At 37.1% G+C, this 144,179-nt stretch overlaps 1 protein-coding gene across 3 annotated transcripts; it reads right to left on the reverse strand.

Moving 5' to 3' along the window:
- Positions 1 to 20,825: 20,825 nt before the first annotated feature.
- GABRA1 (gamma-aminobutyric acid type A receptor subunit alpha1) lies at positions 20,826 to 81,192 on the reverse strand. Of its 3 annotated transcripts, none has more exons than XM_033432032.2 (10): positions 80,724 to 81,192; positions 78,318 to 78,406; positions 74,845 to 74,957; positions 62,174 to 62,241; positions 54,657 to 54,877; positions 51,571 to 51,653; positions 43,946 to 44,089; positions 33,846 to 33,998; positions 28,707 to 28,909; positions 20,826 to 23,692 (listed from the first exon to the last, which is right to left on the reverse strand). In XM_033432032.2, exons 2-10 carry the CDS (start codon positions 78,389 to 78,391, stop codon positions 23,381 to 23,383), a joined length of 1,371 nt encoding a protein of 456 aa, XP_033287923.1. In that variant the 5' UTR covers positions 78,392 to 78,406; positions 80,724 to 81,192; the 3' UTR covers positions 20,826 to 23,380. The 3 variants fall into 3 exon arrangements, with proteins under 3 accessions (XP_033287923.1, XP_004272011.1, XP_033287924.1); XM_004271963.4 differs by having other exon boundaries at positions 80,602 to 80,737; XM_033432033.2 differs by lacking the exons at positions 78,318 to 78,406; positions 80,724 to 81,192 and adding an exon at positions 76,409 to 76,436.
- Between the last annotated feature and the right edge of the window lie 62,987 nt (positions 81,193 to 144,179).

The raw sequence follows: 144,179 nt of genomic DNA on the forward strand, positions 1-144,179 counted from the left end.
CCTTCAATACTTTTCATTTTAGCCACTTCAATGGGTGATTAGAGCCATTCATTGTGGTTGTAATATGCATTTCCCTGATTAATGATTCTTCTCAGGGAGATTACAATGCTCCATGTAGGATCACCCTCTCTGGAGTGTTAGGAAGTTGAATCTAGACAGAAATCTGGGGTGATCACAGGGCTCATCTTATTTGTTTCCCTTTTCTTGGTGATCCCAGTCCTTGCTGTCTTTCCTACGGTGTCTAAAAGCTGCAGACTTTTGTGCTTTTCCAGTTTTCTAGTCATTTACTATGAGAAGGGAAATTAGATCCCAGTTACTCCATTATGACCAGAAGCTGAAGACTCTTTATTGTTCCTTTTCAAAATAAATACTAATATTTAGTATTAACTACAATTAGTAGTTAATTGAACTTAGTATTGCTAGTGAAATTTGGTTTAATTATAAAGAGTTTAGAAGTTTCTGTTTTTTTCATTAATTATATTCCATATTTCTGGATTCTAGATTACTTAATTAGGACTTACTTTTGTAAACTTAATTTGGTGATAAACTCTCACATTCTTTATAAGTCTGAAAATGTCTTTAGTTTTCATCTCACTTTTGAATGATAATTTATGTGCACATTAAATTTTAGTTTATCAGTATTTTTTTTTTTTTTTAGTATTTTGAAGATAATAGTTCCCTACCTTCTTGTATTTTTTCTGATGATACCTTCTTATCTGTCTTATCTTTTTCTTGGGTTTTAAGATCATGTTGTTAACCTTAATATTCAGTAGATTGACTGTGAACAGAGAGCAGAATAGAATGTTGGTTACCAGGGGCCAAGAGGTGGGGAAATTAGGGAGATGTTGGCCAAAGGGTACAAACTTGCAACTAGAAAATGAGTAAAGTTCTAGTGATCTAGTGTACAGCATAGTGATTATAGTCAATAACATTGAATTATATACTTCAAAGTTGCTAAGAGACTAGATCTTAAGTGTTCTCACCACACAAAAGAAACGCTAAGGGACTTTATAGAGATATTAATTAACACTATGGCGGTAATCATATTACAATATATAAATGTATCAAATCAGCCATTGTGTGCTTTAAACTTATACTATGTTACATGTTAACTATATCTCAATAATAAGAAAACAGAGAGAGAGGGGAGGAGAGACAAAGAGAGGAAGAAAAGGAGAGGTTTACTGGAAGATTGATAGATGATATTCTTTCAAATTTGAAGAGTTCGTTTAAATTGCAACAGTGTGTCAAAACTGCCCTTACAATCAGATTTCCTCAATCAAGAGTAAGCTTCAGTTGTAAAAATAGCTCATTTTTTCCCCCTTTGAGGTCAGCTTGTTAAAGATGGAACAGCACAGCACAATGTTTATGCTGAAATGGGTTTTTGAGCTGTGCAGGAGCAGAGGTGGTAATACATGGCATGATTACATTTAATTTACATTTCAATTCTATGTCTCTTGAGCCTGGGATCTGCTTTCTCATTTTCCTTTTTTGTGACAGTGGTGCATAGCGTGATAACTATAGATTTCCATGAGTAGCTCCCAAATCCCTCCTCTCATTGGTATGCTACAGCAACCTTCTCTCTAGAATGTTTCTTTTTCTTCTGTTTTGGAAATTTGGTGATTTTCTTTTTACCTTGTTCATCCCTTTCTGTTCCCAAAACACAAAATTATCTGATATTTGGGCTGCCATTATACTAACTTAACATATAAAGTTATTGAATTAATTTAAATCAGATTATATCAAAATTTATTAACATCCATGTCTTCCAATTAATTGCTGTCAAATTCCATATGCAGAGGAAATTATTTCTATGTTCTCAGAAATGGGTAAAGAGCACTGATGTGTTTGTTATAGTTGGGGAAGAGAGAGAAGCTGAAATCTAAGCTTTGTAAAACTGCTATCGGTACCAAACCTAAATTTTTAGGACATTTATCACAATTACTCTTACATGTCCACTTACCAAGGTTTTTTTTTTTTTTTTTTTTTTTCGGTACGCGGGCCTGTCACTGTTGTGGCCTCTCCCGTTGCGGAGCACAGGCTCTGGACGCGCAGGCCCAGTGGCCATGGCTCACGGGCCCAGCCGCTCTGTGGCATGTGGGATCTTCCCAGACCGGGGCACGAACCCACGTCCCCTGCATTGGCAGGCGGACTCTCAACTACTGCGCCACCAGGGAAGCCCTTACCAAGGTTTTATACCTTCTTAAATTTTAAGCAACACCTGCAAGTTTGGAAACCTTTTTTTTTTTTTTTCTACATGTTCCCTTTTCTTCTCAGATGGAGATTCTCTTTGAAATGAAATAATTTCATTCTCCCTATGAACCACTGTGTACTACTTACAATTAGGCAGCGAAACTATAAAATTGTGGAATTGAGTCATACAATAAATGATGTGAAAAAGGAAGAACAAGTTGAAAAAATTCAGATATTGTGATGCACAGAATATATACAAATGTCAAAATGTACTAAGCACCTTCTAAGCCAGATTTCTGCATTTAAGTCTTGTCAATAGATATTTGCTGAGCTCCTGCTTTGTTCATGGAAATATACTGGCTGCTGTGATACATATAGTATCCCCTTGCCCTTTTCATTCTGCAGGACTCATATCTCTTAAACCAATTTTCTTTTCTCTGTCCCTTCTACGACCTCCTTTGTACAAATTTTCATCCATCATCTCACACCTGTATGTCTGCAGGCCTCCAGGAAGGTCCACCCCTTAGCCATCCTTCCTTGTACTTTTCCTTAAATACAGACCTGCTCAGAGCATTCTTCCATTCAGTGCCAATCCATTGCCCTCAGTTTAGCATTCAAATGTTTTATCATGACATAGGAGGCATTTCTTGAGTTTGTTGTACTTTATTGCTTACAGCTCCTTTGGCCAACATAGCGCCCTCCTGTGCATATTTGTTTTGGCGTACACTGCCCCTCCCATTTCATAGTGTTCTATTAGAACCACCACCAACTGTGTCTCTCCAAGGAGTAAGTACCTGACCCAAACTAGACCAATGAAAATCTTTTAAGAATTGAGCCCAGAGTAGAGTGCCAAAAAGGAGCTAAGGTGGTTGTAGTTGAACCAATGCAATGACTGTGCCTTAAAGAAAATACCATAAATTCCTGCTACTGAGTTCCCTGGGAATATTATAGTTCTTATATTTCTTGTGTACTGACTATATAGCTTTTCCATCAGTTTTGTGATTTAACCATTTCAGTAAGTTCTTTCATTTTCTAAAAAGTTATCCATAGTTGATTTTGATTGCTTTCAAGGACATTTATTAGTAGACCCCTTCATAGACCTTCAACCTTATCTCTTAAAATGCCCCACCTTGCATCTGGGACTTACTGAATTCAGTGTTCTTCATTAATTTACCAGACTTTTTGTCTTATTCTCACAATATACCATGGTTGTTTCTCATCTGGTTCTAGATATTTGCCCCTTATGCCCCCTTTCCATGGAAACCCCCTTCCTCATATCTATACTTCTCTAATTTCTACATACCCTCTAGAACTCAACATTATTTTCTGTATGAAAACTTCCTTCATGTCCCAGATGCTGCTACTGCTACTATGTGTGCCTATATCTTGTTTAACATCCTTTTCAGTTGTTGCTTATCTGCTGTGAAATAGGAAGTTTCATAAGTGTAGTCTATGTCTATCTTATTTATATTTTATTCATAGTACCTAGCTCAGCACCTAGTATGTAAAAACAAATTTGCAAATATTTGTTGAATAATGAGTAAATGAATGAACCTAAGAAAAACTTATTTAATTTTATAAAACATTGTGTAATCATGCTCCAAATTAAATATAATCCAAGTTGAGGCAGTAAGGCTTCTGGCAAGATAGAAAGCAAGAAAGGAAGGAAGGAAAGGAGGGAAGGAGGAAGGAAGAACGGTAGGAAGGAAGGAAGGAAGGAAAGAAAGAAAGAGAAAGAAAGAAGGGAGATTGGTTCAAAATGGTGGAATAGAAGGACGTGTGCTCATTCCCTCTTGCAAGAGCACAGGAATCACAACTAACTGCTGAACAATCATCTACAGGAAGACACTGGAACTCACCAAAAAAGATACCCCACATCCAAAGACAAAGGAGAAGCTGCAGTGAGATGGTAGGAGGGGTACAATCACAATAAAAATCAAATCCCATAACCACTGGGTGGGTGACTCACAAAATGGAGAACAGTTATACCATAGAAGTCCACCCACTGAAGTGAAGGTTCTGAGGCCCACGTCAGGCCTCCCAACCTGGGGGTCTGGCAATGGGAGGAATACACAGATGTAGAGAACCAACTTATGGACACCAAGTGGGTAAAGCAAGGGGGGCGGGTGGTGGGATGAATTGGGAGATTGGGATTGACATATATACACTAATATGTATAAAATAGATAACTAATAAGAACCTGCTGTATAAAATAAATAATAAAATAAAATTCAAAAAAAGAAAGAAAGAAAAGAAAGAGAAAGAAAGAAAGAAAAGAAAGAAAGAAAGAAAAAGAAAGAAAGAAGGAAAAGGTACCAGATGGAAGCAAGGAAGGAAGGAAGGCGAGGAAGGAATGAATTAGTGCTGGTGAGGTTACTAAGGAAGGATGCAGGAACAACATGGGGCTTGATATGGTCCATGAAGACAGATAGCATCCAAGGAATTGAAAAAAATGAGAACGGTTTGTCCCCAGCATTGCAGACTTGGTACTTCAAAATGGTGTTTGTGAAACCTGCAGCACTTTTCTAGGGTAGCCTTTCATCACTGTGTAGATGTGTTGACAAATAAGTTTTATTTCACATGTCAATTCTGATTTTTAGTGGGATAATGTGGCCAGTGTTGGCATGAATGAGTATGGTGATTGAATAGCAATAGCTCTCTTGGAAGAGGAATGAGGGAGTTTGAACAGGAGTGACAGGTGTTTTCCATACATGTGCTGGTATAATCCATTATCCTCTAGTTACCTTTTTGAATTAAAATTTCCCATAAATTTCCCATGGAGATGTAGAAAATGCTCATCTGAGAAATGTATTGAGGGCTCATATAAAATCATAGAAACATAGAATTGTTAAGATGTCTCAAACCTATCTATTCATTTTACAAATTTGGAAGTCAAGATTTGGAGAGGATAAGAGGGCTTGCCCAAGAATGCCCTTCCATTGATCAGCAAGAAATTATTTTTTCTATTTCTTGGTTTGGAGTTTTCAGGTTACATAATCAAATTTAAGTTTTCTTTTAAATTCAAAGACTCTGAATTAACAAAGTTCACTTATTAGTTGTGATGACCTGCCCAATTTATTTTCACTCCTCCATGTTTAAGTAAGTAACAATTTGTCAACAGTTGGATCACACCATATCACATGTAAAGTTATTAGCCCGTACCTGGCACAGAGTAAGAAATTAAGTGCTAGCTGATACTTTCATTGTGATATTTCAGTTCAAACATAATATTTAAGTGACTCAACTTCCAAATTTCTTGAAAGAACTTGGTATCAATTTTCAACTCTTGGTAAAATCAGCTGTGTTTAAGGGAGTAGGGCCCCATGTTATATATGTTTAAGGGAGTAGGGCTACCCATTCCACTATGACTTCGTTATGAAACCTTTTCCCCTACTTCTTAGAGCACAGTAATGAAGACAGTCTAGGAAAGTGTAGCTAGGACTTGGGTCACGAAAGCAAGTGGTGAAGACAACTGGAGGATAGCAAGTCTGGAGAAAGAGGAAATGTGAAAGAGAAACCAGAGTTATGATATTTTAAGCCAGGTTTTCTCTAATTCCATCTCTTTTGTAACCTGGAGTTCCACCTTCAAGGTTAAGTTTTCCTTTTCTCACTATAAATTTTATGGATTATTATACTTTATTTGTATAAGCAGAGGTGGTGACAGCAGCAGGCATGGCTTTGGAACTCTGTCTAACATTCTGAAGCCAAAGTTATTATCATTAATAAAATAGTCAGTGATAAGCAAAGCTAGCCAATACGGAGTTCTGGTTATAGGCCAGGCACTGAACTAATTGCTTATTTACATTATCATTGTTAATCACCATAGTAACTCTATGAGAAATACTGTCTCCATTTTACGGATAAGGAAAATGAGATTTGCAGCAGTTAACTTGCCCAGAGTCACAAAGGTGACAACCAAGTATAAAAATACAGAACCGCCGTGTCTCCAAAGTCCATGCTTTGAACCCTCACAGCAGATTGTATGAAGCACATTACCTCCCTCCTCGTTCCTTGTGATTTGTACACAGAAGGTAACATCTGAGCCTGCACCATCCCCACAGCAATCAGGGTGGAACAAAAGGCAGATCCTCGGGAAACCCTCCAGTCCCAGCTCCTGTCCTGCCTGGGTGTGCTCCAGGTGCGGCATTTGGCTGGACCGTTATGAACCATGTGAAGCCTTGGCACCTGCTGTTCCTTCTGCCGGGAAGATCCCTCCTCCATCTTAACAGCTTGTTATTTCTGTATCTTGGAAATCTTACCTGACCTCCCAGGTATGAATCAGGTAAACTCTTCAACCCCTCAGCCCCAGGGGCTGCTTACTCCACCTCAGCAGATCCAGGGCCTTTGTACTTACTTTAATCAGACTATGTATGATATGGTACTGAACTTGTTAGCTAACTTCCCACTTTCTTCCATAGATAGTGAAATTAGAACAGGAACTCAATTTTATTATACCTTTTTTAAATTGAAATATGGTTGATTTACAATGTTGTGTTAGTTTCAGGTGTACAGCAAACTAATTCAGTTATTTATTTATATTTTCATTCTTTTCCCTTATAGTTTATTATAAAATATTGAGTATAGTTGTCTGTGCTATACAGTAGGTCCTTGTTGGTTATCTATTTCATATATAGTAGTGTGTATATGTTAATTCCAAACTCCTAATTTATCCCTCCCCCCACCTTTTCCCCTTTGGTAACCATAAGTTTGTTTTCTATGTCTGTGGGTCTATTTCTGTTTTGTATGTAAGTTCATTTGTATCAGTTTTTTAGATTCCACATATAAGCAATAGAATATATTTGTCTTTCTCTATCTGACTTACTTCACTTAGTATGATAATCTCTGGGTCCTCCCATGTCCCTGCAAATGGCATTATTTCATTTTTTATGGCTGAGTAATATTCCATTATGTATATTATATATAAATATATATATTATATATATATATAGTATGGTGGTGTGTAGATAGGTAGATAGATAGATAGGTAGATACCACATCTTCTTTTTTCATTCATCTTTTGATGGACATTTAGTTTGCTTCCATGTCTTGGCTATTGTAAATAGTGCTGCAATGAACACTGGGGTGCATGTATCTTTCTGAATTATGGTTTTCTTCAGCTATATGTTCAGGAGTGGGATTGCAGAATCATATGGTAATCCTACTTTTAGGTTTTTAAGGAACCTCAATACTATTCTCCAGAGTGGCTGCACCAATTTACATTCCCACCAACAGTGCAGGAGGGTTCCTTTTTCTCCACACCCTCTCCAGCATTTATTATTAGTAGACATTTTGATGATGGCCATTCTGACTGGTGTGAGGTGATACCTCATTGTAGTTTTGATTTGCATTTTTCTAATAATTAATGATGTTGAGCATCTTTTCATGTGCCTTTTGGCCATTTGTATGTCTTCTTTAGAGAAATATCTATTTAGATCTTCTGCCTATTTTTTGATTGGGTTGTTTGTTTTTTTGATATTGAGCTGCATGAACTGTTTATATATTTTGGAGATTAATCCCTTGTCGGTCACATCATTTGCAAACATTTTTTTTTTCCATTCTGTAGGTTGTCTTTTCATTCTATCCCTAGTGCCCAACACAACAAAGAGAACCTAATAGATTCTCAAAAAAAAGTATCGCATGATTGAAAAATTAATAATAATCATATAATTCCTGAATAATTCTATGTGCTAAGCAATGTACTAAGTTCTTGCATGCATTAACTCATTCAATTTTTTCAGTCAATCTGGAAGCTAAATAATATTTCCACCCTAAATCAGAAAACGTAAGCCTAGGTAGGATATGGGGTTTACCTTTGTTCACACAGACAGAGGAAATTTGGATTTTGTTTTCTCTAAAGTAGAATCCATACTCATAAGCACTGCACTTTATTAGATCCCTTCATGAATGGAAATAACGCAAGCATCAAGACACATGACTTTAGAACATGGTCTTACAATGTAGGCTTCCACTCTTGCTTTCCCATTTTTCTCATCGTTCTCACAGTATGCCCAGGCTGTTTCTAACTTGGCACCTTTGTCCTTGTGCACTCCTCTTCGTGATGCTCACAACTTCTGGTCTGCTCATTCACACCTAATCTAGCCACTTGGGAAGAAGGAGCATTCTTCCCTGATGTTTTGAGCTCGCATGGGTATACTCACCTCTGAACTCATAGTGCATTTTGTCTCTTCTATTTACTCTTTTTCTTGTGGTTTTAGTGAAATTCTGTTGAGGTTAAGAGGAGAGTCTTTGCAGTCAATCGAAGCTGAGTTTGTAGGTGACTCAAGGCAGACTAGCTTTGCCGTTGGGTTAATACTGATTTTACATGTCGGATCCCTCCATGGTCGGTCTCTGGGCCAGTAAGAGTCTCAGGATCCAGGGACAAGTGGAGGAGTGAGCGACTAGTGAGGCTGTGGATGCCTGGCAAGGCAAATGAAGGTTGCATTGCTGGTGAAGAGAATAAGGAGAATAACAAAAGGCAGACCTGCAATTAAATGGGAGGAAATAAGAATTAGAAATTGATCTGAAACAAAATTCCTGCCATAGAGGTTAGAGAAGACTTTGGGGTGGTGGAGGTGTAACCCATAATGCACATATTTACAGGGAAGTTAGGTTTAGCCCAGGGACTTAACCAAGCCCATGCAGGAGGCAATCCTCTCCAGGGGAGGTAGAGGTGAAAACCACACATTCTATCTGTAATATCTGTAGAAATCTTTGGCTTTGTGGCTCTCTGCCCTTGTCCGCTTCTGACAAACAGGATCTTTTTTTTTTTTTTAATTTTTCCCCTTAGGTTTTTATTTATTTTTTTATTCTTACAAATAAAAAAAATGATATCAGACCTGTCCTTAAAAGCAGGTCCCTTTTGCTCCCAAGGACATTTGTATTGAATGAAGAGAAGCCAAATGGAACAGGTGGAAAGGGAGTATTCACTTATTTCTCCCACGTCATACTAGGATGCCCCAATCTCCATGCCACCTGCCTTGTTTAGCAGTCCTCATTAAAGAGAACAGGGCCTGGCAGTCTGTGAAGGCTGCTACCTGGCACTGCCTGGACTGCTGTGGGCTGGTAGCAGCCTTATGGTCTCCAGACAATCTGTCATTTCTGCTTTGTCCCAATAACCTTTGGCAAAACAAAAGCAAACAGGTACCTGAAAGCCAAGGATGCCAATACAGAGAATTTGCCCTTTCTTTATTTTAAAAAGTGCAGGTGTCATTGACCCCACGAGAAGGCATTAGCTCTTCAGAAATTTCATTTAGAATCTAGATCACCTATGTGCTTGTTATATTTCTAGACCAAAAAAAAATCCCCACATTTGGTTACCATCTTTGTTATACTTTTTATCCTCTCTTCACCAAATTCTGCAAATAGGAGGAAATATGTGGGGAGATAATAACTACATATGTATGTGTGTGTATGTATCTGCATGTGCCTATGTTTTTATCTGTCTACTTCTGTATTTTTCTCTCTACGTATGGAAAGAGAGAGAGAAAGAGAGGGAAAGATATAAATAGACACATACTGCATGACACATATATGTACACATACATAGTTATTATTTTCCCAAATATAAGAAAGAGAGAGAAAGTTATAAACTAAAATATATGGAGAAGGCACTGCATCAAAAAGTCTAACAGCTCTGTTTCCACTGAGATGTGCAGTGTTGTAGACTAGGTAGGGGCCTCCAAATGCCTACAAAACTGAAAAAAGATAATGTTAATGAATGAAGCTGAGTCTCAATTTCCTACAACCCTCTGATAAGCCCCACTGGTTTTCAAACCAGCCGCTCCTCACCCCTTAGGCAGGATTCTTTAGCCTGTGATATCCCGCCTCCTCTTTTGGGTCACCCACCAGGGGTGTGGGTCTAGACTAGACTGTGTCTCCTTCCCTCCTACCAGACTCTCTGTGGTTGTTTCTTTATAACCTTGGTTATAGAAGAGCTGTCTTGGTTCTCAGAGAAAGTGGCTCCATACATGGTGGTAGTTGTTTTTTGGTTTTTTTTGTTTAGGGGGAAATGAGCTTTATTTGCTCCTTACAACAATGAAAAGTAGATAGGAAAATGTTAGGAATTACCTTTGTTTGACGGCAATATTTCTAATAGTTTTGATGTGTTTGTGGGGCGAGGTGAGCGCAGCATCTTTCTAGTCCAATATCTTGATCTCACCTCCACAACTGGCCCTTCCTAATTTACTGGTGGCAGTCTTCTTTACTAAAAAAGACAAAGCTTATAACAAATTCCAATCTGTACTTACAATTTTCTATATTTCCATTCCCCTCCCCACCACTTATACCACCCCCTGGCATTAGACAATCAATAGGAAATGAATAAAATTCACATGTTAAAACATACCTAAGCAGAAGACACACTGTTTAAATTATTGTTCCAGGAAAATTAGATTTCGTTGGCAGACCCAATAATCTCATTGTTGGGTTTTTTCAACTATTTTTCCACTTGGAAAAATAGGTTTTTTTCTCATATTTTTTTATTGGCATTCAAAAAATGTGCACTATAATCTTGAATCTACCTTTAACAGGGAGTTTATCCATGATGGCTTTCATTATTTTTTATTTATAAAGTAAAGGAATTAATTTAGAGAAAATTTAAGCCCATTTAAACTCGTAAAAAGTGACCTCATTCCAATCCTGTTTCAAATTGTGGTTTGGCATTTTATAGCTACACAGCGGTGGGTTAGTTCATTCATCTTTTTAAACTTCAGTTTTCTCATCTGTAAAATGGGATTGTCATCACAACATCACAGGGATATGAGAATTAAATAATATATGAAAATGATACAGTGTAATCCCTGTCACTAAGAAAGCAGTACATTATTGGGAGCTATAGATTAGTGGTGATTATCCCTGTTATATCATACAGTGGTTTATTTTCCTATGGAAAGTTTTGTTTAGGATCCGTAGAATACACAGACACTTTTCAAGGGTGCCCTGGCCAAAATTTGTTGGGGAGAAAAAGTCCCATTTCTTTGGGCCACATAGCACTTTAATCTTACCTTTGAATAATCCTTTGCTCAAGAAAAAGTTTTTGAATCACAAATGTTCCTGAGAATACTACCTAAGGCTCGGATTTAAAAACAGTTTTGATATTTCTGTTTCTTTCTATTTTTTGCAGTGGCCATGAAGGAAAAAAGCTGAATTTCTGTGGACAACTGACCTACCTATGTGTGTATTCAGTTTCCACATGTTAATTCACCAACTCCCAGTGGTAGTCTGTGCAGAAATAGGGCTGCTGAGGAACAGAGACTCACCAATATTAATAAAAACAATTTTAAATGTTTACCTTTTAATAGTTGAATAACTTTGTTAAAGAAAAATACTCAACAACATTTTGAAGAGACCTTATTGCACCCTTCACGTTGAGATAATTGTGATGCCAGAAATCCAAATTATATTCAACAATGTCGTTTTGTAACCATGAGTGTTATAAACATCTAGGCAGTGTTTCATTATTTCATGCCAAGCTCTAAAACTAGATCATTCTGAGCATAAACTATACTTCATCTTTCAAGATTATAAAAATTTGTAATAGTATCTACAGACTTCTCCCTGCTCTTATATTAGTTGAAAATTAGAGCTAGTGGGCAAAATAAAGATAGCTACAAACAGCAGGAACAAATGTTTCTGCTTGACCTACAAATAGCTGTGCTATAATGTAGAGGGGAGAGTATAGTCTTATTTATGATGTCTGAAATTGAATTTCCTCTTTAAAGGACAAAACAATTTAATTTTCAAAAAATATTTGTGTTTTATTATGAAGAAAAAACCCTCTGATTTAACAGTTCCGTCGAATTTTATTTTTCCATTGAATTTATACTCACTCTTCCATTTATGGAGGGAATTTATTATAGTTACTGGTTTTATACTGAATGAGACAAAATCTCCAAGATTTATTTTAATGAAACTTTGAATTCCTTGTCATTGACAGAAAACTGTATAGATTTTCCTTAGTAATGCCACACTTTATTGCTTAAATCCCCAGTCATCCCTCCTTCCTCACCCCCCAAGTAGTGTTACTTTAGTTTCTGAAATAAAACCAATGAATCCGTAAACATAGGCTGTGGGTAATGTTGATACAATATGCAAATAATAAAATAAAATCTCAAATCTGCTTCTGAGCTCCTCTAGTAACTTAATCACTTAAATTATCCTTATTTCCAAGTCCAGATTCTCCCTTTAGATTTACTTTTTTAATGATTTCTTCTCTTTATTGAGATTCTGTATTTAATGTATATCATTGCTATAATACTTTTCTTTATTATTTGAACATAACTTTTTTCATCCTTTGAACATGCATATTATACTGATTTGAAATCAGCCCACTACAGATGACTTTTTTTCCTTATCCTCCTGTTAAATTTCCATTTCTGCCTCTTTTGCCAGTCTTTTGTTTGCTTTAATAAGGATTGTAACTTCTGGTTACCTTAAGTATTGGCTTTCCTATTCATTTGCCTACAAGATTACTACTATTTCCATGGGTACAGAATTTTTGCATACTTTGGTCCAATTTAAGTAAGAGCCCCCATCCCCCCAGTGGTGAAGATGCATATTTATACAGCTTGTGCTTCACTGGTAGCATTATTGCAAAAATGGAGCTGAAGGGGCCATGAGTGCAATTGCAAATTAAAATGTTACATATGAACATTCTTACAAAAGTTTCAGTAGTGCTTTTTTTTTTTTTAAATAAATACCCCTTACATTGTTGTTGATTTCTAGAATCTGGAAAGTTTTGCTTTTAGAAAACCTGTCAAGTTTTATTATTGCTTTTGGGGAGAGGAATTGTTCAGGTCCTCACTGCGCCACTCTAGAAATGTCTACACTAACTACTATTATTCTTGTTTTCTGCGTAAATGAGGCTCAGAAGGAACTGTGCAATGGGTCAAGTCAGTATTTAAAGTGGGGTCTCTGACTCCAGTGGTCATGCTCTTTCTGCTTCAATGGATACCAGAGTGTTTGTGCTGGCCATCCCCATCATCTCTAGTTTGTTTAGGATGACTTTTCCTTTTGACCTGAAATGCCAATTTTTTTCATGTTCTCATACTTTATATGATGATTAAGTTTTCAAATAAAATATAGACCAAGGAGATCCAGTGTAAGATTTTTAAAGATAAGTTTTGAAAGTATCTTTATAATTAAGTACAAATTATTTTTTTAATCTGGCAAAATCACTTAAACAGTGTTGTAAACGAATCAATAAACCTATATGAATTTCTTCTTTTATAACTACTCTATGGTAAGATCAGAGAAGGTAATATGCATAAATTATACTTTGATGGACTATTAATTAGGACATGATCTTTTCTATAATAACATGTTACAGAGAAAGACAGGTGAATTATCGACCAAAACCAAAAAGAATCTTAGTATTTCACAATCCTATGGAAACTTTGATCTCTTTTTAGACTATAAATGTTTTATTGAAAAATTATGTGACTTTTGCAAATGCAGTAAATCAGCATTCTTTCAAATAGAGTTTTGACGTTTGCTAACTAATACAGAGGACAACCTTCCCTTTCTCTGTGAAATAATCTTAACACCAAACATAGTATAGCTATTCAATTAATGATTACCCAATGAATGTGTGGATTTGTATAGATATTCTGAAAAACAGAGATCACTAATCAGCTGAATTAGCCAAATTCAACTGGCTGATACATTACATGTGACAAACAATAGTTTCAAAATTGGAGTTAAAAAGAAATTCAGAATCAAGTGTTTGTTTTTTTTTATCCTAACACTGTAATACATAGCAATATGAGGACCCTTTCCCCACATGGCACCAAATAGCTGGAGCTGAGGCTAAAGAGCCTGGGGGCATGTACTGTTTTTCACAGTCCCCAGAGCTTCACTTGATGTGATATTGTCTGCTTTACATATACATGTTAGTTCCCTGGCAGTAGACTTTGTGACTGAGTTAAGTTTTAACGTGTTATTATCTTTGAATAAAAAATATGTCCCTTATCATCAGCAGCCTCCCCAACACTAAAGTGCCTGATAAATGTTGAATCATCTTTCAAAACGTAGCTCAGCCAACACTTTCATCTGAAGACCTCCCTCCTACCACTTCCCAAGTATAAATGCCCTGTACTTTGTCCCTTTACATCTTTTTTACTGTTATAACTTTAGGTTCACTTGGATTGTCTATGAAATTATGATCTTTCCAAGAGCATACTGTTATCTTCATCTCTGTAATCTCAGTAACTACTATAATACCGGAAGGGTTCTAAGATGTCCCAACTGTTTAGTCAGTGGTTAAATGGTTAACACCTCATAGGTTGGCCTTAAATCCCAAGGCCACTGTCCCGTGGTGCAGGACTACTTCATTTCCTCTTATATTTCAAGTTTCATCTTAGACATTATTAGTTTCTACAGATTCAATAACCTAACCTTATGAAGAGTGGCAAGGAACCCCTGTTATGTGTTTCATAGCATCCTCTACTTTTCTTACAATATTTTTATCATTATTTTTGCCTAATTCTTTGTTTTCCTCCCCAATGATAGCATTGATTTCCAAATGGAAAAAGGCCATGAAATATTTATCTCTACATCCCTATTGACTAGCACAGTACTTAACACAGGGTAGAGACTCAGCAAATGTTAGTAGAATTTGGTTTAATTAAATTAACATTTGGAGTTAATTTATTTGACTGAATCATGGCTATAACATAATCAACTCAGATGACTGCTCTTGTTGGTCACAAGAGCTGGATGGATGTTAGAAAACTCCAACAGAAGAGATTAACGAACAGGTATAATTAAATTCAAACAGATGGTCGGTCATAATGCCAAGTCCATTCTTATTCTGATTCCTTTGATAATTGTTATGGTTAGCCTTGACATGGATATAGTTTGATAGCCAAAATAATCATTCACTACGTTCATTTTTATGAAAGCCAACAAATCAATGAATGTTATGGTTCACCTAGTTTTCATGGGTAGTTTTATTTGGCTTGAATAAGTCATTTCACTGGAGGATTTTAAAAGTATTAATTTTCCTAAGTCCTGAATCATTTTTTTAAGAAGATACATGTTGTATTGTAGAAATATAATTTACTTTGTTTTCACCTGGCAACCATTGACATAGAAAGATTTGGCCTCACATGGTCTTGTCTGTAGGAAGCAGGTACAGTTTTGTGCCTATTGTTGAAATTTCTCCGTTGTCTTTCAAGCAATTACAAGTATTTTGAACTTTTATTTTTTACAAAGGTAATTTTTATTTTTTTAACATCTTTATTGGAGTATAATTGCTTTAGAGTGGTGTGTTAGTTGCTGCTTTATAACAAAGTAAATCAGCTATACAGATACATATATCCCCATATTTCCTCCCTCTTGCATCTCCCTCCCACCCTCACTATCCCACCCCTCTAGGTGAACACAAAGCGCCGAGCTGATCTCCATGTGCTATGCAGCTGCTTTCCAATAGCTATCTACCTTACGTTTGGTAGTGTATATATGTCCATGCCACTCTCTCACTTCATCTCAGCTTCCCCTTCCCCGTCCCTGTGTGCTGAAGACCATTCTCTACATCTGCGTCTTTATTCCTCTCCTGCCCCTAGGTTCTTCAGAATCATTCGTTTCGTTTTTTTTTTTATATTCCATATATATGTGTTAGCATACAGTATTTGTTTTTCTCTTTCTGACTTACTTTGTATGACAGTGCCTAGGTCCATCCACCTCACTACAAATAACTCAAACTCGTTTCTTCTTATGACTGAGTAATATTCCATTGTATATATGTGCGACATCTTCTTTATCCATTCATCTGTCGATGGACACTTAGGTTGCTTCCATGTCCTGGCTATTGTAAATAGAGCTGCAATGAACATTGTGGTACATGACTCTTTTTGAGTTATGGTTTTCTCAGGGTATATGCCCAGTAGTGGGATGGATGGGTTTTATGGTAGTACTATTTTTAGTTTTTTAGAGAACCTCCATATTGTTCTCCATGTGGCTATATCAATTTACATTCCCACCAACAGTGCAAGAGGGTTCCCATTTCTCCACACCCTCTCCAGCATTTATTGTTTGTAGATTTTTTGATGATGACTATTGTGACTTGTGTGACATGATACCTCATTGTAGTTTTGATTTTCATTTCTCTAATGATTAGTGATGTTGAGCATCCTTTCATGTGCTTGTTGGTAATCTGTATGTCTTCTTTGGAGAAATGTCTATTTAGGTCTTCTGCCCATTTTTGGATTGGGATGTTTGTTTCTTCGATATTGAGCTGTATGAGCTACTTGTATATTTTGGAGATTAATCCTTTGTCTGTTGCTTCGTTTGCAAATATTTTCTCCCATTCTGAAGGTTTTCTTTTCTTCTTGTTTAATGTCTCCTTCGCTATGCAAATGCTTTTAAGTCTCATTAGGTCCCATTTGTTTATTTTTGTTTTCATTTCCATTTCTCTAGGAGGTGGGTCAAAAAGGATCTTGTGGTGATTTATGTCATAGAGTGTTCTGCCTATATTTTCCTCTAAGAGTATTATAGTGTCTGGCCTTAGGTTTCTAATCCATTTTGAGTGTATTTTTGTGTATGCTGTTAGAAAGTGTTCTAATTTCATTCTTTTACATGTAGCTGTCCAGTTTTCCCAGCACCACATATTGAAGTGACTGTCTTCTCTCCATTGTATATTCTTGCATCCTTTATCAAAGATAAGGTGACCATATGTGTGTGAGTTTATCTCTGGGCTTTCTATCCTGTTCCATTGATCTATATTTCTGTTTTTGTGCCAGTACCATACTGTCTTGATTGCTGTAGCTTTGTAGTATAGTCTAAAGCCAGGCCTGATACCTCCAGCTCCGTTTTTCTTTCTCAAGATTGCTTTGGCTATTCGGGGTCTTTTGTGTTTCCATACAAATTGTGAAATGTTTTGTTCTAGTTCTGTGAAAAATGCCATTGGTAGTTTGATACGGATTGTATTGAATCTGTAGATTGCCTTGGGTAGTATAGTCATTTTCACAATGTTGATTCTTCCAATCCAAGAACATGGTATATCTCTCCATCTGTTTGTATCATCTTTAATTTCTTTCATCAGTGTCTTATATTTTTCTGCATACAGGTCTTTTGTCTCCTTAGGTAGATCTATTCCTAGGTATTTTATTCTTTTGTTGCAATGGTAAATGGGAGTGTTTCCTTAATTTCTCTGTCAGATTTTTCATCATTAATGTTTAAGAATGCAAGAGATTTCTGTGCAATAATTTTGTATCCTGCTACTTTACCAAATTCATTGATTTGCTCTAGTAGCTTTCTGGTAGCATCTTTAGGATTCTCTATGTATAGTATCATTTCATCTGCAAACAGGGACAGTTTTACTTTTTCTTTGCCAATTTGGATTCCTTTTATTTCTTTTTCTTCTCTGATTGTTGTGGCTAAAACTTCCAAAACTATGTTGAATAATAGTGGTGGGAGTGGGCAACATTGTCTTGTTCCTGATCTTAGTGGAAATGGTTTCAGTTTTTCACCATTGAGAATGATGCTGGGGCTTCCCTGGTGGCGCAGTGGTTGAAAGTCCGCCTGCCGATGCAGGGTACACGGGTTCATGCCCCAGTCTGGGAAGATCCCACATGCCGCGGAGTGGCTAGGCCTGTGAGCCATGGCCGCTGAGCCTGTGAATTCGAATGTTGGTGTGTTTAATGTTGCCCTAGAGGTCTCTGAGGCTGTCCTCAATTCTTTTCATCCTTTTTGCTTTATTCTGCTTGCAGTAGTTATTTCCACTATTTTATCTTCCAGGTCACTTATCCGTTCTTTTGCCTCAGTTTTCTGCTATTGATTCCTTCTAGAGGACTTTTAATTTTATTTATTGTGTTGCTCATCATTGTTTGTTTGCTCTTTAATTCTTCTAGGTCCTTGTTAAACTTTTCTTGTATTTTCTCCATTGTATTTTCAAGATTTTGGATCACCTTTACTATCATTACTCTGAATTCTTTTTCAGGTAGACTGCCTATTTCCTCTTCATTTGTTTGGCCTTGTGGGTTTTTCCCTTGCTCCTTCATCTGCTGTGTATTTCTGTCTTCTCATTTTCCTTAACTTACTGTGTTTTAGGGTCTCATTTTCACAGGCTGCAGGTTCATAATTCCTGTTGTTTTTGCTCTCTGCCTCCAGTGGCTAAGTTTGGTTTAGTGGGTTGTGTAGGCTTCATGGTGGAGGGGACTGGGGCCTGTGTTCTGGTGAATAAGGCTGAATCTTGTCTTTTTGTTGGCAGGATCGCATCTGGTAATGTGTTGTGGGGTGACTGTGGTCTTATTTTGATTTTAGGCAAACTCTCTGCTAATGGGTGAGGTTGTATTCCTGTCTTGCTAGTTTTTTTGGCATAGGGTGTCCAGCACTGTAGCTTGCTGGTTGTTGAGTGGAACTGGGTTTTAGCGTTGATATGGAGATCTCTGGGAGAGCTTTTGTCATTTGTTATTACATGTCGCTGGGAGTTCTCTGGTGGACCAATGTCCTGAACTCGGCTCTCCCACCTCAGAGGCTCAGGCCTGACACCTGGCCAGAGCACCAAGACCCTGTCAGCCTCATGGCTCAGAACAAAAGGGAGAAAAAAAAGAAAGAAAATAAATAAATAAAATAAAATAAAGTTATTAAAATAAAAAAATTGTTAAAAATAGAAAAGTAATAAAAAGAAAAGAGGCAAAGAATGAAGGAAGAGAGCAACCAAACCAAAAACCAAATCCACCAATGATAACAAGTGCTAAAAACTATTTTTAAAAAAACCCCGAAAAACAGAAATGGACAGACAGAACCCTAGGACAAATGGTAAAAGCAAAGCCATACAGACAAAATCAAACAAGGAAGCCTACATGTGCATACTCACAGAAAGAGAAAAAGGAAAAATATATATATATATATATATAATCATTTTAAAAAGGAAGAGAACAACCAAATCAATAAACGAATCTACCAATGATAATAAGCTCTAAATTCTCAACTCAGATAAACATAAAACCAGAAACAAATTAGATGCAGAAAGCAAACCCCAAGTCTACAGTTGCTCCCAAAGTCCACCACCTCAGATTTGGGATGATTCGTAGTCTATTCAGGTATTCTACAGGTGCAGGGTACATCAAGTTGATTGTGGAGATTTAATCCGCTGCTCCTGAGACTGCTGGGAGAGAGTTCCCTTTCTCTTCTTTGTTTGCACAGCTCCTGCGGTTCAGCTTTGGATTTGGCCCCACCTCTGCGTTTAGGTTGCCTGAGGGCGTCTGTTCGTCACTTAGACAAGGAGCAGCTGATTAGGGGGCTCCGGCTCACTCAGGCCGGGGAGAGGGAGGGGTACGGAATGTGGGGCGAGCCTGCAGCGGCAGAGGCTGGCATGACGTTGCACCAGCCTGAGGCGCGTCGTGCGTTCTCCCGGGGAAGTTGTCCCTGGATCCTGGGACCCTGGCAGTGGCGGGCTGCACAGGCTCCCTGGAAGGGGGGTGTGGATAGTGACCTGTGCTCGCACACAGGCTTCTTGGTGGCTGCAGCTGCAGCCTTAGTGTTTCATGCCCGTCTCTGGCATCCACGCTGATAGCCGCGGCTCATGCCTGTCTCTGGAGCTCGTTTAGGTGGTGCTCTGAATCCCCTCTCCTCGCGCACCCCAAAACAATGGTCTGTTGCCTCTTAGGGAGTTCCAGACTTTTTCCCGGACTCCCTCCCAGCTAGCTGTTGTGCTGTATTCACGCAGCCAACTCCAGTCCTCTCCCTGGCATCTGACCTCCCAATCCTGAGCCTCAGCTCCCATCCCCCACCCACCCCGGCGGTTGAGCAGAGAAGCCTCTTGGGCTGGTGAGTGCTGGTCAGCAGCGATCTTCTGTGCCGGAATCTCTCTGCTTTGCCCTCTGCACCCCTGTTGCTGCGCTCTCCTCCGTGGCTCTAAAGCTTCCCCCCCTGCCACCCACTGTCTCCACCAGTGAAGGGGCTTCCTAGTGTGTGGAAACCTTTCCTCCTTCACAGCTCCCTCCCAGAGGTGCAGGTTCCATCCCTATTCTTTTTTCTCTGTTTTTCCTTTTTTCTTTTGCCCTATCCAGATATGTGGGAGTTTCTTGCCTTTTAGGAAGGCTGAGGTCTTCTGCCAGCGTTCAGTAGGTGTTCTGTAGGAGTTGTTCCACATGTAGATGTATTTTTGATGTATTTGTGGAGAGGAAGGTGATCTCCATGTCTTACTCTTCCACCATCTTGAAGGTCCCTCTCAGTGTTTTGTACTTTAACTTTGTGCTTATAGAAACATTAAGGAATGTAATAGATCTGTGGGAGGTTTAAAAACTATAATGCTGAGACTCTTCCTCTAAAACAATTAAACCAGTCTCCCGGGAGTAGATCAGAAAACAAATCTACTGTATTAACAATAGATATGAACAAACTACTATTGTTTCAGTATGTTGACTCTTTTGTATTTATGCTTTACAAATTTTGCGTTGAGGTGCTACTGGCAGCACCAGATACCAGGTGTTTAACAATTCCTCTTTTTGAAAGTGATTCATTTAAAATCATAGTTTAGGATCATACTATTGATACATCTTCAAAAATCTTCTGAGTAGCCTAGATTCTTATTAGCACTCGGCACTTTTAGGTGCTCCTACTTGAAAATATTTTAAAACAAGGCAATGGTAGGTCATATTGATAACATGAAAAGAAAGTCAAGCATTCCATTTTTTACTGAATAATGTTAGCTTTATTATTATAATAGAATACAGTATGACATAAAGTTAAGAGCTTTTGCTAAACTCTGTAAAGCAATACATGCATCTGCCATAAACAATCTCGATTCATGTTAGGTTTTATTGCCACTTCACTGCACTAAGGTGCAATAAACATTCAGTGTCATCTTTAAAAAATTTTTCCTGGGAGTTTACAGGAACTGTCCTCTATAAGAGTGTATCTTTATTTTCAAGGAAGACTTAACGAGTATTACATGGTTTAGCAAAGCACTGTAGAAAAGCTACATAGAATCATTTGTCTTTGATAAGTTGTGCAATCAATTTATACAATAGAATACTGTCCACATATACTAACAAACTAAGAAATGATAGAAATGCAGTCATTGCATAGCAGAAAGCAGACTAATAAGAAATATTCACATCTAATGAGCAAAATACAGACCAAATGTTAGCTATGAGGAGTCTGGAAGATAAAATGCTCTTAATAAACACATTAGATTAACGCCCCAAAATAACAAGATTAACAGCAACACAGAAGTTAGAGCCATATTTTACTTTATTTCTATACATGATATCTACACATGATACCGAAGGATGAAATATCCTGGTTCACACTTTATTGGGCTAGCTCATTGAATTTAGGCAGGACCATATCAAACAATAAAGCACATTTAAAAACAAAACCAGAGTTTGTTTAGGAAAACACAAACTGTATTTTCCTGCATCATTGGATAGCAGCTTTTTGAGACAAACATTGCTCAAAACTTGGGTATGGATCCCAACTGTCTTATTTGGTAATTATGATGACAGGTTTATGTCATAGTATTCTAAATGTGGTTAGACCATAACCTGTGGATTCTGGACACTAATTTTAAATATCTCTGAAATTCTGTCAGACAAAAGGAGGCTTCAAAAATACCTTCTGCATAAATATTTATTTCTAAAACATCTGGGAAGTAATGAAACAGACTAGAATTTTCATAGGGAGTATTAATGGACCTCTTGTCATTAAAGCCCTTACGTAGTATGCCTACAAATATATTGCTACAGTATAAATGAAATGTAATATTACTCAATAAAAGCTATTTCCTGTACATTCTTTCATGTATTTTTATATTTAATGCTACATATGGTACAACACTTATTGAAATAGTTGGTATCAGCAAAGATAGCAATAATATACAGTTGATTTTCTAGCTCCCACTAGTGCTTTTCCATTTTCTTTCTATATTACAAGAGCTTAAAATAGGGAAATGTGGGATGACTTGAGCAGATAGCAACTGATTTACTGCTGTACACTGGACAATTACAAGCTTTCTCTCCATAAGTAGATTTTATACCCATATATTGGAACTTCCATCTGATTCCTTCAGGCTGTTCTGGTCTTAAATGCAGGCTCTAAAAGTATTTCCATAGCATTTAACAACATTCTAACAGCTAAGAGCGGTGAGTCCTACACAGTATTTTAAGAACACAACCTTTAAAAAAGTAAAAAAATTTACAATCTCATGCCGTATATTTACATATATAATTTATATATTCTATATTTGTTTACTAGTCATAAATTTCAATCTAAAGCTTTTAATGTACTGTTATATAAAATAATACATTCAACAATTCTAGAGCTTGCAAAATATTTTTGCCCCTCTAAAAACATCTTCAGAATGAAAATCCAGTGATTATTGGATGCATGTGCTATCTGGATATAGACAGGATGGAAAATAAATCTTTTAAAATTGTTCTATTTAAATTTATTATTTCTTTTTTTAGTTTTATTGAGTGTGTATCTGTTAAAATGACTCCTCATTGAGTCTAGTGGTAAAAGCTCAGATGATAGTAAAGCAGCCTATTTAAAGCATTTGTCTCCATTGGATTAAATGTGCTCTACAGTGAGGAACTGCACATTTGCCAATGCAATTTCCATAAATTTTAAAATAGCGTTTAACAACAAAATAATGCATTAGGCATTTCTTAAAACGAGAAAGAGTGGGGATCTTTAGCTTTGGAAACAGAATGTTAAAGCTATACATCGGTTTAAAAAACAAAACAGAAATGTAAGAAGCACATTGTAGTTTGTGCAATAAAGACATAGATTTTTTAAAATGCTTCTTCTTTAAACATTTATAATTTATTCTTTTAAACACCTTCACATAAAAATATTTTTGACATATACAGTATCTTTTTCTCTAGAATATTTGGAAATATATATCTACAAATGACCCAGAGTTATAGAATTAAGTTTGATTTTTCTTCTACTTTTCCTCATGTCTTTGGACCTACTTCCCCCACCTTTCCTCTCTCTTCCCTTCTGTCTCCTTCTGTCGTGATTTTTCTGTCTTGCTCTCTCTTTCAGAATCCTGTCTCAGCTGTATGCTCTGCTCTGGACTGCCAGACAGGGGTCTGTTGTTCTTATATGAATTATGGAAATAAGGAAATCTTCAAATTCTTTAAGATAGAGGCAATAAAGCAGATGGGAATTACTGCGTTGAGAACAGAAAGCAATTCCCAGCGCAGAGGACTGAACAACAGAATGTGAATGACAGGACCTATTGATGTGGGGTAGGGGCTTTTAGCTGAGGCTCTCTGTTTAAATATGTAGCCCAATAGACCAAGTTAAAGATTCCGAATAACAGCGGGAAGGCTATTCTTGACAGTCGGTCAATTTTGCTTACACTGTTAAAGGTTTTCTTCGGTTCTGGTGGTTTTGTTTCCGTCTTGACTTCTTTTGGTTCTATGGTTGCACTTTTAGCAATGGTGGCTAAGCCGGGGTCACCCCTGGCCAAATTAGGTGTGTAGCTTGTTGCTGTTGGAGCATAAGTGTTGTTTTTCTTAATGAGAGGATCCTTCATTTTCTTTGGCTGTAGAAGGAAAGAGTAAAAGTATTTTGTTTAGTAAACTGTGGGAAGCACGTTTATAAGTTGCTGAGCAAAGGGACCTTTAGAACTCAAACATGTGCTTTATTTAAAATCTAAGGAACGTAATTTACAACTGCATTTTGGGGAGAAATGAAAAACGCAGATACAAACGTCTAGTTATAAGATTGACAAGTGACCTTGCAGGACATTTGTTCCTGTCCAAAATGTCCATAAGACAGTTGGTCCGTAAGACATTTGGTTTACGCCAAGTCCTTGAAATGTGGTCCTATCCAAAATGTCCATGAGCATATCGGGTCCATGCCAAATGGTTTTGGACAGGATCAAATAACAAAGTCCTTTGGTGTGGACCGAACATCTTATGGATGTTTTGGGCAGGACCAACTATGACCACGTATCAGGGACTTTTTGGCATGAGCCTAGGTCAGACTAATAGAAATACCATCAGGTTTTTCCCAGCCCAAAATGCTTGGTCGTTGTTTTAGGTCACTAAGTTTTGGGGTAGTTTGTTTTGCAGTGAAAAACTGCTGAGCTAATTATTATTTGTTCCTTCTCCCCATGTTTCCAATGGGCAAATGGCAAAGCAGGGGTAGTCAGGATATCCTGAATTCAATTCTTGCTCAGTGTTGGCTGCTTATCAACGTTATCTGTGCAGTAATTGACAAGTGCGGTATTTCTTAGAGTTTCTGTTTCTCAAAAATAAAGTGTATCATTGTTTAGAGCTATGTGCTCTGATAGAGTTGCCATCAGTAACTTGTGACTATTGAGCACTTGTAATGTGACTAGTCTAATTTGAGATGTTCTGGAAGTATAAAGTACACATAGGATTTCGAAGGCTTAGTATGAAAAATAAAAAAAAGTACAGGGCTTCCCTGGTGGCGCAGTGGTTGGGAGTCCGCCTGCCGATGCAGGGGACATGGGTTCGTGCCCCGGTCTGGGAGGATCCCACATGCCGCGGAGCGGCTGGGCCCGTGAGCCATGGCCGCTGGGCCTGCGCGTCTGGAGCCTGTGCTCCGCGGCGGGAGAGGCTGCAGCGGTGAGAGGCCCGTGTACCGCAAAAAAAAAAAAAAAAAAAAAAAGTACAATATTTCTCCTAAATAATGTTTAGAATTATTTATACGTAAAGAGGATATTTTTGACATATTGGCTAAAGTATATTATTAAACTTAATTTCACTGGTTTGTACTTTTTAAATAAGGCTACCAGAAATATGTTAATTATATATACGGCTTACATTTATGGCTCACTTATATTCCTGCTGGATAGCACTAGTCTAGAAGAGTGAACCTTGTTTTTTTGTGCACACTAAATCACCAGTTAAAATTTTTTTAAGTGTAAATGTCTTGGGCACAATCTTGCATTTTGAATCAGAACTCCTAGGGAGTGAAGCCTGATTATTGACATTGTGAATAAACTACACAGAGAATGTTCATGAGCAGCTAAACTTGACCAACCAGACTCGATATACTCTGGACAATCTGTATTTTTAATATCAAATCAGAATAAACTATTACTTCTAGAAGAGCTGATATTTCTCACTCACAAGGTGCAATTTTAACAGGTTAATTTCTTTATTATCCAACTCCATGACCTATCTGCTACCTTTTCTCCTCTCCAAGTCCTTAAGCATACATTCACTGGGACTTAAAACCAAAAAAACGCCCAGATTTTTTTTTCTCCTAGTATTACACCATCAAAAGTAAGGCCACTTAGTCCAAGTATACACCCATTTCATAGTGAAGGCAGATTTGCTTAAGCTTTAGGAGGAGTGACAGAAATTTCTATAATTATTTGTACAAAAATAAAATGAGTAAAATTGATTCTCTCTGAATGTGGTCCAAATGACTACAAGTCAAAAAGTGATATGAATTATTTCAACACAAACAGCCAGACTGAACTTGTATTGAGTCCACTGCTTAGAAAATAGCAGATCTAATATTAAAGGATACATTGAAAAGCATGTATGTCCTTTAGATAAAATGTATATGCACTCTGATGTTGAAGAGAGGCAATGGGTTCTAATCTAAACAAAATTTGTTGAGTGACAGACACCTTATTAGATAAACTGAAATGAATAATCTGCCACAGGAAGAATTCTTGGAGAAGAGTTTGTATTATTGGTAGATTTCGTCTCTCCTACTGCCAATTTATCATAATACCCTAATACTAAATTTTCTCAACTTAAGTGTTTTATTTCTTTCTTTCTTTTTGCAGCATCATGTTGAAAAGGATATTTAGAAAAATCTGGTTGGTTTCTCAGGAAATAATATAGTTTTTTTCATTTCTGAAAATATTGAGCTCCCCCATATTCATTAAGAAGTTGGGGGCTTCCCTGGTGGCGCAGTGGTTGGGAGTCCGCCTGCCGATGCAGGGGACGCGGGTTCGTGCCCCCGTCCGGTAGGATCCCACATGCCACGGAGCGGCTGGGCCCATGAGCCATGGCCACTGAGCCTGCACGTCTGGAGCCTGTATTCCGCAACGGGAGAGGCCACAACAGTGAGAGGCCCGCATACCGCAAAAAAAAAAAAAAAAAAAAAAAAAAAAAAAAAAAGTTGGTATTTCTTTCAACAATTAAACATATGAGGATGGATCTTGAGAAGGCTACTACATGCTTGCTTGAAAACATGATGCCCTATGTGGATTTTCTTTTTTTTTTGAAGTTATACCATGTCAGAGATTGAAATTTTACCTCTCCTGAAAACACTCACCTGGTCACAGGAAAAATATGTTATTTATTCTCGCTGAATGTCAAAATGAGACCTGGATCACACTGTGATCATGCTCCTTATTATAAGCTAATCAAACTGGCAAAGCCCTGGGGAAGATTTTTACAGAGACATAGATAAATTATAAAAAATATTCTCTTTCTCATTAGGATGACAGATATAGGCATTATGTATATGTATCTATCTATCTATCTATATATACATAAAATATATAGATATGACCATATCTATAGCTATATGTGTACACTGAATAACACGGACTGTAGATTGATAGAGATTGAAATATTTTATTTGAGACACAGCAGTTGAAAGACTAACATACGGTCAGAAAGAGAGAAATATAAACTCAACTATGAGCTCACCAATCCCTAAACCCAAATTCTATGCTTTCCAGATCAAGTTCAATTCATCTAACAAGTCATTAACCACTGATACTGATGAGCCACAATCAGAAAGACATTGGCTTCTTGCAGCATGCAAAGAAAGGATTAAGATAGAAAAGCAACTTTTCCCAGTGCTTGCATTTCATTTTTCAGTTGCATATCACCGATGTTTGCATATAATTAATTTTGAAGAACTTTAATAGAATATGCCAGTGATTCTAAGATGTGCATTTTTAAAATGTCCACATCTATGACTTTGGGCTATGTCTTACAATTGGTAGTGTCTTACGATCACTCATCTACAGTTTTGGTGCTCTTTCCTTTGGGACTGCCCTTTTGTTCTAGGACAAATGGAGGCCATCAATGGCTAAGGTAAGTATTGGACACAAACTCTGTCTCCACTCTCTCACCCCTTTCTCCAACTGGTAAATGCAGTCCCTTTTGTCTTGTCTCCTCTTTACTGAACCTGAGCCTAGGTCCTTGATTTGAAAATTCAAAGATTTTTTTATACTGGGCAAGGATGTTTCAAGGCAAGGTGAAGTTTGAGGACTGGTTCTGGCCCATTTTGGTTGTGATAGTGCATCTGATGCAGAACCTTCTATGCTGTTGCTTGTGTACAAGATCATTGAGGTGTTCAACTGATTCACCTGTGGCTGAAAGGTAAAGCTCAAAGAGCTTTTGCTTGGCAGCATATTTTCTTTCTTATGTATACGTGTATTAGTGGTACATCGTATAAGCAGTAACGCTTTAGATTCTATTAAATGTGGTAGATGTTTCCAACACAAAGGATCCTCTTTTCAAGTATATTTGTGGAGCTATGGGAAAAACATCATTAAATGGATTTCCTTACTATACACCCTCTCAGACTCTTTACTATACTGTGACTTGGTGACAGTATGCAGAATTATTCAAGTGTATTTGACCACAGAACTGTATTTTTAGGGACTGACTCAAGACACTAGAATTCTATATTTGCTGTAGAGTGATTCCTCCTAGATTACTTCTAGATGTCTTAGAATCTCTGTGTCTCTGACTTTGCCCTTCTTTCCACCATCCCAAGGCTCCCTTGCATTTTGACATATTTTTTCCTTCAAACCCCAGAAGTAGAAATATCCTCCCCAACTGTGCTTTATTTATTTACTTATTTATTTTGGCTGCATCCTGCAGCATGCAAGACCTTAGTTCCCTGACCAGGGATGGAACCCTCACCACATGAATTGGGAGGAAGAGTCTTAACCACCGGACCATGGGGGAAGTCCCTCCCAACTATGCTTTAAAATTCACTCTAAAGTAGGTTCTAATTGAGAAGAACAGTGATATTCTTGACTTGATAATTTTCTACAGTGAAGAATTTTTCTGTGAATTCTGTGTGTTATGATTCTTAAAGCAAACCTCTATTTTGGAAAAAGAAAATGTGTTTCCTACCCTTTAGTGAAAATTAGAGATAATGCATTTTGCAAGCTCAATTCAATTGAGCCATTAAAGTAATAACATTTCTGACCAAAGTTATTAGGCTTGGAAAACAACCAGAAGACTATAATTTTCAAGTTACAAAAATTATAATGGCATAATTGCTCCTAATGTAAGGTTTGTTAAAACAGTTCTCACGTCAATGGGGACCATAGGAAAGCATATTTGAGGAGAGATGTTTACCTTTGTGTTTCTCCTTTATCTCATTCATTCTACTCTGAACATCTATCCACTGAAACAACCTTTGCTTAGCAATAACAAAATTCTCATAGCACTTAATCATTTGTGACATAAGAAACAAAGAATCCTCTTTACCCTTTCTCTGCATTCTTCATCCATTTCCCCAAGTCCAAACATTCCATCCTATATGTTTAAAAAGACATAATAGTGCTATATCACAGGAAATATTAAAGCATTTACCTTTTCTGGAACCACACTTTTGCCATCCCATGCATAACCTCTTTTGGTGAAATAGTTTACTGTGGCAAACTCAATTAGAGCTGAGAATACAAAGGCATAGCACACTGCAATAAACCAATCCATAGCAGTTGCATAAGCCACCTTAGGGAGGGAATTTCTGGCACTGATACTCAAAGTTGTCATGGTGAGCACAGTTGTTACTCCTGTAAAGAAAGAAAGTGAATTTGTAGGTTCATACTACAAACTTTCATCACTGAGGTCAGCCTACTTATGTAAAGGGAAACACAGACAGAGTGTGTCTTCAAGTTCATCCCATTTTGGTTTGGGATGGATGAGTTTTAATTTAACCCCAGTGTAGTTTGCAGTTCATGGTATGGCAGTATTGATGGAGAGCTCTTGGAGGGATAAACTCCTCTGCTATTGAGAAGCTGTTAATAAGATAGTGAACTCCCGTAAATAGGTGTCTTGAACATGGTGTCCTGGGTAGGAAAGGAAATAATATTCCTTCACTGTCCCCAACTGTAGGAAAAAGAAAGCAGGTATCTTCACTGTCCTTGATCCATAAGTAGTCCTGGATCCTCAGCTCTGTTTAATATTCTACCTGTGTACTTTGAATATGCAATCCAAGAGACCAATAACTTTTTGATAATTCATCATTGATAGATAATTAAATTATTTTAGGATAATATCTTGTTACATTATTAACTCTTTGGCTTTTATACTATATTTTCCTGATTCTTCAAATAGATACTCTTTTGAAGATGTTCCTGAAATAAGTTGCATGTAACTTGCTTGAGGTCACATAGCTCAGAAGTAGCAAAACCAAATTTGAACCCATTCATCAGATTCAAATGTCCACAGTCTTACTCTCTCTGCTAATGCTGCCCTATCTTCCCTATTCTGTGAATCTATCCCTACTGATTAAAATCACCTACATTCAAAGCATTTTTCACATCAGTTGCTTTTAGTTTACTTAGATTATTATAAGTGTTGGTATGTGAATGATGACATCCATTAATGTTCATTTAACAAATTAATATTATCAACCTACTATATGTAATGCACTAAACTAGTTAGAATACTGTAAGTTCCCTTTTAAGCCATTTGAAAATGTATGAAAAAAATCACAGGAACCCAGTGGGGGTGGCTTAGGTTGCATGATGTTGAAAAAATCTTAACCTCTTCCAGTAACTAGTTCCTCACTACTTAGCTCTATAGCCTTGAGTAAGCGAGTTAACTTCTAGGGCCCTCAGTCTCCATAACTTTAAAAGTGATGATTTAAACTTCATTCTCTCGATTGTTTACATCATTGTTGAAATTCTAAGAGAGGAAAAGTTCTGCACATTTACAAGATTATTTGAGGATTAAATATAATAATATGTGAAAGCATTTTAAAGATAAGTAAATTATTGCCACAGAAGATATTGTCATCCCGTGTGTCTAAAACTCATACCTATGATTCACCCTTTTGATTAATTTTAGAGAATCAGCAGGGTTACACAGCTGGTCGGTGGCTAATTTTTCTAAGCTGCTTTAAACCATACAGTATTCCCTAGTTTCCATGATTTTCAAGATAGATGATCTTTAACTCTATTAGAAAGTGATAGGACTAAGAAGAAACACTGAGATTTTTATTAACTCATATTTTTGATACATGGTCACAGTTGTAGGAAATAGACTTACTATGAACATTGGAGGTGTTGCAGAAAGTTCTGGGGCATTAACTATATTATGTAACCAACAAATGGTTTCAGGAATATTGGTGGGAAAATAGCCCCCAGATTTACATATCAATATTAACTTGAGCAAAGAGCAAGGTAATTAAATGTCAGTATTTGGAAAACAGAGCAACCCAGTTTCAAATCCCAGCTGTGTAACTGCTGAGTGACGTTGGGAAAATTGCCTCACGGTTCTGAGCTTCTGGATGTTTTGTAATTATTTCCTTATAAATTAATTTTACTAAGTCTAACTCAGAGGGCTATTGTGAGTATTAAATAAAATAATGTAATAAAGTGTTTAGCACTTAGCCTGATACTTACTAAGGACAAAGTTAATAACATTTTTTTATTGTTTGGCTGTGTTGGGTCTTCATTGCTGTGTGCACGCTTTCTCTAGTTGCAGTGAGCAGGGGCTACTCTTCGTTACGGTGCATGGGCTTCTCATTGCGGTGGCTTCTCTTGTTCCAGATTACGGGCTCTAGAGCACAGGCTCAGTAGTTGTGGCACACGGGCTTAGTTGCTCCGTGGCATGTGGGATCTTCCCGGACCAGGGCTCGAACGCGTGTCCCCTGCATTGGCAGGCGGATTCTTAACCACTGTGCCACCAGGGAAGCCCCAAAGTTAATAACTTATTATGATCAACTTCAGTCCTTTTGGATAAATCCCCGCTAAAGTGAATTCCATTTTTTATTTGAATTTTGGCTTATGTGGGCCACCAACTGTTAGAAGTAATTGGGGAATGGGTGTTCTTAAAAACAATGTATCCATAAATTAAAAACAGTTAACAATAACATAAAGAGAGGTGTGTGTGTGTGTGTTGTCTTACAATTCCTGCTATAGGGAAAGGGAAAAAAACAAAAATATGCTGAGTATCTATTAAGTTTCAAGTATTGAGCCCGACAATTTACAAATTTTATTTTATTTTTCTCACTTAATCTTTTAAATGGCACTATTTTATTTTAATTGTACTCTCATTTTATAGGCAACTGACACTTAGAAGACTGAAGATTGAACCTAAAACTTGGGTCTGTCTGGCAGCAAATTTACATGACCACAGCCTCCAAATGAGAAAGAGCATGGAAGGTTAAGAAGATGATGTTTTAAGACATGAAATGGCTCCAGCTTTGTTGCCTTTTGGATGCCATTTACTAAACTGTTATAAGGTACAACTTTTGCTTTATTTTTTCCCTCTGGTATTTTTTCTTTAAATACCCATGACCCTCTCAGGCATTCCCCACAGCTCAGAGGAATGTGCTGAGCACAGACTAGAAAGAATAGAGACGTGTACTAAATAAATGTTAGAAGGCTGAAGGTCTCAGAAAATTGTATTTGTGATTTTATTGAACTTAAAACATTAGAAATATATAACTTGATACACAGAAACACTTGCCAGGGTTGAGTTTACAGATATGCAGTTATGTTTACCAAAAGGGCATGAGTCAGCTGAGATAGCAGACTGTTGAAAATGTTAAGAACAAGGTTTTTGACTTATAAAACATTCCAAAGTGCTTTAGAGGATTTCCAGAAAGGAAGGGTAGGATTTGTTGGGAACCAAGGCGGGGGAAGTGAGCATTTTAAAAAATCATTTTCACTACAGTGCTGGGCTCATTCTACAAAAAAAAACATAAAACATAAAGTATATGTCTTTTGTTCTCATTTAAAAAAAATTCAAGTGAATAAAGGGCTCAAACTACATACACATATAGAAGTGAGCATCTGACAAGAGTTCAATCTTCAGTTCTAATAAGTGGTGTAAACACTAGTTAATATTTACAAATTGTGTTAAGGGAAAAAAAGAGTTTTAAATGAACTACTCTTTTGCTCTGCAGGTGAAATCATTCTGGGTCTTGATTTAGCTGTTCTTAGGCTAATGTCACAGCAAAGATTTTGTGGTTTCCACCCCAGAAGCACCTTGCTAAGTTCAGAAGAAAAGATGTTTTTCTGTGCCCTTGTAACAGAGTCTTCTTTTTTTCCTGAGATGACTGATGCCACAGGGGTCTCTGCACAAGAATAATCCTCAGTTTAGAATGTAAGCACCTGAAGGCTTCTGTTTTGTAGTAAAGGGTTTTAAACATAGCATGTGCCTAGTTGATATTTTTGGAATGAGCCTTGAAAATTGTACCTTTCACCAATTAAATATGTGGTTATAATTTCCAGATAAATTATGTTGCCCACGACAACCCCGTTCCATGCCTTGTCATTGCAGCAGGAAGTACATGGGTAGTTGTACCTCATCATCATTAAGTGCACAGACTCTAGAGCTAAGAGTCTGGGTCTTACTCCAGACTTCTTCACCTCATAGCTTCTGAACTTGGACAAGTTACTTAATATCTCGCTCCTTAGCTTTCTTGTCTATACCACAGGGATAATATTACAGAGGATTCTTTTAGTGTTAAATAAGATAATATAGGGTTGTTTCATAGACCAAAGCCTGATATAAAAGCATTCAATAAGTATTCTGCATGATTTTATTGTTATTCAAATTTTAAGCTCCAGAATTTAACATTCATGAAAAGAATGGTTTATGTTAAGGTAACAGCTACATTCCATGCATAGAACATAGTAGGACCTCATAGTAGATTTCAAAGAAAAAGTCAGTTATTGAATGAGTGAATGAATGAATGAATCAGTAAGTTTTTGGTGATGAAATCTTGTTTTCATCAGCCTGAAAAGTACACTTAAGACAGTGTACTATGACACAGGCAGGAAATACCTCTTTATATGAAATACAAACTTCTAAAATTATAAATTAGGGAGTGAGTTTTCCTATTAGTAAAACGTTATTACCCTTTAAACATTTTTCCATTAGACTGACTTAAAGCATCTAAGGCATTTAAAATATTTTCATAGAAAAAAATATTTGTAACTCTTCAGAAGTGCACACATTGGGTAAACTGAGATATTCCTGTACTGGTGTCATGGTCATCAATGAGTTCTTTCTACATAAGGACCCCTTGCTTTCATATATGTAAGGAAGTCGTTCTGCTGATACTATATTTTCTCAGATTCTCAAAAAATACACTGACACATGATTCTAAATGTATGATTTAAGTATTAATGTTTTAGAATCATTAGATTCTAAATGATTCTAAATGTATGATTTAAGTATTAATGTTTCTATGTGTGTATTTTAATCTATCACAGGCATTTCATACCTGCTTCATTCCATTTTTCTCCTAAAATAGCAAATCACGTGTTCATTAATCCCATCAATTAACATGCACTAAAACAGCTTGCTATTTTAAAAAATGAATTTTTTTACAATCATGTCATAATGAGAATGGTAATTCCTTGAACATTCCTATTGTATTTAACTTCAGATTTTAACGTCTTATTACTTTTTTCATTCTATCTGCAATGTCACAGATATGATACAACTTGCCCTCCAGACCCTTGCATGTGCATCTTGATTGGCACTTACCAAAGACAGTCCTTGCTGGTACAGACTCTCTGTTGAGCCAGAAGGAGACTTGGGAGAGAATAACCGTCATTATGCATGGCAGGTATGTTTGAATAACAAAATAGCCAATCTTTCTTTTCAGGTGGAAATGAGTGGTCATAACAACATATTCTCCTGGAGGGTAAAACAGACAGTAAGGTGAGCAATTTGACCTTGAAAATAAATTATCTGTGAGTTTTTCCATCAGCAGCAAGAACCTGGAGGTTAGACATAGCCTTTATCCATGTGACATCTGGTTCCTGGAGAGAAAAGCTTTTATCCAGGAAAGAAAAGAGACATTTAAAAAACACACCATAACACATTACTGTATATAAAATAGATAACTAATAAGAACCTGCTGTACAGCACAGGGAACTCTACTCAATACTCTGTAATGGCCTGTATGGGAAAAGAATCTAAAAAAAAAAAAAAGAGTGGATATATGTATACGTATAACTGATTCACTTTGCTGTACACCTGAAACTAACACAACATTGTAAATCAACTATACTCCAATAAAAATTAAAAAAAAAAAAAACACCAAAATGGCACTGAGGTTGAGATTGATGTGCCAGAGATCTCATCGATTTTCTTATGTCCTGATCCCGGTACCTGATACATTTAAGAGACAAATCTGAGCATATGTTTACAGATTGGCTTTAATAACCCTGAAGGCAATGTGCTAGATCCTGATGGTGTACACCAGTGGATTAGAAGACACCAGTTTGTCCTCTGCAGAAAAGAGTCAGGCTGTCTAATGGAGGAGCTTTGGTGTCCAAGTCAGGGGAGCTGAATTCCAGCTCTTGCACTTTCTTTCAGTAGCTCTCTGACCTTGGATTTGGCTTACCCTGATTATCAAGGTGAGAAGAGTGTGATAGAACTCTCAAAATTTGTTTTGAGGAACACCTTCATCACCATCACCTGGGAAGGTTTCGAAACATGCAACTCTTCAGGTCCCACCTATTCACACAACCCATTCTTTAAGGTGAGGGCAGAAAAATCCTATTTGTCACTAGCTTTTGAACTTGTCTCAATTCCTAGACCAGTCTGGGAAATAATGGAGTAGCTAGGCACTCTCCATGGTCTTTATATATGTCAAAGTCTGATTTGATTAGAGGCCCAAAGAAATAAACACACAGCCCAAATTGTAGGAGGTGTTTTCTGTTTTTAGTTGATGTTATTTCTTAATTGCAAGTCTTAGAAGTTTTTAGCTTTACTCACTCTGAATATATACTTAGTTATCTGTGTGTGGGTAGGAGAAAAATAGGTGTATCCTTACTAAGAAAATATTGCTGTCTTCGGTATTCACATTTCTCTATCTTCCTCCTTCCCTTCAACTTCAAACTTTTCCCTCCTCAACCTGTGATTTATGTCTCAGCTCATGGCCATCCAGCTTCAGCCCCTATAATGTGGTTAAAACTGCTCACGATCTCTTAATATCCATAACTGAACATCTCAGTCTTAAAGATCTCAATCTTCAAACCCACTGATCATCTTCTTTGTAGCACTAAAAATTAAGCAATGCTGACTGCCCCTACCATCTTGATAGCACTCTCTAGACTCACATTCTCCTTTTAGCTCTCATTTTCAGTTTCTTTTGCTAACTCACTGGATATTTCAGTCAGAGAGTTATGAGTTCTTCCTGTCTCTTGGGCACTAATCTTCATCTTTCTGCAAAGCAAATGCAGAGGTTCCTGGTATAGTTCTGTCTTTAGCTGTCATCATCTCTATTTTTTTTTCTTGACTCTAATAAGGAATTTTCCTTCTCACCCCTGCTCTTAATGTCATTTTTATCCAGATGGCTGCGGGAATCTACATCTCTAAGTGACATTGCTCTCAAAAACCACTGTATTTCCGAATATCTACTAGACATCTCATAGATACTGATTTTTCATTGATATCACCAACTAAATATGTTCAAAAGTGATATTACTTAAACTTTTCCATAAAAAATAATGACTAGCGTATAGCAGGGCTTCTTTTCCACTTAGCATCCATTTCTAAATTCATGGCACTCTCATCTGTCTGTTCACTCAGGCTATTGATAAAAACCTGGAATTAATCCTTGGTTGTTAGTAGGACTTCCAAAAGAGAGAGAAAGGAATCAGTTGATCATCACAATTTTAATTTCACCTGTGCAGTATCTTTCAGTCTATCTCTTATCTCATGGTCATTGCTCTTATCTCCTTTGCAGATTTACAATGTAAATCTACCATAATCTATGAACTGTCTTGTTGGTCTCCAGTCATGTCCTAAACTACACTTTTCCCTAAATTTGAGGTCAGAGTGATTGTTTTAAAGCATACGTACATACCTTAAAACACCTTAATGGATTCCCATTATCCACATCAGGGTTTGTCAACCTCAGTACTACTGACATTTCAGAACAGATAATTGTTTATTGTGGGAGCTGTCTTGTGTAACGTAGGATATTTAGCCACATACCTTGCCTCTTGCCCACTAGATGCCACTTGTAGCCACTCTCCCTTCCCACAATGTGATAATCAACAGTGTCTCCATTGTTACATACTAACAAGCAATCTCCCTAACCAATACCCAACACGCTCCACATCCTAGCTCTGACACGTGTTTCAGTATCACATCTCATGTCTCACCACACATTTTCATATCTCAGTAATCTGATCAACAAAATTCCCTACTTGACCTCTTCTATAGCCGAATATTTTGTTCATATATGGGTTGGGCTCAGTCCATAGTAGAAGAGGAAGAAATGTACTGTATGGGGACACTTTATTAGCTTTAGAAGCAAATGAATTTGGGTTCAAAACCCAGATATGCTATTTTCTTGCTGTGTAGCCTTAAACTCTCTGATCCTCAGTTTCCTCATTATAAAATAGTGATACGTATATTGTGGGGAGGATACAGAATAAGGGCTCTAGTGAAGATCATTCTACATAAGAGTTTTAAAATAAATTTTAGTTGCTTTCTCCATTTCTTTTCTTGTTTCTCCAGTCAGAATTGGTAGAATTATTGGTAGAAGAAATGCTCCCTGTACTCTCTATAGTAGGAAATCATCGATACATTCAGTTATGTTTTCATGATTGTTATTAATGATAACACCCGCCATTTACTGATCAATATTAAGTAACTTCAAATTTATTTACAGCTTCTGTTTACACTTATCAATATATTATATACTTTTAATTTTAGTTATTTATGTACTTATACACCTCCACCAAACCGAAAGCTAATTAAGAAGAGAGAGAGTTCTTTGAGTATAGCATGGCTTTACATATCCTCAATATTCAGCACCTACCTATGGTGAAAAGGAATGAATGAGGCTTAAGAATACTCGTTGCAATTAACATCCACTAGCATCTCTTTTTTGAAAGGTAAATAAAATGTTATCTAATTTTTTTCTATTTACAGTAGATAACTTGGATAATGTCTCCAAGGTCATCTGAAATAAACAAGTGATTCAAATTTGAGAAAAATGCAAAAAAACACATTTTTTTTCCTGGGACTCTGCTAAAATGTAGCCTTGGGTAGATATAGTCAGGTTACATCTCACCTCCCAGGAGTACGCATTATCATTCCTAACCAGTCATTCAATTGTAGCCTGCAAAATGTCATCAGCTCAAAGAAAAAATTCCATCTGTCATATAATGCCAGAAAGGTGAATGTCTATATATATTCCATTATCATCTTTTGTTGTTCACAATGTGACATTTTGGGAAGATTCTGCAAAGATTATTTTTTTGGAGGAGCTATCATGTGACATTATATTTGTTTTATAAACCACTTCCTCACTAACAAATTAGAAAAAGTAGAGGAAAACTTCAAATCTTTTGACGTCACCTTCCTCAATTAAACAAAATCTAAGAAGTTTTGGTACAAAATGTTGATGGAAGAAATTTTCACATGTTGAGGCATGGGGAAGTCATTCTGGCTTATACATGAATTGGTTGATACTTTTTGCTAAGTGGAACAGCCTGTCTTGTGGCCTGTCAAGCGTGTATTGTACATCGACTTTAACCATTAAAGAAAAGAATTCATTTAAAAATCTAAATGGAATAACTGAGGTTCAGGCATCCAAAAGGGATCTGGGTGGCCACTGTGGATGTGGTTTCAGATATATTCCTGTATCACTGAGAATTTCAATTTTCCGAACTCTACCAGACTCAAGGACACCACCAGCCATTCTCAAAATAATATCTGCTAGCAGCTGCCAGCTGCAACCTTATGGTCTCAATTTCTCCCCATGTAACTATGCATCCATTTCGGACCCCAACCAACCCTTGCTTAATAAACATCCTTACTTCTTGCCAGCTCCATCTATAATTTCTGACAAACAGCTTATGTAATTTTGCAGTTTTTGCCTTTGTAAGCCTCCCCCGTTGTTGTAGTCTGGTGGAGCACAATTTGAGCACTTCTGGAATCTGTGTCTGCCAGGCTATAATCCACAGATTGGCGCAAATAACACTTTTATCTATTCTTATTATATATTATTTATTGATTATTTCCATCAATAACATTTAAATAAGGAGAGCAAAAGGCATCAGAATCACATTGTAATCATTTAAAAATGAAAGAAAAAAAAAAGTCATGTAAATTGGATTGAAAGAGTATCTCTAGACATCAAGTGCTTATGTACTAAGCATGTCAAATTATTTCCCTCTGATTTAACAGTCTAGAAGAATTGTAATTCAAATATCCTTTCACATCATGTAACCCTGAGGGAAGCTTGTAAATTAGATGTGACAATATTTCTTATACATCACAATACAAAATTAAAGAGAGAGAAGAAAAGAAGCAGGAATATAATTTTGTAAAGCAGCATTGAGGGTTTCTTTAGATCTGGCTTCCATCCTTTACTTTCTTAAATGTTGGTTACTTAGAGTAAGTTCCTTGCTTAACTTTATTTGACTTCAGTTTTCTCATTTATTCAGTAAAAATGATAATGTGCTACTTAACTGTTTCCTGGGATGCTGTGAGGATAATATGAAATAACAGATGTGAAAGTTCTTCTAAAAAAGTCTGAGTCACATGCAGATTTACAGTGTAAAGGTAGAAAGGATAGAAATGGATTCTCTAGCTCCATTCACTTCTTTAACAAAATTGTAGTGGATACTTATTCCATGTAAAGCTATCACTTTCCTTTCAAGTATTCTAAATTTTATGTTTTCTAAGATGCTACCTTTTTCAAAGGAATGAGGAATAAAAAATGTCATTGAGGGAGGGGCTGGTATTTTAATATCTGCTTCAGAGAATACTGAAATAGAAATAAGGAAACAATGGTTATAGTTCTAGGCCACTTAACCCCTCTGGACCTATCTCCTCATCTGAAATATGATTAGGTTGACCAGATGACTATGTAAGTTTCCCTCTCCATCTTCCCTCCTACAAACCTGTTTTCACGTCTTACAGTTATATTATTTCTCTGGAGATCATGTATTAGGCTGCAAAAATAGAAGTCCTGAGGCTCCTTTGGTGAATGTCGATCACCACTATTGCTCCCTGGTCAGTGAAAACTGTTGCTTTCCTCATTCATTTCAACCCTGCAGAGTCATCCTTAACTCATCCAGAGAAGACTGTTTCTAGGAAAGAGGATCCTGTAATTTTCCCTGGTCATCTGTTCTAAGGATAAACAAAAGTCATTCACAAAGAAGAGACATTCTTTTTTTTTTTTTTTTTTTTTTTTTTTTGCAGTACACAGGCCTCTCACTGCTGTGGCCTCTCCCATTGCGGAGCACAGGCTTCGGACGCGCAGGCTCAATGGCCATGGCTCACGGGCCCAGCCGCTCTGCGGCATGTGGGATCTTCCCGGACCGGGGCACGAACCTGTGTCCCCTGCATCGGCAGGCGTACTCTCAACCACTGTGCCACCAGGGAAGCCCAAGAAGAGACATTCTTATTAGACAAAACTCACCTACGTTTCCTTTGATCACACCTGTCTATTGACTTAGGCAAATATGACAACTTTCCAGTCATCATTGTGTTTTAAAAAAAGCATTTTATATTACATTCTTCTTATTTTATAGCCGTGATATTATTCTTATACCTAATGCCAAATTTAACAACTTTGCATTTCTGTATAAGTCACATTGTCATGTCCCTTAATTACAATTATAATTTTTGTGTGGGCTTTCCTTAAAGAATTCCTTAGGAAGCATATTGTGGTATATTAGAATGAGTCAGGGGGCCATGGCTGGGGTCTAGTTTCAAACTGCCTTCCCTTATACTTCAAGAAGAAATGACGTCTTCTTAGGTGTCATCATGTAGCTTTCTTGTACTAACTTCATCATTACTATTAATAGTAATATCTAATATTTATTATATAATTTTTACATGTCAGATACTCTGGTAAGCAGTTTACATGCATTTTTCTCATTTCAATTTCACAGTAACTCATGAAGTAGATCCTCTGATCATCTCCAAGTAGTACAAGAGAAAAGATGAACAGAGAAAGGTCACACAGTTAATAAGTGGTAAAACCAACATTCAAAACCTCACAGTATAACTCCAGAATCCACCCCTTAAGCTCCATGCTATACCACATTGTTGCATTTTCACATGTCTATCTTGCCTATTACTAGTGTGTCATGTGGTTGAGAGCACACACTCTATAGCTAGACTTCCCAAGTTCAAATCCCAGCTCTGCCACTGCCTAGCTGTGTGACCTTGGAATAATTATTAAACCTCTCTGGGCCTCAATTATGTCCCATCTGTGAAATGGAGATAATGATAATACTTACAACCTCGGCCTGTTGTAAGGATTAGAACAACGCAATGCATATTAGCTACTTACATCACTCAACCATGAGCTTCTTGAGTGCAGGAACTACGGGTCCTTCACCTCTCTTTTCCAGGCCCGATCACAGTGTCAAACAGAGTAAATGAGCAAATGGTTGAAGGAATAAGTGAATAAATGAATGGATAACAGAGAATTGCATCAGATGTGAAAACTGACTAGACTCATCCTTCTGTGTCCTTGTAACAAGTTTGCTCTGCCAGGTGAATAAGTGCACTTCAAACTAAGTCTCCAACTCATTTTTTCCCCCAAACTGATGGCAGATTCCAATGAAGGGACTGTCCCTCTAATATGTTTGCACTGAGAAAAATCCAAGTATTGGATTGAGCCTCATATCTTCCCTCCTATGGCACTGAAGTGATCTAGAGGTATTTGACCTGAAAGAGGTCACTGGTAGTGTGTGTGAATGAGTATTCACACATGTGCTGGTTGCACGCAAGCGGGGAAACACCTTCTAACCTTCTAGAAGGTGACCTGAATTGCTTTTCTCCCCACAGAGAATTTTAAGGTAAGAGAAGGTGCTTTTTATCTAATCATTCTCAATGTGTGTGTACTTTTCTGCCACCATTCCTAGTCTTCTGGCAGAAACAGGGAGATAATAGCACTCAATGTCATTTATCTTAATGTTTTCAAGGCTCTGTAGGAGTTGTGAAATATGGGATTGAAGACCTTACAAAAGATCTTTGTTTCTTCTCATAGAAATGTAACAAGGTGGATTTTTGATGAGCTAAAGGAGACCCAGAGGAAGGGTAGTTCAGGGTTTTACATCATACAGTTTGATCATACATCAAACTGAGCTCCCACATTTGAGAATTTGCTCTTTATTCTCCTCCCCACCTCCCCCCATATCCATTATTGGAATGACAAGGAAAAGCTCTTATTTTGTACAGATAAACTTGCAGCTCTAACACGAAATGATGACTTTTAATGAGCCTAACTTATGAGGTCTAGCCAGCTTGGTGGTGGTGGGTTGGACCACTCTTTCTCTCCGATTGCCCTTTTCGGACTGTATATCTTTTCTGAGTAACAGGAATGTAGGTAGGCTGATTTAGGAAACCAAAAGTGAAACAGGTCTCCAAGTTCATCAGACTAAGCCACTCATTTTGCTGACATGGGAACTAGAATATAAAGAGGGATACAGTGACACACCAAGTTCACTAGCGTTAGAAGAGAATGGAAGCACTCCTTCCTCCCAGCAACCGTAGTATATATTTGTCCTATTGCATGCATGCTATTGCACTTGAATTACTATTTCCCTGACATCCTCTAACCTCCATTCTAATGATAGTAGGGAGAGGATTTCTTGAGGGGAAGTTCTTTGTCTATTATTCTGAATGTCCTGGGCCTAGAATAGTGATTACTTGGATCCCAACAAATACAGATTGACAAAATGAAAGTCAACCCCTGCAGCAATCCTTCCTTGATTACCCAGGCTAGATTCATTTATTTTTTATTCATTAATTCAAAATATTTATTTAGTGCCTCCTGTTTCATCTACTGTAGTAAATCATAGGGATACAGAAGACGGACACGTACTTGCCCTCACAAAAATGTTAATCACAACACTTACCACCCATTTTGATAACTATAGTTTGTGTTTGTCTGTCTTCCTTTAGACTTCAGATTTCTTGAGAGCGAGATATGTCTTGTCTATCATCGACTGTAGCACCTGCCACAATATCCAGTTTATAATAGCATTCAAGTTTTAAAAAGTAAGCACTGCTCATTTTAGTATCTTTTCCAACATAACTTGGTGAGGAAGAAAAATTTTCGGTATTTTTCACGTTTGGGGATATTTTCAGGACAATAACAACAGCTATTGCACACCATTTTGAGCATCTACTGTATAACACTCTGTTTAGCGTTTTATACTATCTCATCTTTAATGCAAAATTACAGACTCGCCAATATTAGAAGAGAACAGAGTTTCTAATTGGATAAATGACCTTCCCAAAGTCACCAGGCTTCTAAGAGGCAGGACTAGGACTTGAGCCCACATCTTTCTCACTGCAAAGCCTAAGACATTCCCACTATGCCATGTGCATTTCTAAGGTAGGCAAAGCTGAGGGAAAATCTTCTCCATTTTTCAAAGCAAGAAACATAAATATTTCAACTTCTATAGTAGCCATGGATGCTATAAAGTAAGCAAAAGACAGATCCTGTTAAGCAGCAATTATCCAATAATCAAAGTAAGATATATTGACCTATTACTTGAATTTAGAATGGTCAGATTATAATGATCATGGTCCTAATATAAAGTCTGAAATGTAAGGAAGAAATTTTCCTGAGAAAAAGAGCAATTCTGCCTTTACATATCACTTAATTGTCTTTTTTTTAGGAATTACAAATCAAAGTGAATGAACTAATTTCAAATTTTAGATACAGTCATAAAATTGTTGATCCTTGCTAAGCTTTCAGTAATTGAACATAATTAAAAATATTGGTATTAAGGGAGTACATTTTCCTAATTGTTAGAATCCAAATTTTACTTATAATTATCTGACCCTATGATCACATATCCCTTAGTCACAAAAGGGATACATGCATAACTAAACTCATCTTATTTCTTGAAGCAACTTCAAAAGTTTAAAATTTTAGATACAGCTGCTTCATAGTATCTGATCTAATTCTGAGTATTTCATTGGTAAAACAGTTACAGTACCAAGAAGGATGGTGGTGCATCTACTTTTAATTCCAGAATGGAGTGATCAGTGTAGATTTTAGCTGTAGAAGATCCCTGGCTAGAGTTACAAATGGATTTGTGGGGGAAAAAAGGCTTTTTGGTATCCTATGCGTAATGATTGCCGCTAGAAATTTACCAAGATTTATTGAACCATGACAATAAATGGGGCCTAGATGATATTAATAGCTAACATTTATTAAGAGTTTTTTATGTGCCAGGAAGTGTGATGATTACTCTTCATGGATTTAATTCATTCCTTCCAACAACCCTGTGAGGTGACCACAATTAACTGGCAAGCTGGAGGAATAAGGATTTAACCCGGATATTCATCTCCAAAAGTTCACATGTCTAAATACAATGCTACCCTGATCACATGGAACTACTTCTTCATTTTGTAAACAAACAAACAACAACAAAACCTCCCAGAGACCAAAAGGCATTAAATGTCAAATTCAAGGTCACAGGTCTATAGAGTTTACACTAGTTCCCAGTCCAACTGTTCCCCAGTTTAGTGCAATTTTCACTCTCTCTACTTGTGTCATTGAGGGACTTAACTGAATTTGCACATTCTTACAAAAACTTTTTCTGGTCCTTCTCCCCTATCTAAAGTAACTAAATGGCACTCACCTGTGCTAGACTGAACAATTCCAGAGTCTACTGTTTGTCCAAGAAGATCGTATTGGTTTAGGCGTGACCCATCTTCTGCTACAACCACTGAGCGTGCCGGCTCTCTGGTCCACTCATAAACAACTTCTGCTCTCGTGTAAGCATCTAAAAGGAAAGAATGGAAGATGGTCCATGTGTTTTGCCGCTTTGCTTCTCCTAGTTAGTTGGTGTGTTCTATCAGTTTCATATTTTCTAACACATGGTTCCAGAGGTCAGCCTAGGAAAGGAGAGCCCATATCCCTTAGTTTAGGAAAACTGACACATTTTCCTGATTCATTCAGTTATCAGTTCACTCATAACAAATGGTATTTAAGCATCTACAAAGGACTGAGTACCTTGCTGAGGATACAGCAGTGAACATAACAAACACCTGATCTTGTGGAACATGCATTGCAGTAGTGGGGACAAAAGCAGAGAAGCTAATGAATACATAATTCAAGTAGTGTTAAATGCAGTAAAGCCATATACAACAGATATGAGGATAGAGAATGGAGGGGATGGGGCCTATTCTAGGTAAGGGACTAAAGAGGTTCACTGAGGAAATGACATTTATACAAATACATGACAGAAATGTGAGAGGGAGCAATGTCTTGGGGAAGGGTACTCTGGATAGATGAGCTAACAAGTTTCTTCCTCCAGGGCAGGTAAAAGCTTGACATATTTAACGAAGAACAAGAAGACTAATGTGGCCAGAATGAAGAGTTGAAATGAGGTTAGAGGCAATAGCCTGGGTCCAGATTATATCAGGCCAGGGGAAGGTCATGATAAATGTGATAACACTGGAAATTTTACTAAGCATCCTTTTTTTATTTTGACATCCTTATTGGAATATAATTGCTTTACAATGGTGTGTTAGTTTCTGCTTTATAACAAAGTGAATCAGTTATACATATACATATGTTCCCATATCTCTTTCCTCTTGTGTCTCCCTCCCTCCCACCCTCCCTATCCCACCCCTCTAAGTGGTCACAAAGCACTGAGCTGATCTCCCTGTGCTATGTGGCTGCTTCCCCCAGCTATTTTACATTTGGTAGTGTATATATGTCCATGCCACTCTCTCACTTCGTCCCAGCTTACCCTTCCCCCTCCCCATGTCCTCAAGTCCATTCTCTACATCTGTGTCTTTATTCCTGTCCTGCCCCTAGGTTCTTCAGAACCTTTTTTTATTTTTGATTCCATATATATGTGTTAGCATATGGTATTTGTTGGTTCTCTTTCTGACTTACTTCACTCTGTATGACAGACTCCATGTCTATCCACCTCACTACAAATAACTCAATTTCATTTCTTTTTATGGCGGAGTAATATTCCATTGTATATATGTGCCACATCATTTTTATCCATTCATCTGTTGATGGACACTTAGGTTGTTTCCATCTCCGGGCTATTGTAAATAGAGCTGCAATGAACGTTTTGGTACATGACTCTTTTTGAATTATGGTTTTCTCAGGGCATATGCCCAGTAGTGGGATTGCTGGGTCATATGGTAGTTCTATTTTTAGTTTTTTAAGGAACCTCCATACTGTTCTCCATAGTGGCTGTATCAATTTACATTCCCACCAACAGTGCAAGAGGGTTCCCTTTCCTCCACACCCTCTCCAGCATTTATTGTTTGTAGATTTTTTGATGATGGCCATGCTGACTGGTGTGAGGTGATATCTCCATTTTTAAAGTGTGTGATTTTACTTTCTTTTTAATTAATTATCCTTCTCATAGATATTTACTCTCATGATGCTGAGGAAGAGGAGGAGGAGGACCGTACAGCTCTTTCTACTTCTCAGTCATTCTTATTTGTCATGTAACACTTTAACCTAGTCATCCTCCTATAGGAGAAGTTAGGTCATAATCCTTATCTTTAATTCAGGAAGGTTAGACGGGAGATGTACAGAGTGAGAGAGACAGAGAAGAAGAAAGAGAAGGAATTCCATAGCTTTTCTGATTTCTAGTCACAGAACACCCACGTCATTTAGGTTGTAATGGTGGTACCTATTCTCCTCTGTTTAGATGTAGAGAGATAAACATTGAAGGGATATCGCAGTAGCAAAAACAGTTTCCAGGGCTTCTGAGTGTGAGATATGATAGCAAAAGTTAGCCTTATGGTGAAAGCTTTACCCCTTGGCCAACTTCTCCATTAGGGACAGTAGGCTCCATACCTAGGAGGCACAGACATGTTTCACTTTCTTTTAAAATCAGAAGAAAAAAATGAATATAATCAAACTTTTTATTAACATCATATAAAATATAAAAATTTAAAAGAGAAAATAAAAATGAAAATACATTTTTAATATATATATTTGGAGGAATGGCCCTCAAAGGCAAACATGCCTTTGGCTCAGAAGTCTTAATGAGTCCCTGCTCGACACAACCCTCACCCCATGGTAACCTGGCTTGGATACTTTGTCCAAATTTGTATTTGTCCAAACTACAATACTATGAGATGTAAAATAATGGTGGCCTTTTCACACAAACATGAGGCTGCCTAAAACCAGATGTGAGCCCGTGCCCCTCATTCTCTGAACCACATTCTCTTTAGAGTGACCACTTGTTTCTGGGTGATTGATGCAGAAAAATGTAGCTAGTATTCCCCAGATTTTATGTGGGTATCCTATCTGCTCCAGCATCATTCCTGAACCAAGTTGCAATCAGATAGCTTTTTAAACAAATTTTTTCAGAAGTTTGAGAGAATATACAGGAATTAATTTAGTGGTTATGGCTTCTTTCAGAAACATGTAAGAGTGACAGTAGATAATTTTGGAGTTTATCGTCATTGCCTTTTTTATTTTATTAATTGTGGTGGCCCTCACTGAAATTTTTTTAACTGCAGTAGTCTTTTATTTATTAATTTATTTTTAGCTTTATTGAGGTATAATTAACAAATAAAACTGTAAGATATTTGAAGTGTACAACGTGAGGATTTATTATACATTGTGAAAGGATTTCTCCCATTGACTTAACACATCTCATTGACTTAAAAAAAAACAAAAAAAAAATTAAGCATTTCAGAATTGTATATAGTGGCATGATTGCATTTGATAGGAGGGTCTAAAACTTTATTTATTAAAAAAAAAAATCCCTTTGGAGAGGCCAGAGCACACATTTGAAAGGAACCATATCACTTAAAATTTGTAGGTACCTATATTCAGTAAAATGTTTTTCTGGTCATGATAAACTCTTGTTTGTCAAGTGGAAGGGTCTTACCAAAGAGGACATACTGGGTTTATGGTGACCTGGAATCACTGAATGTTAATGGGGAAGAACTTTTAGAGTCACATAGTTTATTTCATTTTACAAATGGCAAGCTGGGGCACAGGTACATTAAATGACTTGTTTAAGGGTGCATAGTTACTTACTGGGAAAACCAAGATAAGAACATAGAATGGCATTCATTCTACTCCACTGCTGTTAGTAAGAATTTTCTAGGCAAAGACTCTCTAATATATGCTCAAAAGCCAAGCAAAGGTAACTGGTGGTCATGTAACTATTGATGAAACCAATTCTAAACCTTGTGTCATTTCGTAAAAATTAGAGTTCTTGCTACTTTATCACACTGTCATTGGCAACAGTGGCTGGCCCCTATCTTTTTTTTTTTTTTTTGCGATACGCGGGCCTCTAACTATTGTGGCCTCTCCCGTTGCGGAGCACAGGCTCCGGACGCGCAGGCTCAGCAGCCATGGCTCACGGGCCTAGCCGCTCTGCGGCATGTGGGATCTTCCCAGACCGGGGCACAAACCCGTGTCCCCTGCATCGGCAGGCGGACTCTCAACCACTGCGCCACCGGGGAAGCCCTGGACCTTATCTTTTTATACCTTGTTATGTGTTGCCAATGGGCTGCTAATTTACTTGTAGAGGGAAAAGAAAAATGTGTTACCATCGACTTCTCATTTCATATAATTCAGGGTCTCATTTCTTGCAATTTTTAGAAACTCCATTGTGTATGAAATCTACTATAAATATGCTATTGTTGTGAAGGTAGAGATTACTCATTGTTTACATCTCTCAATAGAAATCTTCCAAAATGAAGAGTAAATTCACATGATGAAATTTGCTGTTTTAAATATAGAAGACAGATACACCTAAAAACTCAACCTAAAGTTCCACAATAGGCGATATATCTTATTATTTCTTTGTTTCCATATCTGGAAAGTAGGTCCTATGAAAACTTTTTTGATTTGACAGTATTTAGCATAAAGAAAAGAAGGTTAGAAAGAGTCTTCAGCTATGTAGTCAAAAACGTTAAGCTCAGATTTCAAATAAATCAGTAGATTACTTAAGAAAAAAATTTTTTAAACGACGGCATAGACAGTATCAGGAGAGCATCTGTCACTTCGGTTTTATGGGCCTTTGTTTTTCCATTTGTATGAGGCAGGTACACCAAATAATTTCTAGAATTATTTATTGTTCAGAATTCTTTTGAATTTCTATTTATCCCTTTCTCCTTGTTTATAAGACACTGCTTGATAATCAGTCAGGAAATGATCATTTATTATGTCCTGACTACGTCTAGCACTTGCCTAGACCTTATTGTCAGAATATAATCTGAATCTCTTCTTCTAGAATCAAAGCCTTATTTTGTAAATTCCTCAGAAAGCAGTTAAAAGATGTCAGCTGCCTTATGTATATATACTGTGTTTGAGTTATCTGGCCTTATACAGAGGGTGTTATCCCTAACAAGCAGAAAGTATAATGTAGCACTGACAATCAGAATCTAATGGCGAGTGGTAAGGAAAACATCTGCTTTTCCAGGTTTGGTTCTTATCAACATATGGATGAAGTTGCTTCTGCACCTCATGAACACTTATTACATAGTGCTTTACTAAATTATTGTGAAATCATCTTGCTTATGTTTTCCTTATTTTCTCTGATACTTTGGCAAGGTGTTTGCTTTAAAAGTTGGGTCAAAGCATTTTTATCTCACTTTTGCCTCAGTTTCTTTATCTCTGAAATACACTAGTTAGGCCACGTTGGAGAAATGACTATACAATAAATGGACCACTGCTGCATCTTCCCATGCTACTGGCAGGCAACAGTAATTCTCCATGGTGTTCCCTTCCACTGAGCATGTGCCTTCTGAGCCTATTCTTCAATATTAAGTCTTTGATGTTGAGGTTTCATTCCCCACAGTCCTTAAACCCTCTTTTCTGAGGCCATCATTTCTGAGGCTTAAACACTGAAGGGGCGTTTAAAAGCTGATTATTATCATCTTTATCCATTCAATAAATATTTATTGAGTGCCTACATTGTATTAGGCTCTGTGCTAGGAAATGTAGAACAGAATAGATTCTGCTGTCATGGTGTTTGCAGTCTCCAGACAATAACAATGTTAACAGAACTAATAATTATTTCTGTGATAAATAGTATAAAATAAATGTGTATTGTGATCAAGAAGACTGATGGGAGCACCTACAAGTTTTGATAAGGGCTTCAAGAAAGGCCCTAGGAACCGATATTTATGCTGAGATGTAGGGGATAAATAAAACCAGCCACGGGGAATTCCCTGGCGGTCCAGTGGTTAGGACTCGGCACTTTCAGTGCCGAGGGCCAGGGTTCGATCCCTGGTTGGGGAACTAAGATCCCACAAGCTGTGAGGCATGGCCAAAAAAATAAATAAATATTTAAAATATATATATATTTTTTATATATATATAAAATAAATATTTAAAAAATAAAACCAGCTATGCTAAAAACCAAGGGGAGAGTAACCCAGGCAGAAAAAAGAGCATGTGCAAAGGCTCTGAGGTGGAAAACAGCTTACTTGTTTTTCTTTAAATTTCAGTTTTCTTATATGAGACATTATTTGTTTTCTCCTCACTGTTGATTTTCTTCAGGATGACAATGTGCCTAGGTAAAAATATTTTTCCCCAGCCTCCTTTGCAGTTAGCATTGGTCATGTGACACAGCTTTAATTAATAAGATGTGAGAAGATACCTGTTAGATCTTTAGGGAAAGATTTTACTTTTTTGACACAGGCACTACTCTTTTCTTCTTTTCCCACTATTCCTCTTCATCTTGAAAGCAGAGGCAATGGCTGGAGTTGCAACAACCATTCTGTCATCAGGAAGAATTTCTAAGGACGTCTTAAGACAGCATCCTTGTTAAGATGCTGAACTAACCAGCAATTAACCAACAGTCACTTACCTTCATATATCTTGTATAAAAATATAAACTCCTCTTTTTTAAGCTATACTCACTGCTTAAAAGTGAGTGAGCTAACTAATATACTAAACATAAAATTAATTGTCTAAAACAATATATTTTTGAAGCCAAAAGGAGGTACTATTAGTTATACCAGGATTTAGTCATGAATCAGTACTGTTTCAGGCAAACTATGATGTATGATATCCCTAACTATAAGATTATTTTGTGGATTAGATGAGCTGATGCATATACAAATATTTAGTACACTGCCTGGCATACAAGTAACACATAATACATAATATTATCGTTAAAAATGGAACCGGTAATCAGAAAAAAATAATAGTTCATGGTATAGAACATACATTAAATTGGGGAAGAAAATGGATAGGAGGGAGTTATCATCAAAGGCCTGTTTAGCTGACAGTTTTTGAAGTAGTCTACCCTTGGGTTTCAGTATAGAATGAGATTTATAAATAGAGAAAGTTGTCTTTCCATGACTAGCGCTGCTAGGAACCCGAAGGCCCTTTGCTATTTTCTTTGCTTGCTGTCTTCCTACACTACCACTATTTTTCTTCTGTGAATCATACCTTCACCAAAATAGTTGCTCAGATTGCCTGTCTAGTGAGAACAGAAAGCTGGTTAGGTTAGTCAAGAGGTTGACTCAGTCCTTATACGTAACTCCCCTGCAGGAAACCAGGAATACATTATTCCTCCTCACTTTATGCATGCACACTATAATCAAAAGCAGAAAAGCAGAGGAAGACAAGAGAACCTAACTCTGCTGACCACCGTTCTCTGGGCTCCTGTAACGTGTGCGCCTGCATATTTTCAAGTAGCAGAAACCCTGAAAGTTATCATAAAGGTGATTTATCTAAGATAGCTTCAAAAGCATTCATATATACATGAACTTCATGAGATATCCAAACATATCTAGAACTGTTTTAAGACTATAATTAGAGTAAATTCTTTACTAGCATCATCTTTGGGTGTAGGCTTCATTATTAAGAGGACCTAATTATTGTCCTTTGCCACCTACCAATATTTCCATTTGATAAACAAGTCAAATTATTCTTAAGAACAAACCAATGTCAGTAATGATATAAAATAAACACAGTGACCTCCATTTATTGGAAAGAAGATATTATCTATGAGGTATAAGCATCCAAACTCCATTTGGTTTTTTATGAATACTACTTGAACAAAAATAGAATTTTTCCACCAAATAGTTAAATCCCTTCCTTCTAGTTCGACAGATAGGGAATAACCCCTTCCTGAAAAAATATTAAAAAGTGAAGTCAAAGATTATTACTTATAGAAAGCACTTGCAGTAAATCACTGTTTAAATATTCTTGATGTTCTTTATCTGTCTCTTGAACATTCATAACTAACTGGAGGTTTCTTGCTTAAAGACATGCCTCTCATAAAAATAAAAATAAAATAAATTTACTCACAGCTCCCAAATTTTAGTGGGCAGGCATGGGCATCCATAGGGAAATCCTCCAAATGCATTGGACATTCAGCTCTCACTGTCAGCCTTATCGATTAAGGGAAATATGGGATACAAACAAAAGTCCTATAGATTAGATACTTTCTGATAAATACAAGTGGGATGTTATTAACTATAGCAAATATATTAAGAAAGCAGGAGAGACAAACACAAATGGCAATGCTATACCGAGCTGTTAATAATCAAACGATCTAAAAAGAATTATTGGACTTCCCTGGTGGCGCAGTGGTTAAGAATCCACCTGCCAATGCAGGGGACATAGGTTCGAGCCCTGGTCCGGGAAGATCTTACATGCCGCGGAGCAACTAAGCCTGTGCACCACAACTACTGAGCCTGCGCTCTAGAGCCCACGAGCCACAACTATGGAGCCCATGAGCCACAACTACTGAAGCCCACGCGCCTAGAGCCCATGCTCCACAACAAAGACAAGCCACCACAATGAGAAGCCTGAGCACCACAATGAAGAGTAGCCCCTGCTCACCGCGACTAGAGAAAGGCTGTGCGCAGCAACGAAGACCCAATGCAGCCAAAAATAAATAAATAAATTTTAAAAAATAAAATAAAATATATAAAGAATTATTTACAACAATGACTGGATTCTATCCATTCTTTTGTCTGTTTTGAGAAAATAGGTGACACCTGATTTTGTATGATGGGCAAGCATTACCAAAGTTTTCCAAAATAGGCATCACCAACTAATCCACCTACCAGAGCAAATCCTTTGAGAATAAAATGGGATGTAAGCAAATAAATACTTGCAATAATACTAATTCATCCTTGGTTGAGAAGACATGGATAACAAGGAAGAGAGGCAAATTTCTCCATTCCTAAGTGCATCTCTCCCCACCTCCTTCCCTAATATAGCACCAAATGCATAAGACAACAAAGGAATAGGTGAGGGAGGAACTGTCCTCAGGTTCTGTGAAGCTGACATTCACTTAAGGTCTCCTTTATAAGTGATTTCACTATATTCCAACCATTTAGTTTTACCTACAAATCTACTGCCTAATTGAAGCCAGTACTCTGCTGAGCTTCTTTTTAGTCCCTATGTTATGGGAATGGGAATGTGAATTCTATTTATGTTTTAAAAAGGGTAGTCAAGAAAGGAATTCACTGAAATATATTTGATGTCATTTGGTGGAACTATGGAAAATTTACACCCAAATTCCTCACATAATTTTCAGGAGATATATTTACCCATATTATTAAGTAACTCTAATGTGGCAAGATGGCTTTATAACAAGTAAAATCATGAAGTGATTACAATATTAATTAAAGTAAATATGAAATGTGTAAATTAATGATTACACTCTTATACTTAAGTCAAACTATTCAGGGAAGTGGTAACACATTAGCAAAGGTGATGAGAAATTTAGGAGAAGGGGGATATAGGTTAGTTACTGATGAAGAATATTACACATATCAGGAACTATTAACTGATAAACTGTTCAGTATACACAAATCCCTCCTTAGATAATTAGCAGCTGGCAGGAAAGGATACTAGATTTAGGCTCAAAAACAAGTGTAGGGTATTTTACAAGGGGAGAATATTTCAAATTTCAAATATAAATAGATCCTGCTTAGATGATCTGGAAAGTTCTCAACACATCTGTCCACTGATCCTCTACTTTCTCTCTTTTCTGGAATTTTCATTCTTTCAGTCCTATTACACTTTTACTAGTTGAGTCCAACATCTATCTGAAGTGGCTCTTAAAGCGGTTTTTCTTTCATTTGGGTATAAAAAGCTAGGAATTCTGGCAGCTTTCTCCAAAGTCAAAATATCACTCTACTCCCACTCGAAACACAATCCGCCAAGTCTAGGGGTTGCCTTTATTACCTTTTCATACCAAAGGAATAATTGGATGCTCTAAATTACCAAGTGCTGGCCAGATCTATAAAAACAACATTCCAACAAGTCATCTGGATATGAAAAAACTGCATCTCTTCAGAATGAGTCCTAGATAATTTTTTTAATATTTTATTGATTTATGTATTTATTTTATATTTTGGCTGTGTCAGGTCTTAGCTGTGGTACACAGCATCTTCATTGCGGCATGTGGGATCTTTCGCTGCAGTTCGTGGGCTTCTCTCTAGTTGTGGCGTGCGGGCTTTGTAGTTTGCGACACACAGGCTCTCTAGCTGAGGTGTGCGAGCTCAGTAGTTGTGGCGCACTGGTTTAGTGGTCCCGCAGCATGTGCATTGTTAGTTCTCCGACCAGGGATTGAACCCATGTCCCCCACATTGGAAGGCGGATTCTCTACCACTGGACCACCAGGGAAGTCGCAAGTCCTGGATAATTCTTAATTTCTCATAAAATAGGAATGTTTTTAAACAACTTTTTTTCTAAAAATATTCAAACCTTTATTCAATTCATGTTTCTTTCATTCATCCATAAATGAATGATTGGTATCCAGATTCTGGGCTTACAGTAATCTCAAAATGGGGGAAATGTTTATGGAGCAAAAATATACATGTAGTCTTCAATTTAAGCAAAATTAAGAATATTTATATTCTCAGTCTAATTAACATCATTGTGAATTAATATACTTCTTCAAAATGTATACTTCCACATGAATTTATATATAAAAATTTTGAACTTTTTCTATTTTCTGGTTTTTTTCTCCTTTTTAAATAGAAACATTTTCAGATATATACCATGAGATAGCTTCTAGAAATTTAATCTAGACCTTACTGGAATGCAGGAATCCACGAGGTTAATAGTAGGGAGAAGTTCCTCTATTGAATTAGAACATATTGGGGATATATATATATATATATATATATATATATATATGGCATTACTTATACATTGTAAACATTTTTTCATTTTGTCTAATCATTTTACTTAACGCTTTAATACTTGCATAGTATTTCAGCCAGTTTAGTTTTCATAGTAGAATAATTATTAAAGTTGAAAAACAGGGAAAACAGGAAACCAGATGCTCTACAATGGCCCATCAGCTTGTTGACTGCCTACACATGGAAGAGAAGGTCTAGAAAAACTCACGAACGGAACACAGTCATCCTTACCTCATGGTGTACAACAAGGTCCCATCCTCTGTGATCCGTAGGAGCTTGTTGGGCATGGTCATGTTGTGTGCCACTGATTTCTTTCCATTGTGGAAAAAGGTATCCGGAGTCCAGATTTTACTTGCCATTAGGTTATTTAACCGGAGTACCGTCATGGGTCCTTTAAATTTTAACCTTTCATCCTTCCAGCTTTGACGGAAGAATACATCTATTGTATATTCCTAGGTAATTTTGGAAAATGGCAAAGAGTTCACTGTGCTGTATTTTGCAATGCAAATGGCTTACACAGACGATGCATAATTTTTGCAACTTTAGAAGCAAAATATGACCTAGATGATATTCCTAGAAGTAAACTTGTGGTGGCCTGTACATATTGGTATCAGGTGAATCGTTGGTTGACATAATCACTTGAAAAATATCTAAATGCCTGAATTACTTTTTGGTGAGAAAACTTCTGCTGAATATCTCCTCAGACATGTGAAAGGAAACTAGCACCCTATTCCCACCACCACCTGCACCACATCAGTACTCGAAGAGATAGAATATATTGCAAGTGAAAACAAAACTCATGTTACAGATTATTACATACAGGAAAATGTTTAAGTTAGGCAATCCTAGTTATAAAAATAAAGCATTTGGGGGGCCCTCTTATGGTTTCTGAAAACCCCACACCCAGTCCCAAGACATCCTTGGTGCTAATGTGAATGTGATAATCCCATCTTCTTTTTGGCTAAGTGAACATTTTTTTTCCACAAATAATGTATATAGATTTTCAGTTCTACACAGTGAAGAAGATTTTGAAAATAAGAAATTGTTTCAGGTAATTTGCATACTTTCCAAGAAAAAAAGAAAAGAATGCAGAATATGCGGGTGTGTGTGAGTGTGTGCTTGTGAGTATATATGTGTGTGTGTATGAGACACAGGAGAAATGTGTGAAGCTCATCATCATTCACAGCCAGGGAATCTATTTATTTGAATAAGCACAGCATTCCTCATGGCAATACCCAGAGACAAACATCTGCTAATCTGAAAACAAGCAATGTGATTTACCAGCTCCTAAAATTGAAAGGGGTAATAATATCCATCTTCTTTGCAGGACTTGCTACACTGACACTAAAATTGGAAGTCAATGGTTTGAAATAAAGATTACCACATTCTCCATTAATCTTAGAATGCTCCAAACTGGAAGGAAGACTAACTTGAAAACATCATGCTCTGTTTTCTTAATCCCCTAAACCCTGATGCATCAGAAAGCTGTTTTTTAAAATCTTTTATACATATCGTCTTTAGCACATGCACAATAGTGTCTGTGTTCAGGCTTTTTGTGCATGAATTTTACTACCTGTCTCTTTCCCGGGGTTAATGCAAGTTTGGGTAAAGACTGAATGAAGATTTTCAAAGCACACGTTTGACATTGCTGAGCCCTTACTGATTAGGTAACTAAGAATTATTATTGGTTAGTCTATAATGTACGAGGCATAGTGGTAAGTGCGATTGAGATAGAAAAAAAAAAAAAAGTGTAACAGGACACCAGTCTGTCTTTGCAGGCAGGAGAAGTTACTTTGTTTGTTTTCTCTGTCTGGAAGTGTCAGATGAGAGGCACTGGGATACCTGGCATAGGAATTTACTTAGACACATTTATTAAGCATCTGTTAAATTTGACAGAGGGAGAAACTGTTTGGACTTGGAAGCTGTAGGAAAAACTTGTGGAGGAGTAAACTGGGTTTAGAATAGTATTTTTCTTGGGGAGAGAAATGAGGGGGGTGCCTGTGGATTATATCAGGAAAAGATCCAGAGTAGCAGTGCTTGGTAGGGAAGCAGAGCGTATGGGTTTACTCTGGGCTGTGCATGTTCTCTTCTCTGGACAATAGACAAGCTTCTGAGATAGGGCTATGATAATGATGCTATTTCTATTACTCAGGAATCAGTGCTCTATAGTTTATGCAACTGAACAACTTTAGCCTGGTCAGCAGTGGAGGCAACAGTCTCTCGTAAACCAAGGTTCCAAGGATGTCTAAACTGACCATATCCCCATGAATCTGAAACATTTGTTCACTTGTTGCTTGCTCCAAGGAGATTTTTGAATCTAAAATAAATGTTACATATAAAATAAACTTAAACTATATTTATCATCAAGTGTTTGACAAGATATATCCCAAAGGCAAAGATTCCAAAAAATTATGTCAAAACTTGCCAAGGTCCTAAGGTTTACAAGTTTATCATATTTACAGCTAGCTTTATTTACCTGTGATAATGGTGGACAATGACATCCCCAAATTCATTTAAGATACTCTCTTTTCGAATACCTAGTTACACAAGCATGCGTGTGCACACACACACACACACAGACACACACACACACACAAGTACAAGGGGCAAAATTAACTGGATTAGCTTTCATTTCCATGATTTCCTCTGTTAGAAGTGGAAATGAAAACTGATATAAAGCAGTTGATCATGATCACCTCTTGCCTAAAAAAGAGTGTATTTGGTCTCCCATATCCTGAGAATGGCCCCTGCAATGTTGCCATGGTAGCAGCATGCAGCTCCCCGCAGCTACTTGTATAGTGTGACCTCTCCCCATGGTCGAAATTCATTAGACCAAGCTGGGCCAGAGCCCCTTCTCTAGGAAGTTGGAACAAGAAGGAGAGCGTAGAGCCAGAGCATAATGATTACACATGTAAATTCTAAGTCTGCTAACTAGAACTGAATCGTCCCTCTGCCAGATGAACGGCCTTAGGTCATTTTCTTATTTTCTCTAATGCCCTAGTTGCCAATTTATAAAGTGTTGATCATGGAAATACTTATTTCACTTTGCTGTTGTGAGAAGTGTCAACACAAGTGAACAGCTTACAAGAATGTCTAGAGCAGCGGTCTCCAACCTTTTTGGCACCCAGGGGCCGGTTTCGTGGAAGACAATGTTTCCATGGACCGGGGCGGTGGGCAGAGGGGTTGGTTCAGGAGGTAATGCGAGTGATGGTTCAGGCGGGAATGGGAGCGATGCGGAGCGGCAGATGAAGCTCCACTCGCTTGCCCGCTGCTCACCTATGCCGCTTGGTTTCTAACAGGCCACGGACTGGTTGTGGTCCATGGCCCGGGGGTTGGGGACCCCTAGTCTAGAACACAGAAGTTCTCAGTAAACATTAAAAGTTATTGTCTCTCTCTCTCTTTTTTTTTATTCAACACAAATTTATATTAGATTTCTAGGTAGCTGGGAATGGAAAAAGTGCAATTTCTTTGGAAGGGTGGTAGGACAGAAAACCTGAAGAAAGTGAGAAAGTGGTCATAACTAAGCAAAACAAAAAAAGGAGGCAAAACAGAAGACTCCACAGAAAAGTGCCTGAACAAATAAGAAGCTCTGGTGAACACTTTGTTCAGGGTTCAGTGTTCTAGCCCACACCACTTGAGTGAAAATTCTCTCCAAGTTACCCTGTTGAATAGAGTAGGACCCTAGAGAATATGAGCCTTTTTCTGAAGACTGGGACAAAACATCCATTATATTCCTAAATAAATATTGTACTGTAGCGTTCCCGCTTGCACCGTTTATTACTGTCTGTGTGTGCTTTGATTTAATACATTTTAAGCGCTTTGGAAAACAGGGCTGTATGATTGTGCTGCCTGGATATTTCTGTCAGAACCTAGTGCCCTGGGAATGTGAGGTTTGATTGCCAATTAATGGTTTTTAAAATAAAGTTAAGGAGTTGTCCTAATTTTGTTTTCTATTCCAGATGAAGTCAAATGCCTTGGGAGCTATGGAGTCTCTAAGGACGGACAGGCTGAGTTCAAGCTGCTACCTAGCTGGGTCACTTTTCTCCTCTGGAAAATGTGGGTAATAATAACACTTAGCTAAAATGTTGGCAGGAGGATTAGAAGAAATATGATCTATAAAACCCTTAGCACAGTGCCTAACATATTGTAGCATTCAATAGTGTTGAATGTTGTTATGGTTATTATTATTAATTAGATATTTTATCAGCGCTCAGTTTAAAAACTACATTTCATGTCTTGAAAAATAGCTTTGTCATTCTGCCTTTTAATTTTGATAGCCTCTAAATCATACTGCTCTTTCTTACGGATAATTCCCCAGTAATGTAGTTTAAATGATTAATCTCAAAGTGGTAAGGTACAGTTTCTGCTTGTCACTTAGGAAACCAGTTGCAGGCCTATGGCTAATTTGATCCCTTGATAGAACAATTCAGATATTGTCTTGTTCAAGAGTTTTAGGCAAAACGGTATCACTGGTTTAGACTCCGTTCCCTTCTTCCTACCTGATATTTGATCAAAGGCCATAAATAAAAAGTGATTCATGATAATCTTAGGGTTAATGGTGTATCCAAAATCCTAGAGTGCATCTTTTGTCTAAGACAAAAGACATCATTGGTTCCTAAGATCAAACTTAATCTGAACCAATAACTCAAAGGTATACCAAATATTTTTAAGAGAAAACTTTTTGATTGCATATGGCTTTATTTGGGCACTGTCCCTAACAACTTCTATCGAGCATCTACTCTTTGTGAGACATCATGCTAGGTGCCAGAGATAGAAAGAGAAAAGTTATTTATTATTATTATTAGGAGTAATATCATTATCAGTATGTGCTCTTTGTAATGCTTCATCCCCTCTCTTAGTGTTTCCATCTATGAGAAGAGAGCTTCACCAGTGTAAAACTTCTGAAAGTTCTCCTTTATCTCACACTCTTCTATTTGGGGAGGGGAGAGAGGAGGAATAATTTAATTCGACAGGAGAATTTGGAAGGAGAAATCAGTCTTGCCTATCTCAGCCTCTTCCTCTTGTCTTCTGCATTTTGGATGCTGGCTGTCCATTAGACTCACAAATGCAGCTGTGTTCCTCTATGCTAGAAGTTTTACACGGACAGTCTACACCCTCGCAGAGGGAAGCCAACTCTGCCTGCTGATGGGGTGGGTTAATCTGACTGGTGTTTACTCTCTGGAAACTCACTTGTCTGCAGATATAAGCCACCTTTTGCAATACCATCATTATTAGTAATAAAGATGATATTCTCATTTTCCATATCCCTTACACTGCAGCCTTATTTCTCAAAAGGCTCAAGATTCAGGTAAGAAAGAGGGTGTTATTTACTGAGTTTCAGAAGACCTTAATTTTTAAAAGATAATATAGACTCCTCAGCCTTTCACCAAATAAGTAGAAATTCAACACTTACTGTAAAACAGCAATGCACTGTTACTGTGAGGGATGCAAAACAAGAGTGCCTTTATGTTTTTTGGCGTCACTTTAGGAAAATAAGATATTTGTGTAAGATAAATAACTTTACAAAGCAGTGTGCAAAAGCTAAATTGTACCTTACAGTCAATAAATGTGATTATAATGCAGAAAGGAAAAGTTAACTTGTTATTGGATTAATTAAAAAAAGAAGTTTTCATCAAGCATTTGGGTCCTGATTAGGGCTTTTGTGGAAATACAGAATTTAGATGGGTGGAGAGTAGAGGAAATTTCCACAAAGAGTGCATGGCTTGATAAAGGGTTCAGAGGCAAAATAATAATAGCTACCATTTATTGAGCACCATCAATAGACCATTATTTACATATCTCATTTAAAATTCCTAACAGTCTTACAAGGATAGGTAATTATAATAATATACTCACTTTAGAGACTTTGAGCCTTACAGCCTTAACTGATTTGCCCAAGGTCATGCTGCTGTTAGTGAGGAATTTGAATTCAGCCAGCCTGAATCCTAGAGCCAGTCCTGCTAACCCCCAGTGTTATGCCTCACAGAAAGTAGTACTAACGTGAATGACTAAATAGTAAATATTGGGAACAAGTGAGGTCTAGTGGTAAATCGTGTATGGATTGTATGGGATACAGGCAGAGGAGTTTAAATTTGACCTTACCCTTGACTAGGATCTATTAAATGTTCCTGATTCGAAAAGTAGCATGAGAGAATAGGGTGGTGGGAAGACTGAGTTCCAATATGGGAGAATCACAATAGGTCCTCAGACCGCAATCAATTTAGCAAAAATAATTGTATCACACAGTATTTCAATAAAGTGGTCTACGGACTGACCACAATGACAAAATGAATTGCCAGAGGAATAAATCCACAATTATGGCTAACTTTTATATTTCTATTTCTTACAGTAATAATGGCTGACATTTATTGAGTGCTCATGATACGCCAATGATTTTTAAGTGCTTTTCATGTATTAATTTGTTTAATACTTGTGATAACCCTATGAAGTATTATTATTATTACTCCCATTTTACACATGAAGAAACTGAGGCAGAGACATATTAAGCAACTTCCCCAAGGATACACTCTTATAAATGGAGGAGCTGGGATTATAGACCCAGGCATTCTGGTTCAGAGATCTGTATTCTTACCTAGCACTCTGCTGTCTCTCATATGCTCCACTGACTCTAATTTGTACAGTTGGTGCATTTCATAACCTCTCTTAGGCATAAAGTATCTAATTATCCTAAGCCAGCATTTCCCAATGTATGACTCACAGAATGTCAACAAGTATCACTTGAAGAAAAGGGTTTTGGACAAATATGATTGGAACACACTAGATTAAATGCAGTTAAACAGTTTACCTTACCTCAGGACTGGTCAGAGCTTTAACCCTGCCAAGCTGGGTGCCCTGTGAATTTCCACACTTCGGGAAATGCTGGTCTAAATGGATATTTTCTGTAACTTTTATTCTGAATCTTCTGAGTTACTATGAAACCAGAAGACTTTAATGTTAAGGTGGTATCAACAAAAAGGCATTTCAAAAATAGTATTTAATTAATATATCTTCAAAATATCCATAACGATGAATCTTCATGGCCTCTTTATGATTTTTTGCTTATACAGGAGCTTGGCTGTTATGAGTTCAGAAATATTATACAATATCTGCAGAGCTCTACGGATTTACCAACTCCCATCAGATAGAAGAGAAATTCATGTTAGTTCATTTGGGTTGGGAAAAGAGAGAACAGGTATGTATTCATTTTATTCTCACTCTTGGTAATAATTTAACGATTGCCTTTTGCAATGAAGCTGAACCTTTCCCACAGGTGTTATTTCATTCTCTGTCTAATTCTGGTCAAGTATTCACTCAGCTTTTAAACACATTTCTCCTTTTTAACCAAAAATAATTCAGCAATTGCAGTGTTTATGGCTGTTTTATAATAGCACTGGCTATCCAGAAACCTAGCATTCTTCAATCAGTATGTCCTCCTAACTAAAATATAAGGTAATTCACAGTACTTGTCTCGCAGAACATAAGCCAAGGCAAAGGAATAATTTCAGGGATGGAACAAAAGAAGACTGCAGTGGTTGATAACCATAAATAGGCCTGGTCTGGAAAGTAAATGGGTATTTTCTACTACATAAATATTATATGTATTACATATTACATATTATGCATACAGAGAGACACGAAGATATAGCCAAGGCATCGCGAGCTGCTTCGTAAATACCTAATCTATATTTTTTCTTTCAAAAGTTAAATTTAGAAAATACCCCAGGAAAACCAAAAATGCAGTCACTTACCATATCATGGTCTGAAACGGGTCCGAAACTGGTGACGAAGATGTCAGTCTTCACTTCAGTTACACGCTCTGATGAAGCAAGAAATTGGGACAGTGAATGTCTATCAACAGCCCTTATTAGATCTCACCACCACAAACTCACACCCAAATGGGAAATTTATAGGCTTTGATTAGCAATTTCTAAAATTGGTCCACTGTGTAGTCCTGATAATTTACTGCTTACACATGAAATTTCACAGTGAATATCTTTCAGTGGAAAAACGGAGCCTAAATATGCCACTTTGGGCGATAGATTTTATGGAGATGTCATATGATGCTTAATGAATTCTTTAAGAATGGACACACTTTCCTGAGTGATACCAAGCCATTTCATATTATAATAAAAATATGTTAGCATATGGATATGGTTTGAGCTTAAACAGTCTTATACAGCTCGTCAGATGCTCCAGGTACTTAGGCTACTCTTGGGAGGTATATAGTGTACTGTAGTGAGCTTTATTAACTGTCTAAGGACTCAAGGGTATGTTTTATAAATGATTGCTTTCTGGCACTAAATCATAAGTTAATTATCCAAATTACACCTGGGAAAAAAAATCTGACAACCTATATAAGTTTCTTCAGTTTTGAGGATAAGAAGAACATATGACGGTACAGCAAAAGTTCATTTAATAGATTCCATTTCAAGCTCAATGTGATTTTATGTTATTGGTCTCTGAGGCATATATTTCAACCAATAAAACATATGTATTATAGTTTGGTGACAACTCAACACAGATATTTTCAAGGAAATACAGTCACTCACCAAAAAAAAAAAAAAAAAAAAAGAGAAAAATGTTGCCTGTATAAAAGGAAACAGTTTGTTAAGAGGTGAAAATGAAAAAAGATGACTCTGTAATTTTCAACTTTAGCTCTGAGAAATAACAGTCCAGTATTTTAAGCAATTCATTTCATTTATCAGGACATTTGTATCTTTGGTGTAGGACATTAAAAAGGTGATCCAATACATGCAATAAGAATTCTTTTGAAAATCAAAAATTTTATCCCTTAGCAATTCACTTGTAAACAGCTAATACTTTCAGTATAAATTTGGCTCAACAAATGATATAATAATTTTGAGGTGGAGAGAGTCGCCTCAATAACCAATCTAATATTTTTAGGCCATTTCCCCCCCAACAATTTGACTGGCTCCAAAATGCTTAAATGAGCCCCCTGACATAATAGTTATGTGGGGTTTACTGTTTAACGCTTCAAAATAGAGGAGGTAGTTTGAGACAAAGAGAATAGAGATGTGTTTTTAGAACTCATTTCCAACCTCAGCTTTAACATCCAACATCCTGCCGCAACTGCGTCGCTTAAGAAGAGCAGCTGTCAGCAATAAGTCTCAGCTGTATTAACCACTTGCCTCTCATACCAGTCCCCCTTCTCACCCCTTCCAGCAGTCACTTCTGCAATGTATACGTCTCTCTATTGCACACTCTCTTTCCATATATATATATATATATATATATATTTTTTTTTACTAGACTGATTCTTTTCTTTTTTTGTTGTTTTTGGTTTTTTTTGCGGTACGCGGGCCTCTCACTGTTGCGGCCTCTCCCATTGCGGAGCACAGGCTCCGGACGCGCAGGCTCCGCAGCCATGGCTCACGGGCCTAGCCGCTCCGCGGCATGTGGGATCTTCCGGGATCTTCCCGGACCGGGGCACGAACCCGTGTCCCCTGCATTGGCAGGCGGACTCTCAACCACTGCGCCACCAAGGAAGCCCTGATTCTTTTCTTAGTTTAAATATCTGCTATTTCTTATGACTCCATCAAGAGCTCATACTTTATTAGAATGTCAGGAATGACCTTCAATTAAAAACCATAATGAAAAGAAAATACATGCTATCTAGTCACAAAAGCTAGAATCTATCTTATTAATTGAGCTCAATTTCATCTTTCTCTTTAAAGATTTCCCCTTCTAGATCAAGCAAAAAACCTCATTTTGTTCCCAAGTTTGAGTTTTGGTTCTCTCCAGATTATAAACTATAAGATTTATGGTGAATATCTTACAGATTTGAGTGACACTTATGGAATTAAAATTATGTCCTTTCTTTCATTTTTATTTTTACAGCAGAGATCTGTCATTAAATGCATAATCATTTGGGAAATATATACGAATCTCAGTTTGCACACTTGCAAGTGCTTGGTGGTGTGGAATGGTTCTCTTGGACTCCTTTATCACTATTATCCATTTCGGGGGTGTGAGGAGGGTATAATTTCTACACTTTAAGGTAACTCCCCAAGGTAGCTAGCTTTACACAACTTGGCTTACCAGATATTTTAGGGGCAACCAACCTTTTCTTTTTTATTTTTTTAAATGCTGGAGAGGGTGTGAAGAAAAGGGAACCCTCCTACACTGTCGGTGGGAATGTAAATTGGTACAGCCACTATGAGAACAGTATGGAGCTTCCTTAAAAAAACTAAAAATAGAGCTACCATATGATCCAGCAGAGAAATCCATAATTCAAAAATATACATGCACCCCAATGTTCATAGCAGCACTATTTACAATAGCCAGGACATGGAAGCAACATAAATGTCCATCAGTAGAGGAATGGATAAAGAAGATGTGGTACATATATACAATGGAATATTACTCAGCCATGAAAAGAATGAAATAATGCCATTTGCAGCAACATGGATGGACCTACAGATTGTCATACTGAGTGAAGTAAGTCAGACAGAATAAGACAAATACCATATATCACTTATATGTGGAATCTAAAAAATAGGATTCAAACAAACTTATTTACAAAACAGAAATAGAGTTACAGATGTAGAAAACAAACTTATGGTTACCAGAGGGTAAGGTGGGGGAGGGATAAATTGGGAGATTGTGATTGACACATACACACCACAAATCTGTTTTATCTAGCATGATAAAATGGTCTGAAGAAGTGAGCTATCCACTTGCCAAATATATGGACTATTTCCCTCTGCTGATTTTAGATTGTTAGCAGATGATTCCATTTTCAACTTGGGGGGTGTAAGATAATCAGAAGAGAACACTCACTTTCTATATTTTCCCTTCTAATATATTTCCCTTGTCACACATCCAAACAGTTTTCTTTGATTTGTCATCAGCTGTTAGTAAGTATGCAGTGGAGCAAGAAGTTTCCATTGCTGTAAAACTCTGCTTATTATGTATGCCTCCGAAAGATTTGTCTTGCACATTAGCATGCTAATGTCTCTAAGAAACCATGTTTTAAATAAAAACGTGGTCAACATCATCTACCTCTGTGTTTCCCAAACTTACTTGGGAATGCTACTCTAAAACATTACAAAAGCTTTAGGGTAAGCATGAGGCCCATATAACATATTATGTTGTTTATAAAAATTTTTTAAAGTTCATAGTATAAGTTTAAAAACTTCAGAAAAATATTTTAAAAAATTTAAATTCCCTGGAATACCACTTTCCACATAAATCTACTGTTAATATCTTGATGTATTCCCTTACATGTTTTTTTCTATTCAAGTATACACTTAATGATTATCCTCAAACCACATTCTCACTCAGTTGAGTACCATCTCAGAGACAAGGAATAGGATCCTTTGACCAAAGTGTGTCTTTCACTCCAGCTCACCAGGGAGTCCGTGAGTGGCATGTGAAGTCATTCTGCTTTAAAATAGAAAGTTTATAATCTGGAATGCAAAGGTTCAAGACAGAGGGTTGTTGTGAATCAACTTCAGCCAAACTGTAAATAGAGGCATGGTTAACTTGCTTTTTTGACAAAGAAATGGCGGTTTGTAATCAAGTGCTCTTCAGGTGTACCAGGCTTAAATGGAAGATGAGCTCATACCTATGTGCTTTGGCTGAGAGCTAGGGCAACTGCTGAGGAACCTTATTTTTTCCCAATTCAAGAAAAACTTTGTCATCCCCCCCTCAACATGAAATCCCTGTTGTAGGGATATATATATATATATATAAAATATACATATATAATTTATTATTTAAGGAACATTGAAACAGAATTTAAATCACGTGCTCTAATACTAGACTTTATTGACTTAGCGTTAGACTCTAAAGTGTTATTAGAAATACCTATAAAGTACTCAAGGCCTTTCTACGGGTCACATGAGGAAAAGTCAAAATATTTTTTTTGCTTTGATATATTCTATTTAAGAGCATACAGCATGAGTCAGGAACTTCTGATGAAGTTCAGCTAGGAAGATTATACACCTAGCCAAAGTTAAACATGAATGAACCTCTTAGGTAATGAGGAAATTGTATGCAAGTGGAAATCAATTAAAATAACTCAGTTGGAAGAAATGTTCAGAGAGTAGATAATTCAGCAAATAATTTTTTTCAATCAAATATTTTCATCACAATAATCCTTCTCTGTCCAATGTAAAAAAATCAACAGATTCTTTCAAATTAGTATAACTGAATACACATGTTCAAGTTTTCAAAGGATAAAGATAGAATGGAATTATATAAAATGAGGTTATGATGATGATGGTTGTTATTGCAGTGCCTAAGAATATCTTAATATAGTACGTCAATGTAAATGAAGTTTATGATGATAAATTAATTAAAATCAGTCTTTAAACAAGCACACTCTTCAAAGATATGTTTTACATACAACATATATATATAATTTATAAACATATATGAACACACACACATATATATACACAAACACACACATATATGTATACACATATATATACACACTATATTATATCCCTCTATAACAGCTAGACAGCAGTAAATCTGTTTTTTACTGGGGATTTCCTACAATGTTGATATCCTGCTGATAAGTTTTGAAGTAACAGATGTTTTGAAGTGATAATTCAAAAAGATGATTAGTGCTTGAGGCAGAAATGAGAAAAGCAGTGCAGTATAGTGAGTAATAAGCACATTGGATTAAGAGTCAAAACACTTGGATTTTAACTCTGATTTTCCTAGAGAACAAGCTGTGTGACTTTAGGTACAATCCTTTAATGTCCCTGAGACTGTTTTATCACTTCTTTAATGAAGAAATAATACCCGCACAGTCAACTCCATTGAATTAGAGTGAGGGTCAAATAAGATTTTAATGCCGAAAACACTTTGAGATGTATTTACTGGGTACATTAATTTAGTCAACGAATGTTTACTGAGCATTTTCTATGTGCCAGGAAGGCACTGTTCTAGGTAATAGTAATATCGATACATTGATGAGCAAAAGTGCAATTGCTCCTTTTCTTCTGTAGCATATCTCACAACCTTAGGTAAAACATATTTTAGGTAAATAGGTTAGAAACATAGATAGGTAGGTAGATAGATAGATAGGAAGAATTACATACGTAGTTGTGTATGAACACATATGCACAAATTATACTAGTTAATGTCATCATTATAAATGTTCTGAAAGAGTGTCTTTGAAGAGATGACATTTGAACTGCAACCTAAAAGGTGAGAAAAATTCAAGGATGAACAGAGACAGGGAAAGACATTTCAGGGAGAGGAAAGAATAAGGTGAAGAACTGAGGTGAGAATAGATGCGCTTGACTTAAGAAACAGAAAGTCCAGTACATCTGGAGCTTGGTGAAGCTGGTGATCACGGTACAAGATGACACTCTAGAGGAAAGAGGGCCACACCTAAAGAGCTTCTTATAGAAGCAGCTGACCTTTGTTCTAATGCAATGTCTTTGGGTAATGAAGTGAAGGAATGTTACTTGCAGTTTAAGAAGACAGCTGATGTGTGAAAAGTGGATTTTAAGAGTGACTGTAATTTTAAAAATAATGGAAGAGGGAATCAATAGTGAAGAATTGTAGGTGGTGTTTCCTTAGGAATCCCTATTACAACAATTTATTTAATATGGCATTGGCCCTATTTTCACTGGAAATGCTGTCTATTGAGGAACTCAGAATAATATTCACTGGGCCCAGTTCTGTGTACTCATAACTTAATGAAGGAGGTTTATTGCCTCCTTCAAGCTACTTTGCTTCTATTAATTCACAGAGGCAGTCACTATATGGAGAATGAATTGGCTAACATTAGTCATCATAATAAAGTATTTCTTAAAACCCCACTTTGAAATGGTCCTGTTTGGAAATTGAAAGTATCCTGAGCTCCCTACATAACCATCAGTTTATACTCCTGGATTGGACAATGTTTCAGCTCCCTACCAATCTGCCTGGGGCAACATTTTTGCTCCTTGTCCTTCACTTCCATTCCCTTAATTCTTCAGAATAGTTGGCAATTTTCCCCTCCCTGATAACGTAGAGCAACTTAATGTTGGTGATATTCAGCTACTAAACCTGGATATGGGGTAGAAAATCACATTTCGAGGTGTCTAACCAGTACCTGGTCCTTTGTGTTTTCAGATTCCAAGAACTCAGATGATACAAGAATCTCCCAGGGAAAAAAAGGTAAAGTTTATTACAGGAGACATTTATTTCTTCTCGACTGAGAATTTGCCTCCTTCCCTCCTTACATCATGGCATTTTCTATTGGGAGAGAGCAAAGCTGTAGAGAAGAATGTGATTGCTGTGTTGGAGGAATAGGTTTCTTTTGGTCTGTAGAAGTCTTGATCAAAATTGCCTAACCTGCAGTAGCTTTGAGGTATCCTACTTTCTGTTCCTATTATTGAATTTTAATTATATGAGAATAATAATATAATATCATTATATATTATATATATTATGGAGGGATATGGCATCCACTTAGGACTTGGTTTTAAGTTCTTCAAAATGGCAGAGTCCATGACTATTAACAATAAGATTCTTACTTCAAAAACACTACAAACACTATTTTTCAAATATGGGATTCTTACCTCAGAAACACTACAAACACTATTTTTCAAATAAAGAACTCAAGTTCAGGCTGCAAAAAAAAATCATACACAGAAAAAAAATATGTATATTTCTTAATATTTCACATTGGTTCTAGAATCAAGATAGGAAATGGAAACTATATAAAAAGTCCAAAAGTAACTGCACAAAATATAAACTGCATCTGTTTACTAATAATTTGGCCGTTATAACTTTAGCAAAATCCAAGTGGCTACATTTTATCTTAGGAAATGCTTGGCAAGATGATTTATATACAATAGAAAAAGATGGAAGCAGAAAGTTTCTAAATATGCTAGAACATTCCTCTGGGCATCTCAGTTGGATTCACTAGATGAGCTGGCTTCATGAGCTGACTGAATTTCTCAGCCAGTAAAAGTTAAAAGGTGTTCTCTGTTCATTTTAACAATTCCTCTTGGGTTTTTGGTAACTGCTTTTTCTCTAAAATTCAACTGAATTATAGAATGTCTAGATATAGTATTTCAGTGTAAATAGATTGCAGTATGCCAAAGTCTGAGCATCTGTTCCACACCTTGCATTAAAAGCACCAGATACACCTATAGAAAATTCAAAAAGAATTCCAGAGTAGAATTTCAAAAGCTGATACAAAAAGCCATTATCTGGTAAAGAAAATGTAACAACAGCAATAAAAAAATATTGGATAAATCTAACCTTTTTAAATTTGGGGGGGGGTATTGTCAGTAATTTAGAATCTTTTTATTTTATTGAAGGTGAACACATGTGACACGGATATCTTGCCCTCTAAATTTTAGAAATTCTGGCTTTTTAATATAAATACAAAATGTGTGTTTTAAGTTAGGTGAACATGAATAAAATGGTTGCCTCTGATCTCAACATCACACAGGATACAAAAACATAATAAAAGATCACATGAATATCAGATATCATCTTGAGATAGAACAAAGTCTAGTCACCTAAAGTTTAGAGTTGCACAAAATTTCACAAGTTAATCTGATTTTTTTTCTCCAGAACACTCTTAGTTTCCCACCTTTACTTATTTTGACCTAAAGAAACATAACCCAATATCCCAAGCTAATTCCCCAAGGAGCCCGTACCACCTTGCCAGTATCACTCATATCCAACCAGTCTCCTTGCCTTTTTGGAGATGCTTATACCTTAAAGCTAAGATCTCTGGCAATAATAGGGCTAAATGAAGTCTAAAAGGTCTCATACAGGTGTAAAAAATCAAAAATTGGGAAAATTAAGAAGATAAGGAGTAAGTCTGCTTTGAAGCATAGATTGTTTGTTAAATAGTATGTCGTGCTAAAATACCTTGAGGGAAAAATCCCAGCTACATTCCAGTCACAAATACTCACCTAACTGATAGCTTCAATTAAGTAAAATCTAAAACAAACAAAAAAATTCCCCCAAATTCTATAACACTTATAGGAAAAAGAAGAAAATCTTAACTAAATGTGTTAAGCATATAGTAGGAATAAAGCCCATTCTCTACCTCCATTCCTACCTACCTATTTACTTATTTACTTCTCCCCCCATCCATCTGGGTTTGTCACATGATGAGTACACACGTGTACTCTTTCAAAAGAAAGAGAGATGTAGCCTGTATATATGGTGTGGCAGAAAGGAAGGGAAAGCTGTCACTGGAAGGGCATTACTTCTTAAAAATCTGAAAACTTTCTTCAGAATGTAGTTTTGGATCTATGTTTCTGGATTGTTCTTACTCCCTCTCCCAGAGTGCAGGGAAAGCCAAAACGATGGTGGCTGAAATTTTACCCAGATAGGTGTAATTCAGGGGGAGCATCATTTAATTTTTTCGGAAGTTGGAGAAAATTCAGGCTTCTTTCGTTTATTAGATTCAGAGTCAATAAGGAGAAACCTTGAGGAAATTAATTTTCCCAGAAGGTGATTGGTTTGGTCTTGATTTAAGGCAAAAAGAGGAATCTTGATTAACCAAGGAACACCTGAGCCTACCCAGCCTCCTACCACACATGCCTTTTCCATTTTCTCTAAGTTGCTCTCCTTCGCCTTCTCCCACCCTCTCACTTTTCTCTGTTCTTTCTCCTTATTTTCAGTGCCCTCTTTTGCTCTCCTTTCTTCTGTAACCTTTTCTTTCTTCTCTTGCCATTTTTTTTTTTTCTGGATTTTACCTCCTCCCCTCCCTCAACCATTTTATTCTTCTCTAGTGACGATGCTTTAGGCAAGAGCTTTTCAAAAACATTCTTCAGGCCCTGATTGCAAGGAAGAACCAGCCCTCCGTGTCTTGTCCTCAAAGAAAGAGATATTAAATGAGAATGAATCCAACAATCACTGACAGTTTCGATTTGTATTTTCTGACTACTGACTATTTCAATTGAAGTCTATTTAAAGCTTTCTTCATTAATTTTATACTTAAAATATGAACTTGCCAACATATTTTTCTCTTTACATCCTTGAATAGAGTATATTATTAGAATTCCACACAGTCTATCCTTTTTAGTTCTTTTATTTTATTTAAAAAGATACGTGTCTTCCAGGATATCTCTGGTTTGCCCTTTTCTTTCTACTTTCTCAGGATTGCTCTTGACCCTGAAAAGATAGCCTTTTGAAATAGTGTTACAAAATCTGCAACTGATTCCTATCATCTGGATGAACCGTGTTATATATCTGTTTTCTTAGTTATTGGATCCAGGGTGTACATCTCCAAAGAATAATGTTACACTTTTGGATTCTGTGTGTGTTTCTGAAAAACAGGTCATGATGAATCTGCATGTACAAGAGTTTCTTACATTAGTCTCAAGTCTTAGCTTATCACATTTCTATATTTTCTCAAGACATTCAGAACAAAATATCCCTGCCTTCTGCACAATGTTGTTATTTTTATAAAACCAGACTTTTATCATAATAAAGAAGAGGGTGGGCTCCTATCTCTTGCGAGAGAAGATTATCCCAGCTGTGATCATGAACCTACTAAGAGGAAATTTTTACCGCCTTATAAGCTAATGATAATCTTTCAAGTATTGCCTCTACATAGTTTTTACATCTGAAAGCAAATGGATCATGTAAAAAAATCCATTTTTATAATGGAGAGCTACTGGAATGCATGTCATACTTAGCTTACCAGAAATCTATGATAAAGAAATAAAATTAAATAATTTTGCAGAAATATATATATTAGATAATTTCAATTTATAGCATCCAAAAATCATGGTGTTAACATTTTTTCTCTATTCTGTAGCTGATTATGTTTTATAAAATATCTAAAATCTGTGTTTAATATTTAAGATGTTTTCTGAAGACAGATAAACATTCTCAAAATGTACTTAAACACGTTAAGATGTTTTCTAAAGACAGATAAACATTCTCAAAATGTATTTAAACATGTTAATGATTCTGCAGATATATGTAGTAAACACATGCTATATATGTAATAAACACATGCCATCATATCCCTTAAGACTGAAAAAGCATGACAAAAAAATGACAAAAATTTAGTTAGTATTAAAGTTTTTTCATAAATCTCAAATCCATCAGATTTAATTGCAGTATGCTCCAGGATGATAGATAAAATAGAAATAGAGGAAACTATTTGGGCTACTTTTTAATTTGTTTTCATGTCTATCATAATCTCAAAATCACTGTTTCCAGAAATCATAAATATCAGAAAAATCATCTTTAGCAAAAATTAAAGCATATCCATTCTTTTTGATTTTCCTGAGCCCTTGAATTCTCTATTACTGTAACATATTATATCCATTTCAATTAAAAAGAATCTATCTTGTCTATATTTAGACAACTACTATTTCTTTTCTTTAAATATCTATTTTTGTTATTTTGACGGGATTAAGTAGGTAATAAAGTAGATTCCACCAAAACTGCAGCCTGAATTAATGTAGTTGTTTCTGTTAATAAATCCACCATTATCTTGAGTCTTGAAAATTAGCTTTTTGACCCATTCTTAGTCTATATTATACATCCTCAAGGTCTGTGGCTCTCCAAGACTTAGGTATGCATATGAGGAGTAGGTGAAATGCTTCCTGCTTATACTATATTTGATTAAAGAGTTATTACACATAATTAAATGTAAATGAGCAGTCATGGGCTTGTTATTTGTACTCCAAATAACAATACGACCAAACAGCTGATTATTAAAGAAGGGGTGTGTGTGTGTGTGTATGTGTAAAATTGTTTAACAAACTGAAAACTATGCACAGAACTTATAGAGGATACTCACATTCACAAGGTAAAGTATTAAATGGGATTTCCTAAACTAGAATGAAGATAAGATTTTCTAGATGTGTTATGAAATTCTGCTGATTTTCTAAGGAGATATCATGGAGAAGGAAGAATAAGAAGTAAAGAAATCAGATGCATGCCCATTAGTACTTTAAAAGTCTTCTTTTTAAAAGTTATTATCACTGTCCTGAATTTCTTCTTTTTGTACATTCCTCCCCCACCTGCAGTCTTTGTAATTTATTTCAAATTTTATGAACCAAGAACAATTTTCCTGAAACCACTCCAGAGGTTTAGATATACACAGACCTCATATTAATACATCACATACACATTTATGCACTCCATTTTGTGACCAATGCATTTTGTTCCTTAATATTTTTTCAAAGAACTTAGTGAAAGGAAACCAAGTGGAGTACAAACCTGGAGGAATTTGTATAGTGTGTCCTAGAACGAATGCTTGAGATTGATAGGAAAGGACACCTGGTAAGACCTTTGACATATATCCGAGTCATGTCTTCGATAAAGGAGTTTTCCTTAAACCTCTGAGACACTAATGACATTTGGCAGCCTCAAAACAGACCTATGATCCATATCTGTGTCATTACACTGCCCAGAGTATTAACAGGAAGACTAAATCCATGTTACCATTCTGTTGTAAAATCAAAAATTGAATTCTTAACCTTCTTATTCTTTGCATAACTTTGCTGTCTAGATGAAGAGGAGATGAATTTCTTAATATTGTCATTTCATTGTAATTTAAATATTGCTATTAAATAGTTTCAACAAATGCTCTGGAGAGAGTGCAGCATAAGTTATAGTTGGGAGTCATAGATTCTATCCTTGGTTTCCTATGTGACTTTGAACAATAATATTTTTCCTTGCTTCACTTGTTTTACTCTGAGATCAATATTTTGTTTTGGCTTCATTAGTCTTTGTTTAACTAAATAAGATAGGTTGATTATCTTACTCAAGGACTATTTAAATAAGTGTGTAATGCCTTGCACTATTTACTCTTATTGTTATAAATACTGTATTATTAAGTGCTAACTTCTTCCTGAGTAGAAATTCATTAGTAAAACCAATGAACCGGTATACAAAAAAAAAACCCAAAACATTTTAACTATAGAAAATTAGGGTTTAAGTTTAAATTCACAGTCAAAACAAAACACACACTATCATCTATCTCATTCACCTTTTATCCTAGAGGTGGGGGTAATCTAACACAAAATAGTGGATCAATATGTAATATTCCCAAATAAATGTTTAGAGCAATAGATTCAGAGATACTCTACTTGAATTAAATGCAAACATAGCTATGCCTAATGAAACAGAGATGCAGTATTTGAGCTGGAAGAGATGATATTACCCCCCTTTTTCCCTTGTAAAATCAAATCATACATGGAAAAGATTGATTGTCAAGTAAATGTAACATTTATTTCATGACATTATGAGAAGTTTGAATCTGCCTTCTACTACGTATGGGTATGTGCATGGGATGACCGTGGAAAATTGAATTAATATTGAGCAATATACTAAAAATAGGATGTCATTACACTACGTGCTTCCATTCTTATTACTTTAACATGTAGAGGGAAGCAATACTTTAATAGTAAATGTTTAATATTGTTCTGTAAAATAAAAACACGATAATGCTACCCACCTCCCAATCCTGGTCTCAGGCGATTGTCATAACCATCTAGGAGTCGGTCCAAAATCCTAGTGAAGACAGTGGTGTTGTCTTTAAGTTCATCTTGTAATGAGGGTTGTCCATAGCTGAAAAAAATGTAAAGGGAGGCAATATCTAAATTATACATTTCTACTAAAATTATACATTTCTACTTTTTCCAAATAAAACCTTCCGCAATTTTCCAACTTCCTTTCTATTGAATCTTAATTTGAAAATTTCTTCTGGTAAAGTAAAAAGATGTCATAGTTTAATTCTTACCATTTTCTCATATTTGTTCTCATAGATGATATGCTCTTTATTCTAATATTTCTAACTATGGAAGGAAATTACAGGAAATGAGTTGTGTCTTTACATTTATAATTCTCAGCATGTATACAATGTTGTAATGAATGTTTTCTCTGAGCAAGCAAGAACACTAATGCACTTTAGTAAAAAACCTAGATCTGGGAAACTTCTTCCCAAATTAAAAAAAAAATGTATTTCTGAGCTACCAAAATACGTAATAGCTTTGTTTTCATTTAATTTAACGTGTAGCATAATCCTAAAATTTCACCTACCAACAACCGTCCCTTTATCCACTTCATATATATCTATGTTTTGTGTTTTTGTTGTTCTTTCTGGTATTTAGATGAGAAAAATAGATAAAACTTGTTTCTTAGGATAATTACATGTTCACATCAGTGTGTAATTTCCATTCTTCTTAAGGTTTATGAACCAATTTTTATAATTTGTCTATTCAAACCTCTAATTAATTGAATTTTGTCATTTCTGGTCTTAGAAGTAAAAGATAGCTTGGAAAAGATATGGTCCAGTATTCTTAATTTATGGTTTTACTAAACTAATGCAGGATTAGCGTTTTAGGAAAACACAGCCATTTGTAGAGTTTGAACTAGAATCCAGCTTTCTTTAACTTTTAGTCTAAAACTTTATTTTCATTCTTCTATATCAGAGTAATTGTTCCTATTTAAGTCTTTCTATGTGAAGGTCTAGTTTTTATCCCTTACCAGTCGTTACTAGTCTTTGAATTTTGACCACATAATGACTGCAGTTCACATATTATTTATTTATTACATCAATCACATTACTATCTATGCTCCTTGAATCATATTTTATGTAATGATTAGAATGACACCTCCAAAATCCTTTGAGAGAAGAGTATTCTATGTTAGGAGGGATCACACTTACTGATATATTTCAATGATAGCTCTGACCTTGAGCAAAAAGAAAAAAAAAAAGAATATAGAGTGTGAACTAAAAAACGGACACAAACATATCACTTTCAATTTAATATGCTTTTGGCATCTCTCTTGTGTGTTTATATTACTGATCAATCTAAGAAAAATAATAACATTTGAAACCAGGGTTCACTGATTTGACAGAAGCAAGAAATATAATCAAAGTATCAATTCAAAAACAAACACTATTATTTGGGTAATAATGTTATACTGGCAAAATGCAAAACTTTTCTGATAAAATTTTAATTTAATAAGCTATTATAACTAAAAGTTATTCATGATATGAAATATATGAAATGTACCTCTATGAAATAGTTCTCCATTCTCCTAAATTCAACATTAATACTGTGCAGATTGAGGGTTTACTCTCCTTTGGCAGAATTAAAGATCTTACTAGTTTTTGAAATCAAATTTTCAACGAGCGCTGTGTCTTCCAGGATGTCTTGCTAGCAGATGACAGCAGTAAAGCAAAAATAGTTTTCTGAATACAATTATTTATAAAAACTCATTGTCACAAAACCTACTGCCATGCATGCATCTTTCAAGGATACTGGAAGGTCATCTTGATAAAGGTGGAAAAGAAATGCTAACACACTTTGAGTTGTGACGAGAGCCTGACCAAGTAGTCTAAGGAAGAATCACTAAAATAAGAAGGGAGAAAAAGATGAGATGGTGTGATATGACAGAGCAAATTAGATTGTTAATATGATTCCCAAAATATGGGGTGATCTACTACCTATACCTGCATTCTCTTTGTTTTCATAGCTTATGTCAAATTCAGGAAATGCTTTTTTTCCCCCTGGTTTTATTTTATAAATGTTGTACTCACCAATTGTTTGCATTGGAGTACAAATGCCAGAAGAGACTTTTCCCTCCCTCCCAGAGAACCAGTTCTGCTCTGCCAATTGGAATGATAATCTTTCTTTTATGTGCTTTTCTTAATCAGGTTATGCTTCATTTTTAATTCTAATTTACTATGTAATTGTCAGACAATGACCCTAGGATAAAGATCAAGATTATTTATTTGCTATTAAATACTCATGCCAATGTAATGTTTCCTAAACTGAATATATAATTTGTAGAGAAATGTCAGTTACAGTACGTGATTTTGATTCCATATGAACCACTATATAATAAAACATTGTGCACTAACTCCATCTACAGGTCATTACAATAGCAACACTTCATACAATTTTTCGAGAGCGGTGAAGAACATTTAACTCCTCAGATTAAGAGTATCTGGCAATAATGCACTTTCTGTTCATCTGGCGGTCATTATTTATCATACACAATAACAAACAATAAAAATAGACAACTTCTCAATTTAAAAAATCCTCCTTAGTCCTTATCTTTCCAGTCTATTCCATCTCTCTGCCTTAACTCATAAGGGTTCACTTTTCATTACATTATGGAGAATCTTAGATTTTTGTAATATGTCTAAGACTTTCTTTGGGGCCACAGGAGTGGACTACACAAAAAAATATAAAAGCAGATAAAGGAGAATCTGAAATATTTGGTCATTTGTATCTTTGTTAGTATAATATGTCTATGCATTTGATGGGATCATTAGCAAATATTTTGAATATGGTTAATCATATGATTACATTTTTTTTTCTCATAACTTGTCTCCACAGTAGTTAAACTTAAATAGAGAAGTTCAGTTTTATCTAACGTTCTTAAATATGTGTGTAGTATATTCTACTTCTATTGGTTACATAAATAACAGTTTCAAAACATAATGCACATGCATTTATAAAAACTTATGACTTTCAAATTACAAATGTTATTCTAACCTTTCCACTTCCACATAGTTAGAAGTTACTCTATGATCTTTGCAACTGGTTAGAAATTTTCTTGTTGGAAAATCAACTCAAATAGTATGCTGACATTAATTGGGGTAACTTTTTCTGTGAATTAGGAAACCACATGTTTTGTTCAGTTACAACTGAGCAGTGAAAAGTTCAATTTAAGAATTAAATGTTGAATTAATACGTTCCTTAACAGAAGCGTTTTAAGCGTATTCTAACCAACATGCAAATAAGTTGATTATTTTTTCATATTGTTCTTCTTTATTAGCTGGAATTTTATTGCAGTTAAGTTTTTTGAATTCCCTTAGTCATGAATTCATCCAAGGACAATTTTCTTCCCCCTGAAAGAATAAATGAAAAGTTACAGAAATTCTCATGCAGATTTAAAATAAAGGGTCCCCACCTTCTTCCCGTCAATGTGCTCAGAAGGAGGGTCCAGCCCCAAATGTAGTCAGCGAGACCCGGACTTTTCTTCATTGCGGGCTTGTGCAGCTGAAAAGTAGAACAAGTAGAGATCAATGTCTCTTGCAAGAAACATCAGGTTATAACCACTAGGGCTGACTGAGGCAGTTCAGATAAATGCTTTGAAGTCAGGAAATGACCTCACTGGGCTATGACACCTCACTGGAAGCAATGGAAACCTGGACCATCCATTCTCCACTTTCACTTGCATTTCTCCATTCAGAAATATCAGTGTCTAAATTTCTCCTGTAAAAGAATACAAGTTGAAATTCTCTCAGGTGACAATATTGCTTAACATAAAAACTGTGAGTTGTTTTTCCTCTAGGTTTTATATTTACAATGTAGTTTGCATTACTCTCTTCTTGTTATCATCTGAAAAATTTGACCTTTCTTATTTGAGTTCCCACAACTGAACTGTGCACTGACAATTTTCAGCTGGTGTCTACAACAGGGAGAGCATGTTTGGAGGCTGTGATGGGGTAGGTTCATATGCTTTGATGACTGAATTCATCTTTGGATTCTGGGTGCACCTTGATTTCAGAAGCAACTGCTATTTATCTTTTTTTAAAAAAAAATAAAATCGTAGGAAACACTCAGTTGAATGCCGAAATCATGCTTGTAATTCTCTGCCTGTGATTGCCTCGTTAAATATGCTCGCTAATGCTTCTGTGAGGCTAAAGGACATACTTTATAGTCAAGCCATGTGCTGATCTCTCACATACAAACCACACTCACATAAATGCACACAAGCATGCCCTCACATGTCTTTTAAGCCCTCTCAGATTCTGCCAGGTTGCTGCTAGAAAATGTTTCATCTAAAACAGATGGAAGCTGGAGTGCTTTGCTTTGCATGAAAAAGGGAATCTTTTTTCCCTCTTAGGTAAAGTGCAATCAATCACCCTCTGTTGAATTTAGACTTGGTAGTGGGATGTTGGAGGAATGGAGGAGCATGGAAAGCTTAGAGGATTTTTAAAATTATAATCTATTTGTGTAATTCTTAAAAATCAGAGCACTACCTGGTGAATGAGCAGACATGGTAACACTATTTGAATGTGCTATAACTGATTCCAGTCATAATATGAGAAATGTTCAAGGTAAAATTTGTTAGCACTTCCCTGAATCTGTACTCCTTAGCAGGATCAGTGATTAATGGATTGCAAGTCTTTTAAAGCATATTTTCCATTAGGCACTCTATAGTTTAATGTGGTATGCCTTTAAATACATCTACACAAATGCTTTCCGCACTCTCCAGGATCATTTATATCAGTAAAAACCATTCCAAACAGGCATGTAAGCAATGAAACATAATTAAAGTGTTTAGAGTGAAATGGTCTAGACCTAGAGGTAAGAACTGTGAGCTTCATAGTTTTTCCCTAATTTAGTGACTGCTTTTGACATAGATGAGTTGAATACGACAAGAAATATTGGGTAAATATCCTTATGTTAAAATATTGCACCTAAATTGCATAATTATAATTCACCCTTTTATTAACCTTCAACATCCGTTATGAAGGAAAAACAACTTCTCGTACCCTTTTAATATTTGTTGGTCTTTATAAAAAAGGGTAATTCCCAAAGGGGTAAGTGAAACAAAACAAAACCCCAAAGCAAGAGAGCATAGCTTTTTGTCCTCCTCTGACATTTTGAAAAGAGAAAAACAAACCTATCATGGCACTTGAGTTGTTGAGTAAGAAAGTTTCTTGCAAATGCAAACCTAATAGTTTAAAAGAAACGCTAAGCTGTCTCCTTACCCCTTTCCACCTTCAACCTCGCCCCATCAAACACACACTCTGAACACCCATATCTATGCCACCCACAGCAAATGATAACTTGAGTTTTTCGTGTTCGGAATGAGAGAGACCCCTACACCAGACGGCATTACGGCAGCGTCCACTGGAAAGGAGAAAAGAAGCATTTTTGCAGCCAGAAAGAGAGAGTGCCTTCCCTACGATGGAACATTGAGATAGGTTTTCTATCCCAGCGTCTTAACTTTAGACGATGCACCCAACGCCCCTCCCCACCTCACCCCAGCTCCGTCTTGCAAAAAAACAAAAAAACCCAAAAAAGACCAAAACAACATGTCACCACCCACCCCGCGGAATACATTCAACTCTGCCTAAGAAAGAGGGAAAGAAAAGAAAAGAGACAGAGAAAATAATAATAATAGTAATGCTCCTAGATCGCTGCGATTTTCACCCTTAAAGAAAAACATTCGTTCTTTCTACCTGCTGCAGGATCAGGCTCTTGTCCTGTTCCCTCCTTCTCTGTTTTCTATTGCATTCCTGTCACTCCAGCAAGGAAAAGGCACGTTCAAAGCTTGTGTGTAGCGGTCCGATGCCGCACTTACCTCGGGCCCCCTCTGGGCAGAGGATCGCTCAAGACCCGAGAAAAGTCTGCGAGAGAAAATCGTGGAGAGCTGGGAGCCAGCGCGAGTCCGCGAGTCCCGGCGCGCCGGCAGCGCAGGGGCGTCCTCGCTCTGCCGCTCACTCACTCGCTCTGAGCGGTCAGAGCCATCATGGACTCTGCGTGCTCCTTTGCTGAAGATTTCACACCCAAATTTGCTTCCCAGTATCCAATCTGCAGCTATACAACAAAAGATTTTTCTTTACCAAGACAGTAGTAATACGTCCCAGGGCAAACCGGATGTGAAATAGGCGGTGACTTCATGCCAGAGAGATTTTATTTTAGAAAGGAAGGTGGTACCAGCCTCTGGATCTGGAGACCAATCCGCCCATTTTTTATAGGCAGCACAATTTAACTTGCACCGCTCTGGCCCTAATCCCCTTCTCTCTAGCTGCAGACTCAAATCCTTCTACAATCTGCTGCAAGCTTTCCTTTTTTGGGGGGAGTAGACATGGGGGAGGGAAGAGTAGAAAGGGTTAGAGACATAGGGACGATACTCAGAATCTTTTCACACTTTCAGTTTATGAACCCTCTATTTTAAGGCGTGCCTATTAAAAATACAACTGATGAGTATAACTATTCCACCTTTGATCAAATATTTAACCACTGCATGCATATGAACGGACGCAAGCTATGAGACAGGGAGATGCAGGGTTCCACATGTGGAAAGCGCACTCTCCTGTCGCCTGTCTCCCTCACACGCACTCCCACACACGTCTGAGTCCCTGTGTCTTGCAGAGTCACGAATGATGAGGGCTGGTGGGGAAGAGTTCTGGCCGGTGGGGAATTGGCCACCGGGTTGAGAGAGTCCTCCGCACTTTCACAGGTTGTGAGCGCTCTCCACCGGCCCTCAGTCTGCAGCTTAGAGGACAGCAAGAACACGCTCCGGAATCGGGTTTTTCATCTTTGGAGGCAACTGTTTGTTTATGTCATGATGGAGAAAACACGGCCTCCTTTAAATATGAATTGTGCTGGGTTCCTAGCACGAGGAGTATTTAACTTTAAATAAATCGCCCAGATCATTTCTAGGTTTGAGAGTCATATCTGCATTTCCGGAATCATTCCCTTGCCTATAACTCCATCATTCTCGGGATTAGGAAAATGAGAGAGGGGGACGAGAGATTAACAGAAAGCCTTTTAGAAGTCAGGTCAAAACCCGCTTCTACTTTTTTTTTCCCTCTTTCCTCTTCTGTTACCCTCCCTGGTGGCTCTTCACCCACGAATAATTATACACTGAGGGAAGGAGGGTGTGTTTCTACATCAGTCTAACTAAATTTCCAAGGAATCAGGGACGACTGTAGTTCTCTCCTCAGATTTTGTGAATGGGTGTTTGTAGCAGAGAGGAGATGGGTGTTGTGTTCCTGGGAGCGCTTACTGAAATGACCTGAGGCTCTGGGAATTGTCCCTTTAGCACTTCCCCCTGGACTAGGTAGCAGGTGCTGAAAAGAAAAGGTGGGTGCCTCCGTGCAGTGCTTCTGGTGAATAAGGGCTGAACTTTGGTGAGCTCCCTAGTCATTTTCCGTGGATTTCTACCAGAGGAGACATTTCAGATAGGGTCAGATCTTGGCTAAGGGAAGAAAAAAATCCAAAATGGCCAGTCCATAACACTCATGCGTTTTTGATTCTGCAAGTGTTCATTGACTTTGTGCTGCAATGCAGTCAGCTAACATGAATAAAACTTAAGACAGGTGAATGAAATAATAAGGAATATATAATTGAAGACCACATTTAGAATTGGACTTGTTTCTTCTGAGTTTTGAAAGGGAAGTGTCATTGGGAAGTTATTTTAGAAATAAATCTTCAAGGAAGGGAGATTTGAAGATCATTTTATAATATCCTTGTTTCGTTGCCTACTCTATTCAGACACAACAAATGTAATGTATTTTTTAAAATAAATTTATTTATTTGTTTTTATATTTGGCTGTGTTGGGTCTTTATTGCTGTGTGCGGGCTTTCTCTTCGTTGGCAAGCGGGGGCTACTCTTCGTTGCGGTGTGTGGGCTTCTCATTGCTATGGCTTCTCTTGTTGTGGAGCATGGTTCTAGGCGCGCGGGCTGCAGTAGTTGTGGCTCGTGGACTCAGTAGTTGTGGCTCGCAAGCTCTAGAGCGCAGGCTCAGTAGTTGTGGCACCCGGGCTTAGTTGCTCCGGGGCATGTGGAATCTTCCCGGACTAGGGCTTGAACCCATGTCCCCTGCACTGGCAGGCAGATTCCCAACCGCTGCGCCACCAGGGAAGCCCATGTAATGTACTCTTAACAATAACCGTTGAAGGAACATCAGAGCTTCCTTATGTGACATTACCCAATTTTTATTTATTTATGTGCTTATCCATTCATTTGCTTATTTATTGAGCAGTTCTAAGAATAAAGCTCACATTGGTAAGGTTTTGAAACCCCGAGTTAATTAGAAAACATTATTTTCTTACCTGGCAATATAAAATGCAATTCCATAGTTTTGTTTTGATTCAACAAAGACTAATAGTCCTAAAAGTGACCTTTTAGACTTTTTTTTTCCTCCTGACTAAATTGTCACAGCTCATTTTACTTCCCTTTACAAATTGAGAATGACTTTATATCCTATACGTAATGACATACAACCAAATCACTCTACTGATTGTTTTTTCGAGCACAATTGCTGAAACGTTATCATTTGAACAATAATCTCTGAAAACAATGCCAGTCACATTTTACTTGAGACTAAAAGTGTTATGTGACTATCCAACAGGATACAATTGCACAGCATTTCCATACATTTTAAAACAAATGAATATTTATAAATAGCTATGGGTTTATCTTAAAGCTATGGTACAAATATGGAAATGGAAATTCCATATTCTGATTCTCTGTTTAAGATACAATATTCACAAGGTAGTTTTTGCTAGATGATGTACCTATAATTTGTTTTGGGACATGTATGTTTTTAATAAATAAATTTAATAAATAAATTGTGGGTGTTTAAAATACGGTAATTTGACTATTCCAAAAACAGCAATTGCAAATCTAAATTATGAGTATGCTTATTATTTTCCATCTAAGGTATCATTAACATATGCACATAACACTAGGGAGTAAACCATAAGAAATTAATGGCAAGGAAATCACTTTTTTATATTGTCTTATTAAATTGACTCTTTTATATAATTGTTGAAATTCTTGATAAATCTCTTCAAAGTAAGTATGCATCTGATTGAATTAAGTTCTTGAAATCACAATAACCATGATGTTTAATATTCTTAAAATATTTACTGAGTGCCAAGTAATGTGCTAACAATTTGCATAAATCATTCCATTTAATTCTCAAAACCAGTCTGTGATAGTCTTATATCCCTCTTTTACAAATCACTCAATAATTTGTGGATTAGAGAGAGCGAGAGATTTGGTCAAGGTTACACAGCAAGTGAGTGTTTATGCTAGAATGCAAACTCGGATCTTCCAACTTCAAAGCTTATTCTCTTAACCATGTTTCTACATTACTTTATTTCCTTACTATGTCGTTGTGAGCTCATGTTAAGATCTGTTTTATTCGTCTTATATCTGTGTTCGACTATCTTAATAGCAGTCACATAAAACCTACCTCCGAGTATTTAAAAAAGGTATTTATTCATGATGAGATTCTTCCATTTGATGATCTAGTGCATCCAACTGCAACAGGGTGTCAGGCTGACTTTAGTATTTTGGAGTTTCCTGCTGTTCTCCTTCAGTCTCATGAGGCCAGTTTTGAAGGCCCTTTGAACAGTCACTAGTTTTGGGCAGAAGGGATTTGAGGTCAAACCTAGGACCAGGGATCCTGGGGAGGCCTAACAGCTCTATTTCCAGTGTTGCAGACTGGTACATTTTGCTTTTTCTGTCGATTTTGAATGGCAGGAAGCCCTGACCTAATTGAAGAAGTGTACTGATTCTTTTCAGCAGAAATGTTTTTACTTCATCCAACTAAATGTGAACCAAATGAGAAAAAAATAGCAAGCATGTTCTCATTAATTCAGTGTGGCTTTTTAACATTTACAAAATAATTTGAGATGAGGGAGAAGAGATAAGTAAAATGATAAAATACCAAATAAGCTTCAGCTGAAATCTAGGATAAAGTGCTCTTTTTAAATGTGTTTGCATGGCTCAGATACATACACTGAAAATATATTTTAATGCTAACATTTTAATGGTTATCAATCTGTAACAAGAAATGTACACGTGGCAGTTAAATATGATTTCACCCCCATTTATGTATATATATATATATTTGGATATTTATATGGAATATTTTCACCCACTAAACTAGCTCCCCTTTTTCTAATTTCCCTGTATATAATACAGACCATCTTGTTAATGAACTATACACGTGTCCAGAGGGCTAGCCCTTCTCTTATAATTGATATTGAACTACTAGTTCAGTTCATAAAAAGAAAAGAACTGTGATAAGTAATAGAGTAATTTTTGTTCCTGAAGCGAGACTTCTTTGTCATCAGGTTAGTTAGACAAATTCTTTTTCCCAGGCTGGAAGGCTAGTTTGACATCTCAGCATAGTGAGAGACTTAGTGAGTACAGTAAAAAGAAAACCAAACTTTTCTCATACTTAAGTCATAAATGTTTGACATTCTAAAGGAATGTAGAGATTGTTTGTTCCAACCTCTTTGACAAATCCAAAAGATTATGTAACTTCCCCCAAGATTTTTGCAGAAGAAGAACCCAGGTTAGGATGGCACCGTGAGTCCTCATACATGGATATAGATCTGAAGTCACTGACCCCTAATAGATGTGTGACCATTGGTATGTTACTCAACTTTTCTGAATCTCATTTTCTGAAGTTTTAAAATGAGGTACTATTATTAGCTGGTTGTGGGATAATATGGGAAAACAAATGCAAATCATATAGTCCTCTTGCATAGCACCTAGTAGGTATCCAGTGAATGCCAGTTTCCTTCTCTCTTTTTTATCTCAACACAAATTCATTATTTATCAAACATTTTAGCGGATTATCTACAGCATGTTCATATAACTCGCGATACTGATTATTTTATCCACATTTTCCATAAGCTTTAACTGAACCATAAAATTCTCAGTTATCAGACAAGCTACTATGGCAAGTAGCTCACATGCCACCTTAAATCCTAGGCGTATATTCTTAATTCTAAGGTATCCCGAGAAAAAGAATGCTTCTCACTACTCCTGCCCTAGGCATAGAGTATTTTATACACAATCCAAACCATACATCTCAGTTCTTCTTATTTTCTAACTCTCTGTTAAAAACTTCTGACTTCCCGCTCTATGCATCCATTCTCCTCTCATGTTCTTTGATCATTTTTGCTATCATTACTCTGAACTCTTTCTCCGTAGATTGCCTGTCTCTCCATCACTTAGTTCATTTTTTTTAAAATTAATTAATTAATTTATTTTTAGCTGCATTGGGTCTTCGTTGCTGTGCGTAGGCCGGGGCTACTCTTCATTGCGGTGCTGGCTTCTGATTGTGGTGGCTTCTCTTGTTACGGAGCACGGGCTCTAGAGCACAGGCTCAGTAGTTGTGGCTCGTGGGCTTCAGAGCGCAGGCTCAGTAGTTGTGGCGCACGGGCTTAGTTGCTCCGCGGCATGTGGGATCTTCCCGGACTAGGGCTCGAACCTGTATCCCCTTCATTGGCAGGCGGGCTCTTAATCACTGCGCCAACAGGGAAGTCTCTCACTTAGTTCTTCTTCTGGGGTTTTATCTTATTCCTTCATCTGGAACATGTTCCTCTGCCACCTCATGTTTTCTAAGTTGCTATTTGTATTTTTATGTCTGTGGTAGGTTAGATATGTTTCTCGGCCTTGGAGAAGTGGCCCTCTATAAGAGGCGTTCTATGAGTCCCAGCAGTCACCCAAGCTATATGCTCTGGGGGTTCCCCCTAAGAGGGCTGCACGAGTCCTTCTATTGTGGTGGCTAACTATGTGGGCTGTCTGGTAGGCTTGGTTGGCCCCTAGTCTGGTTCGCTGCCAGGCCCTGCCTTGTGTGGCTGCTGTTTAGTGGGGCCTGGTCACAAGGGGGCCGGTTGAGGAACCCTAGGAGTCCCAGGGCTAGTGCTGGCTCACTGGTGGGCAGAGTTAAGGTCCTGAAGACTCAGGCTGTTGCACACCTAGTGGAAGGTGAAGCCAGGTCCGGGGTTACTGCCAGTCTACTGGCAGGCAGAGCTGGTTCCTGGAGTCTGGCTGTGGGCTCAGGGATCCCAGAGCTCGATTCAGATAATTGGTGGTGGGAGATGGTTCTCGCACAGTTGGGTAAGGGGTAGGGGGTGTCCCGAAGGTTGCGTTGGTCTGATCATGGACAGAGCCAGGGCCCAGGTGGTCCCAGGGTAGGGTCTGACCTGGGTTGCTGATCCTAGTTTTCTTGCTTCTGGTGTCTGCCGCCCGGTGGGTGAGGCTGCTTTAGAGGTTTGTGTGGGCTTCCGGGTGGGAGGGGCCGGAGTCTGCCCCCGGTGGGTGGAGCCGGGCCCTGGCGTCACGTGGGCTGGGCCGTGTCTAGGGGCGACTGTAGAGACAGCGGAGGGCTCTTCAGTCTTTAAGCAGCCTGCCTGCGGATGGGGAGGGCTCTGTTCCCGCGTTACTTGTTTGGCCCCGAGGCTTCCCAGCTCCGACACGTGTAGGCTGTTGGGTGGGACCAGGTGCCGTATCGGTGCTAACGAGGCAAACACGCAGCCGCCATGTTCACGTGGATGAACGGCCCCAGGGTGAGGGACAGCCACCCTGCCTCTCCAGGGGACTCTCCAAGACCAGCAGGTAGGCCTGGCCCAGGCTCCTATCAAATGACTGCTTTTGCCCTGGGATTTTATGTGTGCCTTTAAGAGTGAAGTGTGTTTCCCTCAGTCCTGTGGGCTCCTGCAATGAAGCCCCGCTGGCCTTCAAAGCCAAATGCTCTGGGAGCTCGCCTTCCCGGTGCAGGACCCCCGGGCTGGGGAGCATGACATGGGGCTCAGAACTCTCACTGCTGTGGGAGAACTTCTGCAAAATAATATTCTCCAGCGCGTGTGTCGCCCGCCTGAGGGGCGGGGGATGGGATTTGATTACTTCGCGCGTCTGCTCCTCCTGCCTTCTTATTGTGGTTCCTTCTTTATGTTGGAGAAGGTCTTTTCTGGTAGGTTCCAGTCTTTTTCATTGATGGTTGTTCTGCAGATAGTTGTGATTTTGGTGTGCCTGTGAGAGGAGGTGAGCTCAGAGTCTTTCCCCATCATCCTGGCTGCTCTCCCCCAAACCAGAAAGATTTGAGGAGAATATGGTCCAAGATAGAACCGACCACACACACTCTGCAAGCACGGGCTACTACAGTCAGCCGTAGTTTTGCCCAAAGGTAGAGTTAACAACATTATTTTTCCACAAGATTGAAGAAGGACCCAACCAATAACCATCAGGAATAAAATACACATGTGAGAGTCAGATTCTATTTAATAGTCATATAAATAGGACAGTATCCAATTCTCTTCTGTGGCAGTTTTCAGTTATCAGCAACTCATGTGTAACTTAGGTTCACCCATTTTCTTTGAGTCTTTTCTTTGCATAGATGTCAATCCCATCAATCCAAGCAGGAAGCTGCAGTTTTATTCAAAGTTAAGAGGGATTATAGTATATGCTGATCGTTGAAAGAAATGATTTTCAAATACCATATAAATATCGATAATTTCTAAAACTTTGAACAAGGGTTTTGGACTCTGTAGATTCCATTTGCAACTTGAAGATTGCAGTGTAAGCCAGGAGGGAGGTAAGGAAACAAACATAGTTTGTTAAAATACTGTCACAACCCTAGATTCGATTTTTTTTTTTTTTTTTTTTTTTTTGGCGGTACGCGGGCTTCTCACTGTTGTGGCTTCTCCTGTTGGCTCCGGACGCGCAGGCCCAGCGGCCATGACTCACGGGCCCAGCCGCTCTGTGGCATGTGGGATCTTCCCAGACCGGGGCACGAACCCGTGTCCCCTGCATCAGTAGGCGGACTCTCAACCACTGCGCCACCAGGAGAGCCCCTAAATTCGATATTTTTAAATGTTATATCCTATGTGACTTGCGTGAGGAAACATGCATTCTCTATTTTTATGGCAAAATTAAGGCATTCGCGATGTCTGTGTGTTTCCTTCAGTAAGCTTTGAACGTGTGCATGTGTGCATATAGTCTCTGTGTAATGTCCTGTAAACCATTAGTATGTTCATATATTCCTATTTTTGTTTAAGATAAACATAATGAATAGATAATCAGTATCATTTATTAAGTGCAGCATGGAAAAATAAAGTTCTGAGTCAGGGATCAATTTTCAGATATTAGTTATCAGAAATAATAAAAAAACATTAGATATGTTGGTGCCAAGAAACTGCATTTAGTTTATGCAGAATCTTCTGGCAGGATTAGGATATGCCTAGTTTGGAATATTCAAAGATTTTTAATGTGTCCTCATTATCCTGTTTGATCACCTGTGTTTACATATTTGTTTCAAATAGTAAAACACAAAAAGTGACATGAACATTAAAGCAGCGTTTAAAAAATCATTCATCATGCCCTGAATGGCCATAGGATTTGTGCAAAGGATATGAAATGGAAGGATTTACTAGACCAAAGATCAAGAATTAAGACACTAATGCCCCATCTGTTCAATAGCTCCCAATTCTTGATGTTTATAATAATTGTGTTCTATACAATGAAATGAAAACGAGTCTGTAGATATGAACACATTTTTATTAGGTTGTTAATAAATGTATCCAAATGTAACTTATGTCCTTGTATTAAATGTAGAAAATAGAACTAATTAGACTTTTTTTTCTATCGTTTACAACTAAAGAATCTCAACTAACCCATTTCCGTTTTGCTTATAATAACATTCACCAAGCTTTTTCTAAGAGAATATTTCAAAACCTCCTTTAATTATATGTATTCTTGTAATATAATATATGTTCAGTTATATATATTGTGTTATACATATATTCTTATATATATATTCAATTATATGTATGTATATACACATGTATACATATGAGCTTGGGCAGGGGTAGGGAGGAACTAAAGAGTTTTAAAGGAGAATGATAAACACTTTTGAGTAATTGTATTTATGAAACAAAAAACCCATGCAAATCTTGGAAGTGTAGGCTGTGCACCATGAGAACTAGGTACTTGGCCCAGTGAGCATTACTCTTGAGGAGTAAAAAGATACATCAGAAATCATAAAGTCCAATACCAACTTGAAGACTCAAGATGACAAATGAAGAAATATTTATCTGTCCTACACTTCAACTGCTTATAAAGATGACAGCTCCTAATTGCCTTTGAAAGAGGTAAAGTGTGATTCTGAAAGCAGTTGAGTGGGCTTACTGTTTGTTACTACTCATATTCAGTGTTAGAATTTCGACATAAAGTAGACCTTTCATAAATTTCATTTAAGGAGATGAGAGAATGAGCTCCACAATACTATTCTCTCCCCTCACAATAGAGATTATCGCCTATTTAATAGCTATAATATACAAGACACCCTCAACATAATCTTTGCAACTGCATTTTCACAGTAATGCTGTTTACAGATAGAGAACCTAGGTTCAAAAAGAATAAGGGACTTTCCCAGAGACACCTGGGGTATAAATCAGAGCCTGGATTTGAACCGAGGCATAGATTTTGTGGCTTCCAAAAATTCATAATTATAAGGCAATGAAGGTAGGTCCCTTCTGTGTAGCCTGGGGGTAGAACTGTCATGAGAGACTGATGAAAATATTTCTGATCACAAATGTTTGTGATAGTGAAATGTAGTTCTTATGAAGTAAAATGTTTAAATGTTTGATACAGAGAAGCAGAATAATATATTTAAGAAAGTAGAATTTGGAGTCAGACATTTTCGTTCCCTGTCAATGACTTACTGTTTGGTCACCTAACTTCTCTAAACTTCAGTTTCTTTATTTGTATTGTATTAACGATTAATAACTTTATTTTACATGGAACATCCATGATATAATACCTACAAAATATTTTCAACAATTGGTAGTTGTAGTTAACACAGTCTTTGCAATGTAATAATCTGTGATAACATATGACTTTTCCAGTAACTTAGTTTTTCAAATATTGAAATTAAGGTTTTGCACATGGCAAACAATTAAGTTGAAGCTTTGCAGTTGAACCAATACAGCCAAAGTGTATCAAATACCAGATTGATCATTCAGGCTTTTTCCTCATATAGTTGGAGGCTGTAGTAAGAAACCATTGGCCTTTGCAAGGAAAGTGAATTCATTATTTCAGAGAAATTAGACTCAGCAGGTGGTAGGACATGAGACATAAAATGCTTAAGGCTGAAGCATCTGCAAGACTCAGCCATAACCCCACAACAGGAGATGAAAAATTCTTCCCCATCCAACTTCTGCTCAACTATTTTGCCAGTAAGACAATGTACGTTTAGTGAAAATATAAGATGGCTTAATATTGAAATTAGATGAAATGGAATACAAAATAAATGGGATGAAAATTAATGAATAAAAGGTTGAGGAAAATTATCTATTCTTGCTATGCTTTACTCTTTTCTGATAACTGGAGTAGATGCTGGTGAGGTAGGAAGCAGTTCAGAAACTCTAGAAGGAAACATTGAAGGACAAGCCATTTATTATGGATTCAGCAGATTCTGAAATTGAAAAGCAACCTTTACTAGACAAATAAGGAATCAGGGAAAACTCTTATGAAGATCTATTTTTATACCATGCTTTTTCTTCTATTTATGTGTGTGGGAATCTTTTAGCAGGGAAGTTCATTCCTTGATGAACCAAGCAAATCATATCGATGTTCTGAAATTCAAGTTAAACACAAATATCAACTATTATTGAATTGAAAATCATGCAAAACATTTTGTTTTGTTTCACAATTTTCAATAGATCCATCTGAATTAAAAGAGTGCTTATATTTCTTCTAAACGAGCCAAGTGCTATAAAGCCAGAACTTAGAAACAGTGTCTGAAAAGCAACTTACTAGACAGAAGTTCTGTTCTTATCCTTCATTATTAGTTCGGTGAACCAGGTTAAAATACTGTAGTTACACTTTAGGTGACCTTGAGAGACTCCATACCTCTAGGAAAACTAGCTATTTCAGGGACTGAACTGTCCTAAGTTAGTCTGACAGCCATATGTTTAAATCATGATTTCATTGCCTAGAGAAATTTTTGTCAGGCTCCCAAGCAAGTCAGCAAATTCAGAACTGCCCTGTGGCATTGGAAGAACAGGGCCCGGGAAGGTCAGTCAGGGTTCAGAAAGCCTTTCTCAAAGGCTTAAGGAGGATGCAAATACAAGCCCTGTTCTCAGACAGAGCAGCATCTATAGCCCATATATATGCTCATGGGAGGCCCCATAAATTATGAAAAAAATTCCATTACAAACCGTGGCCTCCTCCCCTCACATTTCTCCAAATCAGTGTATAACTTGGCCCTGAGCAATATATAAGAGCAAAGGAAAATAAAAACAGGAGACAGGCTAATACCTTCCTTGAGAAGAGCTTGTGAGGTACCAGGAAAATGTAAGATGAAAAAAACCCAAACATTTTAGGACTAAATTTGTTTAAACCTTATAGTAGCTCCTCTACTATAATGCAGGGATACAGGTAGAGAAAGTGTTCGTAAAATTTGAAAATGTAGCCCTTTCAAATATCATTCTTACTCTAAAGTTGCTAAAACCCCTTCTCTTTTGAAACATTGATTAAGACATAAAGATAGGTAACGTCTTCAGAGCTCAGCACATCAAATATATGGAAAAATAAAATTTTATATAAAAATTTAAAAAATGACACCTGGACAATATTAAGTAGTGATTTGTTCATGTCATTTTTATTTGAAGAGGACTCAGTAACCACCCTTTTTACAAATCATAATTTCTATTTAGTTTCCAAATTCAAATTTGAGATTTCTTTATTTAACAGCATACTCTGTTGAAGGACACACCTGCTTAGGACTACTAGTTTCACTCTCTCCTGCCCATTTGCAGAATTCAATCTATATATATTACTGCCTTGGACGTTCCAGAGTTTATTTCATATAAAATCTTCACAAATTTACTAAATAGTTAGATTATTTTTAGAACTGGTGAAGTCAATTCACAAGTTCTTCTGAAGGAGTATATGTGAACAAAATCATCAAGAATTTTTTGGGGGAGAAAAAGTCTAGGCATAGAGATTGTTCTACCACATAGAAAAATATACATGAAAAGCTATAGTAAATAAACTCAAAATTTCTGGCCCAGAAACAGATTCATGCACATATGAGAAATTTTATATGAAAAGGTAGTATTCCTAATGAGTAAAATAATTTATTATTTAATACATGAACAGGATTATGAATCATACATTAAAATCAAACAAAAACCTTTAAATTAGATTTACACCTCCAACTGTAAATAAAAATGGATTCCTGGTGAAGGAAGGAATCTACAAATCCTCTATATCAATTAAATCAATAATAAAAGACAAACAACTCAGAAAAATGAGTACAGAGGATGAAATGATACATCAGTATGGAAATTCTGCTAATAGAAACATGACAGCAGATATTTAACTGCAATTGTGATCAAGAAAATACAAACTAAAGCAAGATAATGTCTTGGTTATCAGATTAATAAAAGTGTTTTAAAGAATTTGATGTTCTTATTTAATGTTCATCTGAAATGTTGCTGGTAATAAAATTGGAAGCATTCTGTTAGTATATATCAAATGATAAATACATATATACAAAATTTAAGTAATACAATTTCTAGGAATTCATTCTTTAGATATTTTAGTGCAAGTGGGAAAGGGTGTATGTAGATGGAAGTTTAATGTAGAATCATCTGTAAATACCTCTGAAATTAGAAGCATCTTAAAAGTTCAAAAATAGGGGAATGGTAGAATAAATTTTGGTGTATTCACATCATGAAATTATATGCAATGTTTAAAAAGACCTAAGTAAATCTTTACCCATTGACACCGAAAGATACTTGCAATGTATAGCTGAATCAAAAAGCAAACATATAAATAGTATGATTTCTGTTTTGCAAAATACATATAAAAACAAGATAAAATATAGGTCTGAAATGGCACACATTTCAGATACACAAAACCATCAACAGAGATCACACCTTTTTATTTTTTCCTTTCCACATAGTACAATTTTTAAGTAAGTGTGTGCATCTTCTGTAAAATTTTTAACAATAACCAAAAGAAAAAGGATAAGACAAATGCCTGGATACAGAAGAAATAAATCAACAACACCTGAGTTCACTTAAAACCCCAGAAGTCTGACTCTTACGTGTTTACAGAGACAGGTTTGTTATTATAATTGTCACTCAGAAAGAGTTGGATTCTCAGAATTGCTGAGGTTTCATTCACTTCTCTTAGAAGTGGAGGAGGAAGTGGCAGCCTAGTGCTAGAAGCTCAAACTCACTTTTTCCTAATTACCTAGTTATCCAGGAGTAACAGTTCCCTTCAGAAATAAGATAACCTGTTCAGAATCTTAGGCACTGCTCCAAATAATGTGCTTATAGGTTTACTGTAAACTCCATAACAAATGATGGAAAGATAGAGGCTGTCAAACAACTGAACAGACATGGTTGAGTAGGAAAGATGCTGGGGTTCATGCTATAAATACCAGATCAGTTTACAGTATCACCAGTATGGAGACTTACAGCCCCCCAGCCTTTCTTTCTTTTTTTTTTTGTTTTTTTTTTTCTTTCAGGGTTTCAGGCAGAATTTATTTTGTGCTTGCCTCCTACCCTAGAGAGCATTATGTTTAAATATGTTAGCATCACATTGATGGGAACCAGAGTTCTTTGCCTAGTTCTCTGTCTGCAGACTTTGGAACTCTTCACTAGTGTGTAATTCTCATAGGCTTATTGTTAAATAAATCCCCTTTTATCCCTTACTTTGAAAGATGTTTAAGTTTGGTTCTGTGGCTTTGCATAACAGGTATGTAAGTAAACAACTCCAAATCCCTATCAAGCATGTTCTTTTCTCTCATATGGAAGGTTTTATTTTTGTTTTTGTTGTTTTTATTTTCACATAGCCTCAGCAAAGAGAGTAAGCTTTAAAACAGAGAGTAAATTTAAATGTGTCAAGTTTCTTTGTTTTCACTCCTAAAATATGTACTATCATAGTTCATTTCTTATGGAAATTTAAAAAAAGTTAACCTCATGGTCAAGAGAAAAGTATAATTCTGCTTTGCATCTTTGTACAGGGAAAGAAAACAATTCTTCCATAATGAATATACATTACATTTTGGGCATCTATTTTCTATGGATTGAAAGCATAGCTTTCTGTCTGAAGGATGAAAGGATCAGGCTTAATCATTGATAAATATATCTGCAGGATTTTATTGAAATACTTCTAAGTTAATGAGGATATGGGGAGGAGGAAGGGTGAGCTGTGACAAAGCGAGAGAGAGGCATGGACATATATACACTACCAAACGTAAGGTAGATAGCTAGTGGGAAGCAGCCGCATAGCACAGGGAGATCAGCTCGGTGCTTTGTGACCGCCTGGAGGGATGGGATAGGGAGGGTGGGAGGCAGGGAGACGCTAGAGGGAAGAGATATGGGAACATATGTATATGTATAACTGATTCACTTTGTTATAAAGCAGAAACTAACACACCATTGTAAAGCAATTATACCCCAATAAAGATGTTAAAAAAAAAAAAGATGTTAAAAAAATAAATTAAAAACAAAAAAACCAAAAAAAAACCCAAAACTCTGTTACATTTTACTATTGCATTGTGGTAGATGAGATTAGCATTTCTTATTTCCCACCCAACTTAAATAAATTTGCATTTCAAAAGAGTTTAAGTGAGTAAAGCTTAGCTTGATAGTCAACGTAGCATGATCCAGGAAAGTAAGGCATGCATCAGTCTCCAGACTGGTTATGAAGAGGACTTCCCTTCTGCTCTTAGATGAAGATAGAGTAGAGTCTGCAGGTAGGGGCTAGATATCCAATCTTGGAAGGGCATAAAGGTGACTTAGAGGTTTTGTTCAAAACAAACTGCATGAAATAAATGTCCAAGTAGAGGTACAGCAGAGCAGTTTCAGGGAAACAGGGGTCATGTCTTGGCTCAGCTAATTACTGAGCTAAATCACTTAACATTTCTGTGTCTCTGATTATTTGCCTGATAATTAGGAATAAGAGCCACTTCAAATTTTTTCCTGTGAGGCCTAGATTGGATAGATAAAGTGCTTAGCACAGTGCCTAGCACATAATAAATGCTCAATAAACATTTTAAAAAAGGTAACTGATATTATTTCTACTCTTATTAATATTATTATTATCACTACTATAAGAAACCTTTCTGAGACTCAGTTTCTCTATAGACTGAGATTAATATTTGTTCCTCACAGTGAGGTTAGAAATCAATAATCTGAGGGAAATTTCACCATAGGTACCATTACTGGAGACAGTCACACTAGTAAGATTTTTATTTAGGGAATACAGCTGTGTCACCATCACTTGAGAATTTACAAAATAAGCATGCAAATGCCACACATCAATGAACACATGTCTCTGAATGCACTGTACAATTTAGGATTTAATTGATGAATTCAAGATTCCTAGAAGAAGTGATGCTAATGTATATCAGCATGGGCAGTCATTATAGGCTTTAGATAACCCTATTTTAAAGACTACACTCTAGTGATAAATGTTTAGAAAGATCAAGATCATACGAACACTGGTTAGATCAGTCAGAATGCACAATTACTTCTCCTTGGCTCCATGAATCTGTGCATAAGTAAAAGTATGTTAATGTTGCAGTTTTCAAATTATATATGCCCCCATCCCCTTCTCTACTTTTTGAATTCTAAAGGCTATGTCCCTCATTGCAATTATTAGGCAAGAAGATTGTTTTCCTATATATCAGCCCATGTATCCCTTATGTATAAGGCAAAAGACCTTACTGAGCATTTTCAAAAACTTGACACTCCAGTATTGGTGCCTAGGCTTCTACTGGACTAAAAACTTCCCTCCCCTAATCCTGTCCTTACAAATATAGACAGATTACATTGCAAACTATGACAGGCATATTTCCAGCTCCAAAGTATTGGAGCCATGCTGATTAGGGATATTCTGATTATTACAAATATCAACAATTCACATGAGGGGATTTTTCTCAGTGCAGTCATTTTTATTTTTTTTAATGAAGCGGTTCTTTTTTGTCGTTGTTGTTGTTTTGGATGTGGACCATTCTTAAAGGCTTTATTTAATTTGTTACAATATTGCTTCTGTTTTGGTTTTTTGGCCACAAGGCATGTGGGGTCTTAGCTCCCCAACCAGGGATTGAACCCACACCCCCTGCGTTGGAAGGCAAAGTCCCAACCACTGGACTGCCAGGGAATTCCCTCAGTGCAATCATTCTTAAACTTCTCCTGCCAAGTTAATATTTCTAAGTGCTTCAGAAGATAGCCAGTCTTCTATTCTCATTGAAAAGCATTACATGACTACTTTTTGTCTAGTATACCTAGGGAGATAGCCCTGAGAAACAGTGGCCGCCACTTCAACTATTTAGGGGGCTGTACTCACGGGGTGGGGTAGGTAATACTGGTTTTGGAGCTGGAAAACCTGGGTTTCCTTACTCACTAATATTAGACTATTCTGCAAAGATGCTTCTGAGAACCAGAAGCATTCAGAGTAGACAAATGGATTGAACAAGTCATATATAAGGTAGAAGCTAGAAGAGCAAAATAGACATTGGGGTGAAATGTGAGTAAGAGTTAGAGGGACTTGTTGGGAGACAATCCTCTGTTGTTTTCTAGCATTTCTGCACATCTTATGAGCAGAGGACAATCGTTGCTTTATTCCAAATTATTTTTTCCTGGATGTTTCTTTAGTAAACATCCTTATAAGAGAGTGTCTCTCTTCAGAGCAAAAAGCATATTTTCTTATAGCCTTGGAAGGTAGAGATATTGTTCCCATCTGGAACAGAGGGCAAGCATGCTCGCTTCTCATAGTAAGAGATGTGGGTTCCCTAAGTTGAAAGTTCTTCTCCTATAATGCACCCCATTCAATTTGCAGATGTTACCTGGCCCTGTGCGTGTCACCCTGTGGAAATTGAGGCATGGAACACTGATGCAAACGTGATGCTCGTGCTGCTTGCTGTGCCTGGAATAATAAAGTCCTTCATCTTTGATTTAGGAGTCTTATGTCTTCTGCCAGCATCCATGAAACTGCAGCAGAATAAAGTGTTAGCTTACAAGTACGATAAAGTATTAGATACTTCATGGTTCTTGACAGAACATAGAAAAATAAAGAGATAGGGCATATAAAAGAACTGGATAAAAGAGCAAGGATAAAAGAGCAAACAATACCCTGTGATTCCCTTTCTTCATGCTTAATAAATGTTTACTTAGCATTAATTCATTGATTCAAGCGTATATCAAGCGCATTGCAGGTGACAGGTATTATTCTGGGTACCAGGAATAGAGCACTAGCCATGACTAACAATTTCCCTCCTCTCGCTGCATGCCTACTAGTGAACAGGGACAAATATAAATAGGTGAATAAATAGATTTTAAAATCCCAGATGGTTATAAATGTTATGAAGCTAAATGAAAAGGATAATGTCACTAGGACAGCTTCTTTAATTAGGGAGGTCAGGGAAGGCCTTTCTGAAGTGATAGCATTTAGGATAAGATCTGCCATGTAGAGTTTTGGGGAAAGAACATTCCAGGAGGACAGGGAGAAGGAGGGGGAGAGAGAGTGAGAAGGTGGGAAAAAGAGATAGAGGGAGAGAGCGAGAAGCAGCAAGAGTAAACACTGAAGCTTGAAAAAGAGAAAGAAAGGCACTGTGGCTGGAATATAATGAGTGATTAGAAAAGGGATACAGGATGAATTTAGCCATTTGTGCAGGAGCCAGATCTTGTTGAAAATTATAGAGTACAGTAGGCAGTCAGGTGGGATAGATGCTGTCTCTGTTCCTTTGTGAAGTTAAATTGGCTCACGTTCCTCATTATTATTATTATTATTTTTTTGCGGTACGCGGGCCTCACTGTCGTGGTCTCTCCCATTGCGGAGCACAGGCTCCGGACGCGCAGGCTCAGCGGCCATGGCTCACGGGCGCAGCCGCTCCGCGGCATGTGGGATTTTCCTGGACCGGGGCACGAACTCGTGCCCCCTGCATTGGCAGGCAGACTCTCAACCACTGCGCCACCAGCGAAGCCCCCTCATTACTTTTAAAAAGACACAAAGTCTATTGATGCCATGAGTTTTCTGAAAATAAGGAATACATTTGCACAGTGGAATGCAGGTGTATGGACTGTGAAAAAAATGAGAAAAAACATGCCTTTACCTGAAAATGTTTGTAGAACAGGATGAAGTATATTTGCAACTAACTTTCTATTACTACTAAAACACTAATACTTCTACTGCTACTAAAAATAGCAATCTAAAAATGAGGAAAAGGATGACGAGGGGTAGGGAAGGAATAAGAAGATAAGGAAAACATCAAATTATGGAGGAACACGTGTGCCAAGAACCATGCTCAACACTTTACTGGCTTTTTTCGAAACCTTGAAATTACTCTGCAAAATGCTTTGATGCTCCTTTCAGAGATGGAAATTCAGGCTCATAGAGGTAAAGCTCTTTGACTGAGATTTTTCCATCTACCCAATGCCTGAGCCAGGATTTGAACCTTTGAACAATTTGGCTCCAGAGCCAGGATCTTTGCAGAATAAGCAGCCTGTATTTTCATGCAGCATCTTTTATGCTGCAGATGTTTCTTCCCTTATAAAGCAGGCAGCTTTGTCATCAGTTGATAGAGAATTGTAGTATCCCAACGATTGTTAGGTTCAGTCATGGGACAAGATGATTGGTGGTTTTTATCTGCATTGTTTGAAAAGCCTGGCTCTATACAGCAGCTGAAATACAGCACATAACAGTTTTTCTTCTAGTGGATGCCATAGCGGACAACAGATTGTCTACATAATAAGATGGGCAGAAGTGCCAAAACTGATCATCTAGCATGCGAAAATAGCTGACCCATGCTTTATTCCAGGTGCTTCTAGACTATGGTCTTTTGGAAGAAAGATGATGCATTTCTGGAAAATATCTCTAAAGAGAAAAGATCATTATCATCCTAGAGAAATGCTTCACAAATGCACAGAGCCAAAGGGAACACAAAAATTTATCTTAACTAAAAAGGCAGGTTTTGATCTAATAGAAGAGTAGAATATCAAATCTGAGGGGATCTGAAATTCACTCCTTGGGTAACTAGTAATTAATGACATGTTTTTACACTGGGAAAAATGTTTAAAAGAGATTATCTAGACCATTGTTTCCAAAACTGTGTTGCAAAGAATGCACGTTTCTAGAAATGCTAATGTTTTATGAAATTAGGGTTTCATAGTTTGAAACACCTCTAGCAGAATTTATTTATCCACATCTCTTCCTTCTTAGTAACAGAACACCGTTTTTTATGTTTTATTTGGAGAAGGAGTAGAACTAGGGTAATATATATATATATATATATATATATATATATAAAATAACCAGGTGACGATATTTCCCAGCCTCTGTTTCATTGAGGAGGCCAATGAAATGTAAATCTAATTTCGGATTGTGTTATGAGAAAAGTTCTTTAGAGAGGGCTGTAAGTAAGATTGGAAGGGATCCATTTTGCCATTTTCTTGTTTTACTTTTCTGGTTGGTAGTTATATGTGAAGGCTGGAGTTCCAGTAGTTCACACTCTTGTGACATTGGGTTGTTTTTAGGATAAAATCCAAGAAGTTAGCATGATACCACTGTTTTGAGCCAGTCTCAGCCTACTGATAACCAGGGTTGTGGCTGGACCAGCCCTTGTGGTTCTTATTATGACTGCAAGTGTGCGGGAGGAAAAAACTTTCCTCTGCCCTTCCAGGTTCTTCTGGCTGGTCTAAGAATTTATTTAATTTTTTTTTTTTGGGGGGGGTGTACGCGGGCCTCTCATTGTCGTGGCCTCTCCCGTTGTGGAGCACAGGCTCCAGACGCACAGGCTCAGCGGCCATGGCTCACGGGCCCAGCCGCTCTGCGGCATGTGGGATCTTCCCGGACCGGGGCACGAACCTGTGTCCCCTGCATTGGCAGGAGGACTCTCAACCACTGCGCCACCAGGGAAGCCCCTTCTAAGAATTAAATTGACATGAGACAGATTAACAGGAGAAAAATGAGCAAAAAATTTAATAATTTTAATTTAATTTCCTGGGTCTCTCACATGCAAGAGACCCAGGAAAAACAAGTAACTCACTAAAATGGCCAAAACCCTCACCTTAAGCACTATCTATTTACAGCTAAAGACAAAAGGGAACTTTGCGGGTATTGGATTGGGACTTCAAAGGGAAGGAAGGCGATTCACATGGAGATGGAAAAACAAATGTTTGATAAACAAATGTTTGCTGGGCCACGCAGAGACAATGGGACACAGACAGGACTTTACCAAGGACTCTCCAGGCCCTGCCAAGTTCCTTCTCCCCACGTAGCCCAGTTCTTGGTAGATACCTTTGGTGATAGTTCCATTCCTGTTGCAGCCCCTTTTATCTAATTCTGTAGGCAGCTTAGGGGGAAGTAAAAAGAAAGACTTCCTGAGTCTTCTTTCTCTTAAAAATAGTCAACCTAAAATAATCCTCATGTCAAAGAGACACACATTGGGGTGCAAATTTTGCTTCCCTACACAAGACACCCCCAGCAATAACCATCAGGAAACTTTAGGGGGAAAAAAAAGGTTTGTTACTTACAAGTCCTAGAAATTACTTGGCACATTTAGGGCCCCATGGCAGGTCTCAGAGAGAGAGAGAGAGAGAGAGAGAGAGAGAGAGAGCCAGAGCACTTGGAGTTCAGCTCGATTGGGGTCTAGGGTGAGGGCCTATGGTTTCAAAGGCTCATTCTGTATTGGTGAATTTAAAACCTAAGTGTGGAAATTTAAGGCACAGGAAGAGAAAAACAATGTCCCAAATAGTCGGTTATTGAAATTAACCAAGATCTCTAAAACAAAGCGGGTAGGGGGGCATGGCCTGGCTCTTTATCTGGCCCTGTGGTTGGCACTGTGTTTATTCCAGACAGCCATCATTGAAGTGGATGCCTAGGCAGATTTTAAATCACGCACTTGCATTACAAAAAGAAAAACTGTCAGAGTTTTTTCTTTTCTACAAAACACTGTAAATGAAACTTCAGTTTACTCTGTGGCATTGCCACATCAGCCCTACCTCTTATCTTGATTTCAGTGAGAATATAAAACCCTGATGTGTTTAAGCCATTCCAACCAGGTCTGTTACCAGCAATTGGATGCAATTCCTGATACACCCTGTACGTTCCACACTCCTCTTACAGGATTGCAGGCACATTTGTTCATTAAAGATCCTGAAAATTACTGTCATAAACATTACATACATAAATAAAACAACCATTAAGAAACTACCATGTACTGGCTACTGTGCAGATGTTGAGGATGTGGGAAAAGAGAGAATGTTTGAGTATGTCGTGGAAGTTTTTCCAAAAGAAGCTCACTTAAGTTTTGAGGGTTGAATAGGAATTTTGCAAGTAGAGAAGAAATGGAAATACAAGATGGGTACAAAATGTAGTAAATGAAAAGAGACAGCAGTATGGTGTCTCCCAAGAACTTCAGCATCTTTGCTATAGCTAGAGAATAAAAGTGAGTTGGCTTTTGAGTAGATACATGGTCCTGGGACAGAAGTACACATTTAGAGAGGTAGACAGAGGCAAAGCTGTGAAAGACTTTTAATGCAAATCTAAGGAACTTAGGCTTTATATTCTAGGCAATGTGGCACTCTTAAGCAATTTTAGGCAAAAAGAAACATGATCAAATTTGTGTTCTTCAAAGACCTCTCTGACGTCACTGTGAAGAATGCATAAGAGAGGCTGATTTGAGGAGGTGAGTGAGGTGGGGCACGAAACTAGATATTAGAAAGCCAAGTTGGAATCTACTGGAATGGTCCAGAGCAGATATCAAGAGGGGACAAACTGCTGCAGTAGTCACTGCTTTGACGGGCTAGTAACAGGCCACTAGTATTTATTCATGGAGCAATGCCAATTCCATGAACCTAACCAACAGTCATAGGAGAAAAAGGCATGCTGACTCATTTTACCAATAGAAATCCCATGTTTGAGGAAACTGATTCTGTGAAATAAAAGTTTTTTAAAAAAATTCCAGGGCTTCCCTGGTGGCACAGTGGTTGAGAGTCCACCTGCCGATGCAGGGGACGCGGGTCCGTGCCCCGGTCCGGAAAGATCCCATATGCCGTGGAGCGGCTAGGCCTGTGAGCCATGGCCACTGAGCCTGCGCATCAGGAGGCTGTGCTCCGCAACGGGAGAGGGCACAACAGTGAGAGGCCCGCATACCGCAAAAAAAAAAAAAAAAAAAATCCATTCTCCAATTTTTTAAAGAACCACTTTTTTAAGAGCACAAAATGCTGATGCTTATTTGATCTAAACTGGTTCTCCCACTAACACTCAGCTTGCTCCATGCTGAAGATGGGTTTGATTTCTCTGCCACTTTGCAGACCTCCCATGATCCCAGGATAGGAGCACAGAATCTACGCATCTCTTCATATCTGTAGTCAAGGAGACTTCCATTTTTCCAGGGCTCACCATTCCTGGTATTGAGAAGATGCTGAGAAACAGGCCACTGTGGCATTTGAGCATTGTGACTGAAGCCAGGGTTCTTTTCACTGAAGTAGTACCATTTAAGCTAATGAACCAGTGACCACAGCATCAACAAAAATCTGCACAGTCCCAATTTCAGAGAAAATGATTATTTCCTTGGGAGACAATAACATTTTTAGGATCCCTTAGCCTTTCTAAAATTAAAACAACGATGTTGCAATTATTTATATCCCATCCACAACTCTCATCACCTCCATCCACCTTGCCAGCTAGATTTCTGGGAGAAATCAGTCAGTATATGAAGAAGTAGAACTCAAGTTCATCAATGCTGCTTTCGCCTACCATCTATCTTCCTTTAAAAAGAGTTCTACCTCTGACATTATTCCCTTAGGAAACTTTTTCCTTTAGAGTTCATGAAATACATACCCTTATGCAAGAGAATGTATCCAAGAACCACTACTCACAAAGCTTTTGGCAGAAAGCAACACTACCTCCATCAGACTATGGCAGAGGCTGAGTGAGTGGAAAATTGCGTCATGCTGTTGCATACCCAGTGGACTTAATAAATAAATAAATAGTTTAACTACAAAATAATGATTAGGTAGATTAGACATATATTTCAAGAAAGTAGCCTACTTACTGAACATAATGTAAGAACATAGTCTACTTACGTTTTGTTTATTTTTATATGGACTCCACCTAGTTCTCAAAGAGAATGTGGCATGGCTTGTGGCATTCACTACTTCTGTTTTATTATCATTATTCTATTAAAAGTTTTACTGATGTCCTAGAGCACAAATTCAGAAGAAGAGGACATTATTGCACACGGTAGAACCTTCTCTTTTATATCAGTTAAATTCATCTGTTTATTTCCATAAGAGAAATATATTCAATGAGAAAAAAAGGCAATAATATTTCGATAATTTGGAAATTAGGAAGATAAAGAGCCAGGAAGCTTAGTGTTTGTTTTTCACAAATGGAAAAGAAAACAGTGAGATAAAAATCATGGAACTGAACCTTTAAAACATTTATAAAACAAGAATTTTCAAGGCTTAAAAGCATTTCCCTGTGTCTGGAAAATATCCTGACTACAGTCTTATAAAATTAGTAAAAATCATGAAATCCCAGAGGTCTTTTGATGAATCAGCTTATGCAATGATGATTCTTAGAGAGCATTTAATCCAGTGCCTGAACTTCACAATAAGGAAACAAAGATCCCAGGGCAGTTAAGCAAATTTTCCAATGTCACACAGTAACAGAGGCTAACTGGGGCTTCCTGAACCTTACTTCAAATTTCTTACTATGTGAAGTGCTCCCGGCAACTTATTCTAGGGGGAAAGCCCTGGTCCAGGACTCTAGTTTTGCCCCTTCTACCATGTAGACAGGTGTATGTATGAACTAGGATACATTTATTTTCCTGAAATTTTGATAGAAGGTACAATCCTGGTTTAAAAAAAGAAAAAAAAAAAAAACTAACAAAAACCAACTAAAGAAACAACATTTGAACCAATGTCAGAGATCAAAGACTGAAGTGTCCTCTGTTTAGAAACTAAATGTGACATATTTCAAATCAGATTTTAAAAACCAGGTAGAACACTGTATGTAATTACTTCCCTTAAAGAAGGGAGACATGAGAACACATTCCTTCAAAAAAAAGGCCTTTATTATATTCAGTTAAGCTTCCACCAGTTAAAAGGTTAAAGAGTCTTCCCTAGGTTTCTAGAAGTACTTGGTAATCCAGTTTCATAAGATTCCATTACATCACAGCAGGGTGCATGTTTGAGAGCTCTTGGATGTAAAAGTTTAGCCTAGGGGAAAAGAAAAGCCAATCTAGTGGAAGGAAAGTACTCTCTTTTCTTGAATTTCACCTTTAGTAATTAAATTAATCAAATAGATATTTTTCACTTTCCTTCCATAAAATACCTATTTAGGTACCATTCAAATATAAATTGCTCTCATAATCATGCTAATTGGCTCTCTGGTAATTCAGGAGATGACTTCTTGATGAAGATAATAATGATAAGCTCTCAAAGGAATTTAAGAAAATTCAATTTTTAAGAGCAATCCTACTCATATTTTTTTCAAGTTGTAAATAAGAAGAAACACTTCAGAATAGAAGTTTGAGAAGGGTTCCTTAAAGGTGTAGTAACATTGATATTCATTATCTCTAATCCTCAGGGTAAAAAAAAGGAAATCTCTAAATTTCAATCTCATAAATTGAGTAAGAATCACAGACTATCAGATAATAGGATGAAAGTGTGTGTTCTACTTAGCTCCACCATTATGATTTTCCCAAAATGTAAAAACTTTGCAATTGCTTATATCCTATTATTCTATATGGAAGAGAAAGACCATTTTCCTCCTTTGCAATGAAAAAAAAAAGTTTAAAATTTATAAAGCAGAGAAGTAGAAATGTTCCTGGAATCCAGGAGCCTGGCAGTCTCAGTTGGTTGCCCCATCTGCCTATTTCTTTGCTGCAGAATCTCCATTTGATTGGATGTTCCCCTTCATATGACTCAGAAAAGAAAATAGAGGGGAAGAATTCTGATAGGTCTTCTACCCCTTGACAGTCATTAATTAGGCATGAATGAGCGACCCAATCTCGACCAAAAGAACAGGCATGTAAATCTGTCAATGTGGCCTCACCATTAAAAGAGAAGCAAGAGTAGAAACATCTCTTTTTCACTAGATCAGGCCAGACATCAATATGATACCAAGAAACTGCTGTAAACATCTTACAACCATGAGTAAAAACATCAACTTGCTGAGGATAACAGAGAACCAAAGTTCTCTGGACCACTGGGTCCATGATGCTATTGCTGACTTGCTAAAGCCATCCTGGAATCAACCTGAAGCTAAGCCTTGAGAGACAATTTCCCATGGGTCTTCTGCATTTCTGCCTATCTTGCAAGCAGTGGTACTGACAGCCTTTGTTATTAATTTTTCAAGGATGCTTGTATAATGAACAGGCTTGGAATATAGAAATTGCATCTCCTTCTGCAACAAAGAGCTGGTTTGTTTACTTTTCAGTATGATGAAGATAATATTTACCTGTAAGATAAAGCTTAGGCAAGATTACAGCCTGTTAAAAAAGATTCTGGTTTCCTAAGCTTAGAATTTCTCTCCTGTAATGCAACCAACTTTATGAACAGGCATCACCCAGCCCTTTGATTTTCCCTGTGGAAATGGGACTCATGGGAGTGGTGCAAAAGCTGATACTGTGGCCCGTGTTATTGCTGTGATTAATAAAGCCTTCTATTTCTGACCCAGAGTCTTGTGTTCACTTGCATTCATGAAACTTACAGGCCAGTTTTTTTACAGGTAGAGTAAAATCTCAGACCCTTACAGTTATTGACAGTAAGTTTCCTGTTGTGTGAAGTAGTATAATCCCCCAATGATTACCCCTTATTGTGAAGTTCAGGCATTGGATTAAATACTCTCTAAGAATCATCATTCCATAAACTGATTCATCTCAGGATGTGTGAGATTTCATGATTCTTACTAATTTTGTAGGTCTGTAGTCAGGATGTTTTCTAGACATGGGATATTTTATTGTTTATAGCTCAAGTCATCCATCAAGATATTATCACAATACTGTGTATTTTTGGAAGAGAGGAGCAGAATACTCAAAGTGTAATTTAATGTTGTCTTAAAGTCAGTTGCGTGGTATAGTGAAAGTGGAAGAATTTGATACTTCTGAGAACTTCTAAAACTATTGTTGAATAGTGACAGTAAATATGACCTACCTACATATGGTCTTATATAAGGGCTGTACTTTGCATATAATATATATAGTTGCCTTTATTGAATTAAAATCGTAAGATTTTACGTGAGTATTCTCTATAAAGAAACTTAGAATTGTTTATATAATTAGTGTTGCACCACAACCTTTTTTATTCTAATTTCAGGGTTTACAAGTGATAGAGTTCTTGAATTATAAAATAAACACCTTTTAATTTAATTTAATTTAATTTTTTTCCTCTGGGGATAGAGCTGCAAAGGGACAAAGTCCTAGGTACCATTGTAGAATTATTTCTTTAGTTGACTCAAATTTACATATATAATCCCAAAAGCAAACAGAAAGAGCTATGTATTTTTCCCTCTTCTTTCCTTTCTCTTTCTGTTGGTATTCTAGGAATGTACAGTGTGAACTATGATGAATCTTTTGTGAAGTACTCATCAGTGGACAAAAATGCTATTAAAAATTCATGTGTAGTTTTTCTTTTCCTTCTCTTCCCTGTGAAAAGGACAACATATGTCACCTAGCATGTGAGGTGGTGAGGGGACAGGGAGTTGCATAACTGCATGGAGCTGTGGGATTGTAGGATTGATGGTGACCAGGAAGGCAGGGCACTGGAAAAGGGCTAGAGATGCACATTGCTCAGCAGACTGGAAGACTTGATGACCAAGAATGGGAGTGATGTGAGAAGGTTGGAGATAACAGAAGAGATGACCTGCATGGCTAGAGTGTGGTTACATTGAGCAAATAAATACATGCATTGAGAATAATATGAAGCCTCTGGAAGCAAAAGAAGATATTAACAAAGAAAAGTAAAGGATGAAAAGAAGCATGAAGTGTTAGACTAAAACTGGAGATTTCAATATGGACTCATGATTTTGTAACATATACATACAACTATACATATAAGTAATTGTAGTTGTATATGGAGTCATATACATATATTTCCAAGCTCTGCCCATTAATTAATAGGGCAACAGCAATCTTATAACAATGAGTACAGTGAGTGCCAAGATATCTAAATGATGTCTTCACTAAAAGGAACCAGGGCTTCCTGGAGAACTAACTATTCCTAGACTAGGCAGGGAAAGGATGAGATAAGCCTTGAACATCATATTGTACCTGAAATTAATGTAATGCTCAGTGAATTTTGGGACTCCTAAAGCACATAGGAGACAGTTTGGGATGATTTTGGTATCAAAATAAATAACAATGATAGATTGCAACCCCAGTGAATAAGATGTTAACTCATGATATTATACTGATAGAATATATGAACAAATGAATGAATGAATAGAATTGTGGGTTCTATTATAGATCGCCTATATATTATGTTATAGCTATATAAATAAACCTATGTAGAAATAAAATCCTTCCTTACAATAGATTGCCAACAAATTTTGTAGGGATAATGGAAATAGAGAATTGCCATTTGGCAAACATCAGAAATCAGGGTTAATTAAGAAGATGCTGTTAATGGATACCAAATTATTTGGTGGTGGTTTGATAAGGAATGGGTTTATGGAATTATTTTTAAATACTTTCCTACAATATAATATTAATCAATTAAACTGGGGAAATGATGACTGTAAAGGGGAAGAACTTGGCAGAGGCCAGTATTACTAGGTAGTTAAAGTTAAAGTGACCAAAGGAAGGATTGTTCACATCAAGTGTCCCCTCAAGTGATGCTCCAAGAAGTGTGTAACATCATTTCTGTGGAATTCCTACCAAAAATGCATGACTCCATCAGGACAAGAAGAATCATCAGATGGACCCAGGTTGAGCGTCATGCTATAGAGTTTAAGACCTGCCTCCTTTAAACCCATGAAAGACAAAAAGACATGGAAATACTGAGGAACTGATTCAGGATGGAGGTATCAGAAGAGACCTGACAATTTAGTGCACTATGGTGTCTTGGATAAGAATGAGAACCAGAATGGGAAAGGAGTCATAATTGTGGCGGCTGACAAAATTTGAATGGGAATGTGGGCTTGAATTTTGTACCAATTTTAGGTTCCTGATTGAGGAACTTAAATTGAGGGAGGGTTATATGATTTTTATTCGAGAAAGTATCCTTGTTTGGGGAACATAAATACTGCATTGTTTGGAGTGGTGACATTCTGCGTACATCTTACTCTTGAAAAGTTTAGGAGAAGATGAAAGATAATGGCTATATATTTATATATAGATTGGGCGATAGAACAAATGTGGCAAAACTTAACAATCAGAGGATTGGGTAAGAGAAATATCAGAGCTATTTTCAATAAAAACACTCTCTCAGCAGTAGGAAGAAAATGTTCAGTTGGAGGACCTACAGTGGAGAGATGATGAGTTAAGAAGAAGGTAGCAATGGAAATGGGAAGACACAGTCAAGATTTGGTGACAAAGTAGATGTCAGGAATGAGATAAGAACCATTCAGCTGATGGGGGGGATGGACTGGGAGTTTGGAATTAGCAGATGCAAACTATTATAAATATATAGCATGGATAAACAACAAGGTCATACTGTATAGCACAGGGAGTTCTATTCAATATCCTGTGATAAACCTTAATGGAAAAGAATATGAAAAATAATGTATAAATATATATATAACTGAATCACTTTGCTGTACAGTATAAATTAAGACAACATTGTAAATTAGCTATACTTCAATAAAATAAATTTAAAAAACAAAACAAAAAAATCTTTAAAAAATATATATGTATACATATATATGTATATATTTGCATGACCATTGGAAAGAATAGAGTTATCTCCATTTATATTTAAGTTGGGTATTCAATATATCATTCATTAGTCCAACAAATACTGAGATTCCACTGTGTTTGTTCCACTATTTTAGGTACAGGATCTGCAGGGGGAACAAGATATAAACAAAGATCCCACCCACAAATATCTAGAATCTAGTGGAATTCACATAACCATGTGAGGTCTGTGATTCTTCTTCTGAAGTAATTAATTCATTAGAACATTATTTTTATTTATACTATTTTTAGACATTCCAGTGGCCTTGTGAAAGGAGGCGAGGAAATCTGAGGAAGAAATAACATTCAACAGAAAACTATATCCACCTAAACCTCTTCTTTATGGCAAATGTATTCTCTTTTTTAATTTCTGGGATCTTGAGTCTAGAAAGTATGTTATATTCTATTATTATTACCAGGATTATGGATGGATGAGGTTTTTTGTTTGTTTGTTTGGTTTGGTTGTTTTTTTAACTTTTCCTGTACCTTCACAAGCTCTGATCTCTTTTGTCAGAGTGAAAATCAGCCTCGTTATGCACTGCCACCTCAAATAATAAATAATGATTCCCTCCCAGTTCCTTGAATTTCAAAGGTCAGCAGCATTCTGAACAAAAGAGTAAAGACCAGAAACCTTTATAAATTGTGGTAGAGGCCTTCAGTGGAAACATTATTTTTAAAGTGCTTTAAATCAAAACCATAAAAAGGTGGTATCCACAGTATATTGACATATTTCTTCCAAGTTCAGGTTTTTTAAACAGTAAAGCTTGTTTTGGACTTTTAATTTATCCATTATTCTTCATTATCTCTTTCATAACTATAGACTTCCAACACCACAAAGAAAAAAAATGCCTAAGAATGTTTGCAATCTCACTAAGAATTTATGTTGTGTTTCCTTTTGTCAAGTTGCAATACTTTTTTGCAAGGGGGACTGGACAAATGACTAATAATAATTATCCTGGTTTCCACTTTTACTTCATAATCTGAATTTACTTTATTTGCACATGCATAGTAGTTATTCAGAATATCTGTATAGATGAAAAGTAGAATTCAATCTAGAACATATTCCTTGAATGGCCAAACTGCCTCAAGCCCAATGCTACTAGACACAAGAAGCATAAAAGAAATGAAAAGTAATCCCTTAACAGGAAATTCATTCTGGTAATAAATAAATACCAATTTGATAAATGAATTCATTAATATATCCATAAATAAGGTGTAGAGAAAATTTAGAGAAAAGTATAACTGCCTCCAGTTAAAGGAGTACCAGGGATGGCTTTCTGGGAATATGACAGCAACTGAGCTTTTAAGATTGAATACAAGTTTGTCGAATCAAAAAGCAAACATCCCAAAAGCATGGGAAAAATCATAGAATGCAATGACTATATTCATTACTGCTTCAGCACAAAGTGTGTGTGTATGCATGTTTGTATGTGTGTGGTGGATGAACGGGAATTGCTTATAAAGGTGAGAATAGAGAAAGATACAGGGACCAGATCATGAGGAACTTTTTTTGAAAATTTATTTTACCGAAGTATAGTTGATTTTTAATGTGTTAATTTCTGCTGTACAGCAAAGTGATTTAATTATACATATATATATTATTGTTCATATTCTTTTCCATTATGGTTTATGACAGGATATTGAATATAGTTTCCTGTGCTACACAGTAGGACCTTGTTGTTTCTCAATTCTAAATATAATAGTTTGCATCTGCTAATCCCAAATTCCCAGTCCGTCCCTTCCCCGCCCACTCCACCCGTTGGCAAACACAAGTCTATTCTCTTCATCTATGAGTCTGTTTCTGTTTTGTAGATAAGTTCATTAGTGTCATATTCTAGATTCTACATATAAGTGATATCATATAGTATTTGTCTTTCTCTGAATTACTTCACTTAGTATGATAATCTCTAGGTCCATCCATGTAGCTGCAGATGGCATATTTCATTCTTTTTTATGGCTGAGTATTATTCCATTGTATATATGTACCACATCTTCTTTATCCATTCATCTGTTGATGGACATTTAGGTTGCTTCCATGTCTCGGCTGTTGTGAATAGTGCTGCTATGAACATTGGGATGCATGTATCTTTTTGAATTATAGTTTTCTCTGGATATGTGCTCAGGGGTGGGATTGCTGGGTCATATGGTAGCTCTATTTTTAGTTTCTTAAGGAACCGCCATACTGTTCTCCATAATGGCTGCACCAATTTACATTCCCAGCAACCGTGTAGGAAGGTTGCCTTTTCCATGAGCAACTTTAAATGCCTGAATTTTATCCTAGAAAATAAAACAGAGAGCTGGTTAAAAAAAAAAAAAAAAAAAATAGAGGTAAGAATTACCTGGCCATAGAAAAAAATTAAAGAAAACCGTTGTTAACGATTGGATAGAATTCAGGAATAAAATGCACCTTAACAATAGAAGACATGTAAGATGTTACATGCTGAATGTTTTGCATATGAAATTATGTCTAGTTTAGTGTTCCATTCATATCAGAGTTGCCATCTGTAGGGTAGGGTCCCATTCCCTGTGAGGTTTCTCATACTGCTGCAGAGGGCAGGCAGCTTGGACAGCGAGGGAGACACACCTATATCTGGTGTTCAGAGACGTGGAATGCTCTCATAAACTCCACTGTCACCATGTACCTAATGCTGTGCAAAACACTCTTTCCCCATCCTTTACCCGCTTCCACAGGTGACATGTGGGGTGTGAAGGTGTAGTGTATGTATGTAGATTTTTCCCATTCTTAGTTCTTTCTCCATGCAATAGCCAGAGTGACTGTTCAAAAACTCACATTAGATCATGTCACTCTTTAACTTAAAACCAGTGGCTTCCTGCTGTGCTTAGAATAAAATCTGAATTCCTTTATATAACCTACAGGACCATGTAGGATCTAGACTTTGCCTACCCTTTAGTCTCATTTCAAACACTTTCCTTGTCAGTCACTCAAATTCCAAGTATGTTGGCCTTTTTGTCAGTTTCTAGAATAATCTGTACTCTTCCCTGACATATGGGCCCTTGAACTTACTGATTCTTCTGCATAACTTAGCCGCCTACCTATTAGCAGAGTGACTCCTTTATATACTTCATGTTATAGATTAAATGGCACTCAACTCAGAAAGGAAATTCCATATGGCTCAAACTACTACTACATTATGCTGCTCTCCACGGACATGGTGACATTAACTGCTGGAAGCAAGATGGAAACAGTTGGCGCAGTGGAAGGCGCACAGGGTTTGGGCTGAAATCTGTAGTTAAAATTCTGGTTGTACAACTTATAAGTTGTGAGTTTCTGGATAAATTCCTTAAAAATATGTTTCTCTTAGCCTCCTTTATTCTGTTTTGCACAGGTTCATTCATTCATTCAGGCACTGTTCTAAACACTGGGGTTTAAGCAGTGCCTGAGACAGACAATACCTCCACATTATTAACGGTGGGAGTTACAGTTTATAAATGTATATTACAATTTCCGGGAGTGATATAACTTGGGTGGAGCCTGTTTTCCACAGTTTGATCAAGAAAATTCTGTCTTTCTTAAGAAATGGCATTTTAGCAAAGTGGCAATGCCATGTTTCTCTTTACACTAGGTGTAAAGTAAAATTAGGGGCAGACAGAATGTCAGCAAGCACCAATCCAGAAACAATACTGGAGTGCTTCCGGATTAAAATGTGTAGTTACTGAGACCATTTTACAACATTGCTGTTTTGGAAATCAAGCGGAGTGTATCATTTGGTCTGCTATTCATTCCTTCTGGTGTGTTTTTTATTTCAGCTATTGAATTCTTCATTTCTGATTGGGTCTTTTTTATTTTCTAGTTTCTTGTTAAAGTGTTCACTGATTACATCACTTATTTCCCCTAATTCAGTTAACATTTTAATTCCCAATGCTTTGAATTATTTATCTGGTAAATTGTTTATTTCTGTTTCATTATTTTTTCCAGGAGTTTTCTCATGCTTATTCAATTGAGAGTAGTTCCTCTGCCTTTTCATTTTGCTTAACTTTCTCTGCATCTATCAATTTGAGTGAAACAGCTACTTACTGTGGTCTTGAATGTGTGTCCTATGTGGGAGTGTCCTACAGACCGTGTGTGCCCAGTGCCTTTGGTGGGAGAGCTGGATTTGATGTGGATGCAAGTCATATCTTGCCTCAGGGTGTGCTAGAGCTATCACCTTGGTAGGAGGTGACGTTGGAGGTGGAGGGGTTAGAGCTGGAGCCAGGTGTGAGGTGGGACTTCCTCTCTGCTCAGTGACAATCACCACCCTATGAGGGTGCGGTCTGAAGCCCAAGCAGGCTCTGTTCCCTTGAACTGTGTGTTTTTCCCTCTCCCAGCACCGGGACCTTTGCTCCAGAGAGGGTAGTGCTGAAGTAACTGGGGCCCCTGCAGTTTCTCGGCTTGTGTCAGACACAGGCAGAGGTTCAGTGTGCAGGCACCGGTGCTTTCTCTCAAATGTATCCTTGGATACAAGTCCCCTTTGTCCAGCACAGCTGATCGCTCACCCCAGCCTCTGCTGCCCCTGCCCCATTGTAGAGCTGCTTTTCAGTGTGGACAGGGCCCACGTGGACTCTCAGCATGTCTCAGGAGGGGAGCTGTGGTTGTGCGGCCGCCGTCAGAGACCTGGGCTGCTTCTGAGACACTGCTTGAATAAGCACCGACCATGGCCACTGTCCCACTCAGGCTCTATCTCAGGACCGGGTCACCTCTGCGTTCCATGGTCCAGCCTTTTCCCCTGTCATAGCCACCCCAGATATAGTGCTGCTCTGTGATGTGGAGTAAGTGGGGCCGAAGTGTTTGCTCAGCTCAGACTGGGATACACAGAGAAGTAGTTGCTGGAAATACAGTAGCCTTCAGAATAGACCTCTCTCCACCCTGCCTCGGGGGCAAGCTAGCATGTAGGCACCTCATGAGTGGCGTCCAGGCTTCCCACAGCCCTTCTGTTATGTCCAGTGATCCTTCAACCAGCCAACGGGGATAGTCTCCCTCTCATGGGACCCCAGGATCCGGGTGCCCAGTCTGTGGCTCAAACTGTACACCGCCCAGGGTGGGAGTCCGCCCTTGTTATCTCCTTTTTCCTCTGTGTCCCTTCCCAAGGGCACAGGTCCTGACCCGATTGCCTTTCTTCCCTTCCTACTCAATTAGGTGTGTATCTTTCTTACAGCCTTGGTTGTACAGAAGCCCTTCTGACAGATTCCAGTTAGATTTCAGTGAGGATTGTTCCACCTGTAGATGCATTTTTGTTGTGTTCATGGGGGAAAGTGAGCGCCATGCTCCTTTAGCTCCACCATCCTGATCTGAACTGCCTACTACAGGTGTATAGTAAAACTTGAGGTCACGTAGTATCAGTCCTCCAACTTTGTTCTTCTCCTTCAGTATTGTGTTGACTATTCTGGGTCTTTTGCCACTCCATATAAAGTTTAGAATCAGTTTGTTGATATCCACAAAATGACTTGCTGAGCCTTTGATGCAGATTGCATTGATCCATGTTAGTATTATGATAAATAGTCTTTACATGTTTTTAAGTGCCATTTCTATCCTGAAGTGTGAAACAAACATCTTTAGATTTGGTTTTAGTCTAGACCTAAGGATAGGAGTGCCATCTGCTGAGTTTTTGCCTATGTTTTCTAGCTGGCCCAGATTAAAATGTGGAGACAGCAAACTCTAGAGTAAGATCATGTGGTACATCCATATTCCATAAAAGTCAAAGGCATGGCGGATCACTGCCGTTTTTTGAGTGTACAGTTAAGCTACTAAATTAGTCATCTTCACCAAATGTTTCAGTACTTATGGATTTTTAATTATTTTGTGGTGTTTGTCTCTTACAAGTTATCCTCAGACCTTTTCTATCTGGTTCTATATTACCTATAGGTAAAAAAAATCTACCAAAGAATCTTTTTTTTTTTTGTACTGTATTTTATATACAGCAGGTTCTTATTGGTTATCTATTTTATATGTATTAGTGTATATATGTCAATCCCAGTCTCCCAATTCATCCTACCACCACCCCCCACCACTTTCCCCACCAAGGAATCTTATGAGAAATCACTTGCTTTAGTTTTGTTGTTGTTTTGTCTGTTTTTAAGTCGTGGTTGTTTTTCCAAATGATAGGTACAATACATACTAAACCAAAAATAGTGAAAAACTTAGAAATTTAAAACATAGAAAAATGTGACGATAATCTCATTGTTCAAGTATGTCTACCATTAATATTTTACTTCTCATTCTCTTTAACTTTTGTTGTCCATGGAAAAATAAATACCCACACATAAACATTAGTCTCTTTTCCTCTTCCTAAATGCTGTAAAATAATGAACACTTTTGGAAAGCCAGATTCAAGTTAGTGAACAGTATTAACCTGGCACTAAAGTTAATCCAATATTCCATAAACGGGATGGATTTATGTTTAGGATGGCAGCAGTTTAAAGATTTTATTTAATTAATATTTTCATAATGCCTCTAGATTTTAAGCACATTTTACCAGAACTAGAGTCTTTCAAAAATTTAGTTACTATCATTCATATTCCAAATTCATAACATTTTTTCAAGTATGTAAATTTATTTGATTAGTTAACTGTCCCATTTAATACTTTTCAAATGGCGTTTTCAATTCAGTTTAATCACTAATTTCTAACTAATTGCCAAGGAAAATACAAATCATTAAGTATTTTTTGATGATGGCCATTCTGACTGATGTGAGCTGATATCTCATTGTAGTTTTGATTTGCATTTCTCTAATAATTAATGATGTTGAGCATTCTTTCGTGTGTTTGTTGGCAGTCTGTATATCTTCTTTGGAGAAATGTCTATTGAGGTCTTTTGCCCATTTTTGGATTGGGTTGTTTGTTTCTTTTGTTATTGAGCTGCATGAGCTGCTTATAAAGTTTGGAGATTAATCCTTTGTCAGTTGCTTCATTTGCAAATATTTTCTCCCATTCTGAAGGTTGTCTTTTGGTCTTGTTTATGGTTTCCTTTGCTGTGCAAAAGCTTTGAAGTTTCATTAGGTCCCATTTGTTTATTTTTGTTTTTATTTCCATTTCTCTAGGAGGTGGGTCAAAAAGTATCTTGCTGTGATTTATGTCATAGAGTGTCCTGCCTATGTTTTTCTCTAAGAGTTTGATAGTTTCTGGCCTTACATTTAGGTCTTTAATCCATTTTGAGCTTATTTTTGTGTATGGTGGTAGGGAGTGATCTAATCTCATACTTTTACATGCACCTGTCCAGTTTTCCCAGCACCACTTATTGAAGAGGCTGTCCTTTCTCCACTGTGCATTCCTGCCTCCTTTATCAAAGATAAGGTGACCATATGTGCGTGGGTCTATCTCTGGGCTTTCTGTCCTGTTCCATTGATCTATCTTTCTGTTTTTGTGCCAGTACCACACTGTCTTGATTACTGTAGCTTTGTAGTATAGTCTGAAGTCAGGGAGCCTGATTCCTCCAGCTCCATTTTTTGTACTCAAGATTGCTTTGGCTATTTGGGGTCTTTTGTGTTTCCGTACAAATTGGGAAATTTTTTGTAGAACATCATTTTTTTGTATGCTTATCACATTGTGGCTAAAATATATTATTTATATATTAGCCACATATATATATTTATATACGTGTATATTTTATATATATATATATATATATATATAAAGGGTATATAAGGGTACTGTACCATTACCCTTAAATTCCTGTGCTTACAGAATATGAGCACTCTCAACTTTTACAAATATAGGTAAATGTAAATTCAAGATTCAGTGGCTATTTATGTAAAAGCTTTAGAACAGATCTTTTTTTAAAAATTTAAAAGATAATTTAAATTGTGTTTAATTTTACAAGCATTTTTTCAATTATAAGTAAAGAGTATTTAGATGAAATTGTTTTTACCAATAGAGCCACCATGCCGGGAAGAAGGTGGGAGTGAAATCAGAAATGGAACCCACACTGAGGCCATACACTTTCTAATTTATGTTCTGCTGAGGAAACTTTTCCAAGTCTAATTCTTTTAGTCGCAGTAGACTTAAAGGATTTAAAGAAATTCCTAGTTTTGTTAGAAAGAGTTTTTCACAATCTCTAAATAACATATAAATCCGCTTCAGTATTGCTGTGACATAGTATTTCTGCTATGGTCACAGTTTTTTTAAAGCATGAGAAGAAACTAAAAAATATAGAATCTTAAGTTTAAGTGCATTTAGTTAAGGAAAACTGTACAAAGTTGTTTTTTAATAGTTTTCTTCCCTGAAGTAGATTTTTGACACATGATCTTATCCAAAAAGTCTTCCATACTATATCACCTTACAATTCCCTTAATATTTGATCCAAGACCACTTCAATAATCAAGAGATTGAGAGAAAGATGAGTTTCATTGAAAAAAATAAAGGAAAATTCTAAATTGAAAATAATATCTAATAGTAAGTAACAGCTAATAAATGCGATTAGAATTCCATACTGCATTTAACTAGCTCTGTAACTTTGGGCCTGTCACTTCCTCTCTCTGAGCTTCAGTTTCCTGACCAATAAAACAAAGATATTGAACTAGAAGTGATCTGTAAAATGTTTTCTATTTCTTATGTCCAGTTACTCGTAACAGTCTACTTAAGTCAAGTAATCTTCCTGACTTTGGAAGAAATCACATTACACCATTTGCAGCTCCTGCCACCCCCTTCCCACCCTCCAGTCTTTGAGGCAGAATTAACTACTCCCATGACACAATGATTACACCTTCTGAAGAGCACTTATGTTCTCCTGCCTTATTCGATAAAATTGTTTCCATCACATCCTACACTTTCAGACCTTATGACCACTTGTGTACTTCACAGTCCTAGGGATCCCCACGGAGGGAGCAATACTACGAAGGCTCCCAGGGGAGTCGTCAGGGTATCGCCACACACAGCTTGGATTTTCAAGTTGTTATCTCCCATAGCATGTAAGTTGCTTGAAGACCAAGATTGTGTTTTGTTCTTCTTGCAGGTAGCACAAAGCCTAATGTTTTGTACATAGTGGGCTTTTGCTAAATACACACACACATACATGCATACTGAATGAATAAATACAGGATGAATTAATATGTAATCCTTTATTTGGCAATTAATTCCTAGTCAGGTTTAACATGGAAAACAAACTCATACATCAGGTTTGATTGCTAATGTCTCTTTGAAAACAGATCTTATGAAGCTGGACCCACCGCCAGTAAATGCAGGCAGATAAACACAGGTGGGAGAGACTGTGCTAAGAGAAAAAAAAGTCCATAGTATGTGAGATTGCCATGTTGTTATTTTCTCAGGATGTAACTTTTGTTTTGTTTTGCTTTTGGTCTTTCTTGTTTTAGTAGTTTTCAGTTAATGATTGAAATTAGGTAAAACTCTATTATAATTTCTTATGGACCCTTTTAAAATGTAAGGAAAAAAGTTCCTCTTTTGTTACTGGGAAAATATTTTGAAAGCAATAATATCCTTTAGGCTAAAATATACTTTGCAAAACAAATTTTGAAAGATTTCAGGAACTGATGCCTAAATCCATGATAAATTATTCCTTTTAAAATTAATGCAACCTTCTTAATTTTTAAATAATTCCCTAAATATGGAATCATAGTATTATAAGTATTTAGACAAGTATCCTTGATTATTGCTTCTATTAGAGTCCCTGATTACGTGTAGTTTACTAAAATGAATCTAAGATATATGTAGTTATATTTATATATTGTTCAAAGTTTCTTGTATTAATAACTTTTACTTAATGCTATATTTGTATATATACAAATATGTGTATATTAGATGTAAGACAGTGTTCTAAGTTCTGATTAGTATTAGTAAAAAAGCAGCTGAAAACCTCTGCCCACATGGAGCTTTCATCCTTGTGGATGGAGATCACGTAAACAACGTAAAAATTATATACTTTCCTATAAGGTGTTAAGTTCTGGAGAGAAAAGTAAAGCAAGGAAGGGGAACAGGAAATATCGATATGGAGGTGACACTTTGAATAGAGTGACCATGGAAGACCTCACTGAGCAGATGATATCTGAACAACATTGTGAAGAAAGGGAGAAAGACCTGAGCTGGTTTGAAGACGTATTCTGGACAAACGGAACAGCAGGGGCCAAGTTCTAACGCACGGTGCCGCACAGGTTGAAGGTGCTAGGCTGGCTTGTGAGCAATAAGTGACTTTAAAAATAATTTTAAAGATTATTTACAAATAAGGAAAAAACCTTTCTCTTAAAAGTCTCATACATTGCACTAATACAAAATCAATAAAGCACATGTCTCTCCCCAAATTTTATATCAGAATACCACAGGAACAGAGAACAGTTACTTTCTAATTATAACCACTAATGAAATAGAGCTAGGATAAAGCTCACAGAACCTGTTTGAGAGAAAGCTTGTAAATCAAGGACCAACAAGTTTTTTGCTTCAATCTTCCTTCCCTCCGTCTATACTGCATAAAATAATGTGTCTTTATATTAACCCACATAGAAACCAGCCACAGAAATCATATTTGATCCCATATTTTTTCCTGAAACTTCCCCAAAGGCAGTATCCCTGCTTGAAAAATAAAGCCTACCATTATGATGTGATGGGGTTCAGGGGAGGCTGCCCCAGCATGTGCCACTTTGGTAAGTGAGTTATTTCTAGCTGAAGACAATCAGGGCCCAACAGACTCAAGAAGAGGCTAGATCTTTTTTTTTTTTTTTTTTTTTTTTACAGAAGATGTTGGGGGTAGGAGTTTATTAATTTATTAATTTACTTTTGTTGTGCTGGGTCTTTGTTTCTGTGCGAGGGCTTTCTCTAGTTGTGGCAAGCGGAGGCCACTCTTCATCGCGGTGCGCGGGCCTCTCATTATCGCGGCCTCTCTTTTTGCGGAGCACAGGCTCCAGACGCACAGGCTCAGTAGTTGTGGCTCACGGGCCTAGTCACTCCATGGCATGTGGGATCCTCCCAGATCAGGGCTCGAACCCGTGTCCCCTACATTAGCAGGAAGACTCTCAACCACTGTGCCACCAGGGAAGCCCCCGAGGCTAGATCTTATAGTAAGTGCTGTGATCACAAAAAGGGAAAACATATAAACAAACAAGCAAAAAACACAAGGGGGGCAAGAGGAAACTTTCGTAAGTGATGGATACATTGGTTTCAAGAGTGTATACCAATCTCCAAACATCAAGTTGTATAAATTAAATATTTACAGCTTTTTATTTGTTACTCATACCTCAGTAAAGCAGTTAAAATTGTAATTGTTTGCAATTCAAATTTTACAAGGGAAAATGGTATTTTAAATAAATGTCATACTATCCACACATATCATTTAAAACAGCATATCTTGCTTTTGCCCTCAACAAAGAGCAAAATGTATGAATGAAAAAGGAGCAGCTCTTGGGACTTCACTTGTGGCGCAGTGGTTAAGAATCCACCTGCCAGTGCAGGGGACATGGGTTCAATCCCTGGTTGGGGAAGATCCCACATGCCATGGAGCAACTAAGCCCTTGCACCACAACTACTGAGCCTGTGCTCTAGAACCCGTGAGCCACAGCTACTGAAGCCTGCATGCCTAGAGCCCGTGCTCTGCAACAAGAGAAGGCACTGCAATGAGAAGCCCGAGCACCGCAATGAAGAGTAGCCCCTGCTTGCTGCAACTAGAGAAAGCCCATGCACAGCAACAAAGACTCAATGCAGCCATAAATAAATAAATAAATAAATAAATATATATTTAAAAAAAAAGGAACAGCTCTTAAAGGTACAAATCCCTAAAATGGAGTTAAACAATCTTACCATCAAATAGTTTCTTTCCAACGTCTATAGCACCAACTAGAGAGATGCAGATGTTGCTAAGATCAGGAAACATGTGAGTGCTATTGTGTGGACTTGTTCCCAAGGGGGTTATTCAGAGGACACTCAGCCTGGTGAACATGGCACACATATGTCCTGTTTTCTTAATCTGTTGCAACACTTAAAATGCATTTGGCAGTCTAAGCACATTGATTCTTTCTGAAGGAGGTTTTCTGCTGAAGGTTATGCCATGCTTTCCTCTAAAATGTAAATCCGTTGGCTGTTTGTTAAGCCTCCTGTTCAGTGAAATCAAAGCAATCATCAGTGGATATGGTTCACTGGAAAATGTAAACTGGCTTCTCTACCCAAGAGAAATGGATTAAGCAATGCAGGAGATCTTGCACACACACTCTCTACACACAGCATCTCTCTTTGTAGGGAAATTTTTACTGCAGTGCTTCTCATTGCACCTGCCAACTCCCTCTCTTCTCCTGGAAACACAAATTCCCATTCCACATCGAAGAATGAGTAATGCCTCTAAGTGCCCCAAATACGTTTATAATAATTGATATTTCACCCTTTGGTGCCAGGGCTAGACAAATGAAGGGTTTTATGTAAAAGCTCAGGAATGTGCATTTGTCCCTTTGGTGTCCTGCCCAGATTAAATGTGCCCACAATCCACACAGGACTAATGGAATGAAGTCCGTAAGAGACAGCATCTCACAGAAAGAGGAGCACTGGAAGCTTGCATTATATGTCAGAGATATCAAAGTTTTCTTTGGGGAGATAAAAATAGGATACAGGAAAGTAGGATACAGGAAAACAAGCACTCAGTTTTTCTAAGGAAATCAGATCTGTATTTATAGAGATAACAGGGCAAGAAATTTAGACTCCGAAGCTTATTACACCTCTAAACTTTGTTTAAATCAGGTATTTCTATTCATTGTTATAAACTGTCTCTGCTCTTTACTCAAGGAAAAACATTTACCATCACATGAATCTCATCTATTATCTAATGAATATAGTCTTTAATAATTTGAATAAATTTTATTCAGTCATTTAGATTTCTCTTGGATATTTTTTTAATTGAAATATAGTTGATTTACAATGTTGTGCCAATCTCTGCTGTATAGCAAAATGACTCAGTCATAGACATATAGACATTCTTTTTTTAATATTCTGTTCCATTACGATTTATCCCAGGAGACTGAATATAATTCCCTGTGCTATACAGTAGAACTTTGTTGTTTATCCCTTCTAAATGTAATAGTTTGCATCTACCAACCCCAAATTTGTGAACCATCCCTCTCCCTCCCCTCCTTGGCAACCACAAGTCTGGGCATTTTTCACAGAAATAGAAAAATATTCTAAAATTTGTGTGGAAGCACAGAAGGCCTCTACTAGCCAAAGCAATCCTAAGAAAGAAGAACAAAGCTGGAGGCATCATATTTCCTGATTTCAAACTTATTACAAAGCTATAGTAATTAAAACAGTATGGTACTGGCAAAAAAAAATACACAATGAAGCAATTGAACAGAATAGAGAGCCTAGAAATGAACACTTCAACTGATATTTGACAAAGAAGTCAAGAATACTTAATGGAGAAATGATAGTCTGTTCAATAAATGTTGTTGGAAAAACTGGACTACCACCTGCAAAAAATAAATTGGACTCCTATCTTGCACCACTCACAAAAATTATCTCAAAATGAATTAAAGACAAACATAGGATTTGAAACTGTAAAACTCCTTGAAGAAAACAGGGGAAAAATATTCCTTGACATTGGTCTTGGCAGCAATTTCTGGATATGACACAAAAAGTACAAGCAATAAAAGCAAAACTCGATAAGTGGGACTACATCAAACTAAGAAGCTTCTGCAGTTTTTAGTTCTGCAAGCTAAAAAGTAAAAGGAACAATCAATACAATATAAAGGCAACATACAGAATGGGAGAAAATATTGGCAAACTGCCTATCTAATAACAGGTTAATACCCCAAATATATAAGGAACACATACAACTCAATAGCAACAAATCAAACAATCGAACTAAAAATGGGCAGAGGACCTGAAAAGACATTTTTACAAAGAAGACATACAAATGGCCAATAGGTATATGAAAAGATGCTCAATATCACTAATCCATCAGGGAAATAGAAATCAAAACCACAATGAGATATCACCTCACACCTGTTTGTTATCAGAAAGTTAAAAAATAAGTGTTGGTAAGGATATGGAGAAAAAGGGCCCAGTTGGTAGGAATGTAAATTGGTGCAGCCACTGTGGAAAACAGTATGAAGGTTCCTCAAAAAATTAAAAATAGAATTGCCATGTGAGCCAGCAATCCTGCTTCTGTATATATATTCAAAGGGAATGAAATCAGGATTTCATTTCATTCTCATGTTCATTGCAGAATTATTAACAACAGACCAGATATGGAAACAACCTAAGTGACTGTCTACATATGAATGGATAAAGAAGATGTGATATATATACTCCATTATATTCAGCCATTAAAGAGAAGGAAATCCTGCCATTTGTGACAACATGGATAGAGCTTGAGGGCACTATACTAAGTGAAATAAGTCAGTGAAAGACAAATACTGTGTGATCTCACATGTGGAATCTAAAAAAGCCAAACTCACAGAAACAGAGAGTAGAATAGTTGCCAGGGGCTGAGGGTTAGGGGAAATGGGGAGATGGTGGTGCTATCAGAGAGGGATGGGCATGAAGTTGCAGTCACATCAGACGATATGAAAAATGATGGCCAACGTGGGGTACCAGGAAATGTCCTTTAAGATAGGCAGAACATGGCAATGGGAGAATTTGAGAACAAGCATTATATAGATATTAGGACTGGTTTTATTCATCATAAAATTCAATAATTAGATATGTCATTATTGAAGTATTATTTTGAGAAACATCTTAACAAATGATCACCATCCCATATTTCACACAATTGTGCCCTTTGGAATAGCAATGCTGCTGTCACCAGACCAGCAGTGCCATCTACCACAGGAAATTTTACCCTGCAGATTTTAACCAGAAAGTCTGGATTTTCCATCAGTCTAGATTTTATATAATTTCAGTGGACAAAACTAGCATTGCTTGAAATATTACTCCTCTTACAAGTAATTTTAAATATTAATAGTATTTATTCTTTATTCATTTCAATACAATGACTGATGTTAGCTTTGGGCTATTATTTTATTCATTCATTTTTAAAAATTCATTGTAGGAACAAATATTTGTCAGTTGCTCATTATGTGTCAGGATTATGCTAGTCACTGGTGATATAAAGGTGAATCAAGTTGGTGAGGTTTCTGCTCTCAGGATTCTAACAGTCTAATAAGGGAAACCTTAATCAAATAGACCTTAATCAAATAATCATAGAAAACTTGTGACTGAAAAATTTGCTAAGTCCTATGAATACTAATAATTAACACTGAGGGCTTGTTCTGTGCCAGACATTGGTGTAATACTTAATTACATTTAATGTTAATATTAACTCATTTAATCCTGACCACCACCTTATGAGATATATACTAGTATTATCTCCATTTCACAAGTAAAGTAACAGAAGCCAAAGACATTAAATAATGTGATATCTTAGAACACAAAATACCAAGTGGCAGAATGGACATCGAATATAGGAGTTTGAATTTAGAGCCTGTCTAATACTACCATGCTCTACTTCCTCTTATTTATAAAAAAAAAAAAGTAAACTATGACAGTGAACTACTCAGCTTTCATTACATTATATTCAAATAACATATCTCAAGTCTCTGTGACCTACAACCATAAAGGTTTAATTACTTATTTATTACTCATATTAATGTCCCTTGTGGGTCAGCTGCAACTCTGCTCCATGTCCTATTTTTCTGGAATCCAAGAGAAAAGATCATCTCTTATCTTAGCTATATCAGCCTTGAAGCCGCTTCATGAACATGCCATCAGCACTTTCACTCTCATTTCATTGTATAAAGCAAGCCTCATCGTAAAATCATGCATCAGTGGGAAAGGAAATACACTCCTGCTATAAAAAGCAACACCAGAGAAGGGTCCCACCGAGAATATTTTAAACAAATAATGCAACCCACAATAGACATGTGAAAGAGATCCTCAGCCTAGCTGAGGAGGCAAGGAAAGCCTGAGGGTAGCACTGTCTCAGTGCTGTTCTAACGGATGAGATGTAATTAACTGCAAACTGTGGTCCACAGAGAACATTCCATGCAGTACAAACAGCAAATGGAAATGTTATGAGGTGCAAGTAAGCATGACCTTTTGGAAAAATGAAAGAAATAAAGCTGAAGTAAAGGCAGAGATGGGGAGGTTATCCTGAGATGAGTATGTAGCAGTGAGTAAGGCATTTGTAGCCTCTTTAGAATTTAAACATTTATGTTAATGGGGAGCCACTGAAGTATTTTAAGCAAGGGAGTGATTTCTCTGGTAATATTGGCTGCTTTACAAAAGAATCATTCTAGGTGAGCTTCATTAACCTGGAGATCTCCCCATCCCCCAGATCTTCCTAAGAGTATTGTTTTAACTCTTTAAGAAGAGAAAGTGAGCTATATTTTCTATGAAGTTACCCTAGCAGAGCTCACTATCAGGTACATCCAAATATAGTGATTCAGAAGGAAGTCAGTAACTTCCTCCCTTCCCCTCACAGGGAGCAGTTTATACCTTATCACCTTTATGGTTCACGTTCTCCCCAGTCACAGATATCCTTCTGTATTCCCATCTAGTCTTCCTAATGAGCTGAAAAGGGAGTGAACAGTGACATGGCAAATGTGTGCTGAGGCTTTTTGCCCTTTATAGTAAGGAGTGGAGCTCAGCAGGGAATTGTAGCAGTTTAGGGTACGGAATCTGGGCAGATAACTTCAAAGTAGAGCATTCAATTTGGAAAAGGTGCTGCATGTGCTTCAGATATTTTCAACAGAAATAAATGCTACCACCCTGTTGCCGTGGCAACATTACATTCTGATGTGAACTCAGGTCTGCCTCAAGCATTCCATAGAGAATTGTGCCACCCCCAAAAAGATGTACTGCTCATCGTAGCCTTTCTTCCTGCTATTAGTTATATAGGGTCATTTTATTTGTCTCTTCAACTGCTACCATCAACTTCCGGAAGCTGGTCAATTAAGAGGAAAACAAACAAACAAAAGAAAAAGCACCCATCGTATATTTTGCTAGTTTAGTACTTGGAAAACCTATCAGTCAATATTTGCATCTGCTATGGAGAGCACATAGTATTTGTTAGGGTAATACCAGGTTCTATATCTGTGACCATCAAACTTCCAAATTCCACTCCACATTAAATGATGGCGTTAAATGCTCCATTGTGTCAGTTCACTTTCCAAGATCATTCAGGAAACCAGCATCCTTTCCTCTTGTGAGTTTACAATGCTCTGTGGCCTTTTAGTCCTTTCATTGAACCACTAGATGAGGAAAAAGCGTGGAGGAACTCTGGATGGAAGTATTTTATAGAGAAAGTGTGGAAGAGAAGCATGTTAGCTTCCACTCACACCCTGTATTCCATGGGCTACCATCCAGCCATATGGCCACACTGAACTAATAGCACAGCTGGGAAATAAATGATAGCACTAAGTACAAGAAATAGAAGAAACAGATTTGGAGAACAGCGAAGTAGTCTCTACCATGTACATTACATCTTTATTTAACCTTAAAATTTGGGGATAAAATGGTAAATTTTATTTTATATATTTTGCCATAACCACAACAAAAAGTATTGGGGGAATGGGATCTTCAGAAATAGTCAATTTCTGGTTCATTGAAATTTACTAAAAAAAATCCTTTGGGGTGGTCCCAATCTCATTGTTGAAAGTAACATTCAATTATTTTATTTTCGTGATTGTTTAGTATAACATGGTTTGCAATTTCTGACATCCAGATTGAGGGTCCAGAGTCTGATTAAAACTTTTAGTCATCAAAAATGGAATAATTTTAGATAACCACCCAGGACCTACTATATAGCACAGAGAACTATACTCAATATTTTGTAATTACCTATAAGGGAAAAGAATCTGAAGAAGAATATATGTATATCTGAATTACTTTGCTGTATACCTGAAACTAACACAACATTGTAAATAAAGTATACTTTAATTAAAAATAAAAAAATAAAAGGTCAACCAAGAAAAAAAATTATTATTGTTCAGTATTAAAATTCTGAAGTTGCAAATATTTAATTCTGGAAATTTATATGAGGTTATATAATCCTATATAATATAATGGACAAAACCTGTGATTGTGTTACATTTAGTGGAGATGGATGCCAATACTGTTAAGTTAAAATTGGTTCTTTACTTAACATTGAACCTTAAAAGATCATTAACTTGAGAACATTGAGAACTTCATTTAATCAAAATTTCATTTTCCTAACTTTCTTACCACAATATTGACCATCAGACTTGCATGTGTGGGAGACTGAAAAAGAATTGGATTTTTTTTCTCTGCACTATGACCCCAGATACTCATCCTTGAAAATCACTTAAAATTGTACTAATTATGAGTGGCTTATAGCATATTTTTTCCTCAAAAACCATCATTTCATTTATTTTTCCAATAAATATTTATTGTGTTTATTATGTTCAGGGACAATGGGAACACAGAGATAAGCAAATGGATAAATCCATGACCTTGTGGAATGTATATCCTGTAGAGGAAGAAGAATATACCACAAGGAAAAAAAAGTTTATTAACAACTATATGATATTCGTTACAAAGAACACGGCCTGTCATGAACATGTAGAACTAGGAAGATAACTGTGATTTGTGTAGCCAGCACCAGCTAGTTGCAAGAGGGGAAATGGATTAGAAAAAGCATTTCTGTCACTGCTAGTACATAGACTCTAGTTGAGAAGAGGTAACAACAGTAGAACAACATGGTTAGGGAGAGAGAAAGGGACATGAGATAATAATGGGGAGTTAGGTAAAGGCAGATTAAGCATGGACTTAAAAAAATTATAGGACTTTGGACTTGCTCCTGAGAGCAATGTGGACCCATTATATTTTTAGAGCAGGACATCAATTACAATTTGGAAAGATGACACTGGTGGTTCTTTAGATAATATAATAGAAAGAGGGGAGACCTTCAAGATGGTGGAGGAGTAAGATGTGGAGATCATCTTCCTCCCCACAAATATATCAGAAATACATCTACATGTGGAACAACTCCTACAGAACACCTACTGAACTCTGGCAGAAGACCTCAGACTTCCCAAAAGGCAAGAAACTCCCCACGTACCTGGGTAGGGCAGAAGAAAAAAGAAAAAATAGAGACAAAAGAATAGGGAGAGGACCTACACCTCAGGGAAGGAGCTGTGAAAGAGGAAAAGTTTCCACACACTAGGAAGTCCCTTCACTGGCGGAGATGGGTGGTGGGGTGGTGGTGGGGAAAGCTTCGGAGCCACAGAGGAGAGCACAGCAACAAGGGTGCAGAGGGCACAGTGGAGAGATTCCTGCACAGAGGATCAGTGCCGACCAGCACTCACCAGTCTGAGGGACTTGTCTGCTCACCCTCCAGGGTGGGTTGTGGCTGGGAGCTGAGGCTCCAACTGGGGTTGGCTGCGTGAACACAGCCTGAAGGGGGTAGTGCGCCACAGCTAGCCAGGAGGGAGTCCGGGAAAAAGTCTGGAACTGCCTAAGAGGCAAGAGACCATGGTTTTGGGGTGCATGAGGAGAGGGGATTCAGAGTACCGTCTAAATGAGCTGCAGAGATAGGCACGAGCCATGGCTGTCAGCATGGACACCAGAGATGGACATGAAATGCTAAGGCTGCTGCTGCAACCACCAAGAAGCCTGTGTGCAAGCACAGGTCACTATCCACACCTCCCCTCCTGGGAGCCTGTGCAGCCCAGCACTGCCAGGGTCCCATGATCCAGGGACAACTTCCCTGGAAGAACACAGGGTATGCCTCAGGCTGTTGCAATGTCATGTGGGCCTCTGCCGCTACAGGCTCGCCCTGCATTCCGTACCACTCCGTCCCTCTGGCCTGAGTGAGCCAGAGCCCCTGAATCAGCTGCTCCTTTAACCCCATCCTCTCTGGGTGGGGAAGAGACGCCCTCAGGTGACCTACACACAGAGGCGGGGCCAAATCCAAACCTGAACCCAGGGAGCTGTGCGAACAAAGAAGAGAAAGGGAAATCTCTCCCAGCAGCCTCAGGAGCAACGGCTTAAATCTCCACAATCAACTTTATGTACCTTGCATCTAGAATACCTGAATAGACTATGAATCACCCCAAAATTGAGGCAGTGGATTTTAGGAGCAAATATAGACTTGGGGTTTGCTTTCTGCATCTAATTTGTTTCTGGTTTAATGTTTATCTTACTTTAGTATTTAGAGTTTATTATGATAGGTAGATTTGTCTACTGATTTGGTTGCTCTCTTCATTTTTTTTCAATATATATATATATTTTTTCCTTCTTTTTCTCTTTTTTTGATTGTGTATGTGTATGCTTCTTTGTGTGAATTTGTCTGTATAGCTTTGCTTTTACCATTTGTCCTAGGGTTCTGTCTGTCTGATTTTTTTGTTTTGTATTGTTTTAGTATAGTTTTTAGTGCATGTTATCATTGGTGGATTTGTTTTTTGGTTTGGTTGCTCTCTTCTTTCTTTAATTACGTAAAATTTTTTTTTTATTTCTAATAATTTTTGATTTTAATTATTTTCTTTCTTTCTTTCTTTCTTTTTTTCCCTTTTCTTCTAAGCCATGTGGCTGACAGGGTTTTGGTACTCTGGTCAGGTGTCAAGCCTGTGCCTCTGAGGTGGGAGGGCCGAGTTCAGGACAGTGGTCCACAAGAAACCTCCTGGCTTCATGTAATATCGAACAGTGAAAGCTTTCCCAGAGATCTCCATCTCAATGCTAAGACCCAGCTCCACTCAGTGACTAGCAAGCTACAGTGCTAGACACCCTATGCCAAACAACTAGCAAGACAGGAACACAACCCCACTGATTAGCAGAGAGGCTGCCTAAAATCATAATAAGGTCTCAGACACCCCAAAACACACTACCAGACATGGTCCTGCCCACCAAAAAGAAAAGATCAGTCTCATCCACCTGAACACTGGCATCAGTCCCCTCCACCAGGAAACTACACAACACAGTGAACCAACCTTAGCCATTGGGAGCAGACACCAAAAACAACAGGAACTACAAATGTGCAGCCTGCAAAAAGGAGACCCCAAACACAGTAAGGTAAGCAAAATGAGAAGACAGAGAAATACACAGCAGATGAAGGAGCAAGGCAAACCCCACCAGACCAATCAAATGAAGAGGAAATAGGCAGTCTACCTGAAAAATAATTCAGAGTAATGATAGTAAAGATGATCCAAAATCTTGGAAATAGAATGGAGAAAATACAAGAAATGTTTAACAAGGACCTAGAAGAGCGAAAGAGCAGACAGACAGTGATGAACAACACAATAAATGAAATTGAAAATTCTCTAGAAGGAATCAATAACAGAATAACTAGGGCAGAAGAATGGATAAATGACCTGGAGGATAAAACAGTGGAAATAACTACTGCAGAGCACAATAAAGAAAAAAGAATGAAAAGAATTGAGGACAGTCTCAGAGACCTCTGGAACAACATTAAACACACCAACATTTGAATTATAGGGGTCCCAGAAGAAGAGAAAAAAAAGGGACTGAAAAAATATTTGAAGAGATTATAGTTGAAAACTTCCCTTTTATGGGAAAGGAAATAATCAAGTCCAGGAAGCGCAGAGAGTCCCATGCAGGATAAATCCAAGGAGAAACACAGCAAGACACATATAAATCAAACTATCAAAAATTAAATACAAAGAAAAAATATTAAAAGCAGCAAGGGAAAAGCAACAAATAACATACAAGGGAATCCCCATAAGGTTAACAGCTGAACTTTCAGCAGAAACTCTGCAAGCCAAAAGGGAGTGGAACGACGTACTGAAAGTGATGAAAGGGAGAAAGCTACAACTAAGATTACCCTACCCAGCAAGGATCTCATTCAGATTCCATGGAGAAATTAAAACCTTTATAGAAAAGAAAAAGCTAAGAGAATTAAGCACCACAAAACCAGCTTTACAACAAATGCTAAAGGAACTTCTCTAGGCAGGAAACACAATAAGAACCCAAAATCAATTAAGAAAATGGTAATAGGAACATACATATTGATAATTACCTTAAATGTAAATGGATTAAATGCTCCAACCAAAAGACATAGACTGGCTGAATGGATCCAAAAACAAGAACTGTAAATTTGCTGTCTACAAGAGTCCCACTTCAGACCTAGGGACACATGCCCACTGAAAGTGAGGGTATGGAAAAAGAAATTCTATGCAAGTGGAAATCGAAAGGAAGCTGGATTCTCATATCAGACAAAATAGACTTTAAAATAAAGACTATCATAACAGACAAAGAAGGAAACTACATAATGATCAAGGGATCAACCCAAGAAGAAGATATAGCAATTGTAAATATTTATGCATCCAACATAGGAGCACCTCAATACATAAGGCAAATGCTAACAGCCATAAAAGGGGAAATCGACAGTAACACAATCATAGTAGGGGACTTTAACACCCCACTTTCACCAATGGACAGATCATTCAAAATGAAAATAAATAAGGAAACACAAGCTTTAAATGACACATTAAACGAGATGGATTTAATTGATATTTATAGGACATTCCATCCAAAAAAAAACAGAATACACTTTCTTCTCAAGTGCTCATGGAACACTCTCTGGGATAGATCATATCTTGGGTCATAAATCAAGCCTTCATAAATTAACGAAAATTGAAATCTTATCAAGTGTATTTCTGACCACTACACTATAAGACTAGATATCAATTACAGGAAAAAAAATCTGTAAAAAATACAAACACGTGGAGGCTAAACAATACACTACTAAATAACAAAGAGATCACTGAAGAAATCAAAGAGGAAGTAGAAAAATACCTAGAAACAAATGACAATGAAAACACGATGACCCAAAACCTATGGGATGCAGCAAAAGCAGTTCTAAGAGGCAAGTTTATAGCAACACAATCCTACCTCAAGAAACGAGAAACATCTCAAACAACCGAAATTACACCTAAAGCAATTAAAGAAAGAAGAAAAAAAAAAACCCAAAGTTAGCAGAAGGAAAGAAATCATAAAGATCAGATCATAAATAAATGAAAAAGAAATGAAGGAAACAATAGCAAAGATCAATAAAACTATAAGTTGGTTCTTTGAGAAGATAAACAATATTGATAAACCATCAGCCAGACTGATCAAGAAAAAAAGGGAGAAGACTCAAATCAATAGAATTAGAAACAAAAAAGGAGAAGTAACAACTGACACTGCAGAAATACAAAGGATCATGAGAGATTACTAAAAGCAACTCTATGCCAATAAAATGGACAACCTGGAAGAAATGGACAAATTCTTAGAAAAGCACAACCTTCTGAGACTGAACCAAGAAGAAATAGAAAATAGAAACAGACCAGTCACAAGCACTGAAACTGAGACTGTGATTAAAAATCTTCCAACAAACAAAAGCCCAGGAACAGATGGCTTCACAGGTGAATTTATCACACATTTAGAGAAGAGCTAATGCCTATCCTTCTCAAACTCTTCCAAAATATAGCACAGGAGGAATACTCCCAAACCCATTGCAGAAGGCCACCATCACCCTGATAGCAAAACCAGACAACGATGTCACAAAGAAAGAAAACTACAGGCCAATATCACTGATGAACATAGATGTAAAAATCCTCAGCCACACACGAGCAAACAGAATCCAATAGCACATTAAAAGGATCATACACCATGATCAAGTGGGATTTATCCCAGGATGCAAGGATTCTTCAATATACAAAAATTAATCAATGTGATACACCATATTAACAAATTGTAGGAGAAAAACCATATGACCATCTCAATAGATGCAGAAAAAGTTTTCAACAAAATTGATCACCCATTTATGATAAAAACTCTCCAGAAAGTAGGCATATAGGGAACTTGCCTCAACATAATAAAGGCCATATATGACAAATCCACAACCAACATCATTCTCAATGGTGAAAAACTGAAACCATTTCCTCTACAATCAGGAACAAGAAAAGGTTGTCCACTCTCACCACTATTATTCAACATAGTTTTGGAAGTTATAGCCACAGCAGTCAGAGAAGATAAAGAAATAAAAGGAATCCAAATGAAAAGAAGAAGTAAAGCTGTCACTGTTTGCAGATGAGATGATACTATACATAGAGAATACTAAAGAAGAAACTGGAAAACTACTAGGACTAACCAGTGAATCTGGTAAAGTAGCAGGATACAAAATTAATGCACAGAAATCTCTTGCATTCCTATACACTAATGATGAAAAATCTGAAAGAGAATTTAAGGAAACACTCCCATTTACCATTGCAACCAAAAGAATAAAATACCTAGGAATAAACCTAACTTAATAGACAAAAGACCTGTATGCAGAAAACTATAAGACACTGATGTAAGAAATTAAAGATGGTACAAACAGATGGAGAGATATACCATGTTCTTGGATTGGAATAATCAACATTGTGAAAATGAGAAAACTACCGAAAGCAATCTGCGGATTTAATGCAATCCCTATCAAACTACCACTGGCATTTTTCACAGAACTGGAACAAAAAATTTCACAATTTGTATGGAAACACAAAAGACCCCAAATAGCCAAAGCAATCTTGAGAAAGAAAAACGGAGCTGGAGGAATCAGGCTCCCTGACTTCAGACTATACTTCAAAGCTACAGTTTTCAAGACAGTATGGTACTACCACAAAAGCAGAAATATAGATCAATGGAATAGAATAGAAAGCCCAGGGATAAACCCACACACTTACTGTCACCTTATTTTTGATAAAGGAAGCAAGAATATGCAATGGAGAAAAGACAGCCTCTTCAGTAAATAGTGCTGGGAAAATTGGACAGCTACATGTAAAAGAATGAAATTAGAACACTCCCTAACATCATACACAAAAATAAACTCCAAATAGATTAAAGACCTAAACGTAAGGCCAGACACTATAAAACTCTTGGAGGAAAACATAGGCAGAACACTCTATTGCATAAATCACAGCAAGATCCTTTCTGACCCATCTCCTAGAGAATTGGAAATAAAAACAAAAATAGACAAATGGGACCTAATGAAACTTAAAACTTTTGCACAGCAAAGGAAACCATAAAAAACATGAGAAGAGGACCCTCAGCATGGGAGAAAATATTTGCAAATGAAGCAACTGACAAAGGATTAATCTCCAAAATTTACAAGCAACTCATGCAGCTCAATATCAAAAAAAACCCAACCCAATCCAAAAATGGACAGAAGACCTAAATAGACATTTCTCCAAAGAAGATATACAGATTGCCAACAAACACATGAAAGGATGCTCAACATCATTAATCATTAGAGAAATGCAAATCAAACTACAATGCAATATCATCTCACAGCGGTCAGAATGGCCATCATTAAAAAATGTACAAACAGTAAATGCTGGAGAGGGTGTGGAGACAAGGGAACCCTCATACACTGTTGGTGGGAATTAAATTGATACAGCCACTAAGTAGAACAGTATGGAGGTTCCTTTAAAAACTACAAATAGAACTACCATACGACCCAGCAATCCCACTACTGGGCATATACCCTGAGAAAACCATAATTCAAAAAAAGTCGTGTACCACAATGTTCATTGCATCTCTATTTACAATAGCCAGGACATGGAAGCAACTTAAGTGTCCATTGACAGATGAATGGATAAAGATGTGGCACATATATACAATGGAATATTACTCAGCTATAGAAAGAAACGAAATTGAGTTATTTGTAATGAGGTGGATGGACCATAGCGTCTCTCATACAGAGTGAAGTAAGTCAGAAAGAGAAAAACAAATACCGTATTTTAACACATATATATGGAATCTAAAAAAAAAAAAAAAAAAAAAAGATCATCGAGAACTAGGGCAAGTCAGGAATAAAGACGCAGACGTACCAGAGAATGGAGTTGAGGACACAGGGAGTGGGAAGGGTAAGCTGGGACAAAGTGAGAGAGTGGTAGTATATATATATATGGACATATATACACTACCAAATGTAAAATAGATAGCTAGTGGGAAGCAGTTGCATAGCATAGGGTGGTCAGCTCAGTGCTTTGTGACCAGCTAGGACGGTGGGATAGAGAGTGTGGGATGGAGAGAGATGCAAGAGCGAAGAGATATGGGGATATATGTATATGAATAACTGATTCACTTTGTTATAAAGCAGAAGCAAACACACCATTGTAAAGCAATTATACTCCAATAAAAATGTTATTAAAAAAAGATATACAGATCAGCAACAAACACATGAAAGGATGCTCAACATCTGTAATCATTAGAGAAATGCACATGAAAACTGCAATGAGGTATCACCTCACACCAGTCAGAATGGCCATCATCAAAAAGTCTACAAACAATAAATGCTGGAAAGGGTGTGGAGAAACGGGAACCCTCTTGCACTGTTGGTGGGAATGTAAATTGATACAGTCACTATGGAGAACAGTATGGAGGTTCCTTAAAAAGGTAAAAATAGAACTACCATACGAGCCAGCAATCCCACTGGTGGGCATATACCCCGAGAAAACCATAATTCGAAAAGAGTCATGTACCACAATGTTCATTGCAGCTCTATTTACAATAGCCAGGACATGGAAGCAACCTAAGTGTCCATCGACAAATGACTGGATAAAGAAGATGTGACACATATATACAATGGAATATTACTCAGCCATAAAAAGCAACGAAATTAAGTTATTTGTAATGAGGTGGATGGACATAGAGACTGTCATACAGAGTGAAGTTAAGTCAGAAAGAGAAAAACAAATACCGTTTGCTAACACATATATATATGGAATGTGGGAAAAAAAAAAGGTCTGAAGAACCTAGGGGCAGGATAGGATTAAAGACACAAACATAGAAATGGACTTGAGGACACGGGGAGGGGGAAGGGTAAGCTGGGACAAAGTGAGAGAGTGGCATGGACATATATACACTACCAAATGTAAAATTGATAGCTAGTGGGAAGCAGCCACATAGCACAGGGAGATCAGCTTGGTACTTTGTGACCACCTAGCGGGTGTGTGATAGGGAGGGTGGGAGGGAGACACAAGAGGGAGGAGATATGGGGATATATTTATATGTATGGCTGATTCACTTAGTTATAAAGCAGAAACTAACACACCATCGTAAAACAATTATACTCCAATAAAGATGTTAAAAAAAAATAGATACCATCTAGGTGGCTGTTATTTTCCTTCAGTTAAAAATAGCCAAAATAAATGCTAAAAGTTTACTATTAAGGAAGGAAGGAAGAAAATTAGGCAGAGAAAATGAGGGGGGTGTTAGATTTATGATTATAGAAAATGTAGGAAACACATATAGGAAAGCAGAGGAAGCAGGTGAGTTAAGACAAATATGAAAGGATATTTATCTTTTCTCCCGTATCAGTTTGCTTTTAGAAATCAACTATGCGGTCAAGACCTGTAAATGTGTGTCCAGTTCTCTGCTAAGTTACACAAATGGATGACAAAATAAATCAGTTTTCAGTGGCTTCAATAATCTCCCCAGTCTGATGCTCCCAAAACTCACCTACACTGTAAAATGCACTGTATTATGTCTAGTATGTACCAGGAACTGTGTTACGTCCTGAAGATAACTTAAATGAAGAAGATAGTTCTCCACTCATAGATTCAGTAGTCTATTGGGTTTCCTGGCTGCACCTACTTAGATAATTTTACCCAACTGAATAGTATGCCTTTCTATGGTTTATTTATTTATTTACTTGTTTGTTTGTTTATTGGTGAAATGTCTTTCTACATTTTATTCTAGGCCATGGCCATAGCATTTGAAATTAACAAAGTTCACATTAATGGAATCTGTCAAATGCTTTGGACACACTGACTCTGGTGACAAGTTGAAATCCAGAGGTTTATATCTTTGAATTGGGAATACTCAGTTTATAAACTAAATGTACAATATGAGTACTTAAATTCAACTATATAAAATTTTAAACACATATAGCTGCCAAGATATGGGAGGAACCTAAGTGTCCATGAACGAAGATGTATATGTATTTGTAGACACACACACACACACACACACACACACACACACACAATGGAATACTCCTCAGCTGTGAAAAGGAACAAAATTTTGCCATTTGCAGCAACACGGATGGACTTGGAGGACATTATGCCAAGTGAAATCAGTCAGAGAAAGACAAATACTGTATGATATCACTTATACGTAGAATCCTAAAAAATGCAACACACTAGTGAATATAACAGTAAATAAGATATAGAGAATTCACAGATATAGAGAACAAACTAGTGGTTATCAGTGGGGAGAGAGGAGGAGGGGCAGTATAGGGGTGTGGGTGTGGGAGATACAAACCATTGGATGTAAGATAGGCTCAAGGATGTCCATTGACAGATGAATGGATAAAGATGTGGCACATATATACAATGGAATATTACTCAGCTATAGAAAGAAACGAAATTGAGTTATTTGTAATGAGGTGGATGGACCATAGCGTCTCTCATACAGAGTGGAATATAGCTAATATTTTGTAATAAGCGTAAATGAAAAGTAATCTTTAAAAATATTTTAAATTATTTAAAACATATAGCTGTAATATTGAAGCAAAATATACTCTAACTTTTGTCATTTTAAGTTAAAGCATTGGGTCTTCAGACTTGCTAGCCTATTTTCATCACTAAATATCCTCTTTTCTTCCTTTATCTTCAAACTCTCCATCCTCAGAGACTTTGCTAATCCATAATTTCATTCCACTATGAAATCTCTTATAACTATGATTGTATATAGTCTTTACATCACCATCAAATTTTTGAGACAGTAGTTTATATTTTATCTAATTCTCACCTACCATTCTCGACTTTTTATACTACAATGTGATTTATACCTCCACAAAAGCCACTGTAAATGGCTCAGGTCAGCAGTGACCTCCCATTACAAAGTATGTTGGGTAATTTTAGCTCTCATTTTACCCAATCTGTCTGCTGTGCTTGACAAAGTTGGCCATTCCCTCTTTTCTGTGCTTCTGAAACACTTATTCTCTTCTAGAATAGCACTGAGTCTCACTGACTCTCGGTCTCCTTTAGCTGCTCCTTTCTTCTGTACAATTGTAAAAACACTCATTGTTCCTAGGGTTCCATTTTATACCCTATATTCTTCTTACCCTTTATACTCTCCCCTGCTGATAATTTCAAATACGATTTATGATCTATGTGCTATTTACTCTCAAATTTTAATCATTGTTTTCCACTTCTCTATAGAATTCCAGATTTATATACACAAATTCATATTTTTCATTCACTTCAAACTTAGTAAAGCCCAAACTGACTCTGACTCTGCATTGTATCCACAGATCCACCAAGTACTAATCAACACACTAAGACAACTCTGCTTCCAGTTTTCTGAAATCCACATCTGATTGGTTGATAAACATCGTTGACTCTCTCTCTCAAATATTGCCAAGTCTCTTCACTGCTTCCCAGGGACTCAGCAGTATCAGCAACACTTAATCTTTCCCTGGATCACTCCAACAACCTCCAATTTGCTCTAGCCTTCAGTGGCTTGTTCTTGCTTTCAAGATAAATTCCGAACTGTTTGATAGAAACTTCACTATCTGGCCAAATCTCTTTTATTTTCTCTTCTCCAACTACAATCTTAACCAGTTTGCGTTTGCCTAGTATTTCAGTATTAATATCAAAGTATTATCATTTTTCCCTGTGAAGCCTCCCTTGCTTGTCTCTTGTGGCAGAGTTAGCACCTCTTCCTCGTGGGTCCCGTAGCTCTGTGTATATTCTTATATCATATCACTTAAAACATTGCATTGTAATAGGTTGTTTCCATGTCTTTCTACCACCTTGGGATTTGGGGATATGGAAAAACATTTTATTCATATTTGTTTCCCTAGTACCTAGCACAACCTAAGCTTACAGTTGACGTCTGACGTTTACTGAGAATAAAAAAAAAATAAACGAACAAATAAATGAATTAATTTTAAAATGTGGGGAATTGGGCTTCCCTGGTGGCGCAGTGGTTGAGAGTCCGCCTGCCGATGCAGGGGACACGGGTTCGTGCCCCGGTCCGGGAAGATCCCACATGCCGCGGAGCGGCTGGGCCCGTGAGCCATGGCCGCTGAGCCTGCGCGTACGGAGCCTGTGCTCCGCAACGGGGGAGGCCACAGCAGTGAGGCCCGCGTACCGCCAAAAAAACAAAACAAAACAAAACAAAATGTGGGGAATTATATTGATGGTCTGTGTTCTAATATCCTATGTTATTAAAATTTTAAGAGAATTTTGATTATGTAGTTTGCCTAGACTATTACAAATCTGAAAGCAACTCCAAAAGAGGAAATATATTCTCATTTGATTCTAGATTTCAATACTTCAAGCATTAACAACCCACTCTTCCATTATTTAGAAATCCTGTCTTTGAACTTTATAGGAACAGTTATTAGCCCCATGCTTGGGATAATTAATGAGGATTAAATGATAGCTTCTTACACAATTACTGAGAGTAAAAGTAAACAAACTTTTCTGAAAGCAATTTGGCAATATATTTCAATAGCCTTTAAAAAGTTCATGCCAAGTTATCCAGTAATTTTATTTCTGGGAATCTATCTTAGGGACCTAATCAGAGTATATAGAGACATTTAGATAAAAGGATATTTACCACAGGTTATTCTGTCTACAAGTCTCTTGGCAGGAATTGGGGGCAGGGAGAGTAAAAGATGAATTTCTAAGAGAGAATATTATATAGTCATCAAAATCAATTATTTTTCCTAAGAGGAGTAAGTAGTATAAATAAGCAGCTAGAAATGGGAGATCTACCAAAATACAGAGTGAGATCCCACATCTTTTAAAAAAAATGTATACAGTACACAATATTGGAAATATATGCATGAAAATAGACTGAGGAAAATATATTAGAATACATGTAATGATTCAGTGTTTTAAAGATAACCATGAGTTATCTTTAATTATATATTGATTTTATAATCTGAAAAAGTAGCCAATAAGTAAATGTTTGCACTAGATCTCTTTTATGCCTGTCCACTTTTCCATGGTTTCTTCTCAGAAATCTGTAATTATTTACACCCCTGAAGAAAGATCAGCATGCTACATGACCCTGAGCCACAAATTGCCCTAAATTTAGTCTATATATTGGGTGGCTAGTTACTTATTGTCTGAACAGAAGATAGAAGCTTGTCAAAGGAGACATTTCACTTGACATTTAGAAAATAGGCTATCAAGGTGTTAATCAGTTATCATTTGGAACAAAATTACAAATGTTATAATAAACAGTCAACACAACCCAAGGAGGTAGAAGAAAACTACAGTTATGGTATACAAAAAGCACAAGGAAGCAGAGGCAGTGATTTGACATTGTGAGAGAATTTGACTGGGTAAGATTAGCAAGGCTGGACCACCCATCATTCAGCTCCCAAGAGGGACAGAAAGAGCAAGGTCTAGTTCTGTGCTTCCCGGCTATATTGTAGAGTCATTTCTGTACTTCAGTACCCAATGAAATATGTCATATTAAATAAATTCCTTCTTCCTCCTTCCTTGAAATCACTTTTATCACTGCTCCTTGCAATTGAAATAATCCTAAATAAAATGAAGTTTTCCTGTTCATATAGGCAGGATATATAGGAGTATTGGTCATTAAAAGATTTAATGATTCCTCATTTCTATTGATTTCACCTGTTATTACTTTCACTTGTCACATAGGACTTTAATCATTCCTTAGAGCACCTAGGATATTTGATCCTGCAAGACAACTGTTTCTATACCATCACCCCCAGTAGAGGGCAAGGTTCATGCCATTCTTTACTACTATTTAGTTTATTTATTCAGTCAACAGTTATTTATCCAGTGCCTACTTTTTCTCCAGCACTGTACTAGGCTCTGGGGATACAATAATGAATAAGAAAAACATTGTCTCTGATATTGTGGTACTTAGAGTCCAGTGCAGGGAGGTCAATTCTAGGTGTGACAGTTAATGAAGCCTAAATTAAACATCACTCAGTTAATTGGGAAAGTTAGATGTTCTTCAAATGTTTCAAAGCCAATTCCATCATATTTTATCTAAAATGAATTACTGGGAAGAAATTTTGGTCACAATTGGATCTTTATGACTTTTTAAAAAAAATTTTAAATTTAATTTTATTTATTTTTTTATACAGTAGGTTCTTATTAGTCATCAATTTTGTACACATCAGTGTATACATGTCAATCCCAATCGCCCAATTCATCACACCACCACCAACACCCCTCCACGGCTTTCCCCCCTTGATGTCCATATGTTTGTTCTCTACATCTGTGTCTCAATTTCTGCCCTGCAAACGGGTTCATCTGTACCATCTCTCTAGGTTCCACACATATGCGTTAATATACGATATTTGTTTGTCTCTTTCTGACTACTTCACTCTGTATGACAGTCTCCAGATCCATCCACGTCTCAACAAATGACACAGTTTCGTTCCTTTTTATGGCTGAGTAATATTCCATTATATATATGTACCACATCTTCTTTATCCATTCGTCTGTCGATGGGCATTTAAGTTGCTTCCATGACCTGGCTATGGTAATTAGTACTGCAATGAATATTGGGGTGCATGTGACTTTCTGAATCATGGATTTCTCTGGGTATATGCCCAGTAGTGGGATTGCTGGGTCATATGGTAATTCTGTTTTTAGTTTTTTAAGGAACCTCCATACTGTTCTCCATAGTGGCTGTATCAATTTACATTCCCAGCAACAGTGCAAGAGGGTTCCCTTTTCTCCACACCCTCTCCAGCATTTGTTATTTGTAAATTTTCTGATGATTTCTATTCTACCTGGTGTGAGGTGATACTTCATTGTAGTTTTGATTTACATTTCTCTAATAATTAGTGATGTTGAGCAGCTTTTCATGTGCTTCTTGGCCATCTGTATGTATTCTTTGGAGAAATGTCTATTTAGGTCTTCTGCCCATTTTTGGATTGGGTTGTTTGTTTCTTTAATATTGAGCTGCATGAGCTGTTTATATATTTTGGAGATTAATCCTTTGTCCGTTGATTCATTTGCAAATATTCTCTCCCATTCTGAGGGTTGTCTTTTCATCTTGTTTATCGTTTCCTTTGCTGTGCAAAAGCTTTTAAGTTTCATTAGGTCCCATTTGTTTATTATTGTTTTTATTTCCATTACTCTAGGAGGTGGATCAAAAAAGATCTTGCTGTGATTTTTGTCAAAGAGTGTTCTTCCTATGTTTTCCTCTAAGAGTTTTATAGTGTCCGGTCTTACATTTAGGTCTCTAATCCATTTTGAGTTTATTTCTGTGTATGGTGTTAGGGAGTGTTCTAATTTCATTCTTTTACATGTAGCTGTCCAGTTTTCCCAGCACCACTTATTGAAGAGACTGTCTTTTCTCCATTGTATATCCTTGCCTCCTTTGTCATAGATTACTTGACCATAGGTGCGTGGGTTTATCTCTGGGCTTTCTATCTCGTTCCATTGATCTATGTATTTGTTTTTGTGCCAGTACCATATTGTCTTGATTACTGTAGCTTTGTAGTAGAGTCTGAAGTCAGGGAGCCTAATTCCTCCAGCTCCATTTTTTTCCCCTCAAGACTGCTTTGGCTATTTGGGGTCTTTTGTGTCTCCATACAAATTTTAAGATTTTTTGTTCTAGTTCCATAAAAAATGCCATTGGTAATTTGATAGGGATTGCATTGAATCTGTACATTGCTTTGGGTAGTATAGTCATTTTCACAGTGTTGATTCTTTCCATCCAAGAGCATGGTATATCTCTCCACCTGTTGGTATCATCTTTAATTTCTTTCATCAGTGTCTTATAGTTTTCTGCATACAGGTCTTTTGTCTCCCTAGGTAGGTTTATTCCTAGGTATTTTATTCTTTTTGTTGCAATGGTAAATGGGAGTGTTTCCTTAATTTCTCTTTCAGATTTTTCATCATTAGTGTATAGGAATGCAAGAGATTTCTGTGCATGAATTTTGTATCCTACAACTTTACCTTGATTGGCTCTAGTAGTTTTCTGGTGTCATGTTTAGGATTCTCTGTGTATAGTATCATGTCATCTGCAAACAGTGACAGTTTTACTTCTTCTTTTCCAATTTGTATTCCTTTTATTTCTTTTTCTTCTCTGATTGACGAGGCTAGGACTTCCAAAACTATTTTGAATAAGAATAGTGACAGTGGACACCCTTGTCTTGTTCCTGATCTTAGAGGAAATGGTTTCAGTTTTTCACCATTGAGAATTATGTTTGCTGTGGGTTCGTGGTATATGGCCTTTATTATGTTGAGGTAGGTTCCCTCTATGCCCACTTTCTGGAGAGTTTTTATCATAAATGGGTGTTGAGTTTTGTCAAAAGCTTTTTCTGCATCTATTGAGATGATCATATGGTTTTTATTCTTCAATTTGTTAATATGGTTTATCACATTGATTGATTTATGTATATTGAGGAATCCTTGCATGCCTGGGATAAATCCCACTTGATCATGGTGTATGATCCTTTTAATGTGCTGTTGGATTCTGTTTGCTAGCATTTT

Source organism: Orcinus orca, chromosome 3 (genome assembly GCF_937001465.1).
Source record: "Orcinus orca chromosome 3, mOrcOrc1.1, whole genome shotgun sequence".
In the NCBI taxonomy this organism is placed as follows: Eukaryota; Metazoa; Chordata; class Mammalia; order Artiodactyla; family Delphinidae; genus Orcinus; species Orcinus orca.

Coding starts and splice junctions, on each gene's coding strand:
- GABRA1 (XM_033432032.2), bottom strand. CDS start 78,391: ATGAAGAAAAGTCCGGGTCTCGCTGACTACATTTGGGGCTGGACCCTC. Junction 44,090..51,570: donor CCCACTAAAATTTGGGAGCT/GTGAGTAAATTT, acceptor CTTTCCTTTTAG/ATGCTTACACGAGAGCAGAA. Junction 33,999..43,945: donor AATTGTTCAGTCTAGCACAG/GTGAGTGCCATT, acceptor TTTACCCTCCAG/GAGAATATGTTGTTATGACC.